General features: G+C 39.8%; 2 protein-coding genes and 1 long non-coding RNA gene across 7 annotated transcripts in view; all 3 read left to right on the top strand.

The window, feature by feature from the left end:
* LOC137046683 (NACHT, LRR and PYD domains-containing protein 3-like) overlaps positions 1 to 284 on the top strand; it is a 233,284-nt gene extending 233,000 nt beyond the window's left edge. Inside the window, exon 9 of the mRNA XM_067424014.1 lies at positions 1 to 284. This exon is cut by the window's left edge and continues 269 nt beyond it. The gene's annotated coding sequence lies outside the window, so the exon portion shown is untranslated.
* Positions 285 to 16,863: 16,579 nt separating this feature from the next.
* On the top strand, positions 16,864 to 19,580 carry LOC137055381 (uncharacterized). The gene is made up of 3 exons (XR_010899998.1): positions 16,864 to 16,944; positions 17,350 to 17,431; positions 18,384 to 19,580. It is a non-coding gene; the product is annotated as an uncharacterized lncRNA (long non-coding RNA).
* A 17,668-nt stretch (positions 19,581 to 37,248) lies between these two features.
* Positions 37,249 to 110,333, top strand: cyth1a (cytohesin 1a). 5 transcript variants are annotated; one of them, XM_067424210.1, is made up of 13 exons: positions 37,249 to 37,391; positions 91,902 to 91,984; positions 94,621 to 94,685; positions 95,121 to 95,187; positions 95,284 to 95,402; positions 97,054 to 97,134; positions 97,407 to 97,519; positions 98,477 to 98,625; positions 99,534 to 99,646; positions 106,639 to 106,717; positions 107,575 to 107,643; positions 108,271 to 108,425; positions 108,905 to 110,333. In XM_067424210.1, the coding sequence occupies exons 1-13, from the start codon at positions 37,373 to 37,375 to the stop codon at positions 108,981 to 108,983; spliced, it is 1,191 nt and encodes a 396-aa protein (XP_067280311.1). In that variant the 5' UTR covers positions 37,249 to 37,372; the 3' UTR covers positions 108,984 to 110,333. The 5 variants fall into 5 exon arrangements, with proteins under 5 accessions (XP_067280311.1, XP_067280296.1, XP_067280305.1 ...); XM_067424195.1 differs by lacking the exon at positions 37,249 to 37,391 and adding an exon at positions 51,165 to 51,340 and having other exon boundaries at positions 99,534 to 99,645; positions 106,641 to 106,717; XM_067424204.1 differs by lacking the exon at positions 37,249 to 37,391 and adding an exon at positions 69,201 to 69,370.
* The last annotated feature ends 29,667 nt before the right edge of the window (positions 110,334 to 140,000 follow it).

Raw genomic sequence — 140,000 nt, forward strand, 5'->3', positions numbered from 1 at the left:
AAATGAAAGAATGATGGTTTTGAACTTTGACTCGGCTATTTGAGCTGTGATTTCAGGGGGAATATGTTCGGTCAAAGGGCGGGAGGTCAAGGTCAAAGGTGACAACCACATGGGCGGTCAAGGTCAAAGGTGACAATGACATGGATGGTCAAGGTCAAAGGTGACAATGACATGGGTGGTCAAGGTCAAAGGTGACAATGACATGGATGGTCAAGGTCAAAGGTGACAATGACATGGAAGGTTAAGGGCAAAGGTGACAATGACATGGGAGGTCAAGGTCAAAGGTGACAACAACGTGGGTGGTCTGTGGGGGAGGGGAACGAATGGGGCGTGGTGGGTCAAATGTTTGTTTATACCAAATCATATTTTCTATCACACACACACACACACACACACACACACACACACACACACACACACACACACACACACACACACAATACCCTTAAACCTACCCATCACACACACACACACACACACACACACACAATGCCCCTAAATCTACCCATGACACACACACACACTAACTCTCTCTCTCTCACACACACACACATACACACTGACTCTCTCTTTCTCATACACACACACACACACACACACACACTGACTCTCTCTCCCTTTCTCTAACACACACACACACAATACCCTTAAACCTACCCATCACACACACACACACGCACACACACTGCCCCTAAACCTACCCATTACACACACACACACTAACTCTCTCTCTCTCACACACACACACATACACACTGACTCTCTCTTTCTCATACACACACACACACACACACACACTGACTCTCTCTCCCTTTCTCTAACACACACACACACACACACACACACACACACACACACACACACACACGCGCGCACACACTGACTCTCTCACACACGCACACACACACACACACACACACACACACACTGACTCTCTCTCACACACACACACGCACACGCACACACACACACACACACACTGACTCTCTCTCTCTCTCTCTCTCTAACACACACACACACACACACACACACTGACTCTCTCTCACACACACGCACACACACACACACACACTGACTCGCTCTCTCTCTAACACACACACACACACACACTGACTCTCTCTCTCACACACACACGCACACACACACACACACACACTGACTCTCTCTCTCTCTCTCTCTCACACACACACACACAAACACACACACACACACTGACTCTCTCTCTCTCTCTCTCTCACACACACACACACACACACACACCGACCCTCTCTCACACACACGCACACACACACACACACACACACTGACTCTCTCTCACACACACGCACACACACACACACACACTGACTCTCTCTCACACACACGCACACACACACACACACACACACTCTGACTCTCTCTCTCTCTCACACACACACACACACACACACACACTGACTCTCTCTCTCTCTCTCTCTCTCACACACACACACACACACACCGACTCTCGCACACGCACACACACACACACACACACACACACACACACACACACACACACACAGACTCTCTCTCTCTCTCTCACACACACACACACACACACACACACACACACACATACACTGACTCTCTCTCTCTCTCTCTCTCTCACACACACACACACACACACACACACACACACACACACACATACACTGACTCTCTCTCTCTCTCTCTCTCTCTCTCTCACACACACACACACACACACACACACACGCACACACACACACACACTGAGGCTCTGTCCACACGAAGCCAGCTCTTTCCCAATCCGATCTTTTTTTCCCTCGTTTCAAGAAATATCTGCGTCCACTCGAGATTACAAAAACGGGCTAAAAACGATGCAGTTTGCATTCCGGGCCAGTGTGTGGCGCTGTAATTCTGCCACAGAAATACACTAAAAACGGAGAAGAAGAGTTGTGGCTAGGCAGGGGTATAGCAGTGGTCGGAGGTGAGGCATAATCTCACAATAAAATAACAATAAATACATTTGCTACTTAACAGATGTGTTTTTTTAATGCCTACACCTACCCCAACCCAAAACATACCTTTACAATAATGCAGATACGTTAATAAAATGACGAGATATTGATGTGCGCATGCCCAGTGCCCGTAGTTGCCCTAAACTCTTTCACCGTGCTGGACGTAGTGTGATGACATCACGTTTCAGAAAATATATGTATTCGCCGTACACACGAAAACGGAAGATGATCGTTTTCAGATTTATTAGCTTTGGGACCCGGTTTCGAAAAATATCGGATGCATTCTTCTACAACGCCGGATCCGTGTGGACGAAACGCTGATACGGTACAAAATTTATACGTATACAGCTAAACGCGTCTCTATGAGGCGCCACGTAGGATTTAAATCAAACTTCGCTTATCAATACATACATAACACACGTGCATATACACCTATACATTACTTGCATATACATGTATACTATTGGATGTTCAAAATACATATATGAAATACACGTGCACACTAATATGAAATCCATACCAATACATATAATGTTAATAATGAATGCATACACACTTGTGAATAACTTGCATATACATATACACTTTCATGCATATACACCTATAAACACTCACACATACATATAAACTTCCATGCATATACACCTATAAATACTCGCATATACATATAAACTTCCATGCATATACACCTATAAATACTCGCATATACATATAAACTTCCATGCATATACACCTATAAATACTCGCATATACATATAAACTTCCATGCATATACACCTATAAATACTCGCATATACATATAAACTTTCATGCATATACACCTATAAACACTCGCATATACATATAAACTTCCATGCATATACACCTATAAATACTCGCATATACATATAAACTTCCATGCATATACACCTATAAACACTCGCATATACATATAAACTTCCATGCATATACACCTATAAACACTCACACATACATAAACTCACTGCACGCAGACACACCTATACTCACTCGCACATACATATAAACTCGATGCGCGCGTACACATCCATAAAACACTCGCGCATACATACAAAATAAAATGTGGATGCAAGCTTTAGTTCGATCTCAAAATGGGCGGGCACAAAACGCCCTTTTCCTCTGATTGGTCAGCCAAAGATCAAGCCGCGCCATTCATATCTCCAGAACTCCGCTCCGCGCAATCTTCATTTATAGGCCTAGCGCTTCTTACAATACAGATTATTTCAAAGCAGCTTTACAGATAATATAAAAATTAATAGACATAGTTTTTTTGGCTTTACCAACAGCTCTTAGATAAAGTTTATCGAGCTATTAAAGTTCTTGATTGAATCACTTTCGTTGTAAAAATCATTAACTCAAGACGCTTAAATTACATCTTTTTAACTAAAAACAGAACAGAAACAGAAATGTTTAATCCGCTCTTGCCGTTCATTTACATGTTTTAGAAACTATGAATTAACACATTGAAAAAAAAAGCCAGAGATGAATATATATTTCGATATTTATTGCCACCAATTAGCATCATATATAATTAGTCAAACAAGGCTACCTTTTTAAAATAGCTAGCCTATATCTTATTAAATATAGGCATGCCATCTTTTAATTTAAAATCTCAAATTTATTCAATACAGTTAGAGTTTGAAACTATATTGTTTCAGCCCAATATTCTGCGCTGCAAAGGTGGCAATGCAGCATCTGAAGTTGCTTATAGATGTATTTACACAATTTAATGCTGAGAGAGTTCTGTACATTCACACAGCAGAGCAAATATATAACCTAATGCAATGACATTAGTTTTATGTTTTATACAAAATGCTTTGAATACAGAAATATGAAATAGAATTACAAGATGAAACGAATATTAAATATTGCCAGTAGGTGGCAGCAAGTCACTGTGTTAATGAATGAGTCATTTTGTTCAGTTGATTCGCTCGAACCGCTGATTCATTCAATAATACAAAGGCTGTATGGCTGGTGAGTCACTCAACCGATTTGTTCAAAGACTCGGATTCATTCACGAATTAACTAGCTTACTCTGTGCGCCTTATGTTGCGAGTCGCACAATGATCTGGTTTGCTTTAGAAATTAAGCTGGCAGAAAAAATAAAGCATTGTTTTTATTGGACTGCTGATCACTTCACTGCAACATTCTCTCTTTTATTAGTCTGGCTGTTTGATGAGAACAAGATTAAATGTAGTTGCACTAAACTCTGTTAATAATCTGTACAAGGATATATATATATATATATATATATATATATATATATATATATATATATATATATATATATATATATATATATATATATATATATATATATATATATATATTCTGTTGCGCAATGCGCGGAGAACTGAAGGCGCGGCTTGATCTTTGGTTGACCAATCAGCGGAAAGGGGCGTTTTGTTCCCGCCCATGTTGAGATCGAATATTCAAACTGTTTATCCATTTTTTTTTTTTTTTCATTTGGCGGATTAGAACAGAGTGTGATTAAAACAAAAATAAAAATATGAGGGGGAAAAACGACTCAAGGTTTGTTTATTTATTCTCATAGGGAGGGTCGAATATATGATAAAGGAATGCTTTCTTAATTTTTCCGTTTGGAAGACAAAAAGGAAAAAACAAATTATCCGAAGGTACACGGACCGCCAAGTAAGCACGTTTCGCAAAATTCTATTGCTTCAGTTGTAGCACGATCCCTCTCCATGATTGCAAAGTTGTAAATGCGGTTAATATAGGCAGGTTACTTCCGTGTACACACAAATGACTTCCTTTTACACTGAAATGACTTCCTTTTACACTGAAATGCCTTCCGTTTGCACTGAAAAGTTCACGCACAACCACATATGAAACACTTGCACATCCACATATGAAATCACTCGCACATCCACATATGAAATCACTCGCATATATATATACACAACTAAAGCATGCATCCACGTTTTATTTTGTATGTATGCGCGTTTTATGGATGTGTATGCGTGCATCGAGTTTATATGTATATGCGAGTGTTTATAGGTGTATATGCATGGAAGTTTATATGTATATGCGAGTGTTTATAGGTGTATATGCATGGAAGTTTATATGTATATGCGAGTATTTATAGGTGTATATGCATGGAAGTTTATATGTATATGCGAGTATTTATAGGTGTATATGCATGGAAGTTTATATGTATATGCGAGTATTTATAGGTGTATATGCATGGAAGTTTATATGTATGTGTGAGTGTTTATAGGTGTATATGCATGAAAGTGTATATGTATATGCAAGTTATTCACAAGTGTGTATGCATTCATTATTAAAATTATATGTATTGGTATGGATTTCATATTAGTGTGCACGTGTATTTCATATATGTATTTTGAACATCCAATAGTATACATGTATATGCGAGTAATGTATAGGTGTATATGCACGTGTGTTATGTATGTATTGATAAGCGAAGTTTGATTTAAATCCTACGTGGCGCCTCATACGTCTCCGTGTGGACCGGGCATGACTCTCTTTCTCATTCACACACACACACACCAGGCATACTCTCTCTCTCTCTCTCTCTCTCTCTCTCTCTCTCTCTCTCTCTCTCTCTCTCTCTCTCTCACACATACACACACTGACTCTCTCTCTCTCTCTCACACACACACACACACTGACTCTCTCTCTCTCTCACACACACACACACACACAGACTGGTTCATGCTGGTGATTTCTGCTGTGGAGAGTGAACTGCAAAAAGAGAAACTGAATGTGTTGATGGATTTGTACGTTGTGTGATAATGGATGAATAGCACTGGGCGGAGGGCAGTTTGTGTTTATGACAAAATAATGTTGGATGTTGGATGAATATTTTATCTGTTATTCCATAAAAAGCTCTAAAATAAATAAAACAATACATTAAAATGAATAAATAAATCATTGTCTTAATTTATAAAAACGTAAAGATTAGCGGGTGTGTTTTGTCAGCCAATCACATCATGTCTTTTTCAAACGCTTTCACCGCTCTTCTCTCATTACTGACCAGACGAGTTGGGTATAAACGGAGGTCGGAGCCAGCTGCAAATGGGTGGGTCAGCAGCAAGTGGGTGGAGCTTTAGCCGCAAGTGGGCTGTACAAACTTCCAGAGGATTTTGATTGGTTTATTGAGTAACCTGTGTATAGCTATTGGTTGGTGGCGGTAAGGTAAGTTTTGTTGCGATCCATCAGAAAACAAAGAAAGACGAAAACACTTTCACGTGTTCATCATCGTTAAATTGAAGGGGTAAGCTTGTTGTTAATTTTTTTAGTTTAGTAAAAATTCATTATAAGTTGTGAAAAAGTACATATAATGGTGTTTGTACACTGTTTTTAGTCTTTAAAAAGAATAAGGGTAAAGTGTATCCAAATTATTTCTGTTGTTTTTTTAGTAGCACACACAAATTACAAAATCTGTAACATCCATTTCTACAATTTGCTCTCGATCATGGATTTTGAAGACCATAAGAAGGTATTATGGAGTGTTTATGGAGGTATTAAGCAGTGTAATGTTTGTCATTTTGTAGTTAATTCAATTTTTTGTATTGACTAGTCTTTACTGTAATTTGTGATCAATTTAATGCATCCTTGTATTCAATTCGTTTTGATATTGTACTGCTAATAATTATATAATTAATTAAAAAGTAATGGATAATTGTATCTTTTTTTATTCTAATCCAATTCCAGAAGAAGAATGCTCTGCACTTCTCCCTGAAACCTGTGGCAATACAAAAATACACTATGCTGGGTTTCTAATTATGTAACTATAATATTGCTCAGCTAATTTTAAATTACTTAATTTTTACTAGATAAAATTAGCAAGGTATGCATAATCAATTTGAATAATGATTTAAAATGTGTATAAAATTACAACTTGAATCCACTTTTTCTTTAAGGATGAGGTGTTAAGAGATGATGACCCTTCATCATGCTTCATCTTCAAGTAGTTGAATAATGTTATATAATGTGCTTTTTTAACGGCCTGTGCTAACTGTTGCTATCTTTTCAGTTATCAGGAGCGTTGCTTAAGAACATATTGCTTGAAGCTGTTCTTGAAGAAGGAGATGCTGCCTACAAGCCCGGCATTGGTTTGCTCTATAGGTTCAGGGACACAGTTGGGGGATAAAAACTGAACAATCAGGCACACTTCTTATGGCTAGAAATGAAATATTGACATTAAAAAATAAAACCCATAACAAGAACCACACTGATAAAGTTAAATGTTATGTTACTTTTTTTTATTATTATTTTAAAAATATTTTTCCCTCTGGTGTAGCATGTTGGAAAAATACATCTTCACACTACAAACAGCTCTTATGGAAAATTCATCTACATGCAGTAAACACAGAAAAATCCAGGGTGGGATGTTTCTGAATAAATGCCCTGGAGCTCGCCTCGCTTTCCCTTCAGCATAACCTGGTGGAGACACAAGAAGCGCAATAAGCACTAGGGTTTATGTTGACATTGAACAATTACAAACATTAAGAATAATTTCTCAGCTATGTAGGTCCACGCCATGCAAGTGAATGGTGTCCAGAACTCCAAGCGATGACATAAGTAAATTAGACTTTATTACTATTTTTAGTATCCCTTTTAAATGCCACACCTAGACTAACAACTAGTTTATTCATCACCAATTTACACAAAATGTACCAAGTGTTCAGCATTTGTACTCAAACTGGCACTCCAAACAAGTGGAGATGGAGAACATTTTCCATAAGAGCTGTTTGTAGTGTGAAGATGTATATTTTTCCAACATGCAACACCAGAGGGAAAAATATTTTTAAAATAATAATAATAAAAAAAGTAACATAACATTTAACTTTATCAGTGTTGTTCTTGTTATGGGTTTTATTTTTTAATGTCAATATTTCATTTCTAGCCATAAGAAGTGTGCCTGATTGTTCAGTTTTTATCCCCCAACGATATCCCTGAACCTAGAGCGAACCAATGCCGGGCTTGTATCAATCAATCAATCAATCAACTTTATTTATATAGCGCTTTTACAATCACGATTGTGTCAAAGCAGCTTCACAGTGTCAAACAGGATAATATTGCAACAAAATTAGATTCGGCTGTACAGTCGTTCTGGAGAAAACAGTGATGTTATCAGCTTATTTTAATTTATCATATAGCGACAATGTTGGCAGATCAGTATTATAGTTTATAGAATTAAATAAGACCTAATTCATACATTTTATTTGTATAATAAGTTGAATAACTTTAATCATATTTTTAGTGTCCCCAACTGAGCAAGCCAAGCCAAAGGCGACAGTGGCAAGCAACCAAAACTCCATCAGGGCATGATGGAGAAAAATAAACCTTGGGAGAAACCAGACTCAGTCGGGGTGCCAGTTCTCCTCTGGCCTATTAACACACCGTGTAAGATTATTATTCTTGCAACCTTACAGGTCGGAAATCATATTAGATCGGATTATTCAAAAAATTGCTGTGTTTACTGCATGTAGATGAATTCCAATGTGCTGCAATAAAAAACACTAAAATTAATACAATTAATGAGGGACTTGTACATGATTTTATTCATTAAAAAATAATTTATCCACCCTGAGATTTCTATTTAATATGTGTAATCTTCAGAAAAACATTAGTCTGCTATTTTAAAAAAAATGCAGTAAAGATGAATGGTAACAAAAACAAAAGTTTACATTAGCCAACTGTTTTTCATGCATTTACAAATTCACTTCGCTGAGTGCAAGTGCATCTCATTGTGATATTGTAGAATGTGTAGCTAATATTGAGAAATAGGCTTGAGGAAGGCCTACATTACAGCCTTGCATTTAAAACAGCATCCCTTTAAGTATGGCAATGGTGTGAGTGACTTCATCGTTTACATTGAGTGGTAGCCTACTGTTCAGTACCACTCAATGTAAAAGATGAAGTCACGTCGAAAGCCAGTATGGACACACGATAATAACAAAGACGTAAGAAATTAAACCATGATATAGAACTTGATATTTAATGGTCTCATTTCATTACTGTCGCTACTTCCTGCCTCTCTCATTCACCGCGGTCCTCGGCCTCAAACGCTTGGGGATTTCTCACTGACTGAAAAGGATTTCCACACACGTTTGTGAAATCCCTCCTACTCGTGGCATAAGCCCCTCCCACTTGCACATTTGTCAAAATCCCTCCTACTTGCGGCATAAGCTCCACCCACTTGCTGCGTAAACTCCTCCCACCTGCAGGTCTCCGGGCTGCAGCGATACATACATGGACCAGACTGGCTTTATTTCTGTCAGACAGAAGCTCTTATTGAGATCATCAGACGTTTAGATGCTGATGATTTATTGAATGTTTGATTTGAAGAACGCCAGAATCGGATCAGTGTCTCCTTTATTTGAGCTCTTGACTCTTTCACTTCAGCTTTTCTCTGTTTGCTGTGACTGTGCGTTTGTTCATCACATTTGAAGAAATTACCCGGAGATAAATATGATCAGATGATAATCTTATCATCCCTTTTCTTAAGCCTAGCAAGTGTTTAATATTTCAGAAACAATAAATATGTTTATTTGTTGTTATTATCTACATTATAATCTTGTTTTTAGATATACAGTGTGTACAATGTTATAGTATCTCTCTCAAACCCACTCTCACACTCACTCACACACACACACACACACACACGCATGCTGGGAGCCACCATAGTATAAAACTCATCCATGACTCCCAGCATGCATTGCAGAAATGAAGCTTTTGGTTTGTTACCATGGTTAAGATTTATGAGCTGGGAGGTCCCAAGATGGCGGAGTGAGAGGTTGTGTTTTTAGCAGGCTCTTGGCGTTTCTCAATGTCAAGGAAGGATCCTCGGAAGCCAGAATTCCAAGGATGCCACGTCATCGACATCCGACGAAGGACTGCTCCAATGTCGAGGATCCTCGGAATTTAACCAAGGAGTCCTTCGTTCGAAAAATGTCATATACAGGAAAGGATGCATATGAGTAGCCTTCGCGTTCTCAAATCACCCACAATCCTATGCGCGCAGCTTTGCTATCAGACGTTCCCGGAGTCGGACTCGGAGCGTGAACGGGGCAAATATGCAGCGGGGTTTGTAGATGGGAAGGAAGGAGGCGGGAACCGGCAAACGTTCAACAACTTTATAATAGCCCCCTCACAGGCGACTGCCAGCACACACATAATAAAACATAAAGAAACCATAACATAAAGTCCAGGCCTAGTCCTCTCTCGTCTTCCATGCTCCTCCAATTATACTCCCGTCACTGCCGTGAGCCGAGACCGGTGTGGCGATCAGCTGCCGCTCATTATCACTCCACCGGCCCGCTCTCACGGTCCCTCACCTCGCTGCTTGCCACTATGCTTTTATTTACGTTACCAAATACCAAACATTTGCTATAACTAGTAAATATAAGTAAAGTTTAACGTTTAAATACCCTTACAAAATACTACATTGAGAAACACCTTGAGTCCTTCGTTCGAAAAATATGTCATATACAGAAAAGGATGCATATGAGTAGCCTTCGCGCTCTCAAATCACCCACAATCCTATGCTTCGCTATCTTCTGACGTTCGCGGAGTCGGAGCGTGAACGGGGCAAATATGCTTGTATCGGAGTTTGGAGATGGGAAGGAAGGAGGCGGGAACCGGCGAACGTTCAACAACTTTATAATAAATAATAAACAAAACGAAAGTAACACGGGGAAAACCCTCACGGGCGACTGCCCGCACACACATAATAAACCATAACATAAACTCCAGGCCTAGTCCTCTCTCGTCTTCCACTCTCCACCATTTATACTCCAATCACTCTGCCGTGAGCCGAGACCGGTGTGGCGATCAGCTGCCGCTCAATATCACTCCACCGGCCCGCTCTCACGGTCCCTCACCTCGCTGCTTGCCACAATGCTTTTATTTACGTTACCAAACATTTGTTATAACCGTAGTAAATATACGTAAAGTTTAACGTTTAAATGCCGGTACAAATTACTACTTTATTGATATAAAAATATATCCAAATAACAACGGACCTTTTCACTGACGTAATGACGCAATGACGTGCACTTGCTAGCCTGTTCCATTTACGTGTTCTCCGAATGCTAAAGAGGAGCCTCGCCTAGCCTCTGAAGGAAGTGACTTGGAAGGATCAGTCCTTCCAAGTAAGTATCCTTGACATTGAGAAACACCTTCTGAATCGAAATTTAAAATCAGCCAAGTAATTAATTCAGGTAGTTTGTGATAGCCATTTTTTATCTACTAACAATGACGTCAGACCATGTTTACAACTTGAATGCTATTCATGAAGCTTGCGACGATGACATGATTGTGGAGATTGAAGTTGAACAGGCCAAAGCTAGCGACAAAGAAAAGACCTTGTCCAAAGAAAACAAGGTTAACTGGAACCACATGCTGATAAAAAACAAAACAAAAAACTAAAAGAAGTAAGTCACAAGACGACCTTCCTAAAGATGTCATAGCTCCGAACGATCACGCCAAAAAAGACACGGCAAATGCGATCCTCCAGGCGGCGCACGAACTAACTCAAAAAGTGAATGCCCAAGCTCAGCTTTTATACGCTTTGAAAAGCTGATTGGGGCCAATTCTTTAGCCATCGACAAGAATAAGAAAGACATTTCAGACCTTCAATCCCAAGTAGTGCATCTGAGAAAAGAGAATGCAATTCTGAAGACCGCCTGTGAAGAACATTCTCGTTATAAGAGAAGATGGAACTTAAGGCTGATCGGCTTGCCTGAAAAAGATGATGAGAATGTCCGGGAGACGGTCATCGGGATCTTGACCCGGATTCTCCCTATATCGGTGGAGAGGCTGCGTGACACCGTGGATACCGTGCATCGGCTTGGCAAGAGAGAAAGTGCCGCCTCTTCAAACAACGTCTCCAGAGTTGTCATCATTCAATTTGGAATGCGCACGTTGCGGGATGAAGTTTGGAGAAAATCTAAGGATGCCAGAGTCTGTAAAGAGCTTCACATCAGCTTTAAGGAAGACTTCTCCAAGGAGGACAGACTAGCCCGTACTAAACTATGGCCCTTGGTCCAGGAGGCCCGCCGGAGGGGGAAGCGTGCTTACCTGAAGGAAGGCTATGCTCTGATTGATAACAAGAGGGTGGACCCAGACTGACTTTTTTTTGTTTTTTGTTCGCATGAATGGTACTGGTCTAAGGTATGTTCTACCTGTTATAGGGCTATTACCGATCACCATGGTTCTTTTTTGTGTGCGAGTGTGGCTAGTAAGATTTCTCATTCCTGCCCATTCTTCTTGTTAATTTTCTATCTGTTGGTGCATATATAGCTAGACTCTTTTTTACGTTATCCTTGTTATCGTTAAATGTAAGGGGATTGAAAAATAACGTCAAACGTAAAGCAATTTTTCTTTATTGTAAGGAGCAGAAGGTGAATTGTTTTTTTTTTTATTAAGAAACTCATTCTGAACCTGAGGACACACATTTTTGGAAACTTCAGTGGGGGGACTCTGCCTATTTCAGTCATGGTTCATCTCATTCAGCGGGTGTTATGATTTAGTTTTTTAGGTTCCAAGGCTTAATTATCGACCATAAGAGTGACACAAATGGTCATTGGTTAATGGTGACTGTGGAGATTGACGGGGTTAAATTCATTTTAATTTGTGTGTACGGTTATAATTGTGAAGCCCTTAACAAATTATTTTATGCTGACCTTTGTGTGAAGATTAACCAGTGGAAGTTGACATATTTAACAGATGAAGTTATTTAAGGAGGTGATTTTAATTTGGTCCTTGATAACGCAGTTGACCGTCTTCCCTCCAGAGGGATCCATCACACCTTTGATGACATTTTCAATAGTTTGGTTTCAAATATAAATTTGATTGATTGTTGGAGTTGTAAGAATCCTGGAGTTAGAAAATACACATGGTTCAACGCATCTAATAATGGGCAGTGCTTCAGGCTGGACTACTGGCTTATTCCATTTAATTTGATTGATAATATCTCTAAATGTGAAATCTCGTCAGCTCCCCTGACTGATCATTGCTCAGTGACTTTAATCCTTACCATAATTAAAAACAAACGACCTCAAAATACAGTTTGGAAATGTAATAGTAATCTTTTAGTTAGTAAAGAGTTCTGTGATGAAGTTAAAAATCTCCTTGATGAAGTGTTATCTTTAGAATTTTCTCCATTGAATAAATGGGAGTGGTTTAAGTTTAAAGTGAAGGAAGTAGCTAGCCTGACAAGCCAGACCCACATCAAGATCATAGACAGTAAAAGAAATAGACCGAGCGTTCCCATTGACGTCAACGGCGAAAGAATGAAGTCAACCTAGGGGCACTCACTTCCTGATGGCTGAGAGAACTGCGCAGGCTCAGACTGAGCTTGACGACGTAGATGTGACGTGAGCCTCCTGTCTGACAGCTGTGAGTCTTCTAGTAGATGTGGAAAGTGAAATCCGAATCACGTTGTTTAAATATTTTCTCCCGTTGCTTTTGGCTCACTATGGTATTCTCCCCATTCTTCCCCCTTGACTTTATCAGACTAGTCTCCAGGACATGTCTCCACGTCCCCCCGACTGTCTCATAGACAGTAAAAGATTGCCTGCGAGCGTCTCCTCAGGTCTATGCGGTAATTTCTCAACTGTGCGACAGAGTCGCGTTGGTTATGACGCAATCGTTAGCCTATTTTTACAAAAACAGCTTCTGCGGGCGATAGTGTAAGATACAAGGTAACGGAGCCTTTTATGCATTGTCGTGTTTCTTTAGAAATAAACAATGGACAAATGGAGTCTTTAAACGTCTCAGATGTAAAGTTATTCACTTTCAAAGTGACTCAAAAATGAATGGGAGTCAATGGGATGCTAACAGCAGGTGATGGCTTGGTTAGCAATGGCAGCCCCTAGGGGTGGAACGCTTTCCGAGCGCTAGATTACCCCCTTGATCAAGATGTTTGGTCTGGAAACTCACCATAGACAGGGCTCAGTCCGAGGGGCGGATAAACGGTTGTCTTTCAAACTCCCTCTGCACGCGATAGGATAGCGCTACACCAACCGGAGCAACGACGGTGAAGGGGAGCTCTCTGACTGATTAAACATTCGCCGTATCCGGTCGGCTAAACTCAGAACACATCTTCCCTTTTTAAGAATGACTTCAGTGCCGCTCTTTGTTCTTTTCTCAGAGGAAAGCTTAACTCCAAGTCTTCCGGAGGCACGGGCAGAGCTGATTCGAAAGACCGCCGCCGTTCGCCAGTTTCTGTGTTTACTAGAAGACTGTGTTACAGAAGCACGCAAACGCAACTCGGCCGTCGTCATTATGGCCCCGCCCGCCGACTCTATAGCCTACACGATGTGATTGGGCCGTCCAGATTCTGAGGAATACAGCTCAGATAGGAATTGAGAGTTGCTAGACCACACTTGCGGGCAAATTAAATTTGCTGCCGCTAGGGTGCGTCTAGATTTCTAGGCTAGGAAGTAGCAGTTAAATGGGAGAAACACTCTTCTCTTCAAAAGCGGGTCAAACTAAATGAAATTGTTACTAACATTAATAGGCTATCCTCTAAAGCCATGTTGTCTAGGGTGGAGAAAGCAAATTTAAAACTTCAATTAGATACTTTATTCCTAGATAAAGCTTGTGGTGCTTTTATTCGATCAAGGGCTCGATGGATAGAGGAGGGTGAAAAAAATTCGTCCTACTTTTTTAATCTTGAGAAACAGAGGCAAACAAAAAAGAACATTTCTAAATTAAGCATCAATGGTATGGTTACTGAAGATTTAAGTGGGATTAATAAGGAAGTTAGAGACTTTTATAATAATCTATATTGTTCCAAATACTCCGAGGTAAGCTGCAAATCCTTTTTTCAAGCAATTCAAGGTTGGATTGACTCAATTAAGGATGACTTTAAGAATACTATGGAGGATGATTTAATAATTGAGGAGTTAGATAAAGCTATCAATCGAATGGCCAAGGGCAAATCACCGGGTTTAGATGGCTTAACGGTGGATTTTTATGTTTTTTTGGAAGGATATTCGTCAGCTTTTATTTGAAGCCCTTAGTGAATGTATTTTAAATCAAAATCTCTCTCCCACTATGAAGCAAAGACCGACAAAGATCTACTTTCTATCGATAATTGGAGACCGATAACCCTGTTAGGTACAGATTACAAATTACTAGCTCGTGTTTATGCCAATCGCCTTGATAGCGGCTTGCCTAAGGTATTTTGTGAATGTCAGTCTGCTTTTATAAAGGGAAGGAATATACATTTTCATACAAGACTGATTCTTGATATGTTGGACTACAGTCATGTTATAGAAAATGACAGTTTAATATTATTCCTTGATTTTTATAAGGCTTTCGACTCGTTGGAGCATGGTTTTATTATTGAAACAATTAAAAGTTTGGGATTTGGTGATAAATTTTGCAATATAATCAAAATGTTATATTCAGACATATCTAGTTCGGTGTCGTTGGGTTCTGAAATTACTCCTATAGCTTTAAAATGTCTAGAGGAATTCGGCAGGGATGTCCCATCTCTCCAAAATTATTTATTCTAACTACTCAGATGCTCACTTTGGCTATTGTCAATAATTGAAATTTGCAAGGCATTAAGATCTTTGGAAAGGAATTTAAGATTAGCCAATTTGCAGACGATACTGCAATTTTTTTAAAAGATAAAGGTATGGTTGATATTGCCCTAAAACTAATTAAAACCTTTTCCGAGGCCTCTGGTTTGTCTCTCAATATTAAAAAATGTGTTCTGTTGCCTATTCACTCTTGTTTTGAGAATTCTATTTCCTCAATAAATGTTCAGACTGCCCAGCTGGCATTCGAATGACATTAAACGTTTAAATGTAGTTGAAATAATGTCAGTTTATGAAAAAACATTGTTTCAACTTCAAAACAACGTTGAACACCAAATAGTTGAATTGGTGTTGTTAACTCAATAAGAATTCAACATAGAAATATCAACAAGTTTTGAGTTGTACGTCAAATCAACATTATTTTTACAACCATGACTTTTAAAAATTTTGTTGAAATATATCAGTAGAAAAATAACGTTGGAACAATGTCCAAACAATGCTGATCAATTAACTGTTGAAAAAGAGTTGATACATGAATAATGATACAACGTTGAAATATCAACTCTGAATTAAACGTTTGTTGAGCACTTTCTACATCTTATGGCTTACTTTGACAGCAAGTCCGATTGATCATTTTGGTAAGTCATTCCATACAAGAACAATATATGCAGTGGCGGCTGGTGAAAATATTATATGTGGGGCTGTTTGTGTGGGGGTCTGGGGATATACATTTCCCCCATACAATTTTACATTTTGTAGATGTGATTTCCTGCATTCTGGTGCATTTTAATTTTTATATATTAAGTTGTATATATTAAGTTAATTTTTATATTAAGTGGTCTCTTAATTTTTCTTCCAGAGCTAGAAGAAAAATTAAGCTATGTTTGTGTGTTATTTTTTTAATTTTAAGCGGTCTGTTAATTTTTTTTCCAGAGCAGTTGGTTTTTTCCAATTTTTATATATATATATATCCTACACAGCTCTGGAAAAAAATTAACAGACCGCTTAAAATAAAAAAAATAACACACAAACACACACACACACACACACACACACACACACACACACACACACACACACACACACACACACACACACATATATATATATATATATATACACACATATATATATATAGACACACATATGGACGGACACACACACACACACACACACACACACACACACACACACACACACACACACACACACACACACACACACACACACACGAATACAAGATGTATGGCTTGATTGGAGGACAGCGACTTCCACACAACACCTGCTTGCGCGTGCGCGAAGTGGGTCTGTGTCGTCATCGTCAGCCTCGCAGGTTCTGACCTGGACCGATTCGACTGAATTTGGGCATAACAGCTCAGACGGTAAGCAAAGTTTTTGAAGTCACATTTTATAACTAGAAAATTCCTAAATAAATGTTGAGTGTGCCTGACTCTGGTCCATATACGTATTGTGTTAATTAATAATGTGTTTATATGGGCAGACTAACGTAGTTTAACCACGAACCGGAGTTAGTGCTAGCTAACCGTCAAACGCCGTTCTTATCTGTGTGTGTGTGTAGACGTATGGGCAGACTAGTTTAACCGCGAACTGCCGTTAGTCCGTCGTTCCACCGGCGTGTATGTGTGTACGCTCCATGAAGCTAACGTTATACATATTAGATCAGTTTGAATGTTTTTGTCTTGTACTACCGTTACCCAATCAGGGAGAGGCATAAGAATATCTATACATCTTTAGCACGTCACATTCTTCTTTCTTCTTTTTTCCAGAGATTTGGAAAAACGACCTGAAAGTCTCCTTTAACGTTAAGTTGTCCCCATACCTAACCCAACCATCTATTTGAATCTGAAAGTAACTAACCCTTAACTTTTTTTTTTGTTACATTTTTGTAAAATTTAAATACAGGTTTATGTGGAAGACTTTTTATATATAAAATGTATATAATAATTTCTGATCAAATCATTGCATTTATGTTTGAATGATTCGTTTTTGACTTGAAACAGTTGCATATTAAACTTAAATTCAGCTTATCCTTCCTATTTTGTTGGTTTTGGGGGGCGTGTTAGAGTGGGATTTTGTAGGTGGTCCTCAGAAAAAAATTGGAAGATAAAGTGGTCCTTGGGCTGAAAAAGTTTGAGAAACACTGTGTTAAATTGATAGTAAAGGAGATTTATATTATTTGAAAATGTTTTTATTTTGAATAAATGCAGTTCTTTTAAACCTTTTATTCATCAAATATATTAAGCAGCAGAACTGTTTCCAACACTCATAATAAATCAGAATATTAGAATGATTGCTGAAGGATCATGTGACGGTGAAGGAATGATACTGAAAATTCAGCTTTTCACAGAAATAAATTGTAATTTAATATATAATAAATTGAAAACCAAATATTTAAATTGTAATACGATCACAATATTACTTTTTTTTTTTGATCAAATAAATGCAGGCTTGATGAGCAGAAGAAACTTCTTTCAAAAACATTACACATAGTAATGTGTCCAAACTTTTATATATATATATATATATATATATATATATATATATATATATATATATATATAAAATACTCCATTCTGGGCTCTAGACTAACTTCTCTACCTGCAGCAAGGGTTACTACCAACTGCCTTTTGTTGCTCGCTCAAGCACATGATTATCAATGACCTTGCATGTTGATCAATACTAATTGATATACTTTGATCATTGGCAATGCCACAAAGTTGATATTTGCTAAATATTTTAATTTGAGAGAGTAGTGTTTGCTAATACTGATCTGTTTTTTTTTTTTTTTTTTTCTCATCAGATGTGGTCTTGAGCTTAAAGCCAATGAAAGTAGACGAATACATGGCCAAAGACTTGAAATATGCACCTGAGAGGACTGGTGGCGGTAGCAGAAAGAAGTAACAAGAAAGGAAGACTTAACCAGCTGTGTTTAATGTTGCCCAATGTTTGGGCCGTTTTTTTTTTAAGGTTAAAAAAAGCTAGTTCACCCAAAAATGAAAATTCTGTCATTTACTCCTCACCCTAATGTCGTTCCAGACCCGTAAGACCTCCATTCATCTTCAGAACACAGTTTAAGATATTTTATATTTACTCCGAGCTTTCTGTCCCTCCATTGAAAATGTATGTACGGTATACTGTCCATGTCCAGAAGGACCAGAAAGATAATAACATCATCAAAGTAGTCCATATGTGACATCAGTGGGTTGGATAGAATTTTTGCAATGAAAGCAATGAAAATACATTTTGGTCCAAAAATAACAACAACATAAAAAGTGACAGTATACCGTACATACATTTTCAATGAAGGGACAGAAAGCTCTTGGACTAAATATAAAATACCTTAAACTGTGTTCCGAAGATGAACGAAGGTCTTACGGGTGTGGAGCGACAAGGCGAGTCATTTAAAGGGTTAGTTCACCCAAAAATGAAATTGATGTCATTAACTCCTCACCCTAATGTTGTTCCACACTCATAAGACCTCTGTTCATCTTCACACACAGTTTAAGATATTTTATATTTTAGTCCCAGAGCATAATGCAGTATGCACACTATACTGTCCATGTCTAGAAAGGGAATAAAAACATCATCAAAGTAGTCCATATGTGACATCAGTGGGTTAATTAGAGTCTCTTGAAGAGTCGAAAATACATTTTGGTCCAAAAATAAAAAAAAGTACGATTTTATTCAGCATCGTTTTCTCTTCTGCGTTTGTTTTCAAACCTCAAATAAAGATTCAAACAGCCATGAATCAATGATTCGGATCGCCACAATGCTCTGGGACTAAAATATAAAATATCTTAAACTGTGTTCTGAAGAGGAATGGAGGTCTTACGGGTCTGGAATGACATTGGGGTGAGTCATTAATGACCTCAATTTCACTTTTGGGTGAACTAACCCTTTAATGACAGAATTTTTGGGTAAAGTAAAAGTTTGACATGTGTACAATTGGTGTAAAAGGTTGGCACAATTGCAGCTATGTAATAAAGCATGTTTCCTACGTCAGTGAAATGTCTTTATTAATCTTCTTCCTGGTCTTCCTTTGACCAATTGGCTTCTTCCAAGCTGACTGTGCGTGTTTGCAAACTTAGTGTTTATGTATCCATTTCAAGGTGTTTGGTGTTGCTGTAGAACACATCAATACTTCAGTGAAAACAGTTTAACAAAAACTATGTTGAAAAGCAGGACTTTATAGTGACGTTGAAATTTCAACGTTGATTGGATATGCAAAATCTAAACTTAAATCAATGTTGGCAAATTCACCTATGTTGAGAAACATGACGTCGGAATGACGTTGCCATTTCAACGTTGATTAGATTTGCAAAATCTAAACTAAAATCAATATTGTTTCAATGTTGGCAAATTCACCTATGTTGAGAAACATGACATTGGAAAGACGTTGCCATTTCAACGTTGATTAGATTTGCAAAATCTAAACAAAATTCAACGGTTATCCAACACTGGCACCTGACGTTGATTCAACAGTGGCTCAATGTTAAAATGCCAGCTGGGTGAGGTCAAATATTTGGGTTTAACTATAACATCCTTATATATTATACCATATATAAGGATGTTCGTAAAATAGAGGAGGTCAACTTTGAAAAACGTGTCGCTGACATGAAAACATCGCTAAGTCACTGGCTGATCAGAGATCTCACAGTGTTTGGAAGAATTATCTTATCTAAAGCTGAAGGTGTGTCTAAGTTAATATATCCATGTCACTCTTTGTTTATTTCAAATTGTAATATTAGGAAGGCACACTCAATCTTATTTCAATTTTTATGGAGAAATAAAACGCATTTAATTTAAAAGTTAAAAATTTTAAAAAGAGCCCAGCTAGTTAAAGATTATAAAAATGGCGGTTTAAAAGCCTTGGATTTTGAAGCCTTGTTAGGATCCTTCAGAATTAACTGGCTGAGAACCTTTTTTGCTTCATCCAATTCTATGTGGTTTCACCTAGGGCTATTTTTGGAAAGCTTGGTGGTCTAGATTTTTTATTAAGATGTGATTTTGATATTAATAAGATTCCACTTGCATTGTCTAAATGTCATAGTCAAATACTATTGTTTTGGAAAATGATATTCACACACAACTTTACTCCACACAGTTCGGTTCTATGGAATAATAGAACAATACTTGTAAACAGAAAGTCAATATTCAAAATTGATTGGTTTGACAAAGGAATTGTCTTTGTGACGGATTTGATGGATTGTGAGGGGTTTTTCTAACTCATAACAGTGTTGTGGAACGATTTAATATAAGCTGTACTCATAGAGAGTATCAAAGAATTTGTAAAGCTATTCCTTTAGCCTTGATCCATTTAATTCAAAATACGTTGACTTACTCAAATGTCTCTTCTGTATTGCCGAATTTATTAATTGAACGTTATAAACTACTGGATAAAATTTTTAATAATAAGGCTGCTGTGGATGCTTTTAAATCCAAATTGTTTCATGATTATAATAATAGTGGTGTCTCTATAGACCTCTCTGAACTGTTGGGAAAGGCATTTTCTAAGTATGTTAAATGGCCAATTCCACCTAAGGTCAAAGAAACACATTTTAAAATTTGTCACAAGATTTATCCAGTTTCCAATTTTCTTCATAAGCGATTCAAATTTGACAAGGCGGGTTGTGCTTTTAGTGATTTTTCTGATGAATCTCTAGAACATTTATTTTTTACCTGTTCCATTTCAAGCCGGTTCTGGAGTGATGTTAGAGACTGGCTAACCTTAAAAATCTCAAACATCCCTGTTTTTAACATTAACCATATTCTGTTCTGCAGAAGCTCTTACTGTATTCATGTCTTGTTTGCTGTTAGCTGTGGTGAAAGCATTTTGTGAGAGAAATAACGTTGCAAAGTTCACTCGTGTTTATTCAGAGCTCTCAGATACAAACAAAATAAACTTGCGCTCTCAAAAACTCTGTACAATAACACTTCCTCAACAATCTTTCCCCAGCGCCGTCTCTCTCTCTCTCTCTCTCTCTCTCTCTCTCTCTCTCTCTCTCTCTCTCTCTCTCGACAGGCAGCTGCAGCTCAAGCTCTTGCCTGACTAAACCACGCCCCCTCTTCATTTCAAATGTAAAGATGTCAGCCAATCACAGCAGTGGGTGTTTTCACTGAAGACTCACAGCAGACACGCCCCTTGAAACAGAGCATTCCAAACAGAGGGCTAATATCAGTATTGAAAAAATGCCTTTTATTTCTAAATTATGACATTTTTTGATGTAAAAACCATACTAACAATATAAGCACACCCCAAGACACATTATAAAACAATAAAACAACCCATGCCATGAGACCTTTAATTACCTAATTAACTTCAACACTGATTTAGTGTTACTTGAGTTTTGTGGATTATATAAACTCTGAGCAGTTAATTTAACACTGGGACATTTGCTATCTACCATTATTACACGGCTCTGTGAAATACTTGATTCAGATTGGTCAATCGCGCATTCCAGCGGTACCTTATTTCCAGATAACACCCGCTCATACGGGTACTACGAGTTATCTTGACCGGTACTACTTCTATGCTTAACGCTGGCGCCATCTTGTGGCTTAAACAGCCGTTGGGTTACAATGGAAGACTTCAAGGCAGGTTTCCTTTATAACGTTTTTAATATAGATCTTTTTCTTACACAAAAAATCTTGCTTATTACTTACAAAGCACTAAATAGTTTAGCTCCCCGGTACTTAAGCGAGCTCTTAACACATTATACTCCATCACGTCTATTGCGGTCTCAAAACTCTGGCCAGTTGATAATACCTAGAATATCTAAATCAACTGCAGGCGGTCGATCATTTTCCTATTTAGCTCCTAATCTCTGGAATAGTCTTCCTAGCATTGTTCGGGAAGCAGACACACTCTGTCAGTTTAAATCTAGACTAAAAACACATCTCTTTACTATGGCATACACATAGAACATTATTAACTCTCATTATTCAGATCAATTGACTGATTGTTAGGCTGCATTAACTAGGTCAGCCGGAACCGGGAACACTTCCCATAACACCTGATGTACTCGTTACATCATAAAAAGAGTGACATCTACGCTAATGTTAGTCTCTCTGTTTATCCCGAGGTTTATCCCGGATCTGGGCCCTGTCCGGATCGGATGGTGGACCTGCCTGGACATGACCAGCTCATCCTGGAGTGTCTGCTGAGCCGTGTCAAATAGTGTCTCCTCCGAATTTTCCTCACTGGCACGACATGCTCAAAACCCGTCTTCGGCGCAATAATTCCGATCTTTCATGTATTCATACTCTTGTGTAATTGACGCCCCATCCCATCATTTATTTCCAAATAAATCTGTCTCTTCCGTTATACCCTGAAATTTTGAATATTCCAATCGAATATGATTTCTGGCCTGTAAGGTTGCCAGAATAATAATCTTACACGGTGTGTTAATAGGGCAGAGGAGAACTGGCACCCCGACTGAGTCTGGTTTCTCCCAAGGTTTATTTTTCTCCATCATGCCCTGATGGAGTTTTGGTTCCTTGCCACTGTCGCCTTTGGCTTGACTTGCTCAGTTGGGGACACTAAAAATATGATTAAAGTTATTCAACTTATTATACAAATAAAATGTATGAATTAGGTCTTATTTAATTCTATAAACTTAAATACTGATCTGCCAACATTGTCGCTATATGATAAATTAAAATAAGCTGATAACATCACTGTTTTCTCCAGAACGACTGTACAGCCAAATCTAATTTTGTCGCAATATTATCCTGTTTGACACTGTGAAGCTGCTTTGACACAATCGTGATTGTAAAAGCGCTATAGAATTAAAGTTGATTGATTGACAAACGCATCGATTCGAATCAGAAGGCTCCATTAAAGGGGTACTTCAGCGCTGGGAAGATGAATCTGTATTTAAACTATGTCATCAATGTAGTAGAAATGTGAAATTATTTTTGAATTACGTCCCTTTTAGACTGAGAAAAAACAGAAAATGTATTTTTGTCTCATGGGATGAAAGACTACAATTCCCAGAATGCTTCGCTGCCCTGTGAGGCCATTCCTAAAGCCACCTGTACTGTGGTTGAGTTGAAGACACTACAATTAAAAACTGAACGTGTCTGTTCAATATAATGAGTGAGTCACCGCGCGAGTATCACAGCACTGAGCACTAACTGTAGGAGTGAGATAAATGAGCTGAATGAGCTCTCCTGATGAGAGCTGAGGTAATTGCGACTACACTCGCGGCATACATTCACAACGCGAGTTCAGTCTGGCACGTTTCAGTTCATGCCTTTGCAAGCTTAACTTTCATAGAAATGAATTAGAGAAGTTAAAAGACTTACATTGCTCACCATAGCTCCGTTTAAATGAGTGCCTGTAGCTGAGCTGAGCTCTCCCTGCGAGCTGTGTGTAATCTCCCATCCCCCATGCGCGGGTTCAAAACATGTGGAAATGGCTCCCTCTGCTGGCTGTAGTCTTTAGCCTTTGGCCAAACATTCCTCCTATGATGCAAATATCGTCAATTTGCATCATAGGAGGAATTTTTCCAGAAATAAAATGCATAAATCTCTTGTCTCAGGGGGATATGAGGGGGGAAAGCACAATCATTTTAATATACTCCAGGGTTTCTACTGATACAAGGCCATATGCTAATCGCTGAAGTAACCCTTTAACCCATCGGAGTCGTGTGGAGCACGTTATTTGACGGACAGCTGCATTTTTTATGGACTTCAAACACAACTACAACAACTGCTTGGATTAACGTTAGCCTGGACTCATATAACTCTGATTGTATTTGTCTGAAAGAAGAATGTCATATACACCTAGGATAACTTGAGGGTGAGTAAATCACAGGCTTGGTTTAATTTTTGGGTGAACTAACCCTTTCAGCATTCATTTTCAACATTTAGCAAGGGCATATGGCAAATCTTCAGCAATAGATAAAGACTTAAAGCAGGTTGGAACTGTTTTCCCTCGCGGAAGCTTTGCGTAAGAGCTAATAAAATATTTAATCTCGAGACAATATTTTTTGTCTAATAATTATTTATTTGAGACTTGTAGCCGTGTATATTTATTTAAAAAATGCATAGAAAATAAAGCTCAAACGTGTTAAGTAAGGGATAATGTACACCCAGCCGGTTGTTATCGCAGAATAAACCCCTTCAGAGTGAAGCAAGACCTGATTACTCTGTCAAATAAATCCCCATTAGGAAGTGAATATAGCCTTGAAATTTATGCAGTATACAAATAGATTACTTGTAATATGTTTAAAACATTAACAATAATTCCTGTTCATGCATTGACACCCCCCTTATTTTTTACACTCTATGAGCTAGTATATTGTGTAAGATCTTAAGATCTGTGAATTAAGCCACTACACAACGATTTTATTCTGATCATCAAGCAGCCGACAGCATCTGATCGTGTTGTCTCAGCTTTTCTTGCCATAGTAAACTCAGTCACAGCAGCCAGAGAAACACTAACATTAAAAAGTCGTCAAACTGCCCAACTAAAGAAAACACTGATCGCCATAATGGTGACATAAAAAACACAACAGAAAAGATTAATTCTTAATTCTAAATATCATTTCTAAATAAGAGCTTCTGTAGACGTCTGACAGAAATAAAGTCAGTCTGGTTAGTAATGTGTGAAGCTGGTAATGCTGTTTGTGGAGTTGTTTAATCCTCTACTGAGATCTTCAGAGATTTAATGTCTTCTTTTATCTTCAGTTGATTTTTATCCAGGGGCGTTTCTAGGATTTTCATTTTAGGGGGGCTCAGCCCCCAGTGAGGGTAGGCCTGTAGAAAAAATGGTAACACTATTTAGTTTAGGGTCCAAATTGCGCTATTAACTTATAGCTTACAAACATGCATACCCAGAAGATATGGCTGTTTATTATTACTTATGAAGCAAATATTAACACCTTACTGCATGGCCATACTGTACATGCATTAATCATACCCAATAATGTAAGGCAGGTTTATAGATCCCAAATGTTAGGGGGGTTCGGGCACATGCTCCCCTGAGAAAATGTTGATTTCTATGATCTACATTTGTGCATTTTAAGATGTTCTGAAGGCCAAAAAATTAGATAACAATATCTTGAAAACCATGTCACTGGGCAGTAGATTATTTGTCCTTCTTATGTCCACATCTCTCTTTTTCTCTGTTTTTATCTTGCCCTGTCTCTTCCCCTCATAACGCTGAGCTTTGACTGATATTTTGTTCCGTTTTTGTCAGTGAATAAAGTAAACATATGGTTTACATATTAACATACTGATATTTATATGTTTCATGAATAATTTTCTTAGACACGTTAATTTACTGTTTATTAAAGTTTTAAGTTTATTAAATTTACAATATGAACACATTCATTACTAATGCCCAATACAGGCTGAAAAAGCTGAGTTTTTTATTTACTGAATGTTACAAATAGAATTATATTACTTTACAATATATACACATTCATTATTAATCTTATCCCTAATCTGATGAAAATGGCTTGGTTAATATTTCTTGTTCGTTAATTAGGCCTACATGAATCACATCATATTTTCAGTCAAAAATGGCGAAATTAGACAAAAGTTTATTTTTTTCTTTTGTTTAATATTTCTGACTTAACATGTCAAACATGAATGTTTAGTTCAGCTGCTTACATTTATCTTACTTGACGTCGAGTTGTGCTGCTAAAATGTGCGCTCAGCTTCAGCAGTTTCTGTGTGACCATAAAGCCCGCCTACTCTGATTTGATTGGTTTTATCAAATATTTTGACATTGACGTGTGGCCAGACGGTGACAGACCAATGACGCTCAGATTTACACACACACACACACACACACACACACACACACACACACACACACACACACACACACACACACACACACACACCCTGCTTCTGACGTGCGCTCTGCTCAGAGCCGCTGCGGATTGGAGACGGAATGATGGAATGGAATGGAAATGGAATGAAGTCGAAGCTTCCCGCCAGTTTCATAAGTTTTAAAGGTTAATCACATATTTTTTTAGGGGGGTTGAGGCTGAAGCCCCCCTAAAAAGGGCCTAGCGACGGCCATGATGTCATCTAAAGCTGTGGCTGAAGTCAGTTGTAGTTCTTGTGTTTTTCTCTCCTTTAGTGATTCTGCTTGTTGTCATCAGGTAACAGCTTATTAACAGCAAGTGTGCATCATTAATGCTCAATCATCACTTAATTATCTCATTAACTTCTACTCTGATTCGGTGTTACCTTTTAACACTCTGAGTGTGGACTCATACTGGACTCATATAAACACCAGCAGTGTTCATTCAAAACTGAGGATTTTGCTGTGATTGTTATATATTAGTCTGATTGTTATATTACAATGCTAGCTTACTTTGTTGTAAATGACAAAGCCTGACAGTGTCACTGCTAAATACCCATTATATTCAGCTACAGACGTTGCATCCATTGATTCCGCCATGTTTCTCACAATCCCGCCCTCAACTCTTACAGATCGAGGCTTAAAGAAAATCACAAACTTCCCACTGGTATTTACGACTTTGTGGTGGCATTCATGTGCGTTTGACTCGTAAGATCTTTACGACATGACTTGGACACACCATGACACTGCATCAAGGATGAGTTCTGTAATTTAATTGTAAGATTTTAAGCTTGTTTTTGTATGTTTTGTTTTTGAGGAGGACGAGCTAAAGGGTCAGGCCTCGTCACGGTAAAACATCCCAGAAAATAATGAAAATGTTTTAAATCGAAAACATGTCTAAAAGTTTAATGAAATCCCTTGCTTGCATGTTAACAGTTTTTATGCTAGCATGCTGCCAGGCTGATTAATGGCGGTTTAAAATGGCTGACCATCAGGCCCTATCACATCAGGCCCTGTCACATCCCTGGTTTTTTATTACCTTTTTTGCATATAATATGTATTTAACACATGCCATAGTAAAATATTATTTGAATAAATAGACATTACACTGTAAAATCGAAGCTTTTTATGCTTATCGACAATTTTTTTTAAAAATTTTGTCGCTCTTTTACCTAGGCCTATGTAGCACTACTTTTGAGGTTGCACTTTGTATATTGATGATATTTCAATACATAGATATAATTGTCATTTATATTAGCTTTGAGTGATGATGACTAATTCATACAGATTGCATTTAGATGGCTCCAGTTAATGCAGCTGAAAGACAAAGACAAGGTTGGGCACGACTAAATGGAGACCCTGAGAGAAAGGAGAAACATCTTCAGAAAGAAAGGGAGAGATGGAGGCAGAAAAAGGAAAGAAGGAAAAGTACTCACAAGTTGAATGAGCAAGACCAAAGAGATATACACAAATTATGGAGAGAGCAACAAAAAACATGTATAGGCTTAAGTAAGTACAGAGGGTTTTCTCAGTCAGGGAATAAACCAACTCTCAGTGGGACGTGTCCGGAGAGGCAAACAGGTCTACCTGTGCAGGTCCGATGCATCTCCAAATCACCGCCTGGGGATGGAGTCCCCATTCTCCTAGAAGTGTAGGCTGTCATGAGCTCTTTGGCTGAAAGATTGATCACGCCCCGGTATATGAATGGCACACAGTGACCTCAGATGCTTCTGACTCCAAAGGAGGAGATGGTGGTCGAGTTGCGAAATGCGACGGAAATGTAGACAACATTGATGGTTGATGTATGCTTCGGCCACAGTGCTGTCTGTCCGGACCAGTACGTACTTAGTAGAGGCAAGACTTGAAGTGGCCCAGCGCAAGTTGTACTGTGAGCAACTCGAGGCAATTGATGTGCCAATGCAGTTTTGGTGTCCCGTGATGTGCCAGTGCAACAGCCGAGTCTTCATCCCGGGAGGACTCTAGCTCACCCTCTGATCCAGCAGATCCCTGAATGAAACGACAGGCCCCTCATGTGAAGGACCAGTCCACTCAGTCGGAAGCTGCACAGCTTGGAGTGGGGGTCCTGAAAAGACCGGCTGGGGGGGGGTTAGCTCCCATTCTGATCATCTGTGGTCACCCTGGCCTCACTGAAGTAGCCTTCTTCTGATTCTCCCCGATCTAACTCTGACTGAAGAGTTAGATCGGGGTGCGCCTGGGAGAAATTTATTTTTCTGAGATGATTATTACACTTTACAACACATATAGCTTTTATAAAACCGTATAAATCCTCGTGGTCGTTGAGAGTTGCTATGGCAACCGTAAACACACTTTTCATCAGCTTTTGGAGAGGACAGCGTCGACATTTTTTATGCGCCAGACAAACTGCACTCATGTCACAAAATGATTCCAACTGAAAGTCAGCACTTGTGAACCCCAGATCGGTTTAGATAACGTCTCATGTAAACAGTCCATTAAATCTTTCAATATGAATGATTTTAATCGGAATTACAAAACAGTGCGTGTAAACGTAACAAGCGCACCTCTGAACTTCCCGTGTTAACCCTATCACTGACGATTCAAAACAAAACAGCAATTTTACAACTATAAAGAGCCTGACTGTACGCTACAAAATGTTTTTAACGCTACTCTTTGTATACAGTCCCTGTTCATTGTAGACTAAATGTATTTTAAATGTAGAATGTATGATATATAAATGTTATATTGAAAAATCTGAGCTCGTGGTTTGCTGGCCAAGCACAAACGTGAAACTCCGCCTATGGGTAAAGGTGAGGAGACCGATCTGAGAGCGATGGTCATCTTCCCTCAGTGGGTACATGACTCATCCACGAAAGCAACCTCCGCATGCTTGACACTCAGACACGTGAGGCAACGATCATGACTGTCAGCCGGTGCCAGGTAATGACCGCATTCAGAAACACACCGGTGGAATGACATCTTTAAAAAGATGATTGAAATTGTAAGGCCGCCCAAATCGTCCCAATGGAGGCTAACGATCGGCGGGTGAAGTTCACTGCGCGTTCGTCTTTTCAGCGGGGAAAAGGGGATTTTATTCCAATTCCTCTTAATCTGACTCCATTTAATGATAATTTAGAATTTGGGTTAGGATGCCAATTGGTTATTTGGTCATTCATTTTTAATAGTTTAACTACACATTTAATTATTCCGTTTAACCCTTTGTTGAAATTATACCCAACCTGAATAATTCCAGAGCAAGTCAGAATCAATCAAAAGTGTAACAATTTATTTAACAGTCAGGTAAATGTATAAAGCCAATTACATAGTCAATTCAAAGGTAATCCATATATAACATCAAATAGTCTGAAGTAAAGAATGAAATGTATACCTGACTTGTGAAAATTATATAATGCTGGCTATCTCGAGACATCCAGCATTACGGGCTGACCGGTTTAAAGTGTCAAGCCCTGAGCTCTTTGCAACATTTCCTTAAATACCCAGAAACAAATGCACAAACTCTTTCAAGTGTAAACACGAGTGCACAATGGGAATTTGCATTGATCAAGACTTGTATTGATGCAAAGGCCAAATGGCTGAAAGCCACACCCACCAAACTAAGACAAGATATCTCTAAACTCTTAAAACATTGATTATCTTTTGGTTAACTTCTGTAGGGATGAGATCTTTGTACCAGTCGCACTGAGACATTTCAAACGATATCAAACGCATATAATACTGTATCGTGTGGATTGACATTGTAATATAGAGATTTTGTGTGTATTTTCAGGTGATCTCAGCATGAGACAGGGAAGGAATTGGGGGAGAGTGGGTCAAAAGGGAAAGATGTAGATTAGCTGATAGTGAGGTGAGACTTGCGTCTCCAGTGGTGTGTGAGGGACAGTTCAGATGTTAATTTCCTTTATTTTCTCAGAGAGTCCTTGTTCTTCATTCAGACATTTCGGCATATACTAGTTTTTTCAGTCTTACAGTTCCACCTCTTGATCCCAATGGGTCAAACTCTGGTGGTCCTATGGGATCACTGTTAGACGTTGGTTAGACGTTGGTTCAATCCTTGAGATGACGAAATTGTCTTAGCAGCTGCAGAGCCCTTTGGAAGGTTCTTTGTTCACCTGCAGGACACCGTCTCGCCAGGTTTGTGTAGCTTGAGTTTAAGCTGGTGGGTGAATGTGTTCAGGTGTTCTACCTGTGGTTCAGCACAGCATGTTCATAGAGTCAGTCTCGGACCTTGGTGAATGTTCAGTTAACGTGTCACTTCTTCATGGGGAAGCTTCTGCTTCTGCACCTTCCCGATAATCTGACTCTCCTTGTGTAATCCTCACACCTCCAATGGTGTGGTTCACTGGGTAGATTTCAATGGGTGGAAGGCTTCTCCGTAGTTGACACCTGAAAAGAGTCTTAATGTCCACTTAACGACTGAACACTGATGAACTTAAAGCCATAGAGAAATGCATAAGAACATACAATGCAAGAAAACAAAAATAAAAAACAATGTGGGTTCACGTCAGCAGTGCGATTGGTACACCTTCTCTCAAGTGTTTTTTTTTTTTTTAAGGTCATAATTGGTGGGGTGGTATTTAATCACCTAATTCTTCACTATCTCTGTGATAAAGTGACAGCGGAATTTAAGTATTCTTGGTCTGAATAACTTAAGGAAATGCAGCAAAAAGTCAGTGCAGTTTATATATTTAAATAGATGATATGCATATAATAATAACATCATCAATAATATTCAATATTCAATCACAATTATGAAGATATACATATATATATATAATAACCACTGTGTTTGTTCAGGAATCTTCCAATGCAATTAAGGCAGATCTAAATAAGTTTAGTCATTCAATAATGGAGATTGTGTATTCCTTGTCACAGTGTGTGTGTGTGTGTGTGTGTGTGTGTGTGTGTGTGTGTGTGTGTGTGTGTGTGTGTGTGTGTGTGTGTGTGTGTGTGTGTGTGTGTGTGTGTGTGTGTGTGTGTGTGTGTGTGTGTGTGTGTGTGAGAGTGAGTGTGTGTGTGTGTGTGTGTGTGTGTGTGTGTGTGTGTGTGTGTGTGTGTGTGTGTGTGTGTGTGTGTGTGTGTGAGTGTGAGTGTGTGAGTGCAGCAGGCAGGCTACATCAAAATCGATTACAGGATCAAATTTTAATTTTTGTAAATTGATTGAAGTGCTCAGACTTCAGCTTTATCTACTTTGATAATATTTCTGTTATTAGTGATGTGTTGACAAATCAGGGGCCCTCTGACTTTCCAACCACATCAATAACAATCAGAAAGTTTAAAAATTTTGAATTTCCATAGCAGGTCTGTCTTTCTGCTTTAGAATTTGCCTCATCAATTTGTGATTAGCCTTGCACATGTGTAATACAGTGTTTTCCCATGAGGATGTTGTGAATAGCGTTTGCTATGTGTGTCTTTGTGATACTGTCATCATGTGACCAACTCTACTATCCTGTGTGTGTGAAGCTATTTGGATCTGTTGTTGTGAAAAGATGGACAATAGATCTTTAGTGAGGTAACACTTTTGGACTCTATGCCATCTTTTATGTGTAGTGTACAGCCTGGATAGATTTGATCTGTTTCAGGTGAAATGAGGGTGTAGTGAAGGAGGTGTGTGTTCTGTGTGGAGATGGGTGGAGTCTTATCAATAACAATCTGTGTTGCAAAATTTAGTTCCAGTGCTACACTGGGAGGTATACATTTTGTGAAGTGTGAATGACCCCATCAAGTGTTTTCGCACCCATCTCCATCATTCCAGGTTGTTCTAACAATTCCATTGTTTTGGCTCTGATGGGGGTGTTAGCCCCATCCTGGTGTCCATCCTCCAAGGAATTGCAGTTGTCAACCTGAGACAGAAATAATGCAAAGAGAATCACAGTTAATTCTGACATTATCAACAGCTTCACAGTCAGGTTTGGACTTATTTGAATGGCACTATTATGCCTGATGCAATTTTCATCCTGGCTGTCACATGAAACAGAGTTTCATCGGCCAGGTCTGAATTGTTGCTGTTGTTTTAGTACAGTGTGTGACACCTTAAAACTGTTCTTACAGTCGAGCCTTCACAGTCTGCTGTGAGCATTAGAGACCCCAGTTCTGCTGGAGAATTTTTCTGGATTAATCAGAGCTTTTATCGCTCATACTGTCATGAATTCCGATGGGTTGGTTCCCATGGCTTTATTTCCAGTTGCTCTCTTTACAGTCAGATCTGTGGGCAGAAATTGATTCACCTGTTTTGGTGTTGTCTGCTTTGAATTTTGTTTTACGGTGTCGCACACACATTTGATTATTTGAGGTCTCTGTGACCTGTAAAAAAATTGAGGTACTTCTGTGGTGAAGGGTGAATTGGTTTGCTATTATCAGTGCCACACATATAGCTGTGTTCTTGTAAAGGCAAAAGATAACAGCACAACCCCTCCCTTTTGGCACTGGGAATTAAACCAATGCAACACAAGATTAAAATCCAATACATTTCTTTATGCATTACCTCAATATTTCATCTGACTCCATAAACTAAAAGGTTTCCAAAGATTTTTAATAATTTATACATTTGAGTACGTGTTTGATTAATCTATTTAACTCTTTTCTCTTATTGGACTTGTTTATTCGGTTCTCACCGTCGCTTAGGGTCCTCGCACTGGCCATTTATTATGCGGGCCCACGATCACAAACTCGCCAGTCTTAGTCATGTAGACAGAGGTAATTGACTATACTATTTAGAGGGTTGCCCACATGCTCACTCATTCTAAAAGTATTTTGTTTAGTCCCCATAGACTGTGTACACTTAAATTAAAGCAATGTTATCTCTAGTCAGAGGTCACGACCACTACTATAGCTATAAGTCGACCGATACTTTCTCTAATAGTAGTTTTGGTATGATCGTGTCATGGTTTCCCATGTACACTTAGCTAGAGTAACTTTACTTTAAACAGAGGTAAGGCTCACCCTATTTAGGTTGGTCGAGCAACATTGTTGTCCTAAACGGAAATTCCCTTTTTAGCCTTCACAATCTAAGTACACTTGAACTAATGCTAAGCGTTAGACGGAGCTCTAAAATCTCTATTGGCGTGCCCCAATGCTCCACTCAAAAGTAGTTTTAGTCCGTTTCTAACCTGACGCAGATTTGCGGTAACGAATGGATACAACGTAATCTACTAAAGTCCATAATTTCAGATTAAATTAGAATGAAATCAAATGTAACAATCCATACATAATTTGATCTTTCTCCTAATGCCCTGCTTGGCAATTATAATACAATGTATATTATGTTTTGATTTATAATACAATTATATTATATTAGAAACAATATAAATTAAATAATATTATTTCTGGTTCCTGAAGAGTCTGTGGAACAGCTCATTTGTGTTCTTTTCTTCAAAAGGCAATCATTGCTACACCAACAATGGTCAGGCTTAAAGCCAATGGGCGACTCTGTTGTTGTTAACACTGAAGGAACATGCTGAGTGCATCACCAAATCTCTGTTTGAATTCTGAAGAAGTTTTAGATTGCATCGCGTCAATACATTTGAATATGAAAAAGACTGTGGTTCAGGCTGATGCAAGCACATTCATCTTTTGAGATTACAAATGCCTATTTGCTTGATTTAGTCTATTTAAAGACTAATCTGCATGGCGGCACAATGGTAATTTTAACTGTATTCACAAAATGTGATAGATTTAGTTTGTTACTTATTGGGCGAAATGCTCCGATTGAACAGGGAGAGAAAGTCTGTTCTCTGAGTGGGCGTGGTACACCTCGTGGGCTCACTGAGCCACTCAGAACATTAACATGCCGTTTCTTAACAAAAATACAGTAACAACATCATTATCATTTTGTATATCAGTCTTAGATTTTAATCTTACCACCTCTTAATCATTTGCAGTCACGAGTAATTTTGCTGTGTAGCAATAATATTTGTAGCCGATCAAACAAAAAGTTTTCCTAACTTTACATGTTACATATGCATTAGCCTGTTTTCCTACTTTGCTTTTCATAAACAAATATCAACTTTGCTATTTATCAAATCACAAATGTATTCCAGTTGTTTACAAACTTAGAGTTCTCATTCTATTGTTTGCTCGTTCTCACCGTGCGTTCCTAGTTTGTTGCAACTAATAAAACAATGGAGAAAGCATTTAGCTGATTTTAAAAACACTCTAATTTACAACTTTTCATCGAGTCCCAGAAAATAATTTGGAAGATGTTTTTCCAATTAGGTTTAGTTGTTGCGTAGGTCTATGCCGACAAGAAGATATTTTAAAATCCATAACACAAGTTTTAATTCCTCTACTGCGCTGTCGCTATCATGTCCCTGATATGTGATTGTATCTAAATTCTTAAACCCCACCGGATTGCGGTTCCGGTCTAACATTGGGTATTCCGACCCATTCTATTCATGTGTCTATATGGGATGCGTCTGTTTTTCCCTAAACATTTCTAAAAAGGCAAAAAGAATTTGACTTACCAGAACAGCTGAAGAAAGAGAAGTTCAAACCTCTTGTTGATTTTAAAATCGAATACTTCGCTGAAAAGACGTTGCTCGTAAGAGAGTTGCAACATCACGGAGGCTGGTCACCATTTTGTAAGGCCGCCCAAATCGTCCCAATGGAGGCTAACGATCGGCGGGTGAAGTTCACTGCGCGTTCGGTCTTTTCAGCGGGGAAAAGGGGATTTTATTCCAATTCCTCTTAATCTGACTCCATTTAATGATAATTTAGAATTTGGGTTAGAATGCCAATTGGTTATTTGGTCATTCATTTTTAATAGTTTAACTACACATTTAATTATTCCGTTTAACCCTTTGTTGAAATTATACCCAACCTGAATAATTCCAGAGCAAGTCAGAATCTATCAAAGTGTAACAATTTATTTAACAGTCAGGTAAATGTATAAAGCCAATTACATAGTCAATTCAAAGGTAATCCATATATAACATCAAATAGTCTGAAGTAAAGAATGAAATGTATACCTGACTTCTGAAAATTATATAATGCTGGCTATCTCGAGACATCCAGCATTACGGGCTGACCGGTTTAAAGTGTCAAGCCCTGAGCTCTTTGCAACATTTCCTTAAATACCCAGAAACAAATGCACAAACTCTTTCAAGTGTAAACACGAGTGCACAATGGGAATTTGCATTGATCAAGACTTGTATTGATGCAAAGGCCAAATGGCTGAAAGCCACACCCACCAAACTAAGACAAGATATCTCTAAACTCTTAAAACATTGATTATCTTTTGGTTAACTTCTGTAGGGATGAGATCTTTGTACCAGTCGCACTGAGACATTTCAAACGATATCAAACGCATATAATACTGTATCGTGTGGATTGACATTGTAATATAGAGATTTTGTGTGTATTTTCAGGTGATCTCAGCATGAGAGAGGGAATGAATTGGGGGAGAGTGGGTCAACAGGGAAAGATGTAGATTAGCTGATAGTGAGGTGAGACTTGCGTCTCCAGTGGTGTGTGAGGGACAGTTCAGATGTTAATTTCCTTTATTTTCTCAGAGAGTCCTTGTTCTTCATTCAGACATTTCGGCATATACTAGTTTTTTCAGTCTTACAAAATATATGCACTATATTGACAAAACTTTTGGGACTTTTTACATGCACATGAACTTTAAAGACATCCCATTCATAATCCGTATGGTTTGTTTGCCCTGATGTTGGTCCTGCCTTTGTAGCTATAACAGCTTCAGCTCTTCTGGGAAGGCTTTCCTCAAGGTTTAGGAGTGTGTTCAGGGGAATTTCTGGCCATTCTTCTAGAAGCTAATTTGTGAGGTCAGGCACTGATGTTGGACGAGAAGGTCTGGCTCTCAGTCTCCGCTCTAATTCATCCCAAAGGTGATCTATCGGGTTGAGCTCAGGACTCTGTGCAGGCCAGTCAAGTTCCTCCACACCAAACTCGCTCATCCATCTCTTTATGGGCCGACGGTTTGTACACTGGATCGCAGTCATGTTGGAACAGGAAGGGGCCATCCCCAAATGTTCCCTCATTGTTGGGAGGATGGAGTTGTCCAAAATGTCTTGGTATGCTAAACTATTAAGAGTTAATTTCACTGAAACTAAGGCGCAAAGCCCAACCCCTGAAAAACAACCCCAAACCATAATCCCCCCTTCACCAAACTTTACACTTGGCACAATGCAGTCAGGCAAGTCCCGTTCTCCTGGAAACCGCCAAACCCAGACTCATCCATCAGATTGCCAGACAGAGAAGCGTGATTGGTCACTCCAGAGAACACGTCTCCACTGCTCTAGATAGGCTATCAACAACACGATGTACAGAAGCACATGACTGTCTCAGCATATATTACAGAGAATTTCTACAGCATGAGCTTTATATGCATTACTGACAGGGTGTTTAACTGACCTGGTACAAGCATTAACAAGGAAATGTATTAACCTGAAATGAAGACTCAGAAAACTTTAAACAACTCTTTTTCCTTTTAATGCCGTTGTCAAATGCCCATATGTACAAAACCTGTAGGCCCCTGCGCTCCAGCTTTAATGTGCCCCTGCTCACAGCAAGAAGGTTCCTGGTCTGAAAGCTGAAAGTCTTTGTTTTTCATTCTGCAAGAGATTCGGTTTAATTGTACATTTTAAAATGCCTTTAGGTAAGACTGCATTATTTTTTAAATTCAAGCTTTCATTTGCACCTAATTGTGCTGTTAGAATATTTATTCCCGCACCACTGGACACATTCAACACGTATGATAGTCTGATAACTGTGCTCCCATGCGCATGCTGTTAGTGACGTCATCCTATCTGCTGAGGAGGAGTCGATCTCTGCGGCAGAGAGAGAGAGAGAGAGAGAGAGAGAGAGAGAGAGAGAGAGAGAGAGAGAGAGAGAGAGAGAGAGAGAGAGAGAGAGAGAGAGAGACCGCATGGGCTGGACAGAAGAGAGCAGCTGGTTCCTCCACATTATTGTTGACACTCCTTCCCTGTTCCTGCCTCAGTGTCAGTCAGCTGGAGATGGAGGAGGAGAGCTACGGTAGGACATGCGCTTCAATATCTGCTTCATCGAGTGATAAAATGGCATTGCACGTGCAAGGCTGAGATTTACATCATGGAGGAAACACTGACTGTAGCCTACATGTTGTGTGTTTCTTGACTCATTTCTTGAATTGCAGAGCTGTGTTGATTCCAAATGCACTGTTTGCGTGGGAAACACAAACATCTTGGGAGGATTGAAATGTTTTAAGTTTTGGGCATGTCTCAAACTGGCCTTCAGCCAGATCATTCTGCATCAGATTGTGTTCTTACTATGATAATGTGAAGCTTAATGTTCATTGTGAACAGCAGGGTATAGACAATGTGCCTCCGTTTTATACTTAAGTGAAGTTTATCAAAGAAAGTCAGTTTCTGTGTGCTGAAGTCTTAGTTTTCATGTCCAGAAAATTGAATTAATTTGACTGAACTTGTTGATCAGGTTGTGTAATTGTGTGGATAATTAATAGGATTATGGGATTATTAAAACAGTAAAATAACTGTAAACATTTATGAAAAAGAAGCATGCTTTTAAATGACTTTTGACAAATTTTAAATGAAGAAAATTCGTATTAAATGCAATTAGTTAAACTTAAGAGTGCTTTTTTTGGCCCACTTATGTAGGATTTAAGTACATATTTATATTTAATTAAATTTGTTAACTTTTAATTATTGCCGAATTAACTGACAAGCATTTACGATAAACTAAATATACTTTAATGTAATTTCTGTTAAAACGTGTTTGTCATGTATTCAAATATACAGTAAAAATTTGAATTAAGTACATTTCAAATATATTGACTATATTGCAATGTGAATTTTTTGAAAAGTGTACACAGCAAAATCCTCGGTATTAAATGGACAATGCTGGAGTTTCTATGAGTCCACACTTAAAATATAATAATAATTAACTCTTTCCCCGCCAAGCATGGAATTTTCCGTTGTTTGAGAAAACGCTTTACTGCCAAACACAGATTTTTCCAAGTATGAGTAACTGCAGCTTTTTACTTATTTTTACATATTTTTACTTTCCAAGTCATTTTGTTTTTCAAGTATATGTACTTTATCGGTGCTCTTCTATGGAAAACTTTGACTTCACAACAATCCAAAACATAATATTGTACTTTTTACAGCAATGCATTTCATATTGAATATTATTTAATACTTAATTACATGAAAAATGTAGTACTGTATACTTTTACTCAAGTAAAAGTATTCAAAGTTTTACTTGAGTACCAGTAAGAAAGAAGGTACTACATTTTTAGTGTAATTAAGTATTAAAGGTAAGAAAACAACAACTTTTATTTATGAAATGTAGTGCAGTAAAAAGTATGACATTATATATTATGCTTTGGAATGCAGTGAAGTAAAAGTTTTCCAAAGAAAAACACTGATAAAATATATATTCTTAAAAATTTACTTGAGTAGAAAGTAAAAATACTCGACTACTGTCCGCCTCTGCCGACAAACACATGCTGTTGCTTCTGTTGACTTCAACAAGTGCTCTGTGTCATTCTGTGTTTGTGTCTGAGTTCAGACTTTTGTTATTTACACAAAGAGAGTATGGCGAGTGAGCAGTGTTTCAGAAAGTGTGTTCCTCCATATCCACGTAACATCACAGATGGGGATACACACTATATGTGCGTTGGTTGTCTGAGTGAGCAGCACGTTCAGTCGGCACTCGAGGGCCTCTGCCTCTTCGTGCTGCGATCCCGCCAGTCGTTCTTTGCGGTAGGGCTGGGCGATATGGCCAAAAAAAAAAATCCCCGATTTTTTGCCAAAAAATTCGATTTACGATTTTAATCGATTCCCCCCCCCCCCCCCCCCCTCCTACTTAAAATCAATCTGCATGACAAAGAAATTGTTAAAAACAAGTTTTAACTTTATTTTGTTTAGGTAAAATATTTGCGGCTTGCAACACTTTCAGCATGTGAATAACCCAGACCATTCCACAGTATAAATGGGCACCATATTTTTTGCAATATACAGTATACATATCAAAGGTTTATTAATTGATATGCAGATCAAATTAACTTTTATTAACAACAGTAATGTGCAAAAAAGTATAGGGAAAATTCAAATGTTATGCTATTTAATAATATACTAATGTTATTATTAAATATAGATTACCATTGTTCTTCAATATTCTCACACTGAACTGACAAACAGCTTCAGTTATTATAAAATGAGCTCTTTACTTGCTTTCTGTGTAATTTAGTTTTTTCATGAGACTTTGTGACTTCATACTTTTCTCCATATATTAGGGAGTGGAAAGGCTAATAAGTGCTCTTCTCCTGCTGGTTATAGTGGTGGGCACTGCATATCTTTTTTTTTTAAATAAAAAATGCTTGTTGCCACAAAATGGATTAAACATTTAAAAAAAATAACTAAAATACTATTCCTTTCACAAAACCCCTTTAAACTTTTAGTTTTACAAACTATCACATTAAAAATAGCATATTTCAGATATTTAGAGCTTTGAAGTGCTGGAAATAAGTGCAGACAGTACGTGTACAAATAAGTGTAGCCTACGAAACCATTGGAAAGTGCTTGAATTTCAATCTCAAAAGGTTGTACGAATCCTAAGATAAATAATGACAAAAACATTAAATCCATGTGGTTTTACTACAGTAAATCATGGTGAATGTTGGTGATTTGTGATAGAAACCCCTGACCTTCGCTCATGTTGTCTCCACGTCAGCTCTGTCTGATCTGATATCTGTGGTTCATAAGAGATCATTCTGCGCCGAACGCTTCCACTAGATCACAGTAGCGCTGTTATTAATTCTGTGGTGAATTTAAACGCTCTCTCTCTGGATCTCCAGCGCAGTGTATCGTGTCTGTCACGAGATCGGCCCGTGTATGAGCTTGCGCTGCATTCGTTGTCCGCGAAGCTCAAATGAGCGCAGATCCGTTCAGACTTCAAACACACTTTGCAGCGTTAATAGTTCTGTGAAAAACTGAACCAATGACACTGTATGTTGTTGTCCTTGTTGTTTGTGTATCTCTGTGGCACTGGCAAATGCGCGGGGGAGGGCTCAGCCATTACGGGAGCCCAGAGGGAGCGTCGGCGGATTTTAAAGAAAAAAAACGATTTTCATTCACAAAAATCGACATGAAACTACAAACTCGAATTAATCCATAAAATCGATTTATCGCCCAGCCCTATTTTGCGGAGGGCGTCCCTGCTTGCGTTCCTCACGGCACGGGTCCCTCTGCTAGTTCCTACATTATTTTTCTATACTTTGACTCACTGGAGTCTCTAAACTGCAATATGCTCTTTAACTTCAGCACTGAGAAAATAATTTAACACTGAGAAATTTGCTGCGTACTTGTTAACATCAGGTGTTCATCACTAATGTAGTCAGTAGACTCATATAAACATCAGCAGTGTACTTTAGTGTTTAAATAACCCAGCAAGCACTTTTGCATTTAAAAGACGTCTAACAGCCGTCCAAACACAAACCTGATTTCCTTTATTTTTCACAAGGGACCTTTCACTTAAAAAACCTTCATTAACTGTTTTTGAATTTTGTCTCAAATCCTTACAGTTACTGAGTCCTTATAGGCTTGACCTGTGTCTTAAATCCCCACCTATACCCTTAAATAGGACACTATTAAAGGGGACAGCCATTTATAGTGGTGTCCAAAACCATAGTGGACGTTATCAAATGCACTCGTTCAATCCCATAATGCACTGCAATAACAAGTGTAGAGCCGATGTACACTTAATGGCTAAATAATGCCCATAATGCACTGCGAGGGTCATGTGCTGAATTAATTCTCGCTTCTGACCTGAAGGTGGCGCCCGCAGCTGAATCATTCATCCATTCATTTTACATACAGCTGGTCCAATATGGATACAGCATAATTTCATACAGGTATAAATCCTTTACACATGATAGTTTCCATGACAGAGTTGCAGACACAGCTTTGGTTTCTCTTATAAAAGTGTATAATTTCCATCCTCAATCTTTTCATATTATATTGCATCATCAGTGTGTGTATCTGGATCAGTTTAGATCTTCACTTCTATTGTTTTATCTTCTGGTAAGCTTTTGAATTTCCATCAGAACTGTATAGAATAAACACAGAAAATTAGGGAAACTTTTTACGGAAAACAAAAAAAATCATTCTATTTACTTTATAGTAGTTTTGTAGCTTCTGAACTTTATTAGTTTTGTATATTCTGAATAAACATTCACTCAAATCACAGATAAAGACATTGACTTTGTAGATTTGTGGAATGTTTTGATCATGACAAAACTGCTTCAAAATGCTCTTCTCCAGGATGTGTGTGCTGTTTTATGATGTTCAGTGAGATGGAAAGACTTTCTCTTCTCAATTATTCATTGTTCAGTTTGCTGAGAAGCAGAACACATCCCAGAATAGAAAAGTGTGGCAAGTGCCTGTTACAGGATCTGATCTGCTGTAGCCTCTTAAAGGAAATCACATTGCAGTCTTCTTGACTGACAGTGAATTGAGGGAATCTTGTTAATATGTTAAAACAATAGAAAACCTCCCATAGTCTTATGTTGAAGGAGACTAGCAAGAAAACCCTAAGCACCCACCGAGAATAATTGGTAACCACACATCAACATCGTGCCACCCACACATAAACTGCAGCGACGACTTGTGCCTGCCAGTTCACTCCTCTTCAGAAAATGAAAAAATGAAGTTATGAGTCTGTAAAGGAAAACTGTCTGAGAGACGTACTGTGTTTATAAAAAGATTTGTCCAGTACCTTCAATATTATCGTGTTTATTATGAGCTGAACTCGCAATAGTGTTGTATGTTAAGTTTTAAATTTGAGGCATTTTCATGACCTACAAGTGAAGAATGAGTTTTTTAATTGCTATTAATGTTTATTTGCATTAATTCTGTACGACTGTAAGAGATGGCAACTCTCTGAGAAGACAGAAAATTACCACCCCCAGCCAAGACAAAATCTTGGATTTGATCACCCAAGTATTGCCATAGTTTACATTTCATTCCTCTCACCTCTCCTCTCCATATGTTGAAATGCAGCCAAGATCTATATGGGTTAATGTGAACAAGTACTATACAGTATACAGGTCCTTCTAAAAAAATTAGCATATTGTGATAAAGTTCATTGTTTTTTTATAGATTCATTGCACACCAACTGAAATATTTCAGGTCTTTTATTGTGTTAATACTGATGATTTTGGCATACAGCTCATGAAAACCTTGTCAAAAAATTAGCATATTTCATCCTGCCAATAAAAGAAAAGTGTTTTTAATACAAAAAAAGTCACCCTTCAAATAATTATGTTCAGTTATGCACTCAATACTTGGTCGGGAATCCTTTTGCAGAAATGACTGCTTCAATGCGGCGTGGCATGGAGTCGATCAGCCTGTGGCACTGCTGAGGTGTTATGGAGGCCCAGGATGCTTCGATAGCGGCCTTAAGCTCATCCAGAGTGTTGGGTCTTGCGTCTCTCAACTTTCTCTTCACAATATCCCACAGATTCTCTATGGGGTTCAGCTCAGGAGAGTTGGCAGGCCATTTGAGCACAGTAATACCATGGTCAGTAAACCATTTACCAGTGGTTTTGGCTAGGGTTGCCACCCGTCCTGTGAAAAACGGAATCGTCTCGTATTTTCAGGAAAAATGACGCGTCCCGTATTTTACATAGGTCCACCCGCATTGTGTGAAGACACGTCCTATTCTGCCCCTAATTGGGTCGCTGCCGTCGTTGGTTTGTTTGATTGGTTTGTTTCAGTTTCACGGGCCGTGAATCACGGCCAATCAGAGTCAGTAGATGGGACCCCGCCTCGCCGGTTCTTTTCAATATGGGCAGAATCCATTTGAAACGATGGCGGAGGCAGGTCCAAATACCCTATATCAAATATATATATATGTTGTTAAGTGTTTTATCAAAATCAGAAATGATTGTAGATATTATATCATTTACAGTTATTTAGGTGTGAGTTTTTAAAAGCCTCAGGAATCTTTTGCAGGTGTTTAGAGTTAATTGGTTGATTCAGATGATTAGGTTAATAGCTCGTTTAGAGAACCTCTTCATGATATGCTAATTTTTTGAGACAGGAATTTTTGGGTTTTCATGAGCTGTATGCCAAAATCATCAGTATTAAAACAATAAAAGACCTGAAATATTTCAGTTGGTGTGCAATGAATCTAAAATATATGAAAGTTTAATTTTTATCATTACATTACGGAAAATAATGAACTTTACCACAATATGCTAATTTTTTGAGAGGGACCTGTAATACATGTTTGGTATCTCAAATGTCTCAGTGCGACTTGTACAAAGGTCTCATTCCCACAGAAGTAAAGCAATAGGTAACAAAGGTTTTAAGAGATAATTTGCTTATTGTGGTGGGTCTGTCCTCTGCCTAGTCTTTACCTCCTGTCGTCAATATGGTGTAAATTACAGGTCTATAGGACTTGATTAATGCAATTTCCCATTGTGAACTTGGTCTTGGTCTGGTATTTAAGTCAGGTATCCATCTCTTTACTTCAGAGCATTTGATGTATGTATCGATTATCTTTGAATTGGCATGATACGTTTACCTGACTAATAATAAATTGTTATATTTGATTTATTCTGACTCTGAATTGATTTCTTTTAGTGCGTTACGATGTATCTTTTGTAACCGCACACACTCGATCTCTGATAGTATGGAGCATGAGGCACATCTGGCTTGATTTAAAATTTCTGACTAACTGTTCAACTTTATCTAAGTTATGCAGTCGCACTATAAGGGGCCAGATAAAATACTATTCAGACAATACAGCATTATTTTATGCTACTGGCCATAACCGCTGGTTATGAGTTATGTTATATTTATTTATGGTTTAATGTGACTGTAGGGGGCTACTTTTTTAACAATTGCAAGCATGGGCGGCATTGTTAAATTGCTTTAGCCATAACCTCTGGTTGATGATCAGACTGGCGAGTTTGTGATCGTGGGCCCGCAATAACCCTGTGCAACTCTGAGAACCGATTTAATGTTTTCCATAAAAGTAAAGAGTTAAATAGAATAATCAAATGTGTAGTTAAATTGTTTTACAAATGACCTAATAACCAATCGGCATTCTAACCTAAATTCGAGGTCAGGATAAAATTATATTACTTTCCCCGATTGAAAATACTGAAAGTAATCTTCACCTGCTGATAGTAAGCCGTCACTGGGACGATTGGGCAGGCCTTTCTATTAATTTAGTTCTTTTGGCATACAATTGTTCAGAATTTGTTTCATTTCATAAATATTAATGCCACCAAAACCTGATGTGATCCACAAAAATTAATACGAGTCTATTTATTGAAAGGAATCAGTGTAAGGCTATTGGTGAAAAGTGAGTAAAACTCTGAAGCACATCCCCAGTGTGTGTTTTTGTCTGATCTGGCGTCTCATTTCACTTCTGTTTACTCACTGGCGTCCGGCAGTACTGCATGCTGAAACTCAATACTAGAGCTCACAATCTCAGACCACACTGACCCTGGATCAGCTCTTCTCCTGAACGCACAGGCTCTAAGACCGGGAAAACCACCCCACTGGGAGATGTTTGAGCTTCAGATCCAGATGTATAAACCAGCGTCAGAGTTTATGAGCTGCTTTTGTATCTGAACTGTTGTGGGCCGAGAGCGAGAAGCTCTGGCCACCCGAGGGCTCTATTCCTCCCACACACAGACAGCTCAACATGACACCCGGTAAACTCACAAACACATGCAGAACGAGTCCTCGGCACATTTAACAGCCTTTATGTAGACTCTTCAGATGTGGGAAATACCAGAAAACAAATGAACATTATTCTCACACTTGCTGTTTATGAACAATTAACATTCTGTATTTAATCAGCATCATGTTGCTCTAAACTGAAGCATATTGTACCTCTACAGTTTCTGAACTCCCATGATGTGCCAGGTGAGATCAGATACCCATACATACTTACTGCTTATTTATAAAAATATTAAAGTGAAAAACAATTCTATAGCTATAATTATCTTTAGGCAAATCGGAAAGTGAGTGCAGTATTTTCCGCGGCTCTCTCTGTTTTTCACAGATCTGCGGTGAGGAGGACAGGAGGCGTAGGAGGTGCTTTAGCTTTAGCGCTGCATATCACATCTCTGCCTTTGACAGGATGACTCCAGATGATACTTTGCCTGCCAGTTTTATGTGCCATAAATTCAGAATGCCTTCAAAATTACAGTACAATTCCTGAATTTGAACTGAGGTAGAAAATATAATGCAGAATTATAATTTCAATGTAAAGCAGAAAACTGAGACTACTATCTTCTTCTTCTTTCGGCTGTTCCCTTCAGGGGTCGCGACAGCGAATCATCTGCCTCCATCTATTTCTATCCTCTGTATCCTCTTCTCTCAGACCGACTACCTTCATGTCCTCCTTCATTACATCCATAAACCTCCTCTTTGGTCTTCCTCTTGACCTCCTGTCTGGCAGCTCTAACCTCAGCATCCTTTTACCGATATATTCACTCTCCCTCCACTGAACATGTCCAAACCATCTCAACCTGGCCTCTCTAACTTTGTCTCCAAAACATCTCACATGTGCTGTCCCTCAGATGTACTCATTCCTGATCCTATCCATCCTCGTCACTCCCAAAGAGAACCTCAACATCTTCAGCTCTGCTACCTCTAGCTCTTCCTCCTGTCTTTTCCTCAGTCAGTGCAACTGTCTCCAAACCATACAACATCGCTGGTCCCACTACTGTCCTGTACACCTTTCCTTTCATTCTTGCTGGTACTCTTTTATCACACAACATACCTGACACTTTTTTCCACCCATTCCAACCTGCCTGCACACGCTTCTTCGCCTCTTTTCCACACTCCCCATTGCTCTGGACTGTTGACCCTGAAAACTGAGACTACTATACACTGTAAAAAAAAGAAATTCAGGCCCCAATTGAAAATGTTCTAAATCTAAATTTTTCAGTTGGCCAAATTTATTTTCTGTGAATCAAATTGCATCAATTCACAGAACTGAAAAATCTAGATGTGATCAGTCAAATTCTTATTTTTACTGTGTACGAATAGTTTTAATGGATACATTTTTGGTATGAATTAATCATAAACATGTTATCATAAAACATTTTGTATTCCTACATTAACAATGTAACCTTAGAGTTAGTGTTTTAAACATTTTCATATTTATTTCAAAATATTTAACTAAAGGCAGTGACAATTTAAACAATATATATATATTATATGTGAGCTGATGTTCAGCTGCTCTTCTTTTATTTTCGGCTCATTAATCCTCAAGCTTGAACACACAGGTTGGTCACAGACACAGACTCCATTATGATCTGTTAGTTTTGGTTTTCATTGACTTTCAGTTTGTTTTCATTTGTCACATTCCCAGCACTCGTATCTCTACCGGTATTATTAGTTCATCAGCTGTGTTCACCCCATCACCATCTGTACTTATGTCACTCTATTTCAGTTTCTTATTTTCCGGCGTATTGTTTCAAGTTATGTGTGTGTACCCTGCCGCCCCTTGAGATTTGTACCTGGTTGGATTATTTTATTAAACCGTGTGTTGGAACTTTATTCTTCTGTCTGTCTACACACACTCATTACAGACACGTAGGTGTAGCTTTACTTTCCCCAAGCTGATTCCTCACTAAAACCCCTCCACAGTCATCATGTTTTCAGGCCATTTCAAGTTTTCATTTCATCTTAAAGAGGTGATATCTAAGTCAAGTCAAGTCAACTTTATGTATATAGCACTTTTACAATGCCGATTTCAAAGCAGTGTTAAACTGGAAAATGTTGCAACAAAATTGGATTCGTCTGTACAGTCGCTCTGGAGAAAACGGTGATGTTATCAGCTTATTTTCAGCTCAAGTGGCAGAGTTATTTATTTTTGTATTATTTTTTTCCATTAACGCAATGAAAGAGGGGAGATTTATCGCACTAACCAATCATAACCAAGAATATCAAATCATTGGGAAATGACTTTACCCTACACTAAACTCACTGCATGCTTAGGGGGTCTGTTAAAGTCAATGGGCTCAGGGGAGGCAAGAGAGACGTGGCGTCCTGCTGCAACTTTACCTGTGGGTGCTACTTTTGGACACTGTTGTTTAGAAAAACAAGCAATTTATACATTTTTAACATCACATTTTGTGATATTTGCGTTGTTTTATTTTTGTATTATCGATTTTCTCGTCCTATTCTATTTTTTAAGGAGGCACTGCCTCCCTTGATAATTAAACTCAGTCCAGAGTTTAGTCCAAGCTGCTCCAACACACAGTAATTTGCCTGTAATTTTCAACACTACGATAAACTCTTCAGGACAGTGAGTCCAGGATCATGAATGATTTATATGACTAAAATCATAGTTATGCTGTGTCAGCCTTGGACCGCTCAGCTTCAGCATGAAGATTATGAAAGAAAATGATTTCTTTGAAAAGAAACAGTCTGAAACAACTGAATGACTCTCAGCTGTAGTTTAGACATAACACTTCATGGCCTTTGAGGGGCGGCATTGTGGCATAAATCAAGTGTCATCTGTTGCATTTCATCAGCATTTTCAACATATACTGAAAGGAGAGATAGATAATACATAAGTAAATAAAATAAAAATAAAAACCTTAATGCACAGGTGATGTCGAGATGGCTTGGGATAGAAATAAATATTCTTGGTGCAGTGTGTGTTTTTCAGTGTGGTTTGTACAATTCAGCTATCTGTAAATCTATATATACTCAAGTATTATATTGCATATGATGTTAAAATACAAATACAGACATTTTATACTAAATTTATATTCTTTAAAGTTCCCGCACTTCTGGCTAACTCTGAAATATAATTTATGGAAAAGCCATGAACATTTCTACAGTAAATAAATGTGTTTTCTAGTTATTCTGATCTGGAAAATGTTGAAATGATTACACAAAAGCGAGAATTTTTTTAAACTTTAGTTTATAACTTTATTGGGAACTTGATCATAGATTTAATAGCAATGGTTCATCAGGTTTGTGTGACATACAGAGTGAGAAATTATCACTGTATGCCACTAATACTGTACACTAAATACTGTCATGTATAAAAAGACTGTTTGTATGTAAATTCATTGTTCAGAAGGTGCCGTGAGTGTTTAATGTATCTTCGCATGTCTTGACAGCAGCAGAATAAATGTCAGCTGAGAGGAAGTGAAGGTCAGATGTGAGACGAGCTGCTGAGATGACAGTCTGCTGTCCTGGGACACGTTTGACGTGCAGCTGCAGCATTTCAACCCCCTGACTATGCAGCTCACGCATGAGACTTTTGTCCCTCGGCATCCCTCTCTTTCTCTCTGTTCTGGTGATTTTCACTCTCTTTTTGACTGTGATTGACAGGAAGACAGTCGGCATGCTGAATGGGCATGTAGCGTGTCATTTGTGCGACTGCTGGCTGATTTGCAGTAATGCGGGCACAGTTGATGGCAGTCACTGAAGAGAGAGACATTAAAGGGCCGCAGCGTCTCTATCAGCGGTCCAGCTGTCAGACTTCAGTGCATCCTCATATGTAGGCTATTGCTTCATGAAAGGAAAGGGGAAGAATAGTTCTGACAGGCAAGTTGCGTAAATAAGACATTTTATTTTCATAACTTGTCTGCAAGAACTATTCTTCCTCTTTCATTTCATAAAGCAATCTTTATATTGTGTCCTTATTATAACCGATCAGGCATAACATTTTGACCATCCTAATATTGTGTTGGTCCCCCTTTTGCTGCCAAATCAGCCCTGACCCGTCGAGGCATGGACTCCTCTAGACCCCTGAAGGTGTGCTGTGGTATCTGACACCAATATGTTAGCAGCAGATCCTTTAATCCTGTAAGTTGTGAGGTGGTGCCTCCATGGAATCGGACTTGTTTGTTCAGCACATCCCACAGATGCTCGAATGGATTGAGATCTGGGGAATTTGAAGGCCAAGTCAACACCTCAAACTCATTGTTGTGCTCCTCAAAGCATTCCTGAAGCATTTTTGTTTTGTGGCAGGAGCATTATCTGCTGAAAGAGCCACAGCCAACAGGGAATACCGTTTCCATGAAAGGCTGCACATGGTCTGCAATGCTTAGGTAGGTGGAGCGTGTCAAAGTAACATCCACATAGATGGCAGGACTTAAGGTTTCCCAGCAGAACATTGCCCAAAGCATCACACACACGCTTCTTCCCATAGTGCATCCTGGGGCCATGTGTTCCCCAGGGAAGCGACACACACGCACCCGGCCATCCACGTGATGAAAAAGAAAACGTGATTCCTCAGACCAGGCCGCCTTCTTCCATTGATCCGTGGTCCAGTTCTGATGCTCACGTGCCACTGTTGGTGCTTTCGGCGGTGGACAGGGGTCAGCATGGGCACCCTGACTGGTCTGCGGCTATACAGTCCCATACACCACAAACTGCAATGCTCTGTGTATTCTGACACCTTTCTATCAGAACCAGCATTAACTTGAGCAGTTTGAGCTCCAGTGGCTCGTCTGTTTGATCGGACCACACGGGCCAGCCTTTCTCCCACGTGCATCAATGAGCCTCGGCCGCCCATGACCCTGTGGCCGGTTCTCTGCTGTTCCTCTTGGAGCACTTTTGATAGAGACTGACCACTGCAGACCGGGAACAGCCCACAAGAGCTGCAGTTTTGGAGATGCTCTGACCCAGTCGTCTAGCCATCACAATCTGGCCCTTGTCAAACTCGCTCAAATCCTTACACTTACCCATTTTTCTTGCTTCTAACACATCAACTTTGAAGACAAAATGTTCACTTGCTGCCTAATATATCCCACCCACTAACAGGAGCCGTGATGAAGAGATGATCAGCGTTATTCACCTCACCTGTCATAATGTTATGCCTGATCAGTGTATGATCACAATGCCAGCCTCAGATATTATATTGGTGGAACTGACAACGAAATGTGTTCAATTTAATACATTTTTAAAGAAAGAAAATGAACAAATATATCCAAAATAAACATGCTATTTCTACGTGATCTGACATTTTTTTTCACCTGATCGGACTTTCTTCAGCATAGGTTGGTTTTATTTAATTAAATAAAAAATGTAATAACTAAATATAAATTATATTAAAATCTAGATTAATTATATTAAATTAAATACAAATTTAAGTCAACATTAATATCAATGATCATAGTATGATGAATTTCTAGGATATTCAAAATGAATAAGAGTGTGGTGCGGGTCTTATTTTTATGCCGAGAAATGATTGGATGGCAAAAAGTGGGCGGTGCCAACCAGAAGGGAGCCAGAACGGTTTTAACTTCATTGAACTTCATAGATTTAACTGAACTGTAAACAAGACATCTGTGTATCTCAACTTTTACAACTTGGAACATCAATTGTTTTCTAAGATTTTTACACAGTGGAGAAACAAGTTATTACACTTTAAAACATTATTAATCTTGCCTTTCTTTATTCAGGATGTACATTAATATTAGGACAAAGTGGTTTGAGATTGGACATATAATCAGTTAATGTTGATTTGACACAAGTATGCTTTTTAGATGCGGTGTTTATATGTGTATTATATGTGCAGACTCACAGATCTTATAGTCAGTGTGTGTATGAGAAAGGCAGATTAGGAGAATAGAGAAGTGGAGCGAAGCATTAGCGGTGAGAGGGGAAGAGTTGCAGTTCTTGTGGCGTGTGGGTTGTGAAAGAGGAAACAAACACACGAATGAAATTGTGAGGTCCTGAGCGTGTCACAGAGAGGTTGGGATAATCAAGCAGAACACAAACCAACACACGAGGACGAGGACGAGTCCCATGGAGCAAACGCTGTGAGACATGACCGGCCGAATGCTTTCGGCGTGCGTTGCTTGACCCGGGCACTGAAGGGAAAAAAGTAGCAAAGAAAAAAACAGAAAAACATCATGGGGAGTGTTAGTGAATTGTGTGTGTCCAGTTTTCAAGCTCTCTTGTGTCCAACGATTCCAAGGAGTTATCCAGGTAAGAGCTGTCTAATCTTGCATGGCATTGTAATCACAATATGTTTTCTATTGATTCTGTGGTCAATGCTGTGCTGTTACTTTAACCAACCAGACTATGACTGACAGATGATAGCCAATACTCTGAAAGAGGGACACGAGACCAGAATATTATACAGACTTGGATTATATTTATCTTGAGCCAGTACTCAAGTTAAAAGATCCCCCAATATCTTGCATGATCAATCATCAGTCAGCCAGTTTATTTCCCTTTGAGTGGGCAAGAGCATCAGAGAGCAATAGTAGTTCATGCAGTGTAATCATCGTGTGATGGAAAAGCAAACTGAAGGGCTGAATTAGAGAGAGTTTGTTTCTGCCTAGTGAACCTGGAGCTTGTATGGTCAGCTTAAAGGATCTTCCGTCTCAGGCAGGAGCCGAGGGAAGAGATCTTTTAATGCCATTAAGGACTATATGGGCGGATGTAATCCCTCGAACACAGTGGTCAAGATAATGTATGAGCATCTTCGCCAGGGTTGGTCTTGAAAAGCTCTCTAGACCTCATAAAACCTCATCTGAATCTTACGGGAATAGTTCACCCAAAGACAAACACAACTGGAGATATATTGAAGAATAACTGCTTTAATTCCAGTCTGTTCCTCACACAAAGCTACTGACTGACTCCAGAAGACTTATGGACTACGGTTCTGATGCCTTTGTGTTTTATTGGTGTTTATGCTTTACTTTTTAAAGGGGTCCTGAACTGCATTTATTATTATATGTTTCCTGAGGTACACTTATAATGGGGACGCTAAAATGATGATCTAAGTTATTCAACTAAATTAATTTATCAGGTTTTATTTAATTCTATAAACTATATTACTGATCTGCCAACATTGTCGATCTATGATAAATTAAAATAAGCTGATAACATCACTGTTTTCTCCAGAACGACTGTACAGCCAAATCTAATGTTGTTGCAATATTGTCCTGTTTGACACTGTGAAGCTGCTTTGAAACAATCGGCATTTCAAAAGTGCTATATAAATACAGTTGATTGAGTTAGTTTTTTTTTTACGTATGATTGTTACATCAAAAATGGTTTTTAGAAATAACTGCTGTGATTGGCTGCTGTGAGAGTTCAGTGTAAACGCTGTGATTGGCTGCTGTGCCTCTACTTGATGAAAAAGATGTAAGTGTGTACTTGTGAAGACAGGAAGACTGAACTCCACTTATGAAATGACTAGGGGTGTAATAGTACACAAAATCAGGTTTTGGGGTCACGGTTTGTTTTAACAGCGGTTTGTTGTAAAATACTCCATTATTTATGGTCATACAGATGTACAGTGTATAAGCTACTAGAAAGCTCTTGCGTGCCCTCTGAACTCTTGTTTTGGGTTAGTGTATAAATCGTCTCTTCTTCTTCTCCTCTGTATCCTTTCTTTTTCGGTGTGGTGGTTAGTGAACAGCGTTGCATTATCACGCGGCCCCCTTCTGTGACTGACTGTATTCATCGTCTGACTGTATGCAACAAACCATGACGTCCGTACCGTGACTGTGTGGGACAAATTCATGTACCGGTACCCCCTACTAATGACATAACTGAACCAGACTGGATTTTTGTCTCTTTAATTAAAGGGGTGGTTGCATGCAATGTCACTTTTTTAACTTTAGTTAAAGGGTTACTTCAGCGATTAGCATATGGCTTTGTATCAGTAGAAACCCTGGAGAATATTCAAATTATTGTGCTTTCCCCCCTCATATCTCCCTGAGATGAGAGATTTATGCATTTTATTTCTGGAAAAATTCCTCCTATGATGCAAAATTACGATTTTTGCATCATAGGAGGAATGCTTGCCCAAAGGCTAAAGACTACAGCCAGCAGAGGGAGCCATTTCCGCATGTTTTGAATCTGCGCATGGGGGATGGGAGATTACACTCAGCTGGCAGGGAGAGCGCAGCTTGCAGACAGGATCATTTAAACGGAGCTATGGTGAGCAATGTAAGTCTTTTAACTTCTCAAATTCATTTCTATGAAAGTTAAGCTTGCAAAGGCATGAACTGAAACGCGTGCCAGACTGAACTCCTGTGTGAATGTATGCCGCGAATGTAGTCGCGATTACCTCAGCTCTCATCACTCCTGCAGTCAGTGCTCAGTGCTGTGATACTCGCGCGGTGACTCACTCATTATATTGAACAGACACGTTCAGTTTTTAATTGTAGTTTCTTCTCTAACTCAGTCACAGTAATGAAGTTGGTGGTGTTGGGAATGGCCTCACAGGGCAGCGAAGCATTCTGGGAATTGTAGTCTTTCATCTCCATGGGACAAAAATACATTTTCTGTCTTTTCTCAGTCTAGAAGGCACCAAATTCAAAAATAATTTCACATTTCTACTGCATTGATGACCCAGTTTAAATACAGATTCATCTTCCCAGCGCTGAAGTACCCCTTTAAGTGTGTAATGCTGCTTCAGTATAAACAGTATCTGCAAAGTTACAGCGCTGAAAGTTCAGTGCAAAGGAGATATTGAAGTTATGGCAGTTTATTGCCTACAAAAAACGGCCGGTTTGGACTACAACGAGCTTCTTTCTGGGTTGGTGACATCATAAACCCCCGCTAGTCTCTGCAGATGTGACGTCTGCCCGTAATGGGAAGGGCCGTGGCGTTTCCGGACAACCTGTTCTTGGCACTTCAGCCAATAAAAATACAGGAACTACATTTGACCATCTAACCAAGACCATCGCGTTTTTCAGAGGGACGGGCTTCAGAAGCAGGAAGCAAACGATCCGTTCAAAGGACAGTGGAGACAGCGGTGTGGAATAAAGGGAGAATATAAGAAAAATACAGAGTTAAAAAAAAAGAAGTATTAAAGGGATAGTTCACTTTGAAATTAAATTTTGATATGTTTTAGCTTACCTCATGGGCATCCGAGATGTAGGAGTATTTGTTTCCCCAGTAGTTTCAATTTTGATCATTTTAGGTCAAACCGTTCTTGTCTGTGCCTCACATTATGCAGGTCTATGGTCACCACCTCAAAGAGCATACACAGAGAAGTCCAAATTAAACAATCCCCCATCGTAAGTACACACCTAAGACACGAAACGAGCGGTTTGTGTGAGAAAACGAACAGTATTTATATCGTGTTTACCTCTTGTACACCACTACGTCCGACTGATCCGAGGGCGCGCGTGCGTGTTTCCTGTGGTGACATTCGCGCGTTCTGGCTTTAGTCTGCGCAAGCGCGGAAAGTGCCGGAAGTGGATCTCTCGTGCGTGTACGTCTCTCATTGTTTACACAAAACAGTTGTCTGTTAATATATCGAAATCTTCTTCCATTGCGATGTCCTGTACGTCTAAATATATTTAGATCTTCACAGTGAAAGGTAACACTTCCCAAATTTATGTGTAAACAATGAGAGACGTACACGCGCGAGAGATCCACTTCCTGCGCTTTCCACGCTTTCGCAGACTAAAGCGCGAATGTCACAACAGGAAACACGCACGCGCGCCCTCGGATCAGTCGGACATAGTCGTTTTCTCACACAAACCGCTCGTTTCGTGTCTTAGGCCATCAGTGTGTACTTACGATGGGGGATTGTTTAATTTGGACTTCTCTGTGCATGCTCTTTGAGGTGGTGACCATAGACCTGCATTATGTGAGGCACAGAGTAGAACGGTTTGTCCTAAAATGATCAAAATTGAAACAACTGGGGAAACAAATACTCCTACATCTCGGATGCCCATGAGGTAAGCTAAAACATATCCAAATTTAATTTCAAAGTGAACTATCCCTTTAAGACATGTTATACTGCGCCTCATAAACACAACTAAGCCTAGAAAAAAAAACGGAACCACCCATTTAAATTTCTTATCGGCAAACTCAAATAAATGTTGGATTTTTTGCTACAACATTAGGCAGGTAGCCAAATAAGAATAGCTAGCGTTACCAAGCTGGTTCTCATGTCTCAGATTGGTTCTTAGTGCTAAAGGATTCTTCAAAATGTGCAAATGTACTGCATGAAAGATAGATTTGTTTGGGTTGACAGTTCCCTATCGCTTTAAGTTAGCAGTCACTAGACTGCCAGATTGAGGAAGTGTTCGAGGAATGTGCCAGCATGTCGAGTCAGCATGTTGATCCTAATGGGGACAGGAATTTCTGAACCTGACAATTCCGGTTTGTACTGAGTTGGTGTGATGCAAATGTACAGGAAACAATAGGGAATCTGCGCCTGTTGTGTTGGGCAATGGAGCTTTGTCCAGAAATGCCGTCATACGATGGTGTTCGAGTTCATTTGAGTTCACGTTGCTGAACTCTGTGCCGCTCCGCTTCAACATTTACAGAAAGACTGCGTGAGTTTGAACTAAGCATGAATCATTTCGGGAAAGACTCGCATGACTCATCTAATGGCTAGATCACAGTTTCATACACTTAGTCACAGCTAAATTGCCATGTAACTGTTTGAAATAGAGTGCTATATCATGGCCAAACCAAATATACTAATCAATTTTAAATGTTTTATTATGGCATGGCAATTGGAAAGGTCTTAGTTTGGTCTTAATTTCACCTCTTCCAAGTGCAATGGTCTTCTGTCAATGTCCATCCTCAAGAAAAACATTAAAATCTCCAGCTAATGAGCACACTGATTGTATTGGAAATGTGAAACAAATCCCTAGATAATGGTGCTTTAATTGCTCTTGATTATACTTAGGAGACTGTATTAAACCCCTGTGTATGTCAGTTCAGAGCAGATGCTTTGAAATTATAGCTGCCGTCCACTGTGACACGGAAATTGTTCCCCACATTTTGACTTCTGTTTGACTGGAGGCGGCGATGGGGAACAGATCAAGACAGGAGATCAAGACAGCTGGTAATGTAAGAGGTGGACGTTTAAGACACAAGATTCAATACCACGTCGTGATGAACTCAGACTCAAGGTTGGGTTAGAATCCATTTTGCAGAAGAGTGAAATGAACAAATGCAAACAATAGGCACAAACGGGGTCAGTAAAACACGCTAATAACAGATAGACAGTCCAACGCGCAATCAAAGCAGAAATGATAATCTAGAAACATACATCCAATAAACAGGTAGAAGATCATAACATTAGAGACAAGACAATTATATGGGGAAACAATCAGTGAGGCAGGTGAACGTAGCCTAGAAATCTAGACACACCCTAGCGGCAGCAAATCTAATCTGCCCTCGAGTGTCGTCTAGCAACTCTCAATACACTTCTGAGCTGTAATCGCCAAACTCTGGTCGGGCCAATCACATCGTGTATAGAGTTGGTGGGCGGGGCTTAATATAATGGCGGCCGAGTTGCGTGAGTGTGCTTCTAGTAAACACAGAAACTGGCGAACGGCGGCCTTTCGAATCAGCTCTGACCGCGACTCTGGAAGACTTGGAGTTAAGCTTTTCTCTGAGAAAAGGACAAAGAACGGCACTGAAGTCATTCTTAAGAAGGGAAGATGTGTTCAGAGTTTAGCCGACCGGATACGGCGAATGTTTAATCATCAACGAGCTCCGCTTCACCTTCGTTGCTCTGGTTGGTGTAGCGCTATCCTATCGCGTGCAGAGGGAGTTTGAAAGACAACCGTTTATCCGCCCCTCGGATTGAGCTGTCAATGGTGAGTTTTCAGACCAAACATCTTGATGTGGCTCTGGCTTGTCAGGCTAAGGTGAACGGGCAATACGTGAGCATATGGAAAGACGTGGCTTTTAAAGGGGTCATGGCATGTTTTAATGTCCCTTGAGGGTCACTTATAGGGCTCTATTTTAACAAATTGAGCACATTGTCTGAAGCAAATGGTGCAGCTGCATTTAGGCCGCATTTACACTGCAGATCTTGGTGCACAATTCAGATTTGGTGACTATATCCGATTATTTATTTTTTTGATGAGCTGCTTACATCATCTTTTAAAAGTGACCCATATCCGATATTTGCATTTACTGGCAAAACAGCCCAAGATGTTCTTAACCGGAAAAGGAAGTAAATTGGCAGGATATGCAAAGGATGCAGACAAAATGATTATTCATTGTTTTGCTGTCTGCACTTTCCCACACATCTTTAAAGGTCAGCAAAACATTTCATGAAGGTGTTCATCAGAAAGAAGAATGTCACAATAACCTAGAACGTCTTGAGGGTGAGCAAATTATGGAATAATTTTCATTTTAAAGTGAACTAATACTTTAAGCGACTGAAGGCCAATGGGTGGGGCCTATAGCGCGATGATGTATAGATATTTGTCAGTGTCTTGTTCTGGAGGTGGTAATATGCAAATGTATGACATTTTTGGATCCATTCAGGATGTTTTAATGGTACAAAGACCTCTTATATGTCAAAAGCTCAAGGCAAATTTTCTCATATCATGATCAGTAGGAATTTTATTTTTTTGTAGAAGGGGTTTAGTGACGTCAATATTTGGGAGAGGGCTTCCTCCGGTGTTTGGATGAGTAAGTCTATTGTATAAGTAACATATTATACAATATAAAATCTGATGTCACTATGTAAAAATAAGTGGACTATTAAGCTATATTATATTATAGGTGTTTTTACCCACTTATGTAGGATTTAAGTGCATCTTTATACGTAATTTTATAATTACTTTTATTATTAATGTACTGACAATCATTTATAGTAAACTGAAATATAGCTTTATATAATTTCTATTGAAACGTGTGTCATGTACTTAAATATCTTTGTTATTATTACACATTTGTATGAAGTTGCAATTTAGTACATTTAAAATATGTTATCAAATTACACACCGCAGTTCAAACTATAATCATGTTCTTACATGCGCTTTAGTATGTCAGTCAACACACCAAAATAAGTATTATTAAAAAACAATTATTTAAACTTTTAATTTGACATAATTACAAGGTGCAGTTTTTAAAAAGTCTAAGTGTTATGAAAGTGACTTTTTTAAGTACACTTAATTTCATTATTACTACATCTGCAAATACGGATAGTTGCGGTCCTTGATTGGTTGAGTCGTGTTCAAAGCCGTTAGTTAATCTTCAAACATACACCTGTGACCGCATTACATAAGGATTACTGCAATAAATATTACAATAAAACATTTTACGGACTAACCATTTTATTAAACTAATAAGCCCTGTGAAGCTGTGGCCGTGCCTAACAACAGTTGTCCTAAATCCACTGTAAACCAAGGCTTTATAGGGCTTATTGCTTTAATACACTACAAGTGCACATTCAATACAATTAAGCACACTTCTTTTCCACCATGCTTAATACAAATAGGCACTCTTCTAGTAATTAGGCTTGCAGTCATGCGCCTTAGCATTCCTCATGTTACAAAGTCCAGTGAGACACAGCACTTGAAGATCAGCCATGTTGGCCATCTGCCCCACTGAACACCTTTGGGATAAACTGGAGCAGTGAGCCAGACCCCATCAACAACAATTAACATCAGAGCCCCGTGTGTCTCGCTGGGCATTTCATTTCAAAAGGACTGTATGTGCTGGGAAGAAAGAGCATTAATGTCTCCCGTTCGTGCAATAACCGCTTATACTCTTGCTATAACAGCTTATACTCTTATACATGCTTCATCCATCTGCATGCGGGAATGCAAAAACCAACAATTAAAAAACAAAAGTGCACAATAATGTGTCCTGAATTGTCCTAATATTGGGATGTTGTGTCTCTGCTCTGAGGTGTTTGCCAGGAAACACTCACTGCTTTAATCTTTCCAGCAAGGTCAGAAACTGAGTAGAGCCGGAGAGCCAAATCCAGGACTTAGTGGATTACTGAGGCTCTTATGGCCACTGAATAACCGCGATTCCAATTGATTCCCTATGGGCCTCGAATGATAGTGAAATATGACTGTTATGTTCTCGTTTTCTTGTTGGTTTTCTCTTGAGTTTTAAGCATTTTTAAAGTTTCTTCCTTTTAGATTATTGGCTCCGATTATTCAGTTATGTCCTACAAATGCACATTATAAAAATAACTACCACAAGGTAAAACAATGGTAACACACATAAGATACAGTATTTCTGTCTTTATTTCCTTGTCAAACCTGTTATTTCCATTTGTCAAACAACGGACATTTTTTTTTAACAAGGTTGTCTTGTCGATATTTTCCCAGTAAACACATTCATAGACCACTTCTGTCAAAATCCAGAAAGGATATAATAACAGATTTAGAAACATAATAACAGCTTTAATTTTATTTTGTTCCTCACACAAAGCCATACGCTTTCATAGGTTTCATAGAATATAGCGCATCATATGGACAACTTTTATGGTGCATTTGTGTCTTTTTACCTGTGTTTCTCCTTCAGTTTCCATCGTTTCATGACAAATACCTCATGAATGTCTCCTTAAGGCAGGATTGAAATGGCATCTGTTATTGTGTGTTGTGCAGTTATTTCTCAGAGGATCCAGCAGAGGTCACTCAATGCATTTCTATGCAAGAAGATTTTCAAACAGCTCTGCAAGCTTTAAATGATGTTCACTGAAGTACTGAAAATCAGCACTGTTTGCTTTCTCAAGGCACAACTAACCATCATCGTTTTTTTTCATGCACTGGCCAATTTCAAGAATTGGGGCTATTTTGATATCAACAAATTCATAAAAAAAATTCAGGCTGTTGGAAAGAAAACATCTAAAGTACACACTTAAAATGATAGTTCACCCAAACATATTTTTTTGTCATTTGCTAAACCCTCCAAACCTGTATGAGTTTCTTTCTTCTGCTGAACACAAAAGAAGATATTTTAAAGAATGTTGGAAACCAAACAGTTGACGGGCCATAGTATTTGTTTTCCCATACTATGGAAGTCAATGGGGCCCATTTACATATGCGAAATTCTAACAACAAATTGTAATTTTGACCTAGCCTGACATGCATACAGCGTTTTAGACGTTTTTGTGTATCCGTGAGAATGGGGATTGTTTTGACAAATGGTGTCCCCTGTACGTGAAATCTTTCAAAAACACTGGGAGGAAAACCTTTTCTGTTTTAAGTTCATTGTTGCCATGTAAACATTCTCTTATATACAGGCAATATAACTTGGCTGTATATCAGTACGGCTGTGATTCGGCCATATCCCACGGCTACTCGTTTGCATTTACACAACAGTTCGACAGCACACGTGAATTAACAGCGGTTTCTTTAAAATCACTCTTTTGTGGAGAACTTCCTTCCGCCACAGATTCAGATCTCAAGTTGAGATTTTAACAGTCGAGCCCAAGCCTTGCAAAGTTAACTTACTCAAGTTAATTCAGAGTAGTGAAAGAACGCTGAGTCGCTTCATTGAAGATTATTGAATTATGTAAAGTAATAGTATTATGAGAGAGAGAGATCAACTAAGCAAGTGTATTACCTGCATCTGATAAAGCAATCATTCTTCAGGTCAATGTCCATCATATCCATTATAAAAAAATCAGTTTGAATGTCTGCTGAGAAAAGCGATATCTCTGTCTGCATCAAAAGATTTCCCAAACCAGCGCTAAAACAACTTCCTTGTTTACAATCAGTCACTCATAAAGACTGTATTTGTCGCCGTCTAATGGAGTAATAAAGTAACTGTCAGTGAATTCAATATTACAATCACTGATGGATCCTTTCTCAATACCAAATACGGCATATTATTTATATAAAATAATATTTATTAAACAATAATAGTTAAATTTACAACAAAAGCCATTATAAAAGACAATAGGAAATAAACACATGCAAACAATTCAGTCAAACACACAAAAGCAGCGCTGTAGTAGGCCCAACAGGGTTTAAAATAAACAGCCTAATGTTAAATATAAAGTTATCACACTTAATTTTCCCCTTAACTAATCTCAGTTTGCTTTGGAACAAGTAATAGAAAAATAAGACACAAAATTGTCCATTTGATACGCTATACTCCAAATGAATTATCTCTCATGTTTAACTACTATCTACATACAGTAAGAGTCAGAGAAAACATTCCACATTCTCATTCATGCCTAAAAAACTACGATCCGTGACACAATAACAGTAGTATTTGTAAAATCATGGAGGTTCATCTGCCATGACACTCTCTGTGAGAAATGTTTCAAGCAAAGTGATTAAAACTGTGAAATGATTAGAGTGCTGATTCTGGGAGACTATCACACAGCTCTCAGCCAATCAGATTCGAGAACCAGAAACAACTGTTGTATAAAATAATATAAAATCTAATATCTTAATAGAAGTTGTGAATGTTGTGAACAGCATTGCATAACAGTAGGGCACAAAAGAGATCAGTTTGTTGTGGCACAAACTTTAGACCCTTTCGTGAGCCATTCCTGACACATCCGGTTAACCCTCGTCTGTTGTGTGTGTGTGTGTGAGTTTTTAATTTTGGGCTGCATGGCACATGTGGTAGGTCGACGCTGGAATTGGGCTGTGTGAGGGCGTTCATGACGGAGCTGGTCCTCGCTCCCACAGACACATTCCAGTGTTCCTGAGTCTGCCTTGAGAAACAATACAAGGAAAAACAACATTCCCCAAATAGCTACGCTTGTAGCATTCCCGCTATGATAACAATGCAACAATCACATTCACAAGGCAGTCTGAGAGCGTGCATTCAGTCGAGTTGAGGAATCCTGCAGCCGTAAATACAAGCTAGCAGACCTATTGTGTTCTTATTAGTAGTGTTTGCTGAGTCAGGATTTTTACAAACCTTTGACCTCCAGTTTTAATTTGATGCATAACTCTGCACAGTTTGAATCTCAAATCATGTGCCTTGTTGAGGAGTTTAAAGTCGGCATGAAATTGAAGTTACGATAGTCTTTTCTCCCCTATTGTGACGTATTTACGAATGAAGGTTTTCTAGTTTGAGCACAAATGTAGGGCAGGCCTTGATTTTGTCCATCAGGAATTTATTTGATGGTTGTGGTTTGCTATTGGTGGATCTCATGTGACAGGTTGTCCCGCCCTCATGCCAGTAAACACATCATCAGAGAAAAGAAGAAAAGAGATGACGCGGCACAAGGGAGTGAATGTTGTTTTGATTAAAGATTACAAGGACACATTAATTAATAAAAATCATGGTGACTTAAACTGCACAATATTCACTTTGTGGGAGATAAAACCAGTGAAAACATCTCTCTGACTTTGAAGGAGAAATCTGAGACTTGAAGGGCTTTTGCAAGTATTTGCAGAAGTAGGCTACTCACTTTTTAGCACGTTCATGCCACGGGAACTGGTAATGATTTTAGATTTAGGAGTTTTTTTAGGGAGACTAAATTAGCTCCTACTTCAGCGTGGGGTTTAACCCAGCACAATAGGAGCTAGCAGTGACATACAGTAAGTGCATGCTGATTGGCTGAACACATGCCATACAAAACACCTGGCATTTTTAAAAAGCAGTGCAAACAAACAGTTAACATATATACTTACTCCAGAAACTAACGTTGTAACAGATGTAAACCACACATAAATGAACAGAAAGCTAATATTAACGGGTAACGCATTACAAGTAACTTGACTAATGTAATCAGATTACAGATAAAGTAACACATTACTTTTAAATATCTGAGTTACTTTTTCAAATAGGAAACGTTACTTTGTTTAGGATATAGCGCAATAGGATAGCGCTACAACCAACCAGAGCGCGGAGCTAGTTGATAGATTAAACTTTTACCGTATTCGATCGGCAAAACTCCGAACACACCTTCCTTTTTTGTCGTTCTTTGATCTTTTCTCAATGAAAAGTTTAACTCTTCCTTAAGTCTTCCAGAGTCGTGGCCAAAGCCGTTAGTATCCACAAATTTCCTGCAAGTTTTATTGGGCGTGGCCATGACACTTGATACTTCCTGGTCTCTCAGTTCCGGTTTAGCACACATTTACGCTGCGTTCACACCAGACGCAAATGACACGAATAAATCGTGCTATTCACGCAGAGCTGGACACGTGGACATTTTTAAATCCATTCGCTTCATTCGCGTGTGACATTCACTACACAGCAGACGCAAATTCGCGTCATGGGAGGGACTTCTGCCAGGCAGCAGCAGTCGCCAGAAGGACTATACGAGTTAAGGCTGCTCTCACCGGGATTAAAGGTCCTGTTCTTCGCGATTCCATCTTTCAAACTTTAGTTAGTGTGTAATGTTGCTGTTAGAGCATAAATAATACCTGTAAAATTATAAAGCTCAAAGTTCAATGCCAAGCGAGATATTTTATTTAACAGAAGTTCCCTTTCAAAGCCTACAGCGAACGGCCGGTTTGGACTACACCGCTGCACTTCCTTCAGGAATGACGTCACTAGACCCGTTTGTTGACTAACCCTCCGCCCACAAGAACACGCAAAATAGGGGGCGTGGTCTCGTCGCTCTCCCACGTGGAGAAGAGCGCGCATTCAGCGCTTGCATCTCCTCGTTATGGTAAGAGGCGGGACCTTTCCGGGCAAAGTGCACTAAGCTGCTGTCCAATCACAACACGGGAAGCGCTGGCCCAATCAGAACTTGTTACGTGTTTCTGAAGGAGGGACTTCATAGAACAAGGAAATCATCAGGCCGTTTTTAGGAGAGAGAAAACTGCGCTGTACAGATAAGTCAACTGTGTAAAATATACTGTTTTTTTACACGCGAAACATGAACTCATGTTATAGTGCACACTGTAAACATAATCAAAGCTTCGAAAACACGCGAAGAACGGGACATTTAATGAGTGCTGAGTGCCGCTGATTGCCTGGGTCTTACACCTCCGAAACCTGCTTGGACCTGCTTGCATAAACATAAATGGACCCGTTTGACATGTTGCTAGCACTCCATTCAATGCCCAACGAGCTTTAAATAAACTCAAAAATTGTGATGTAGAAGTAATATTTGTATTTTAATATTTGTAATTGTTGAAATGTTGTTCATTTCAGACATTGTCAGTAGACTTTTTTTTTAATCAACATGAAAATAGATGCATGAACTTCAATGAATTTAAGTGCATTGTAATAAAAATTCGGGGTAAACCGATCCGATGTGAGGATCGGATATCGGCCGCGATACTGACGACAAAGCTGGATCGGAAAAATTAACAGGCCGATCCAGGTGTTTTTTTTGTTGTTTTTTTTTTTTTTATCACAGCAGAACCCTACGTCATTCGTCAGCTTCATGTGTGTCGCATGCTCAAAGCAACATGGAGCGAGGCAGAGAGTCGGATGTGTAGAGGTATTTTATGCTTGCCACGCCAACTAGTTCGTCTGTCGGCTACTACCAATTTAATCCAGAAACACCATGTTATGAGCACGCTGCATTCCTGCAGCTCAGCAAAACTAAAGGAGTGGACAATACAGCCCAGCAACTAACTTTGCACTATGCAAAGAATTAATTTAGTGTAAGTGACTGATAGTGGATATGGATAAAGGCTAATGTAATGAACTGACGGTAACAACGCGCATGGACGAAGGTAACTAGTGTGGTTCATAGGAACAGCCAAGCCAGCCTACCACACAGTGGCAAAATGTCTGCACCGCATAAGTCAGGTGAACCCGCTTAGTACAGATATTAGTAAGTAAGATAGTCAGATCCATGCGACCATCTGGGAGATGTGATCATTTTGCCTGAAGCGTTGTTGTATAGGTCTACTCCTGAGTCCTGATAATACAACCAAGCGTTTAGCTGACAGCACTAGAGACTAAAACTTTGTCTACGTTGCCATAGCGATCATGGGAAAGGTCAGAGTTCGGGAAAGTTGTGGATTACACATTCACCAAACCACCAAGTGTTGGGGCGGCAACATTTGCAGAATCAAGCTCCACTCACATTTTCTTCAGAAATCTGGAGTTTTATACATACAGTGATATTTACTGTACAGTACATTCATTTAACGCAAGAGCAATAAGCGCTTTTCAACAAATCATGTCACTTTGACATTTACATAATATTTGCATAAACATCAGACTTGCAGCCCACACATCCAGGCGTCTAATTTGCATGTTGCATGAATTGCATAATTCTTTACCGCATCGCAGTCTGAAAGTTCCCTGATTGTAAGACTGACCTGCCGTCCAGAAACAAGGATTTCTTGTGTCAGTATAATGGATGTATGTAGGTCAGCTGGCTCACCCGCGAGGCCTTCTTCATATGCAGCTCAACAGAGGACACATTGTTAGACCTGGACACAGTGGTGAAATCTGTTAAACCGGGCAGGAATGCTCTCTAGAAAAAAAAAATGTGGTTAAGTGTGTAAACTTGTACTGTACGTCAAAACAGTTAACATATTTGACACATCATCGTTTTTAACAAAAACTGGACACGTATGTGTTTTGGATGTTCATTTACATGACAAAAGAATTTTGGGGCCTGAAAGCAAAAACTTATGAACAAAGTAATAAACAAATTACTAAAATAAGTTTTTAAAAACGATACAGTACCGTGATATCGCCATCTAATGGCCTGGCATGAGTAATGCAGTGTTATGAGATGTTTTCACAAATCCATATGAACGGGATCGTTTTGGCAACGCTGTCGTTTGCAACACCAAGGGGTTCGATTCCCAGGGAAAGCAAGAATTGACCAAAAAATGTAAAATGTGTACCTTAAAAATGCAATGTAATTCGCTTTGGATAAAAGCGTCTGCCAAATGCATAAATGTTTGTATGCGAAAAACACAAAGGACTAATTTTTCCTTTTTTAGTACATTGTTGTTGTGTATGCACATGTCGTACTTGATTGTAAATTACTGATTTTGATATTAACTTTAGCATGCCGTTCAATATTATGTTTGAAGTTAAAATATTTTGAGATGTGCTGAATTGCAGCTTCATCATGATATACAAGTTTAAAGTATTTTAGTCTATCAAAACATTTTAGCATGTCAAAACATGTGGCAGTTGAACTATATTTCAAAGGCAACAGTAATTATGATAGTAGACATAAAGATGTGCTTGAGGTCAAAGAAGCAGCCTAAAGTTCAGCTAATTGCATTTAATACATTTAAACCACAATAACGTTTTATTTAATTGCAAATTGCCACAGTTGTGTTCAGTTTGTCTTAGTTACCAGGGACATCTGTTTTCATTCGTTCTCTTTCTTTAATCTTCCTGCCACTCCTTTGTTACCATGTTCACCGGCATCATACGTTTGTTTGGTTCAGCTGTGTTCAATTAATCATCTTCATGAGCTCTTCGTTAACTTGTGCCCTCATGTCTGGTCATGTTAACTAAAGGGTGATCAAAAGGCCTGGTTTCCCATGACATCTTGTTTCAAGTCCTGTCCTGGCCCTAATATAACAATGTTCGATCCATACAGAGGGGGCATACTTTAAATGTATTTAAAATGAATAAGGACACTTTGAGTATCTCAGAGCCGGGCCGAGTGTCCTGGTTTTCAGTAATCAAAATATGGTCACCCATCGTGGTGTGTGTTTGTCTTCTTTATGGATCGCTACCTATTGGATTGTTATTAGTAAAGTTACCGGTTTAGCTACCTGCACACACCCGTTACACAAATAACATGCAGTTAAGTGTCTGAAAACATTACATTCACTTCACATTTAAGTCTATTCATGGAGATCTAATCACACTTTTATTTTTAAACCAAAACTGAAGATAATCCACAATGAAGATCACAGGAAAACCACGCGGCTAAACAACACAAGACAAAGAACTGAACAAACTGAGGGTCTATTTATATACATGAGAAAACACAGCAAAAACCATGGTAACGAACTAATAAACACAGGCAACGGAAACTGATCTAGAAACAGTGCAAACAAACTAAGGGCTAAAAACTCACACAATGAACAATGAAAGGGAGAATTAACCAACTCAAAGTCCAACTGAAACACAGACCAAACTAAACATGACCTGACAATTGTTTTTTTAAACTCTTTGTATGCTTCCAACGTGTATTTCTTTTCCTTGTTTCCCAGAGTTTCTGTTCCTGAAAGAGTTCCTCTTCATCCCTCCGCCTCGTCTCTGTTTATTTTGAAACACAAGCCTTAATTCTCTCATCTCATCACGCATGAGTGTCTGTCCAGTGTCCACAAACAAGACTTTAGATTTGATCTCAAGTGACTCATACCGACATGATTATTTAGTATATGTGCTTATCAAATTGGCTAGAAGTAGGCCTATCTTAGCTAAATTACAATAAACAAGAAATAAAAACAAGTTTCCAATAATGTGTTATATAATATGTGGTAACAGGTGTGGTGTGTTGTTCAGTCTTTGACTAAAATGTTATATAATTAAAGAAAGTGTTTTCACAAGTGAAACTTCTAGTTTCAACACCCTTATTTTATTAGCATGGGTCATATTTATGATACCTTTGTTGTGATTTAGCTTATATAATGTGCAATTATATGGCTATAGTACTGTCCGAAGTCTGCTACACTTCATTAGAGCACACTACTACACTGGTTTTAATGGCTTGGCAGGTGTTATCTCTCTTATTTGCTATCAACTCAGGGCACACACACACACACACACACACACACACACACACACACACACACACACACACACACACACACACACACACACACACACACACACACACACACACACACACACACACACCTTCAGGGTTGTTCTCTGTGTTCGTCATGCGCTCTCCCTTCCCCTGCCCCCACCGACACACACACACACACACACACACACACACACACACACACACACACACACACACACACACACACACCCTCACAGCTAGCACAGGGTGTGGATGGTGAAACTCAATACTGCGGCTTTGTCCCAAACCCTAGTGAGCTGCCTACCTAGACAGCACGTAAAAGGCACACATGCTCCCAGTGTGGACATAAACTGGCCATTTTAAACCCCTCCAAACAATGTTTGTGCTCATTACGAACTTGTTATTGCTGAAGTCAGAATTATAAGCCATAAGCTTATAAGCCATCTGTCATGAAGAGTTAAATGAGCGTGACGCACATGAGCTCAAGTTGAAGTCGGCGTGAAACGGAAGTTGTGATAGTCTTTCCTTCTCTATTGTGACGTACTGTACAGTGAACTGAACTGGCTTCTGGAAAGAGAACAAATCACAAATCAATTATGTCTGTGGGGATCTGATTGGTTGGGTGGGTGGTTGTGGTTTGCTATTGGTCGATCTCATGTGAGTGACAGGTAGCACCGCCCTCGTGCCGGTAAACACATCATCAGAGAAGAGATGCAAGAGGGAAGGAAAATAGGATATATGAGAATTCCTCCTGTAATGAGACCAAGTGTTTGTTTAAAAAAAAAAAAAAACTTCTAGTGGAAATTATGGGGGTTCAAAATAAAAATAATCAGACATTTATGATGTGACACAAAATGTAAACAACTCATTAGTCATGCCATGTTAAATGTGTGTGTGTATATATATATATATATATATATATATATATATATATATATATATATATATATATATATATATATATCGTTTTAATTAGGCTATATGATTGTGTTTTACATAACTTAATTAATTTTAAATTATTTTCCTGTCCTCTTGGAAGTTTTTGAGGCTTACCCTGTAAAAAGGTGGAATATTGTGAATTATTTAAGCATGTAATAGTTTTTTTTTTTTTGGTGGGGGGGGGGGGGACTATTCCCGGATCACACAAGTTGGTGTACAAGTGAGCCCAATTATGCCAAATTTTGCTGTTTAAAGTAAGCCTAATGTGTGACATTTACAAACAAAAGCTTGCAGTTATTTCAGACGTGTCTATAACACTGGCTGCTGAGATTTGAGATTCATTCATCACTGATAACTCTGTGTGCTTACCATGAACCGCGGTGAGTGAGTGAGCGAGCGAGCTGTGCTTTGAGACGCGGCCCGTGTCGGAAGCGCGGTGGAGTCATCCGGCAGGCGCGTTTGTCCTCTCGGTCTCGGGTGCGCGCTCGGGATTGGCCCGTTACGGTTATAGACACTCCCCTGATCACGGACGAACACCCTTCCTCAACCGCAATCCTTCCGGTCTCTCAAGCGTTATGTAAAATACCCGACTCTGTTCTCGAAAGTTGACGCTAAAGTTGAGTTGTAGTTGTAAACCGAGCCATTTTGAACTTTTCCGACGATTTATTTACGGCATTGAGTGACCAAAGAGCTCGCGATGGTGCTGAAATCTGAAGACGGAGTCGGTGAGTGACGACAGACAGACAGCTGTTACTTTTACCAAAGTTGTTTATCATAAACAGCACGCGGTGTTATAGTGTGTGTGCGTGTGTGTGCGTGTGTGTGTGTGTGTGTGTGTGTGAGAGTGAGTGAGTGAGTGATATCTGATATGAACTAAATTGACATCCATTATTCAGCTGACTCCTTGAGAAGTTGATAGTAATGTGTTTTCCCTGTAGTAGCCTATAATGTCAAAACATTTTATTTTTTTATTTTAAATGAATGGTTACACTTTATTTTAAGGTGATGTGGTTAAATTGTACTTACTCAAATAACTAATATTAATTAGCTACATGTACTTACTGTATAGAGTTACGTGTAGGGCTTGGTGTGCTTGTAATTATGCATAATTATCCGTTTTAAGTAACATGTATCTACATCACCTTAATACAAAGTGCTACCAAATACATAAATATAGTCTTGTTTTTACAGTTCTCACGTGCCATTTACTGAAAAACATGGCAAACAATGCATGTGCCTACACATAAACGCCAAAAATGTACCTTTTCTACTTTGAGGATAACCAGAAACTCTTTGTAGACTGTTATGCGGAAAGAGTGTGTGATACAATGCACTTTTGACAACAATATCCCTCATGTGAACTGTCCATCATCTCTTCTTCTCAAAGTATGCAGTTATGAATTATTTACGGTGGACTGAAAGGCTTCATTGGTTTTGGCGAGAGATGAATGTGTGTTATTGTTCCTTGATCCTCTTATTTGCGAATGTGCAAACATTAATATGCTTTGTGTTATGAAGAGTGTTTTTGCAGACCAGTGTCTGATGACTGGTTTTGTCCTCACGTTCAGTCCTGCATTGACTGTTTAATTCGCTCGTCTTCCTCCTCAAACAGGCTGCGACTTGTCTCAACTAACTCTTGCCTTCAGAGAAAGAAGCCACACAGTATTTCACATATCATGAAGTTTCCTGAACGTTCAGCAGTCGTTTTGTAACATGCTGTAGTTGTGTGTGTTAGTAACACTTGTTGTATGTTGTGGAGGAATGCGGTCCAGCTGTCTGGGCTCAGTGAGGGGGTTGGGATGTTTTCTGTGGGAATGCTGAATGTGTCAGACTTTTGACTGTTGAGTATCGACTCTGCAACTTATTTTGGCCAAGAGCCACCCACAAAAGAAGAAACCATTTTGAGCAGAATCGATTTTGGACACAGAACACAAGTGGTGTGTAGTTTCAATTTAGGTTAGGGGCCAAATATAGACCCAACAGTTGTGTTTAAAAATGTAATTAAAGTTTAACGTATAGTTGTGTTCGTCCATATTTGACCCAAACATGGGAGGAAACAGTTCAGCATTTTTAGAGTGTGTTTACTTGCCAGTAAGTGCCTCAAACAACACTGTATAAAGATCAATGTGACAATTCACGTCAGTGCCGACTGTACTTTATCCCACTTGTTACAAGTGTACGTTCTAAATAAACACCCAAATGTACATGCAATATTGATTGGTGTTTATATGAATCTGTTTAAAATACATTACATTAACAGATTATCAGTTAAAAGAATAGTTCTCCCAAAAATGAAAACTAGCCCATGATTTACACACGCTCAAGCCATCCTAAGTGTGAATGACTTTCTTATTTCAGACGAATATAATCAGAGTTATATTTAAAATGTCCTGGCTCTTCCAAGCTTTATAATGGCAGTGAATGGCAGCCCAAAATGCTGCCTGAAGCTCAAAAAAATGCATCCATCCATTATAAAAGTGCTCCACACGCCTCCAGGGGTTAATAAAGTCCTTTTGAAGCGAATCCATGTGTTTGTATAGGACAAATATCTATAATTAACACATTATAAAGTGAAATATCTAGCTTCCGGCGGACCGCCTTCCTATTCAGCTTACGGAAAAAAACGTAACTGGCGGGACGATGACCTCGGGCGTGGCGTAAGCGTTTTGAACTGCGAGAGGCGTTACACATTTTTGTGCAAGTTATTGTGCAGTAGCCGATCCACTAGAGCTAGATATTCTACTTTATAAAGTTTTAAATATGGATATTTTACTTACACAAACGCATCGATTTACTTCAGAAGGCCTTTATTAACCCCCGGAGCCGTAAGTATATTAACCCCCAGAGTTTTTGCAGCTTCAAATTTTGGGTTTCCATTGTTTCAGCCCAAATTTGGGTCAAATATGGACAAACCCAGCCATTGGGTAAACATTTTTAATTTATTTTTTAACCCAACATTTGGGTTTGTCCATATTTGATCCAAAATTAGCTTAAAACAACCCAGCATTTTTCATATTTGATAACTTCTAATCACATATTTTAAGTTGTAACTGCAAAGTATGCTGTGGTGTTGTGCACTTTCCCATAGTAAGGGTGTGGACCATCTAACGGGCCCTCTGAGAAAGAGCCCTGACAGGAAGTGTCACCTTACACTGAACCCTGACAGGAAGAAGCCACCGTCTCACTGCCCTTTAAAACTCTGCCGTGCGGCTAAGGATCTTGGGAAATGCAGTGCAGTATTATATCATGAGTGTGTGACCTGTCTGTTGGGTTGTGCTGCTGTGTAAAATAGGATGTTATTGATTTATTTTTATTTTTTTGTGGCTCTGATCAGTTTCCTGTCAGTCTGCTGTTGGTTGTGTGACCGCTGTGGTCATGTGACTTCCTGACTTGCGTGCTTCAGGCGCAGTTTTATACTATGTGAAGAGCATGTGGGATGTTGACCGTGTGCTTGTGTTCACACCATCAGTAGATGCAGAGATGGAGGATAGAGGTGTTTTTACTGGTACCATGGGTAGCGTCTGTGACATCCTGCTGATGATCACGGCAAATAATATCAACCCTTCATGCCTCAGTTTATACAGTCAAGTAAAAGTTGTTTACAGTATAAGTCTGTGGGCAAGACATTGCATCATCTCTTAAACTGCGCATTGAGCAAAGTCCACCCACAAGAATGACACCTGTAGTGCATGACTAGAAGTTCATCCCCTTGACTTGAGTGCTTTAACAAATCAAGTTTATGCCCCAAATGTTCTTGTTTTTATAAGCTGAAGTCATGTCACGTCACGTTTTGGAGACTAAGGTTGGTTACATGGATTGCGTTAGGCTCAAGAAAGACGGCCATTGGTTTTCATGCAGTTTGCCAAAAATCAACACTTTGAATAAAATGTAAAGCTTAAAAGAAGACAAACAGGAAACATTTGTTGTAGCTTGTTTAAAGACTATGAAGTACGTGAGAACACACAAGAAATGCATGAAATGTAAGACTCAAGGGTGACTTGAAACTTAAGACTTATCTTCTATAATCCATGGAGAATTCACCTGTTCACGTCATGGGTTCTTCATTTATTTGAGTTTCACATGCAGTGAAAGGATTCTTTGTTCGTTTTTTGTATCTATTACTGGACTGTTGCGGCACTGGAAGCAAGTGTGACATTTTACAACAACACATTTAACCTTTTACAAGGGTTTGAAAACCAGACATAAAATGACTGAGGTTATTTTCAGTACTGAAGGGGAAGGCAATGTATACTACTTTCACGAAGCACAAATAATATTAAATACTAGACTATTTATACCTAGTTGTAGTTATTTGCCCTATAGTGTGCAAATAGTCATTAGACACTGCAACAAAATGCTTTTCTTATTTCATATTTTTGTCTTGTTTCCAGTCTAAATATCAAAACATTCTTAAATCAAGAGTGGGCGGCAGTGGCTCAGTGGTTCATGTAGATTGTCTACAAACTGGAGGGTTGGTGGTTCGATCCCCGGTTCTACCTGACCAAGTGTCGAAGGTGTCTTGCTCATGGACACTAACCCCAGCTGCTCCTGACGAGCTGGATGGTGCCTTACATGGCAGACACCGCCGTGGGTGTATGAATGAGAGACATGAACATTCTTAAATCAAGATGTTTTTACTAGATATCTACTAGATATCTTTAATATCTAAACTTATTTTTCCTTGTTTTCTGAAAAAACAAATCAAAAAGAAGTGAGTTTTTGCTTAAAACAATTTAAATTATCTGCCATGATTTTATGTTGGCCCTTTAACCAAAATTACCGCCACCGGTGTCATCCAAATTCCATTGTTTGTTTGTTTTTATTGTTTATGCAACAGAATAATAGCCTAGAAATCTAGACGCACCCTAGCGGCAGCAAATCAAATCTGCCGAGAGTGTCGTCTAGCAACTCTCAATACCCTTCTGAGCTGTAAAAGCCAAACTCTGGGCGGGGCCATAATGACGACGGCCGAGTTGCGTGAGTGTGCTTCTAGTAAACACAGAAACTGGCGAACGGCGGTCTTTCGAATCAGCTTTGACCGCGACTCTGGAAGACTTGGAGTTCAGCTTTTCTCTGAGAAAAGAACAAAGAACGGCACTGAAGTCATTCTTAAGAAGGGAAGATGTGTTCGGAGTTTAGCCGACCGGATTCGGCGAATGTTTAATCTATTAACGAGCTCTGTTTCACCTTCGTTGCTCTGGTTGGTGTAGCGCTATCCTATCGCGTGCAGATGGAGTTTGAAAGACAACCGTTTATCCGCCCCTCGGATTGAGCTGTCAATGGAGAGTTTCCAGACCAAACATCTTGATGTGGCTCTGGCTTGTCAGGCTAACAGAATAATACATTTCTGTCAAAATTGGAGGTTTTCTGTTTTTACATCAATCGTAAGTGTTTTTCATTGTGTTGATTTTTGGCAAATTGCATGGAAACCAATTGGAGACTCCAACACAAACAGACTAAATATGAAACTCAGAGCATTTATGCATACACAATAGGGCTGCCTCCAACTGAAGATTTTTCTAGTCAACTAGTATTCGCTCATTTAAGGCATGGGTGGGGAACATTGATCCTTCAGTTCAGCGCCAACCCTAATCAAACACACCTGAAGCTAATCAAGCTCTTCAGGATCAATAAAGTAAAGGCAGGTGAGTGTTTTTTCAGGGTTGGAGCTTAACTTAGCAAGAGGGTGGCACTTCAGGATCAATGTTCCCCACCCCTGATTTAGGAGGTGTTAGTCGACTAATTGCACATTTATATTAATTTAATTACTTAAATATATAATGGGGGACTACTTAAACATAACGAGTCTTAGTATATAGACGTAATAAATAAATATTACTAATGCGGCTTAAGCCCCGAATGTTTTGTCAAAAGCCCTGAATCTTTTAGTAAAAAAAAATAATAATAGTAATTTTGTTTAATTTCCTCTCAGTCTTTCAGACTGGAGCGGCAAAAAAATGAAACAAAAGCTCCTTTACCGTGTGTGTGTGTGTGTGTGTGGAAGTCGGCAATGCGTCGCACACATAGACTGTCGCACATCACTCAGCTTGTTTGCCAATGCCAACTGCCAATAAAAACTAACAAAGAAGAATATACATCATCTTCTTCGTCGTTGTCATCAGGGATTGGCGGGCTTTTGTATTTCACCGGCGTCGTAGTTAACTTTAGTTAACATGGACACTACACATTTTTTTTAAAAGGAACACTAAACCTCACCGGCCAGAGAGAGATTCTGCGTCAGACGAAAGTGTAACAGGTTTGTGAATCCGCTGTTTTAACACTTGAGTTACATGACTGTATTGCTGGCTAGCTAGAGTTAACGTTAGGTTTTACTTATTAAGGCGAGACACGACAGGAGAAAACAGTCAATTTTGAGATTTTGGGCCAGTTTACTCCCTTAACATGTAAGCTTTCATGTCCCAATAAAAAAAAGGCAACATTACACATTTAAGGTGGTAATTTCATTATATTTTGTCACCGTGCGCCTACCTAAAATCATCCAAAGTTACTCTAACGCGAGCTCCCGTGCCGTCTCCATTCACAGAAGCATGTCATGCCTGGTATCATTATAAAGCTCTCAGTCTCACACACAGCGCTGTCTAATCCAAATATGGGCATTTCCTTTGAAGAACTAACCAACCGTGAAAGTTTGCAGCCGAAAACAACATCTGATTGGTCATGGATTCTGATGTAGCAAATTTGTCAGCTAAGCACAAAGTAAACCAAACTGAACTCTAAAGATTAATAATGATGTTTACACCAAATTCCAATTTCACCTATGCAGCCTAACTTAAAAATAGTCAGATAATGGTTGCCTTTTTTATTTGCCAGGGGTTAAAATGAGTCATCCTTAACATTTTTGGTGTTTTGGATTCACTACAGATGGAGAACAGTTAAATACAGAACAGGTTGTAGGCTCTACTGGGTGAATTTTTTTTTTACTAAGTAACTTATTTTCCCAGATAGTATATAGATTTTTAAGCATTCTATTATCTCAAACAGCCTGAAAAATAGTGCATTTAGCTAATGTAAATGGAAAAAAATCTCCCCGGGGGAGTATACCCCCGGACCCCCCTAGGTTTGGGCTAAGCCCCGAATGTTTACATCGTCTGGCTCCGCCCCTGATCATGTCTGTGAGACAAGTTATTAAAAACTCAACACAGACAGTTTCAGTTCATTTTTTTTTGTGACGCGCTCCACTTCTCAGAGACAGAGATGGCAAAAAGCACTTCCTGTTTTTTTCTCCTTTATATTACAAAAACGTGAGTTTATTGTATTGTGAGTTTATATAAAGATAAGTAGACCATTTACAAATTATTCATTCAGGGTCAGTTCACCCAAAAATGAAAATTTTGTCATTAATTGTTCACCCTCATATCATTCCAAACCCATAAGCTCATCCTCAGAACACAATTGAAGATATTTCTGATGAAATCGGTGAGCTCTGACCTCTCAGACAGCAATTTAATGAACACTTTAGAGGCCCAGAAAGGTAGTAAAGACATCATTAAAATAGTCTATGTGACTCCAGTGGTTTAACCTTAAGGTTATGAAGTGACAAGAAACCTTTAATGCACAAAAACAAACAAAAATAATGACTTTATTTAATAATAAAGACTCTTCTGGTTTGTGCCAGTCTCCTACAGGTTTATAGGCAACATAAGGGTGAGTAATAAATGACTGAATTTACATTTAGTTTGAACTAACCCTTTAAATACTCTGCTCACACAGATAAGAGTAAAGTTATCTCCACTGTTGTCAGGAAAACAATCTCTGGATGAACACTTGGATATGCGCCAAATAAAAGTGCACTTTTATCTGTAGGTTAACTAGGGCGAGTAGTCAAAGTGGCTAACGTTAGGCTACTATTTACACGTCTCAAATGATAAGCCAAACTTAAGGTCGGACATTTGTATTTCCTTCCCGACAAACTGTATAGCACCATATTATCTTTTCTGTGAGTAACCGACTAATTCAAACTAACTCTTTTTATCGACTTACGTTGAGTATTATGGGGCAGCCCTAGACCAAATATCCCTCATGAATGAAAATATTTAATGTAAAGAAATGTTTAAACGCTAACATTTCCCACAGTAATTGCAATCACACTCACAAAAATGATACGTTGGATTTGCGTAACTTTTTTATGTCAACAGGTTCCGCTTAACTGGGTTATGTTGAATTTAATTAACATTGTTTATTTCAGTAAACTTAAGTTTTTTACATAAGGTTATTTCAACGCCGTTTAGTTGATTTAGGTTAACATTCTTTACATTTTGTCCAAAACTAATAAGTTCAATGATTCTAAAATGAATATCAAATAAAAACCATAAGTTATCCAGGGTAATTACAAATTTATAAATCTAACAAGAAAACCTTTTACAAAATCTTATTGGCTAGCCAGAAGATGATTTTGTTCCATGGCATGCCCAAAGTAGTTGTTTTTTATTATTAAAACAGCTTTAATTGTTATTAGCAGGTCCTGACCCTGAGCACATGCCTCTACACTTCAGTGGTAACCTCCAAAAACACTAACATAACACACACCTTTAAATACCAACATTAAACAGTAAAAATCTCTCCATTTTCTCATCTTGTTGCACTCTAAAAAATGCTGAGATAAAAACAACCCAAGTTGGGAACTAACCCAACAATTGGATTGTTTTAACCCAGGGGTTGGGTAAAACGTTGCTTATAACAACCCAATTGCTGGGTTAAAACAACCCAATCGCTGGTTAAGTCCATTTTCAACCCAACTTGGGTTGTTTATAGTTGATAAACAGTAGATAGTAGATACAAGTTGGGTTGAAAATGGACTAAACCAGCGATTGGGTTATTTTAAGAAACGTTTTACCCAACCGCTGGGTTAAAACAATCCAATTGTGGGGTTAAAACAACTAAACCGTTGGGTTAAAACAACCCAATTGCTGGGTTAGTCCATTTTCAACCCAACTTGGGTTGTTTTTATCCCAGCATTTTTTAAAGTGTAAAAATGCATAAAATAGCCCTGTATTAAAACATTTACTCTCCGAATTCAGCCCCTTTTTAGAGCATGATGGGAAGTGAACGTCCAGTTAAATCGGGTTACTTCTTGAGTGAAACATGTTATTTGAAAATAAAAACATTTTAGAGTTTAGATTTTAGAAACATTCAAAGAGTAATGGTTTTATGTCAAATATAATATGAAGCTGTTACATTTGAACCAGAAACCTGATATAATGGTGTTAAATCAAGATGAGTTACTTAAATAAAGTGAGCAGCATCATGAGTGCTCATGTAGCGGTATATAGCGTGAACCTCTGCATCAGCCAGGATTTATAGTCATATGTGGTGTTTGCTCAACAGATTGCCCTGTACGCTTTGCTTTCGTTTGCTCATATAAGCGGCAGGATGTTTACTCTGCAGAGCTTCAGGATGTTTGCTCAGCAGCGCAGCACACTCGGCCTCTCACAGATCGCACATCAGACCGGCAGCAGAATCCTCCGCTGCCTCGCCAGCGTTTAGCTATGCCCATGGCAAAAGTAAATCGGCCTGCGTTCCACACACGGGCCTTGAAACGTTCTCTTTTTGTTGTTCGTGTTATTTTTGGCCGACGCCTGCTGCCTTGATTCCCTGGCTTTCACTCACTCCTGCGAGTCGCGTGATGCTGAAAAACGTGCGTGACACAGAAATGTGTCACCTCCTCAGAGTCCTTCTGATTAAAGAGCCTCTCAGGACACACTGAGGCTGGCCGATTCCTGGAAAAAGCATTCACATGATGATCTCAGGGCTTGATCATTATGGTATAACAAGTTCATCGTTGCATTTCCGTTATACGCCACGGGTTAGTAAAGCAGTGATGGCACTGACTCATTGGCCTGAGTGACGTTTCCTCTCCTGCTGTCCTTCATCTTATGAGCTAAACACTTCATTCACTAATATAATTCAGCATATAGAGTTACTGAGATCTAAAGGGTTTGTTCACCCAAAAATTCTGTCATCATTTTAATCCTCCTCATATCATTCCCAAATTTTCTTTGAGGGAACAAAAAAAGAGATATTTTGAAGAATGTTGGTAACCAAACAGTTGCCATTGACTTCCATTGTCTCAAAGTATCTTCTATTATACTACGGGACAGTTTAATCTGATGTTTGGCTGAATGTCCAAGATGGCGGCAGGCAGGTGTGGAGTGTTAATCACGCTACTCTTCTCACTATTTTATACGTTTTTATGGCATTTTAATGAGGTGGATAATATTAATGTTGATTTTAATATTGAAATTAAGCAACTTAGATGTGGATGTAAACATCTCGGTTTTGGAAAGAATGTTATCTATTCGCTGATTTTTCGTCCATGGATTACATGTTCAATGAAACAAAGACGCGGCCAAAGACGCGGCCATAAAAGACATTTAAGTGACTTATTAATCATATTAATGTGTCTACTTGTGTCGGGAGACATTCATCAATGTCCTGGGCCTGGTTCATGCAATGGTGGAGTTTGCCCAACTTTTGCCGCTGATGGCCGTCGGCATTTGGGTGCGGAGCAATGTCGGCGATTGGAAATTGGTGTCGAATGGAGCCTGATGGCGGATCAGTGGAGCGATTTACGTCCTTGTAATGAAACAAGAGACTTATGTCAAAAGGACTTTGGTGTGTCGGATATGTTTTCTATGACGGAGAATGGAGGCAGGATGCTGAGGACTCGGTCAAGTAAATCTACTGTGAAGGATGAACAGTTTCTTCCAAACTTATCAAAGTTCAAAATCAGCGATCTTCAGTCTATTGGGTCAATGAAAGGTCTGCACATGGTTCATCTCAATGTCAGGAGTTTGCTTCCAAAGATAAGTGAACTTCGTTACTTATGTCAGGAATCAAATGTGGCGTTGTTCAGCTGTAGCGAAACATGGCTTGATGACTCGATACTGGACGCAGAGATTCATATAGACAATTATTGCTTACTGAGAAAAGATCGAAATCGAAAAGGAGGTGGTGTATGTGCATACATAAGGTCAGATTTAATGTTTAAAGAGAGAAAAGACTTTGTAAATACTGCAGTCGAGGCGGTTTGGCTGGATGTTCTGCTGCCAAAGAGTAAACCGATTTTGGTTGGTATTTGCTATCGTCCTCCTGATCAAAGTGACTTTTATGAGAATCTTGAAGAGATTTTAAATGTGTCAAATTATGTTTTAGGTCAAGAGTTAATCATTTTGGGTGACTTAAATACTGACATGCTGAAGAAGGATTCGTCTATGTTTAAATATTTTAGTTCATTTTGTAAGTCTTATGCATTGAAACAAGTGATTGTTGATCCTACTAGAATTACTCCCAAAAGTAGAACAATTATTGATTGTATATTAGTTTCAGACAATTGCAAGATTTTTAGAAGTGGTGTTTTGGAGGCTGGTTTAAGTGATCATAATATGGTTTATGTAATTAGGAAATTAAAGAAAGAGGCCATAAGGCAACATAATACTTTAAAAATTAGATCGCTTAAAAGGTATAGTCCACAAATATTTGTTGAAGAACTTATGAAGATAAATTGGATCGAGGTGATGCAGTGTGATGAGGTGGATATAGCTTGGGACAAGTTTAAGAATAATTTCTTGCAAGTTTTGAACAAAGTTGCGCCTTTCAAGGAGGTAAGAATTAAACAAAGAACAGAACCGTGGATGACGGATAGTATTTTGAAGGATATTAAGGAACGCAATGATAGTTTAAGAGCATTTAGAAGGAATGGAAATAATGATGATTATGAAAATTTTAAATACAAAAGAAATGAGATAAGATGTAAGATTAAAGATGCAAAAAAGACTTTTTTTACGTATAAGATTAGTGAGGTAAAGCAGGATTCTCAAAAGTTATGGCGAGTTTTGAATGATTTAGGATGTCGAAAAAGAGCTAAAAGTAAAGGTTCCAGAATCAGTCTTAAAGTCAATGATCAATTATTGACAGACCAGAAAGAAGTAGCCAATTGTTTTAATAGATTCTTTACTACTGTTGCTGAAAATTTGTTAAAGGAGTTACCAGTTCAGACCGGTTTATATAATGACAAATTAGTTAAGGACTATTATGCCAATTGTGGTGTTACTTTAGGAGGTTTTTCATTTAATAAGGTAAATGAGACTACAGTTTATAAGAAATTAACAGATTTGAAATGCAATAAAGCGACAGGTTTAGATAATATTCCAGCAAGGTTTATTAAAGATTCAGCTAAGTTTATAACCCCTATGGTTACTCACATTTTAAATCTCTCTATAGGCAAATCTAATGTACCTGATGAATTAAAACAAGCAAGAGTTTTCCCCCTTTATAAAAAAGGGAGTAGGTTTGAGTGTAACAATTATAGGCCGGTGTCTATTTTATCTTCCTTGTCTAAGGTGTTTGAAAAGATTTTATTTGAACAAATTGTAGAATGTATTTCCAAATTTAATATTTTGTATGAACTTCAGTCTGGCTTTAGGAAGATGCACTCTACTGAGACAACGATTTTGTATTTGACAGATTTTATTAAAAAACAATTGGATAAAGGTAAATTAAGTGGGATGGTATTGTTAGATTTACAGAAAGCCTTTGACACAGTTGACCATAATATTTTGTTATTAAAATTAAATGCTATGGGTTTTGAGACTAAAGCATGTAAATGGATTAACTCATATCTTTCAAATAGGTGTCAAATGGTAGATTTAAATGGAGTGTTTTCGGATAATTTGCCCATTTCTTGTGGAGTACCACAAGGAAGTGTATTGGGACCCTTACTTTTTTTACTATATATAAATGATCTAAAAATGGCCTGTTCTAGCCACCTTCTATTATATGCTGATGATGCAGCAATAATTGCCACTGATGAGAAGAAGGAGATAATAGAAAGTGAATTAAGTAGAGTGATCGAGGAAGTATCCAATTGGTTTTTTCAAAATAAGCTGTTTTTACATTTAGGTAAAACAGAAGCTATTTTATTTGGTTCTGCGGCTAAATTGAGAAAATGTTCAAAATTAGAAGTGAGGGTTGGAGATTTGATGATTAATGCTAAGCAAGAAGTGAAATATTTAGGATGTACTTTAGATAATAAACTGACTGGGGATAGTATGGCTGTTCAAGTGCATTCTAACGTTTGTAAACGAATTAAATTCTTAGCGAGACAGGCTGCTTACCTAGATACACAAACCTTAAAAATGTTAGCTGGTGCATTAGTACAAACACATTTTGATTATGCAGCAACTTTTTGGTATAGTGGCGCTACTAAACAAATGAAAAGTAAATTACAGACTGCTCAGAACAAATTGTGTAGAATTATTTTAGGCCTTCATCCACTAATGCATTTAAATATTAATCATTTTAAGGAAATAGGGTTTTTAAAAGTGGACAAGAGGGTAATTTTTTCTAAAGCTAATGATGGTGTATAAAATATTACAGAGAAATGTTCCTAAGTATTTGTGTGACTACTATGTTTTCATAAGAGATGTTCATTGTTTTTCTACAAGGTCAAGGATTAATAATATATATGTGTGTCGGTATAAGGGTATAAATGGGAAGAATTCGTTTTTATATTCCAGTGCAGTTGCTTGGAATAATTTGCCCGATTGTGTAAAACAAATTCAAGAAGAAGGTACTTTTAGAAGTGAAGTTAAAAAATGTCTTTTTAATGATGTTTGAGGTATTATATGTGTATGTGGTTGTGTGTTGTGTTGATCTCATTCCCATTATGAACTGCTCGTCTATTTTGAACTCCGAGGACCACAATGGAAATAAGCCTATGGCTTTTTTGTGTATCTTATCCTCGACAGTTTTGTTTTTCTATATGTATGAAATGGTCTTTTTGGGCCTGACTGTACTTGTTTTAAAATTTAATTGTTAAATAAATCAAATCAAATCAAAAAATCGACGAATGTTTTAAGGTGTGCGATTATTTTCAGGGAAACACACTGTAGTTAAAGTAGTTCCAGGCAGGTTTTGACCAAATTACAGCCCAATATCACGACGCCAAAAGATTTGAGATTTTCAGCAAAAGAACCACAACCCACAACGACACTGACCAAGCAAATAAATAAATATAGTAAACAATTGGATAAAAACCACTTATTATTTCCATGTTTTGCCACAAAATGGTCTTTTATTATGTACGAAAAGCACATGTGCTCTTTCTCCCGCTCTCTCTGCTCTCCCACTCAAACACACAAACATACAGTGCGGACACACACTCGCACAGACACGTGTTGTCGGCGCGGTTCTGGTCGATTTTACCAGTAAAATAGTTTAGCAACAAAAAAAGCTACATGACATTTCTCATTAGCGAGGTAAAGGCGCTATTCTCACACTGTTGGAAGAGACACACAGACTGAGGTAATACACATTTTACTCAGGTAACAATACCTCTCTCTCTCTCTCTCTCTAATAATAACTAATATAATTGAGTTAGTCTGCTGTCAATGCTCAAAGTCTTTTTGGAATTAGCAACGGAGGTTCGGAGGTTTAGATGTATTGGAAATTAGTCCTGCACACGAGTGTTTTATGGTCAACCTTAAAAATGTCTTGAAATAAATATCAAAAACAATGTTTTGAGGTGTAGTAACCGTAGTATAAGCGCAATTATTGATGATGGCCATTGATCTATTCCTTACTTGGGTTACACAGAAGAAAGTAAGTCAAACAGGTGAGTATTTTGGGGTAAACCATCCCTTTAATAGTAAGGACATGACTAAAATAAGCAAACTGTGGTTTGGAGAGTTTGTATGTCAGTGGGATGGTCTCTTTCTGAGAGTTTTGATTTGCGATTGTAAAGAGAGAGATTCTCATTGTCCTGTTGGTACTGATGCTCCCTCTTGTGCTCCGTGTATCTGCTTGATGCATACAAAAATGTGGTGATCAAATTGTGAGTAAATGTCTGCAAGAAAAGGCAGAGAGCGACCACTAGATGGGGCATCGTTGATTGTGATGGCCTTAAGTCTGAGAGAGAAGGGAGGAGAGAGAGACAGCGTGTGGGATGGAAAGGACCGTCTGCACATGGATTTCAGCAGTGTGTGAAATGTGTCTTCCTGTTTCTCGGTCTGTCTTTGTCACACTTGACTACCACTTCTTACCTGGATGAGTGTGGTTTGAGTTTATCTCTGGTTCTGCTGCTGTTTTGGATGATGAAGGAGAGAGTTTTGATGTGTGAACAGAAGTGGACTGAAATCAGGACGACTTACATGTTTCACTAAAGACCGCAGAATCAGGTCAGTTTGTTTTAATACCTAAATGGCTACTTGGCAGGGTGTTGAGACTTTCGGGGACGACTCCGTGTTACGTTTTCTTTGCTGTAGAATGAATGCAAGCGCCTGTAATATGAGCTGTCTTACATATTGAGTGGTTTGATTGCTCATTTGTGGACTCGATAAAACTCTGTGGTGTTGAGCGCTCATTGGACATGTGAGGTTAGGTGACACATGGCTTCTGCCTTCACGCAGTCATTTGTTCCAGTTCTGCTGCTCCATCGGCTTAGTTTATCCATCAGAAACAGATATTACAGGAGGAGGTAAAGGTGCAAGCTTTACTTTTACTGCTTCACGTTTAGACAGAAAATAGGTGGTTGGCTCGAGCCTAGAAGTAATCTGATACGCTGTCAAGCTGTATTTGAATCCAGGCACGATGGGAATGTTTATTATTGCAGGTAAGTTTTTCAAGGGATTTCTGAAAGCCATATTCAGTTGTGGCCAAACTCCGGCAGAAAAGCCCCATGAAGAAAGGCATTGTGTCATTTATCTAGAGCATAGTTGCATTGATTTATTGAGTTCAGTCATCTATTATCTGCCCACTACCCTATCTGTGTTCATTCGCCAAGAAGTCCCACGCTGCCCTTGGAAATGCTGTCTTTTTCAGCAGGTTAGACCTGGGGAAGAAATGTCAGACCTAGGCCAGTACTTTAAACAATGGCATTATACATCCAGTGAATGGACTTTTTCATTTTTTCGGTCTTAACCCCGATATATACTTCTGCGTTGAGTGTTTGCTGTAGCTCGATGTAGGCTGTGTGTAGACCGTGTAGGCTACGGCGTAACCTGATTTGCACCTAACCCAAAAAGTAACAGCATGTCAACTCTACGCAGACTGCAAGTGCTGTGATTGGTCTGCCAGAACCCCTCCCTCAGGGGTACTCCCTCTGCAAGTGTAATTGCACTTCGACTCGGTCAATGACGCAGAAGTATAAATTAAAATCAATGCGTAGCCCAAGGGCGTAAAAGCTACGGTGCAGGACCGATGCAGAATTATAAATCAACCTTTAGGGTCAACTTACCAAAGGTAAGGTATGTGCAATGTGTTACATTTTGGAAGTTAAACCAAAGAGCTGAACACAAGAGTAAAACTATTTGCCACATCTTAAATCCTGACAGGTTTCCTTCTTACCAGAGTAAACCGCTGCCACTGGTGATCACTGTGGTACTCGCATTGATGCAAATGTTTCACATTTTAAAGTATAGGGCCAGTTGTTCAAAGGTAATCTGATCAGATATAAATGTTTTAGTATAGCTGGGACACCTTTGATCCCATTTTTTTTCAGGATTACTGATCCCAGCAGAAGTGTGGATTTCAGGAACAAATTTAACAACTTTTTAAAACTGGTGACTGGTCATAAAATACATTTGTGTGTAATACATACACACTATTTATTTATATCTATTTTTTGCTCTTGATTAGTTTAACTATTAAGGTAACAGACTAGAAGTAGACATTATTAGGCTGTGATATAAGCCTTTTATAGCCTACAGTAAAGTAAAAGAGGTTTTGGGGGCATTAAAATAATGGTTGAACAGCTATAAATATCAAACATTTAATTTAGTGTTTTTTATCATTGTTTATAAACCATATTTGCACAATCATACACGACGAACCAGTCAAAAGATATTTTGCTAGCAAACGAAAGCTGCACACAACTTTTCTGAGAGAACACAAAGCATTGAAATGTTCTTTTTCTCCCATCTTGTATATTTTTTTTTTACCATGTCTCTTTAGGGGCTCCTAAGGGCACTAGTAATCCAGATTTGGTAATCTGAAAAAGTGTGTATCTGGATCAGGGTGATCCAATCCAATTTTGCTTTGAAAAACAGTCACAAAATTAAAGTGGATTACCTGATCACAAAACATGGGATTTCCAAATCCAGATCATTCTGATCCAGATGAAACTTTTTGAACAACTGGCCCCTGATAATAACATTTTAAAAGGGGTCTGCATTGGGATTGAAGTGGAACTCTGAATGGGATAAAGCAGACAAAACTAGTAGGAAAACACCCTAAGAGACGTGTCTTTGACTCATTATGACCAGACTTGTTTCATTGAGTAGAAGTTTAATGTTTACAGGCTGGCAGGACAGATGTGACTCCATTACAGTGACATTATGTTTTACAAATCCGACTCAATGAGGGGAATCGGCTGTATTTTCTTTACAGAAAAGGAGCAACTGGAGGTGAAGAGCAAGCCATGAGCCACTATTTGAACAATCCACTTATTCATTTACCACACTGCATCCATTCAAACGCTTATAGGATTGCGGGGATGCTGGACAATAGGGGACCACCTCGCATAAACGTCCCGTCCATCACAGGCCTAACGTTTTTGGATTGTGGGGAAAGTCGGTGCATCTGAAGGAAACTCACGACAGAGAACATGCAAACTCCATGTTCAGCCGAGGCTTGAACCAGAGTTATTTATAGCACACTTACCTCCTACAGGTAAATGCCAAGGGACCGACAGATTTTGTCCTGTTCTTTGGAGCCTTTTGGAACGTTCTACTTTTGACACCGTGTCCTAACTACACGCGACACAATAAGATTACAGCGAAAAGCAACTTGTCTGTCCACACCAGACGCGACGCGACTACTAGATGCAACAAATCTATCAAAAACCCCAGCCAATCAGAACAGCATGTGGGCGGGCACTAGCGGCAAGTGCACCAGAGATTTATCTTGACTATACTCGCAAGGAAATTAATAAGTACATAATCAAATTCACAAATATTACACCGTTTAAACTACTAAAAATACACACTGAGTTACTAATACAATTGTTGTCGTGGAATATACGCTCTTGTTTCAGTGTGTTTAATTTCAAGATCTGAGGTGAATTTTCCTTTGCTGTTTTTAGTATGACAAAGCTGGGAGCGCTAAATGATTTTCAAAGTAACATGACACACTTTTAACTTTAAATAAAGCACATAAACACTACCTGAGATTAACATTGCCATGGTTTGTGTTGTTGTTCCAGCCGCAACGTCGCACAAAAATAGAAACCGTTTCTAAAATAGATTAATCGCGTGTCGCCGTCGCTGCTGGTTAGGAAAAAAACTCGAATTAACATGGAAAAGACGGCTTTTATCGCGTGTCGTGGCAGCACCTCGCGTGTAGTTTGGACACGGTGTGAGCCTTAGTCCCCGTGGCACACCCAGGTTGAATCCAGGGGGATTTTCTGTAACTTAACGTTGTGTTTTATGGTGAACTTGCAGGACACTTTCCTTTCTCCATTCCTTGGATAAATATCTGTCAACATCTACTGTCATTATCCAGCAGCACTGTCTGCAGTTGTCTGTTGCCATAGCAATGTAATTTTGTTAGCATTACAGCTGGTCATATATTCCTACAGTGACCAGGAATGAAATCAGACCTCAGGTCCTTTGGAGATGAAGCATGTCTCTGCAATTTCTTTGCAGCTCATTTGTTATTAAAGCTCTTGATCTCTTGATATAAGTGATGGTTTGGGACATATTTCCCCCCCCATAGGTACATGTTAAACTGGGTTTAATCCGGAGGAGGAGATCCTCAAGTATTAATGTCCTGACTTTGCGAGTTCTCCAGAGGTTCTGGATGGAAAATAAGTATGTGCCAATCCTGACAAGATGGAGATCGGGCTAGCTCTTCAAGGGTTTGGTTATGTCAAGAGGCTCTCTGTAATTGTGGCTTTTCTTTGCTGGTGCCTCTGCTATTAGAAAGGCCTTCCTCCTTTGCGTTCAGGCAGAATGACTACAGAGCTGCTTGTGTGACTGATCAGAGCAAAAAAACACCCTCACGGCTTAGATAAGGACCACCGAAACAGGTCAGTATAAACTCCTGCTGCTCTCAGAGGAGAGATGAGAGCATGCACACTAAATATGCCAGCAAAAAAACACATGATAAATGAGGTCAATGAATAAGCAGAAGAGCTTGTTCTGGATAATACCCTGATCAAACCAGCTGAGCTGTGTTTTACAAATCCAGAACACGCGTGTGTGAGACACAACGCTGGTTTCGCCTCTTTGAATCTGCAGTTTCTGTTATAAAACGGCTTACTGCAACAATAAGGTGGACAGGGACAGAAAGAAGAGTTTTGTTTGTGACTCTTGTCTCTCTAGCTGTATGTGTGGGTTTGTGTGTGTGGGCTGTTGTAGCATTAGCATGTATGGATGCTTCTGATTAGCAGCCCACTAACTAACTGTTGCACTGAAACTACTCGATTTCAGAGCTGATATGACCCGGCAGCCCTAAAAGCGACAGAAAGCTGTTGATGGGTTGTGCTACATAGGTCTTAATTCATGTCAAGTAATCTGCATTTGCATAGCGCTTTATAAACCATATTATATGAAGGCATGCATTAATGCCAGGTTCAGACTTCACAACATCAGCCCGATTTTTGGCGTGATTAGTTTGGCATGGAGTGTCGTGGTGATTCATAAACGGCAACGAGTGTTGGGATGCAAGTATTGATGATTAAACTCGTTATCGAATCCGATTTGATCTGCAGTTTCTCTCCATAATAACTCTTATGGACATTTTTGTAGTCATTGTCGTGACATTCATTGTCTGTCATGAGGTTCTTTGTGATCAGACACCAAAGAGACCAGCAGGTCTACATTCATCTTGCCCCGTTGCATCTTCTTCGTTTACTTACTTCCTCTTTGACGTCGTCTTCTTGGGTATCAATGGGTGCTCAGGAAGACCGTTTTGCGCTTTACGCCACCAAGTCATGTTTTACTTTAACTACAGCAGCTCCAGGCATGTGAACAAAAGCGCCAATCTCATTGGTTGGGCAGGTTTTAATGTGCTGTGTCAAGCACAAAAAACAAACCTTAGGGGTTTTATATATATAAAAATTACATTGGCACCCTTTTTTTAGTCACGAGGCGTTAAACTTTGGCGATAAACATGCTCAATAATGGTCCCGATGTGAACAATTCTTTAAGCTATCATTCACTGAATCCTCTTTCGCCCTTTCAGTAGCCATTTTTTTGCTAAAAAACGTTTTTTCTTAAAAACGTTCTTGCTTCTGGAAGTCAGTCTCTAGTTCCGCCTTCCTGATGAATTATGTTGTTAAATACGGCAAGAGCTGATGTTTCTTGACCATGACACAACAAGAATTTAGGAGTCAAAAGCACATAATCTCACACAGTGATAGGGCTGGGTGGTATATCGAGTTTGTACAATATATCAATATTTTTTTAAAAATGATATGGATTTAGGTAATACCGTTTATAACGATATTCAGTAGATTGATACGAGCACATCTGAAAAATAGCAGAGTGAGCTGATGCAGGGAAAGTGCAGGATACAACTTGTCCTCAACATGACATATGCTTTATATTTAAGGGCTTTAAAATAAGATGAGATGAGATATAGTTAACATTTGTAGTTTAAAGCGTGTATATTTCTAAAATATTGTTTAAACCTACAAGTATATTTTTATGAAAGTGACCATTATAATCGGGTAATCAAATGTAGGCTAATATTCTTTTGTTTTTATTTTCATTTTTAGTTTAGTGAATTCAAAAACATTTTATTAATTTTGATTTTAGATTGTAAACCCCCCTTTTGCACATAATATATTGCATAGCCTACATTACATTTGCTGTATTTGTTTATACGCTTCAATATCGACATTGTTTTTAGGACATAATTGGGATGATGTGAAATTAAATTATTATTAAATAATAGAAATACTTATAAAACACCGGGATATGTACATTGTATCACCATTCAACCAATAAATTCTGAGATATGAGTTTTTTTGGCCATATCGCTCAGCCCTACACAGTGACTATCGTAACAGACAAAAAATACTGTGTAGTCTGAACACGGCATTACAGCTCCCAGTGAGCAAGTCTAAAGCAACTGTGGCAAGGAAAAACCTCATTGTGTCGGGAAATAACCTGTGTGGGGAGCCCATCCTACTCTGGCATTGCAGTGAAATCATGTTCTTCATGTGGGTTTCTCGAGAAACGCAGACACTGAGCTTTCTCTTCACCTCGTGTCATTGTTCATTGCTGGAGAAAGCAGAACTTTGATGTCTCTGTGTGTGTTCGAGGTGATTTCCATCATCCAGCTGTCTCAGTACAGTAGAGCTGCAGCATGTATGTGAAGCGGTTCACCATATCTTTCCCTCAGACTCTCAGAACTTACGAGGGATTTTACATTGTTAAATAAAGGGTTTCTTTTCAAGTTTTTAGAGGTCCAAATTCATTTTGTGCAGAATTACTTTTTGCTACATAATTGGTGATGGCGTTTTATGGTCGTAAACTTCCCTTGTGATGTTGAGAAAACGGGAATTATTCCAATGTGGTTTTTAGAGTAAAAATTTTACACATGGGAATACTTGGTTCTCATAAATCGGTATGTTAAAGTGTTATATAATATGGTCTCAACCAGGACCAGGGTTTTAGACAAATATAAACTATATTGCCAAAAGTATTGGGACATGTCTCCAAATCATTGAGCTCAGGTGTTCAATCTCTTCATGGCCACAGGTGTATAAATCAAGCACTAGACATGCAGACGCTTCTACACACATTTGTGAAAGAATGGGTCGCTCTCAGGAGCTCAGTGAACTCAAGTGTGGTACCGTGATAGGTTTCCACCTGTGCAATAAGTCCATTTGTGTAATTATGGTGTGGGTTGCTTTTCAGGAGTTGGCCCCTTAGTTCCAGTGAAAATAACTCTTTAAAAAAATAACTTTGGACATTTTCATGCTCCTAACTTTGTGGGAACAGTTTTGGGATGGCCCCTTTCTGTTCCACCATCACCAGTGCACAAAGTGTCGGCCTAAAGACATGGATGAGCAAGTTTGGTCTGGAGGAACTTGACTGGCCTGCTCAGAGTCCTGACCTCAACCCGATAGATGGGATGAATAATTACCCAGGCCTTCTCTTCCAACATCAGTGCCTGACCTCACAAATGAGCTTCTAGAAGAATGGCCAAAAAGTCCCATAAACACACTCCTAACCCTTGAGGAAAGCCTTCCCAGAAGAGCTGAAGCTGTTAGAGCTGCAAAGGGTGGGCCAGCTCCATATTAAACCCTACGAATTAAGAACGGGATGTCATTAAAGTTCATGTGCATGCAAAGGCATTCTTCCCAAAACTTTTGGAAATATAGTTTATGTAAATATCTGCTATGATTCATTGACCTCCACACACTTGCATAGTTCACACTGTCTTACATCCAGAAGGGTTGCTTCATCGCTGCTGAACACTCAGTAGGTGGTGATAATGTGGACGACCACGTGTTTCTCAGCTCACGGTTGTGACTTATACAGCTTCGATTTCTTGATGATCTTGGTGGACTGGGTGCTCAATGAGTTTTTAATGTTACATTTGGAAAAATTTAATTTCACTGTATGAAGCATATCATTTCAAGTGTATTTCCGAGGGGTTATCTGCTGTGAGGCGATGAGTGGTTGTTCTCGACACCCTCACAGATGGGGTTTGAAACCGTGATGGGTTGCCATGGCTTCAGCAGGATGCTGCGAGTGAGATCTCACAGGCACATGGTGAATAAAAGTTTGTGCCTGTGATTGAGGCGTCTGGCTAGAGCGCAGTAAAGCCCATTTCTGTGATGCTCAAGGCGTCGTTTAGGCTAGTTTGTCTGACTTCTGCGGCTCAGAAGGATTTCGATTGATTTGTGCTTTGTCTTTTGGATCAGTTTAAGGACATCTGCAAGTATTTACGGATCCTTTTATTTCCCTGTGCCACTGTGCTTGGTGTCTATTGCACTTTTGGAGCAGTTTTACTCTTGATCCAATTACGATATCGTAGTGTATCACAATAGGAAACCAACCTTTTTTTAGTTTTATGTTGGTTATTGATGTGTAAGCTTGTAAATTGGCTGCTGGGTAATATTGTGTCCTATCGATTCTGTTTACAACCCTTTTGCTCACTAATCTTTAGTCATTTTACCTCTGTTAACGTGTAATATCACTACAAAATTATCAGAGCAATTTTTATTAAACCTAAGTCACCGGCTGGGGAAAAAACCAAACATCTTTATATTTATCTCATCCTCAGTGCCTGACGACCTCACGCCTGAGGAGCAGAAAGAGCTGGAAAACATCCGGCGCCGAAAGCAGGAGCTGCTGGAAGACATTCAGGTAAAGAAACACTGCAGAGGATCATTCATTCAACTCTCTATTAAAAAGTAGTCACACTTTATTATAATACACTATCACACTCGGATTTGAGTGGTTTATTCATTTTATAATCTTCAGTTATAGGAGTCACGATTCCTTAATTACATTTTAGTGCTCCTATTTTTAAAAATCCTCAATTGCATTTGACTCATGTTGAGTAACTGGCAAAATACCGAGAATCCATGAACCACATTATTAGATTGTTTTCTAAGGCTACACAATGTATTAAAACCATTTAAAAAACATAATTAACGCTATTGAGCACTTTATTTACATGAGGTTGTAGGTTACTTGCGTCTTAGTGTCTTCGTTCGCAGTAAATGCTGCTCTACATGAACTGTCATTTTAATGTGTGAAGTGCGTCTCAAACTCCATCTCTGCAAATGCTGTGAATTTGAGTTGCTTATAACGTTCATCTGGGAATGCAATGTGTGCCATTTCATCAGATTTGTAGGTAAATCATTTATAAACCTACTCCAGCACATGAAAATATATCTGTTTCTAAATATGGCAACTTTTTAATGTGATTTTTAAAATTAAAAGTGTATACCCTCGCTCTGGGCCTGCATGTTTTGATGTTCATATATTCTTGTTCAAGAAATTACTGTGAATTAAATGTAATTTACAACCATCAGGCCTATTGACACCCTCTGTATTTTAACAGTGTTATATAAAGCCAAATTAATTATTGCTTGCTTTTGATACTTTATATGAACCAAAAATTGGATTACCCGATTAATCGCCCAAATAATCGACCGATTACTTGATGACTAAAATAATCATTAGTGGCAGCCATACATTTCATTACTGTTTGTGCAGCAAATTGTAGGTAAAAATATACAGAGATATACAAATAAAAACAGAAATAAAAAGTAAATCATTAGTTGTATTAATATTTCATCTTCTATATAAGATGTGACACATTTTTCTGAAAAAAAAAAAATGAATCAGGTATCTAAAAATATGTGTGGTATAATGTTGAATCTGACCAGTAATTCACTAAATATGAACACCGTTAACCCAAAAAGGAAGTGACTCAAGCTGACAGGAACAGGGTGGAATTGTTTAGGAAAAGACACTCATACATGAGCCAAACACTGATCACTTTCAGCTTTACGGCTATAACACTGTCAAATGGATTTGAGCTGTCATGGCACTGACCTCCAGTTTACTATATACTCACTTAACATTCCTTTAGTTTTCCATGGGAATGTATACTTTGCTAGCTCACTCCGTTTACATTGTTAACAAATTTAAGAAAATGTCTCTGCCCTTTCCAACCCGGATTTCTACATCTTGAGATCTTCTGACTAAAGTATTTTGTCCTTGAGGCACTTTTACTTTAGGAGGGCAAGCGTCTGAGGAATGTGGGTTAGCTTTAGTTTTGGGAAAACAAAAACTGACTTTTCTTTGCTATTGAATTACAAACAGGATAAAAAAAAACAAGCTTGACAAACACTTGAGATCAAATTTGACCATCACACAGCTGGTGGTGAAACAGGAAAATGAATACGAGGAAAAACTCTTCATCGTGTGACCTCAGAACCAGCCCCGGCTCCAGACTGTCACTAAACTCTTGGCAGAAGATACAGGCCTGTGTCCTAAAACCGTTAATCTTCCCAAAGACATGGTAAAATAATCCAATTTTGATGTCTCTAGTCTTTACTTTGGGGCCATTCTCCAGTTATCTTCCTTTAATGTCATGTATATCAAAGAGAGCAGTCTAGAGCAAACGATTTATCTGCTAGAATTAGATTTGAGCCGTTAATGTCAGGCCTCGTGAGGTGGGACAGGACACATGCAGAGAGGGCCGCGATACTTGCTTCTTTCTCATTACCCAAGAAAAGAGAGAGATTATCCTACCGTTCATAAAACATTCACTACTCGGGATATAACCAGTTTAGATGGAAAGGGTCTCAAACTGACTAGCTCAAGACGTTACTGTAGCTAAACCCTTTAATAGAGACAGTACTTCCTTAAAAATCAATTCCAGCATAGCGCTACAACAACCATAATGAAGTGAGCCTTCACAACAGATCATGCTTTACAATGAACTCAGTCAGAGATATGCAACATATGGCAATTTAACAGTTCCATATAATAACTATACTCGCCTCTTGAGTAATAAAAACACCATCTCTGTCTCTTTTACAACATTTACAATCCCACAGTTCTGGCCATCCCCGAAAAGCAAAGCCTATGTTGATTCTTGTTTTATGACAAACTCCGTCGCAATCTCTTTTCGCCAGCAAACTCTCCTCTGTTCTGTGTTTGTTTAACGGGTGATTCATCTGCGTATCAAGATTAAACTGCACAATGTAAACCTCTCTCGCTCGTTGTGACAACTAACCTATGCCACTATACACTTTGTAAAGTAGACGGATCAATTTTCACGTGTATGTATGCAATTGTTTATAAATGACTTGCTGCTGAAAAATGTAGTTTTAGGACACACTGTTTCTTATTTCACTCACAACACAGCTCCAGACATGTGTGTGTCTTTGTTTTTGGTTGATTTCTACACTGTACTGACCACTAAGGTGTGGCATTATTATAGTCTTGTTTGATTTGAACCATCTCATGTCCTCTCACCACAGCGTCTGAAGGATGAGATAGCTGAAGTGACCAGTGAGATTGAGAACCTGGGTTCCACAGAGGAGAGGTGAGTGGACGTCCCCTCACAGACTACTCCTACGCACTTCATTTTCACTGATGAGTCACTTAGTGAGTCATGCGTGAGGGCAAATCAGCCTAGCATCTGACTACACAATCTACTTGAATGTCACCTCATCCCATTTTATTTGAATCTATTAAACTATTCAAGCCAACTCAAGTCACTGTAGGGAATTTACAGAGAACTGTTGGAGGAAACACTGTCAGCGTTTTTAGTGAGTGCTGTTCAAAATGAGAACCAAATTACGTTTCCCAATCTCATTTGGATTCCACAATACCTCTTTTTACACTGCAGAAGATGTTTTTATATATATATTTTAAATGTTTAAAATAAACCTTATGATATAATTTGTAAAAGAGTAGAAAAATAGAAACATCAGGAGTTCTGTTTATAACCCGCTGTTCATCATCATTGTCCCCGAAGGAAAAACATGCAGAGGAACAAACAAGTGGCAATGGGCCGAAAGAAATTCAACATGGACCCCAAAAAGGTGATTTAAGCAGTCTATTAAAGCGTATTGACTGAATTAATTGTGTGTGTGTCATTTGTCTTGGAGGCTAAACACCTTGAACGTGTGTGTTTGCAGGGGATCCAGTTCCTCATTGAAAATGACCTTCTGAAGAACACCAGCGAAGACATTGCCCGCTTCCTCTACAAGGGGGAAGGTCTTAACAAGACTGCGATAGGAGACTACCTAGGAGAGAGGTGTGTGGTTATCAATGCATGTCTGCTGGGCCACATAAAGGACACAGGTGCTCCCGCCTGACCGCTTGTTCTATAAACAGTGCCACCATCACATGATTTGGTGGCGGTAATGGGGTCACAGGCCTTGAAAATAGAAAATGAACAGACACAAACCAGTAGTAATAGGGATATTATTCTTGTATTGCAGCAATAAGTGCATATTTAACTGCATTCATCCACTTCTGTAGGTTTTAGGGACATCTGCGTGTTTTGTAACTACAGTAGTTTCCGTTTAAACTCCTGTTTCTTTAAGGCACGGTCACAGTAGCCAAGTTTCGGTGAATATCGCAGGCAAAAAGGTCGTCATCGTCCACTCTCAATAGTGTAGTGATGCACAAAGCACAGCTTATGCAAAAACTGCTTTCAAACCAAGCAGCTTTCTCGGTCAGCGCAACTAATTTACATGAGAAACACGATGCGAAATGCATGTGGAGAAATGTTTCGTCTTCACAGGTATTTCCAAATTGCACGGATTCCTGTTGAAACTACTGGATTTTAATGCATTTTGCCAAGCATTGGTAAGTGCAACTGTACTTTTAGAACACAGAAATGTCTCAGAAGTTTATATGTCAGTACATTGCTTTAGCGTCAAAATAAAATGCGAATCAATTTTTTTTTATAAATTGCCCATTGTGTTTGAATCAAGTAAAATGTGACTTCAGAGGACTTCCCTTCTACACCTTGAAATCCAGCATCAGGAGAAAGATTAGCTTAACCTGATATCTGTCAACTGGTCTTTCTCCTAAATTCCTGCAAACCAGTGTCATCTTCCCACTGTAGTTTGCCGAGACAGGGTAATGTGGATTGTTCTGTAAATCCCATCTGCATCTGTCTTTGATTAGCCTTTTATCCGGACTCTAAGCTCATTAGACTCCTCATATTTAAGGAATGTTGAGTCAAACAGGACTCGCATTCAGAGAGGCATGTTATTATAGTTCACTGGGCAACACCTAGTGACTTGGTTGCGTCTGCGCAAGATCTCCTTTTTGCCTCCGCCTCCTTGTTTTCTGTTCTTCCTCTGTCTGGGTGTGGCTGCTGAAACGGTCAGGAAATAGAGCAGAGCTTTCTTCGAAAGCAGATCAGATCGTATCTCTGAGCACTTCAGCTCCTCTGTTAGGGAGGGGGTCTGCAGTGCTTTGTCCCATGAGTGGACTGTCACCAGATCGCCGGGAAAGGGTGTAGAGAGATCGCCCTCATCCCCAAGAGGGATATCACTCCTCCCTGTGCAGAGGTTAAATGTCATGGTTTCGAAAAGCGATGCAGTGCTGAATGATCTCACATCCACTTTGTCTTGAGTGGCCACACAGTATCCACACATCAGTGACAAATTTGCTTATTATTATTGCATGTAAAAGAGCGGTAATTATTCAAAATGTGTCCTTTTGTGTTCTGGGGAAGATTGAAAGCCATACAATGACATCAGTGTGGTTACAAAATTACAATATTTATTTGTGGTGAACTATTCCTTAAAGAGAGGGTTATGTTAGGTTAAAGGTATAAGTTATGTTTATCATTCTTGGTGTGAACAGGCCTCGGATATACTATAAGATGTTTTGGATGAAAGTGTCAGCTGCAATACTTACTACTTGTTCTCATTTTCATTGTTCAACAGGGATGACTTCAATATTCAGGTCCTTCATGCTTTTGTGGAGCTGCATGAGTTTACAGATTTGAACCTGGTTCAGGCTCTCAGGTAAAAGTTGTGGTTGTGAAATAATTGTGTAGATAATATGCTGTATTTATACTGTGAATATTATGGAAATGTTAGAAATTTACAAATGATCTCCTACATTTGCCACAGTGTTCGGTATACCACCAACACAAACTGCAATGGGGTACAATGTCATCCAATCCAGTGTGCTCAACTTGACCTTTCATTCGCAGTGATCTCAGCTGTGATTTTAAATATCCTTCTTACTGTTTGAGGTCAGACCTAATATCATTATGATGTTTGTCTCCACACAGGCAGTTTCTCTGGAGTTTCAGACTCCCTGGTGAGGCGCAGAAGATTGACAGAATGATGGAGGCGTTTGCCCAACGCTACTGCCAATGCAACCCGGGAGTCTTTCAGTCCACAGGTGGGTCTATCTCCTCTACATTGCCATACAAATATAGCATACTGGTATTTAAACCCAAGGATTGTCTTGCTAAACGTACACATCCTTTAACTCATCCCTGCCAAACACGGAATTTTCCATTATTTGTGAGAAAACGCTTCCAGGCCAAAAACTGAATTTTCCGGGTTTCTGTGTTTCCACTGTCGGACGCTAGGGGGCGCTATTGCACCTCTGAATGAGCACTGAATCTCCTAATCAAAACACACACAAGTAAGATGGAGTAAAACAAGCTATCACATCTAATCATATGCATATGAAAAAGAACTTAATCATCAACATTAAACAGCATATGAATCAAAACTATCTTATGTTACTGAATGAAATGTGGAGCCAGGACGAGCTACAGGACTGAAGCAGTAGAGGTGTTGATGGACTCAATCTCCACCATCTGTGTTTGATCATCTCTCTGAATCTGATCTGGAGACAGTGTTTCACAAAAATGTGATTTTTCTCAGCCTTTGGTTCAAAATGTTGCTTTGTATATGAAACCCATATTCAAGTGTTGATAAAAAAAGAATGCAAGAAGCTAGAATAAAATGTTTTTCTTTTTAAAGAAGAGGGTCTTTCTTTTGATATATTGCATGCTCAGATATTCATAAAACAAAATATTCTTAAAATGAATTACATCTTGGTGAAAATGGTCAAAAACCCTGGTGGTGGCTGGCAACTTTTTTTTAAAAAAACGCTGGCGGGGAAAGAGTTAAGTTCTCTCTTTGGCCTTTTTGCTGTAGATGTATTAGTCTTTCTTCCTGGATGCTCTTGTTATGATTGCCCTCTGTATTTCCACAGTCCTCGTTGGTATTCATTCGAGTTATGAGCATGTCAAATGTAAATAGCCAGTGTGCCTTTTGAAAATGACAGTGCTTGAAAAAGCTGAATCAGATGCTGAACGTCAGTGTGGCTGGTTGTTTTTTGCAGACACGTGCTACATTTTATCCTTCGCCATCATCATGTTGAACACCAGCCTTCACAACCCAAACGTCAAGGACAAGCCCGCAGTAGAGCGCTTCATCTCCATGAACAGAGGCATCAACGAGGGAGGAGACCTGCCAGAGGACCTGCTCAGGGTCCGTCTCCTCTCACTTCTTATGTCTGTAGATGTATTTATTGCATTGGTGTGTTCGTATTGTTGTAGCGCTGGCTGTTATCTTTGTCCCTGATCTAAAGCCGGGTGCACACTGTGCGATTTTGCCCACGATTTGGCCGTCTGAGTCAAATTTTGCAAAGATTCCTCTGATCCTAGGCTAAAATCTGACGTCTTTGATCGCTAGTTTGACATGTTCACCGGCAGCAGATTAATGACCACTGTGATCAAATTTTACCTGAGACGAAATTCTGGCAGTGTCAGAAGATTTGGCGGACAATCTTGCAGTGTGACTTCTCCTACGATGATCATCAAATATCTTGTTTTTTCAAGACAAACTATGACCAAAACGAGAGCTAGAGATTTCTTCGTAGTCACCATTCCAGTCCCGAGTGTAATGCAGCTCACCATCACCAAGCGCGTCCTTCATTGATGATATAAAACTCTGGGTCAGTTTTCTTGCGCGCGTCCTTCTTTAGCACACCTTGACTATCCTACAGTCTGACATTAATGCCAACTGAGATCTCACAGTGTGATATGGCTTACAGCAGGGATCATGTTCGTAAAGTCTGACAAGAAACATTTGCAAAGGATTTAGAAAATCGCACAGTGTGCAGGACCCATTAGACGAGTCCCCAGTTTATGATGATGATGATAATAATAATAGTAATAATAGATTTTATTTATAAAGCACTTTTCTTTCCGAAGAATCTCAGTGATACAATGGAAAAGGAAAAATAACAAAAATGAATAAAAAGTTAAAATATTGATTAATAAATCAACACAAAAATGTCTTCAGTTCAGCTTTAAACTCTGGACCCGTTCTGTAGGCGGAGTGTGTGCGTTCGTTCATCTTTTGAGCTTGGTTATCTTTTGCTTTGACTCACGCAGAACCTGTATGACAGCATCAAGAACGAGCCCTTCAAAATCCCAGAGGATGACGGCAACGACCTGACACACACTTTCTTCAACCCAGACAGAGAGGGCTGGCTGCTCAAACTGGGTGAGTGGGACTACACGCCTGACTTTCTCACCTCTCACTTTTGTGATGATCACACAGCTCCACACTTACATTTGATTAGGAGGGGTCCTGTCCAAACGCATTCTCTGAGAGGCTCACACACATGCACTCCCACTTCTATAAGCTCATCGAATGATCCTCTCAACACTTTACAGCATACACACCGTAAATTCCCACCGGTCTGTGTTCATAAGGGAACCACCAGCAGGGTGTTAAAGTAACACTGAAGCAGTGTTAGAGTTAATAAGATACTGAAGTGATTAAGTGATGATTGTTTGATTATTAACCACACCTGATGATAATGAGCAGAATCACTGAAAGATGGTGCTGTTTTCTTGACATGTTTGGTCACCATTATGGAGATCAGTGTTTCCTTTAGTTGGCCAGTTTGACTCTTGGCTTCTGATGTTAGTTTGTGTAACAAAATGTGTTGATCAAAACACATAATTAGTTGCAAAATAAGTTTAACCAAAGATTATCTGATGGTAAATCTTGCCTCATCATAAAAAAGAAACGGTTGATTAAACTCATCACTGACTAAAAGTGGTTATTCTTTTTTAATAGATTATATTCAACAGCGATTTGTTGCCACAGATCAAACCTTCTGAAAAATAATCTTTATCCAAAAACAGAAACATCAAGAATCAGCGTATGAATCTCAACAACGATGACATGCAGCAATGCATTCTGGGAGCCACTATAGTGTAAAACTCATGGCTCCCAGCATGCATTGCAACATTGTCACAATTGTTGAGATTCATACGCTGATTCTTGATTTGTGCATCTAAAAATAAATAAATACAATTATTTTTTATTAAAAATTAAAGAAAGTATTGTTGGTGAATATTATATACACTGTAAACCCGGATAAGTAGAATCTACTTAAAAAAAAACAAGGTAACTCGTTGCCTTAAATTTTTTAAGTAATGAAGCATTAGTTGAATAAGTGAAGTGGACTGCCTTCAATGTACTTAAGCCCATAATGGAATGGAATAGAAGATTTAAGTTGAATGTACTTATAACTGAGTTACAGTAACTGAAGATACTTAGTTTAAACAATCATCCATCTCATGGAAATTTGTATTAATATTTCAAAACTATTAATAACTGCTTTGACAACCACAGCATTAGACTCTGCATGAGATCAGGGATTCTGCCAATACATGATGATGTTATCATCGTCAATGATTAAACAACATCACTTGATATTTTCTCTTGACTTTGTGTTCCTTCCCAAATGTGTCTCTCAAACACAAAGCAGCCAGAGAAACATTATATTATTATTATACAGTCAAGGGTCAAGAGCCCAACTAAAGCAAACACTTATCTCCATCATGGTGACTTCCAACGAAACTATTATTTTCATTAAAACAGAAATAAAGTCAATCTGGTTAGTTATAAGTTAGTTCACATATTATTATTATTATGTTTAGTAACTTACGAATTTTTACTTACCGATTTTAAGATTGCACACAATGAACAAGTCTCCATCTTAATTTAAATCAGCAACAAGAAAAGGACCGCCTTTTGTAAATGTCCTCCAATCAGTGAATTAGTTCTCTTGTTGCCAGACAGAACTCCTTGCATGGCCAATCACATCAAAGCAAAACCAGAGCGAGCTATTTTAATTAATTATGATTTTGAGTTCATTCAACTTGAAATCTTAAGTTTATGTATTTTGTAGGATAATAAGTTATACTAACTTATATTTTTTGAGTTTTTGGACTAAACTAGTAATATTTAGTCAAGATTACTTGATTTGTTTAAGTAAAGACAACATTAGGGTTTACAGTGTATCAAATAACCTGTTTTGATCAATGAGAAAGTTAGTGAAACATTTTGCTTTATGATGATGAAAGAAAATATTGTTGCTTTCACAACAAATTAAGTGTTTTAAAAAACACAATTGCTTAAATCACAAACTGACCTCAGAAGCCAAGAGGCAAACTGGCCAACTAAAGGAAACACTGATCTCCATAATGGTGACCAAACATGTCAAGACAGCAGCACCATCTTTCCTTCAGTGATTCTGCTCATTATCATCAGGTGTCATTAATAAGCAAACAATCATCCCTCAATTAATCACTTCAGTATCTTATTAACTCTAACACTGCTCTAGTGCTACTTTAACACCCTGCTGGTGGTTCCCTTATGAACACCGACCCGTGTTGAATGTACTGATGCACTCCTGATGGATCAGTATCTCCTCTCACGGCATATGAAGATCATGATCACAATGAATGCGCTGCACGAGTTTAAACTCGTCCTTTCAATCCGGTTAGATGATGGGAATAAACATCCCACCCTGCCGCTGTCAGGAGAGGTGGGAGAGAAACTGCACCTTTGAGATGGACAGTAAAAATGATTATATGATCAATAAGTTATGACGTTTTGACATTGCTCATCAAAATAAGTCAAGCATTTTTTTAAAAAATACAAGATTCAACATTTTTTTTAAGCCAGTTTAATGTCATTTAAGTTGAAATTACTTAAACATCCAAGTTGATTGGACTTAATGTATATATTTAATGTGTTATACATCTATTCATATAATCTAGTTCTACTTTGTAATCTGCAATATTGTCATATATTTGTTTTCAGGAATTTCTGTATAATGCATGGTCATACTCACTATTCATGGCTACACTATTAATGAGCATAATGCATTATAACCTCTTGATTTATGATGAATTATACTCATTAAATGTATATCCATGAATACTGTAAATATTCCACATCTGTGTACATCATACAGTTATTTGAATTATTCAGTTTTTTACTACAAGTAAAGTCTTATTGCTTTAATAACTCTTATTAAAATTATGAATGAGTATAAGGTGTCTTATGAATGCAATATAATGAATAAAGAAGCGTTTTATTCCTTGTTAACCCTTTTAACTCCAAGGCCACTTCATTTTCCATAACAAGAATTCATTACCGAATAAGGATTAAGAATCATAAAGTCAATTCTTTATTGTTGTACTACATGCTTATTATTAGAGACCGGCTCTGAAAAGAGACGTTTTCCGCATAAACAGACAGGAAAATGGCTGTGAATTGAATGTGTGCTGACTCTAGTGTGCACTTGTACTTTCCTCCCCTGTTTTTGTTTTTGGAGCGGTAATTCACAGTACTTTCTTTGATCAGAGAGGCTGAGGGGAGTATGATTTCCTATTTAATTTAATTTTTTTGTTTCCTTTTCTTCCTCATTTGTTTGTTTGTTCCCATGATTTTGGCTGTTGTCTTTCCCTCAGGAGGTATGTACACCTGTTCTTCCCAAACAATCGCTCATCTCTCGCTCTCAGGTGCTTTTGGTGATCAAGCCTTGCTTCCTGTCCCCTGTTTCTGTTATTAGCCACTGTAGGTTCATTATTTTCCATGGGGTTCGTCTTTCCATGAGTTTACTCTAGTTTTTACATGTTCCTTCATTTGTTTGTCTGGCGGCTCGTTTGATCCATCGAATCAGCGTTTCGTCCACGTGCCGGCCTGTCTCTGTATGGTGGCGGGTGCTTGGTTTTTGATTTTGTGACCACCGTATTGAAGAGCACCTCTCTCTGTTTGCTGTGGTGTCCAATTTTCTCTCTCTCTCTCTCTCTCTCTCTCTCTCTCTCTCTCTCTCTCTCTCTCTCTCTCTCTCTCTCTCTCTCTCTCTCTCTCTCTCTCTCTCTCTCTCTCTCTCTCTCTCTCTCTCTCTCTCTCTCTCATATGTCCACTTTGGGAGCTGCAGTAGTTTCTGCTTCCTCTCAGTCTGAACAGATCCCAACAAACACCAATGAAAACAGCAACTGAAGACGATTAAATATGTAGGATAGTTCACCTAAAAATATAAAATCTGTCATTTTCCTCACCCCTGCCTCGTTCCATACAGCATCTGTCCTTATTCAGATTCATTGGGCGATATTTTGGTAGACGGTGAAAAATGTATGTGACCTTGCTGTGCTGTGCTGCCATTTTTATCAGCATGCATTTTTAAGCATTCGAGCTATTTTAAACCATTCAGTCACGAATGAGAACTCACTTTGGTACTTAACTCATTCTTGAATGGGCAAATACACACAATCTTATGTGAAAATGCCCGTCTTGGTGAGTATTACTGTAAACAAAGGCAGTTATTTCTTGAATTAGCTCAAATATATACTGTGTCAATATATTAGATCAATGCATTCAGTCTTAAAGTGACAGCAGCCTAATATACCTGCTCAAACATAGTTCTTAAAGTTCATTAAATAACACAAAGACAAAAGCACTCACTGACTTTGCAGTTTGTTTTTTACTGTAGTAAGCTTTTACTCTGTGACTAATTTTAATGGTATCTAAAATGTCACAACCTTATTTCAGGCAAAATTACAAAATCTTCATGCAAATTATGTGAATTAACACTTAACGACTTATGCCTCAATTAAGTCATAACTACTGCATATTAATAGTTAGTAAGGTAGTAGTTAAGTTTAGATTTAAAGGTATAGATCACCAAAAGTTATTTACACCCTCATCCTTTATGAGCCCCCGGAGCTGTGTGGAGCACTTTTATAATGGATGAATGCACTTTTTTGGGCTGCCATTCACGGCCATTATAAATTTTGGATTAGCCAGTAAATTGTTAAAATAACTCTGATTGTGTTCGTCTGAAAGAAGAATGTCATATACATCTAGGATGGCTTGGGTGTGAGTAAATCATGGGGTCATTTGCTTTTTTGGGTGAAAAAAACCCTCTTTTCTTTTTCTATGGAAGAAGGAACCCGTACCAGTTTGGGACCAAATGATGACAGATTTTCATTTCTCTGTGAACTCTTCTTTTTAAAAATGATATCCAGTCATTTACTGCTAATGGTTGAATGTGTGGAGTGGTGTTCGGTCTGATTGGGCTGAGTCAGAAAACTGCACCTGGACCAAAGACTGCTATTCTTTTATTTGTCATGCTCTACGTAAAGTGTGTGTGTGTGTGTGTGTGTGTGTGTGTGTGTGTGTGTGTGTGTGTGTGTGTGTGTGTGTGTGAGAGAGAGTGATGCTGTACTGCAGCGATGAGAAAAGTGTGTTTTGTGTGTGTGTGTGTGTGTGTATTTGGTCAGATCAGACCCACCACTAGGATGCTGGGTGTAGGTGGGTTTCAATTTATTCCAAAACAAAGCTGATACCAAAATAAAACCGTTTCTAAAGTGTTTAAATGTCAATAAGAGATTAGCATATACAAAAAAAAAAAAAACATCCCACGATGTGTAGCTTCCTGTTGTCCCGTCAGACGTGTGACTGGAGGCCCATCCTTCACCCAGCCCAGTGTCGGTGTCAGTCCGTCCAGCACGGCCTCCTCCTCACTCCCCTCTCCCCAAATCTCCTTCCTCTGGGAGACATTTGTGGACGGTGCTTCGGCTCTACAACTGGAGTGATCATTAATCACGGCCGGCGGCTCAGCCAATCAGCTTGCTCAGATCCTGTCACCTGCTGTAGCGCTCTGATCCGTGTTTGTTGTGTGTGTGTGTCGCTCATGCCAGTACTCGAATACAACAGCCATCTGTAGCGCAGGAGGACCAGGACCAGTTCCTGTTCGTCAGAAACGCTTTAGGGTGGTTGACTTGCCCTGCTTGTGTGCAGTGCCGGATCACAGTGAATGACATTTGCATGACATTTACGATGACAATTTTTTTGCAAACAATTCAGTAGATCCATATGATTTTCTTTACTACTGAAAGTTAAACTTAATGTATAACTACAACAATAATATAATATAATATAATATAATATAATATAATATAATATAACAATATAATATAATATAATAATATAAAAATAAATATAATAATATAAAAATAAATAAGAAGACTCTAATTTTCACCAAGGCATAATATTACTTGACTTATAACTGCTAATATAATATAATATAATATAATATAATATAATATAATATAATATAATATAATATAATGGTCAAATGTTTAAAATAAATGTTCAAAAAATTATGTTTTTGAACAAAGTCTTTAATGTTCACCAAGGCTGCATTTATTTGACCAAAAATGCAGTAAAATAGTAAAATATTTTTACAATTTAATAAGTATTTTCTATATGAATATATGTTTAAAATGTAATTTATTCCTGCAAAGGTAACGCAGAATTTTCAGTAGCCAGTCACATTATCCTTCAGAATTATATTTTTCAAAATATGACTGAAATTTAAACTGCACACGTTATCGCAAATGTTTACGATTAGATCAAATAACCGCAATCAGACGATTAATCGCATAATCTTGACAGGCCTATTTTATATAGTCATAATGCATGCAGATACTCTTGGAAAGGAATTTATGAAATGCACAGTAAAATCTGCTACAGTATAATGTGAAGGGAAATGCTCTATAGGTGGAAATATACCTTCCCTTATATATTCTTCCTTTATAGTTGATTAATAAATGATTTAAAACACGTCTATGGGCGTGTTATGCATCAGCTACCCTGACACACAGATAGTTAAGAGTGTTTTGATGGCATCGTTGTCACTGTGATCAGGTTTCCCTGCAGAGGAAGCGAGGCTGGCAGAGGTCAGAGGTCATCCTCAGATCACTGATCACCGTGTTTACCTTGCAGTCCTATAGAGAGAGAGAGAGACGTGGGAAAATGAGCCAAGAATGTGAGCTCAACCTGATAGCGGATTACTAACCTAGTCCGTGAGGCTAGAATAGGGCTGTTTAGACACATGTGGCTGGTCTTTCAGAGAGTAAAGGGCTCATTCAGTCGAGTTTAGAGGAAGGACCGCGATCGGGTGGTGTGTGATAGTTGCGGTTCATTGACGGAGTGGTTTGAGCATGGTGTGCTGCTGGTAAGGAATGCTGTGCTTGGGCCTTATTGGACATGGAGTGGCTGTGGAAGAGCTCATCGTCTGTCCATCTGTCCGTCTGTCTGTCTGTCTGCTCCTCTGCCGCTCAACTCTTCAGCTGCTCGTCTGACGCCTCGTCACGCGCCGCTAACGCTCCTCTTTTGTTCCTCAGGAGGACGTGTCAAAACCTGGAAAAGACGGTGGTTCATCCTCACAGATAACTGCCTTTACTACTTTGAGTACACTACTGTAAGTACTGATCAAACATGCCGTGCTGCATGATCGTTCAATTGATTCTTAAAGGGTTAGTTCACCCAAAAATGAAATGTCTGTCATTAACTCCGCCCCCTAATGTCGTTCCTCACCCGTAAGACCTCCGTTCATCTTTACACACAGTTTAAGATATTTTATATTTAGTCCGAGAGCGTGTGCAAATGTATGCACACTATACTGTCCATGTCCAGAAAGGGAATAAAAGCATCATCGCAGTAGTCCATATGGGACATCAGTGGGTTAATTAGAGTCTCTTGAAGCGTCCAAAATACATTTTGGTCCAAAAATAACAAAAACTACGACTTTATTCAGCATTGTCTTCTCTTCCGCGTTCCTCAAATAAAGATTCAAACGGTCATGAATCAGTGAATCGATCAATGATTCGGATCGCCAATGTCACATGATTTCAGCAGTTTGACACGCGATCCGAATCATGAATCAATTCGCAGATTCATAGCCGTTTGACTCTTTATTTGAGGAACACGGAAGAGAAGACAATGCTGAATAAAGTCGTAGTTTTTGTTATTTTTGGACCAAAATGTATTTTCGATGCTTCAAGAGACTCTAATAAACCCACTGATGTCCCATATGGACTACTGCGATGATGTTTTTATTCCCTTTCTGGACATGGACAGTATAGTGTGCATACACTTGCAGACGCTCTCGGACTAAATATAAAATATATTAAACTGTGTTCTGAAGATGAACGGAGGTCTTACGGGTGAGGAACAACATTAGGGAGAGGAGTTAATGACAGACATTTCATTTTTGGGTGAACTAACCCTTTAAAGAAATTACGATAAACGGAAACTAATGTGACTCTTTCCATGTAGGATAAAGAACCAAGGGGCATCATCCCTCTGGAAAACCTCAGCATTCGTGAAGTGGAGGACAAGAAGCCGGTAAAACATCTTTTCAGCAGCTTCTCAGTTTTATAATGCAGAGGCAGAATCTTAAAGGGATAGTTCACCCAAAAACTAAAATTACCCCATGATTTACTCCCCCTCAAGTCATTCTAGGTGTGTATGACTTTCTTCTTTCAGACGAATACAATCAGTTATATTACAGAAATTAGCATCGCTCTTCTAAGCTGCATAATGGCAGTGAATGGCGGTCCTGATTTTGAAGTCCAAAAAGTAGGATAAATTGAGGGGGGAGTGAATCATGGGCTAATTTTCATCCCTTTAACCTGATTATAGGGACAGTTTAGCTCTGATCTGGTGTGTGGAGGAGCTGATGTGCAGAATCGCTCCCTGTTTTTGCATGAACTTTTACCTTGAGAGAATTCAACACTTGGGCTGCATCCCAATAACATATCCATACTATAGTCTGCAAGGAATTGGCCAAATCCAATAATATTAGGAATAGGGTGCCAAAGGAGTCCGGATGCAGAAAAGTAATGAATTTTCCGTTGATGCTAACGCTTCAAACTGTGACCTATAGACTTGAATGCTTGACTCCACTGTCGAAGCGCTGTGTCTCCTCCTAGTGGTCAGATATGTGATTGTCTGCATGTGTTTGCTTCCCAGAACTGCTTTGAGCTCTTCATCCCTGACAATAAGGACCAGGTGATCAAGGCATGCAAGACCGAGGCAGATGGCCGCGTGGTGGAAGGCAATCACACCTTCTACCGCATCTCTGCTCCCACCACCGAGGAGAAAGACGAATGGATGAACAGCATTAAGTGAGTGTGGCTCATGTTCTGATTAAAGGGAGATTATGCTTAAATACAGCCAGTTATTAGCCTGACGTGGTCATACTCAGCTCTAGTCAGAATATATGAGTCTGGTGCTCCATTGGGCTGTGATTATGGGGCGTGTTTTAACCGAACCAGGAAAGACATCAATTGGACAGACCTACAACCAATCAGAGCAACAGAGTGATGCATAACGATGCCAAGTTTTTCCGCGGTTGTTTTCTATGTCCGTGGGTTGAAGCGACTATCATGTGATATATAGACCCATGAGTGCGAATTTTAGCAGGCAACCTTGCCGAAATAACACACAATTTACCCCCCAAACACCATTTTTCCCGGAGGAAACCCCCCTCCGGACCATTTTTTTTTTTTTAGGACACAATGATTTTATTTGACCATTCAAAACTTTACACTGCTTGAAAGGGTAACCTCTGAAAAAGCATAACAGTCTTCCTCTTCATCCCCAGAGCGGCCATCAGCAGAGATCCTTTCTACGAGATGCTGGCAGCGAGGAAGAAGAAGGTCTCCTCTATGAAGAGACACTAGAGCTGCTCAGGATGCCGGTGTTTCAGATTCAGGGCTACTGGAAGCGCTTCCCCTCGTGGAGTCAGCTGAGCTGTGAAGAGTCATCAACAACTTCAGAAAGACACCGCTACAGGATCAGCGGGGGCAAACCTTGCTATAGACTCTGCGCCTCTTTAAATGTCTTCTTGCTCAGCTCAAGCACGTGAGAGTGTGTGCGTGTTTGTTTGTCTGTGTGTGTGTGTGTGTGTGTGTGTGTGTGTGTGTGTGTGTGTGTGTGTGTGTGCGTGCGTGTTGGAAGGAAGTCAGTGGGATTTTAACTTGCTACTGCTTCCTTGAAAACCCCCAAAGAGAACATTTATCCTCATGCTTAACCAAAATACGCTCTCTCTCTCTCTCTCTCTCTCTCTCTCTCTCTCTCTCTCTCTCTCTCTCTCTCGCACACACGCGCACTTGCATTATCTGAAATCAGCAGGTCTGACAGAATGTGGAAAACCAAGCGAAAGTTCCCACGTGCGTCGGAGAAGGAAGATGTTCTCTGTGCTATGAAATGTACAGGCAATAAGTGTATTTTTTACATTTTTTTATCGTGCTCAAGCGGCTTAGTCCTCAGAGGTTTATTTGTGTATTTAATTGTAAAAATAAAAAATTCTCAAAGAAACTTCTATGATTTGCAACAGATGCCGGAAAGGGTGGGAAAATCACCCTAGATAGCGTTGACGGCAAACAGCTGCATGGGCATTTGTTTGTTTTCCCGGCCGACGTTTATCTTGAAATGTGACATGCGTGTATAGCGTGTTGTGGGAAGCTGAAGCTGCTGCAGCGCTTTTATATTGGCAGCGTTCGCAGACGTTCTGCATGCATAAGCAGAAAGGATGGATGGTGGCCAGCTAAGGATTATAGGATATCATTACAAGGATATCATGCATTGGTACTACCTCTCGGACAGACAGGACGGTGAATAAGAGATGGTAATGTTTTTATTTTCCGCGAGGTCTTTTAACCCACATTTCCAAGTAAAACGCTTTTCATAAAATGAGTAAATGTGCCTAACAACTGTTGAAAGTCAGTCACGGCTAAAGTCCTCGGGATGCTCCAGTGCCTGCTCGCGTTTCTCCAGTCGCCCCTTCTTTCTTGGTTATTCTTCACGCTAAATATTCAATCTAAGCAGTATTGGTTTAATTTATCAAAGATGTACATACTTTAGTGTATAGAGAATATTGGTTTCCATTTTATAAATGTGTGTACTGTATGTAGCAGTATTGTACTAGTCGAGTGCCATTTTCTTTCTTTCTTTTTTTAAATCTGATTTTCTGGAGGTCGATACCATTGTAGTGGTAAGCCAGATCATGCTGAAATAAAGATATTATCGCAGATGTGGTTGTTTCGCTTTTATTCTGCACAAAGTTGGTCTTATTCAGCCAAATGAGCTCTGTTTTACTCCCAAAAAGAACACAATGTATATGCAGTATCTGAGAAACACCAGCAGGTGGTGCCGACAGGACATCTGTACTACTTTTCTTGCTCCGTAGGCAAGATCTAGGGTTTTCTGTAAGTTTGGGTTATACTTTATTTGGTAACACTTTATTTTACAGTGTCATTTATTACATGTAGTTAATGTAGTAATAATTATAAATTATACACTTTACCCTTAAACTGACCCACACCACCACACCTGTCCCTAACTTTACCCTTAAACTGACCCACACCACCACACCTGTCCCTAACTTTACCCTTAAACTGACCCACACCACCACACCTGTCCCTAACTTTACCCTTAAATTGACCCACACCACCACACCTGTCTCTAACTTTACCCTTAAACTGACCCACACCACCACACCTGTCCCTAACTTTACCCTTAAACTGACCCACACCACCACACCTGTCTCTAACTTTACCCTTAAATTGACCCACACCACCACACCTGTCTCTAACTTTACCCTTAAACTGACCCACACCACCACACCTGTCTCTAACTTTACCCTTAAACTGACCCACACCACCACACCTGACCCTAACTTTACCCTTAAACTGACCCACACCACCACACCTGACCCTCACTTTACCCTTAAACTGACCCACACCACCACACCTGACCCTAACTTTACCCTTAAACTGACCCACACCACCACACCTGACCCTAACTTTACCCTTAAACCGACCCACACCACCACACCTGTCCCTAACTTTACCCTTAAACCGACCCACACCACCACACCTGTCCCTAACTTTACCCTTAAACCGACCCACACCACCACACCTGTCCCTAACTTTACCCATAAACTGACCCACACCACCACACCTGTCCCTAACTTTACCCTTAAACTGACCCACACCACCACACCTGTCCCTAACTTTACCCTTAAACTGACCCACACCACCACACCTGTCCCTAACTTTACCCTTAAACTGACCCACACCACCACACCTGACCCTAACTTTACCCTTAAACTGACCCACACCACCACACCTGTCCCTAACTTTACCCTTAAACTGACCCACACCACCACACCTGACCCTAACTTTACCCTTAAACTGACCCACACCACCACACCTGTCCCTAACTTTACCCTTAAACTGACCCACACCACCACACCTGACCCTAACTTTACCCTTAAACTGACCCACACCACCACCCCTGACCCTAACTTTACCTTTAAACTGACCCACACCACCACACCTGTCCCTAACTTTACCCTTAAACTGACCCACACCACCACACCTGTCCCTAACTTTACCCTTAAACTGACCCACACCACCACACCTGTCCCTAACTTTACCCTTAAACTGACCCACACCACCACACCTGACCCTAACTTTACCCTTAAACTGACCCACACCACCACACCTGTCCCTAACTTTACCCTTAAACTGACCCACACCACCACACCTGACCCTAACTTTACCCTTAAACTGACCCACACCACCACACCTGTCCCTAACTTTACCCTTAAACTGACCCACACCACCACACCTGTCCCTAACTTTACCCTTAAACTGACCCACACCACCACACCTGACCCTAACTTTACCCTTAAACTGACCCACACCACCACACCTGACCCTCACTTTACCCTTAAACTGACCCACACCACCACACCTGACCCTAACTTTACCCTTAAACTGACCCACACCACCACACCTGACCCTAACTTTACCCTTAAACCGACCCACACCACCACACCTGTCCCTAACTTTACCCTTAAACCGACCCACACCACCACACCTGTCCCTAACTTTACCCTTAAACCGACCCACACCACCACACCTGTCCCTAACTTTACCCTTAAACCGACCCACACCACCACACCTGACCCTAACTTTACCCTTAAACTGACCCACATCACCACACCTGACCCTAACTTTACCCTTAAACTGACCCACACCACCACACCTGTCCCTAACTTTACCCTTAAACTGACCCACACCACCACACCTGTCCCTAACTTTACCCTTAAACTGACCCACACCACCACACCTGTCCCTAACTTTACCCTTAAACTGACCCACACCACCACACCTGACCCTAACTTTACCCTTAAACTGACCCACACCACCACACCTGTCCCTAACTTTACCCTTAAACTGACCCACACCACCACACCTGTCCCTAACTTTACCCTTAAACTGACCCACACCACCACACCTGACCCTAACTTTACCCTTAAACTGACCCACACCACCATACCTGACCCTAACTTTACCCTTAAACTGACCCACACCACCACACCTGTCCCTAACTTTACCCTTAAACTGACCCACACCACCAGACCTGACCCTAACTTTACCCTTAAACTGACCCACACCACCATACCTGACCCTAACTTTACCCTTAAACTGACCCACACCACCACACCTGTCCCTAACTTTACCCTTAAACTGACCCACACCACCACACCTGACCCTAACTTTACCCTTAAACTGACCCACACCACCACACCTGACCCTAACTTTACCCTTAAACTGACCCACACCACCACACCTGTCCCTAACTTTACCCTTAAACTGACCCACACCACCACACCTGTCCCTAACTTTACCCTTAAACTGACCCACACCACCACACCTGACCCTAACTTTACCCTTAAACTGACCCACACCACCATACCTGACCCTAACTTTACCCTTAAACTGACCCACACCACCACACCTGTCCCTAACTTTACCCTTAAACTGACCCACACCACCAGACCTGACCCTAACTTTACCCTTAAACTGACCCACACCACCATACCTGACCCTAACTTTACCCTTAAACTGACCCACACCACCACACCTGTCCCTAACTTTACCCTTAAACTGACCCACACCACCACACCTGACCCTAACTTTACCCTTAAACTGACCCACACCACCACACCTGACCCTAACTTTACCCTTAAACTGACCCACACCACCACACCTGACCCTAACTTTACCCTTAAACCGACCCACACCACCACACCTGTCCCTAACTTTACCCTTATACCGACCCACACCACCACACCTGTCCCTAACTTTACCCTTAAACTGACCCACACCACCACACCTGTCCCTAACTTTACCCTTAAACTGACCCACACCACCACACCTGTCCCTAACTTTACCCTTAAACTGACCCACACCGCCACACCTGTCCCTAACTTTACCCTTAAACTGACCCACACCTGACCCTAACTTTACCCTTAAACTGACCCACACCACCACACCTGTCCCTAACTTTACCCTTAAACTGACCCACACCACCACACCTGACCCTAACTTTACCCTTAAACTGACCCACACCACCACACCTGTCCCTAACTTTACCCTTAAAAACCGACCCACACCACCACACCTGATCCTAACTTTACCCTTAAACTGACCCACACCACCACACCTGACCCTAACTTTACCCTTAAACCGACCCACACCACCACACCTGTCCCTAACTTTACCCTTAAACCGACCCACACCACCACACCTGACCCTAACTTTACCCTTAAACTGACCCACATCACCACACCTGACCCTAACTTTACCCTTAAACTGACCCACACCACCACACCTGTCCCTAACTTTACCCTTAAACTGACCCACACCACCACACCTGTCCCTAACTTTACCCTTAAACTGACCCACACCACCACACCTGTCCCTAACTTTACCCTTAAACTGACCCACACCACCACACCTGACCCTAACTTTACCCTTAAACTGACCCACACCACCACACCTGTCCCTAACTTTACCCTTAAACTGACCCACACCACCACACCTGTCCCTAACTTTACCCTTAAACTGACCCACACCACCACACCTGACCCTAACTTTACCCTTAAACTGACCCACACCACCATACCTGACCCTAACTTTACCCTTAAACTGACCCACACCACCACACCTGTCCCTAACTTTACCCTTAAACTGACCCACACCACCAGACCTGACCCTAACTTTACCCTTAAACTGACCCACACCACCATACCTGACCCTAACTTTACCCTTAAACTGACCCACACCACCACACCTGTCCCTAACTTTACCCTTAAACTGACCCACACCACCACACCTGACCCTAACTTTACCCTTAAACTGACCCACACCACCACACCTGACCCTAACTTTACCCTTAAACTGACCCACACCACCACACCTGACCCTAACTTTACCCTTAAACCGACCCACACCACCACACCTGTCCCTAACTTTACCCTTATACCGACCCACACCACCACACCTGTCCCTAACTTTACCCTTAAACTGACCCACACCACCACACCTGTCCCTAACTTTACCCTTAAACTGACCCACACCACCACACCTGTCCCTAACTTTACCCTTAAACTGACCCACACCGCCACACCTGTCCCTAACTTTACCCTTAAACTGACCCACACCTGACCCTAACTTTACCCTTAAACTGACCCACACCACCACACCTGTCCCTAACTTTACCCTTAAACTGACCCACACCACCACACCTGACCCTAACTTTACCCTTAAACTGACCCACACCACCACACCTGTCCCTAACTTTACCCTTAAAAACCGACCCACACCACCACACCTGATCCTAACTTTACCCTTAAACTGACCCACACCACCACACCTGACCCTAACTTTACCCTTAAACCGACCCACACCACCACACCTGTCCCTAACTTTACCCTTAAACCGACCCACACCACCACACCTGACCCTAACTTTACCCTTAAACTGACCCACATCACCACACCTGACCCTAACTTTACCCTTAAACTGACCCACACCACCACACCTGTCCCTAACTTTACCCTTAAACTGACCCACACCACCACACCTGTCCCTAACTTTACCCTTAAACTGACCCACACCACCACACCTGTCCCTAACTTTACCCTTAAACTGACCCACACCACCACACCTGACCCTAACTTTACCCTTAAACTGACCCACACCACCACACCTGTCCCTAACTTTACCCTTAAACTGACCCACACCACCACACCTGTCCCTAACTTTACCCTTAAACTGACCCACACCACCACACCTGACCCTAACTTTACCCTTAAACTGACCCACACCACCATACCTGACCCTAACTTTACCCTTAAACTGACCCACACCACCACACCTGTCCCTAACTTTACCCTTAAACTGACCCACACCACCAGACCTGACCCTAACTTTACCCTTAAACTGACCCACACCACCATACCTGACCCTAACTTTACCCTTAAACTGACCCACACCACCACACCTGTCCCTAACTTTACCCTTAAACTGACCCACACCACCACACCTGACCCTAACTTTACCCTTAAACTGACCCACACCACCACACCTGACCCTAACTTTACCCTTAAACTGACCCACACCACCACACCTGACCCTAACTTTACCCTTAAACCGACCCACACCACCACACCTGTCCCTAACTTTACCCTTATACCGACCCACACCACCACACCTGTCCCTAACTTTACCCTTAAACTGACCCACACCACCACACCTGTCCCTAACTTTACCCTTAAACTGACCCACACCACCACACCTGTCCCTAACTTTACCCTTAAACTGACCCACACCGCCACACCTGTCCCTAACTTTACCCTTAAACTGACCCACACCTGACCCTAACTTTACCCTTAAACTGACCCACACCACCACACCTGTCCCTAACTTTACCCTTAAACTGACCCACACCACCACACCTGACCCTAACTTTACCCTTAAACTGACCCACACCACCACACCTGTCCCTAACTTTACCCTTAAAAACCGACCCACACCACCACACCTGATCCTAACTTTACCCTTAAACTGACCCACACCACCACACCTGACCCTAACTTTACCCTTAAACCGACCCACACCACCACACCTGTCCCTAACTTTACCCTTAAACTGACCCACACCACCACACCTGACCCTAACTTTACCCTTAAACTGACCCACACCACCACACCTGTCCCTAACTTTACCCTTAAACTGACCCACACCACCACATCTGACCCTAACTTTACCCTTAAACTGACCCACACCACCACACCTGTCCCTAACTTTACCCTTAAACTGACCCACACCACCACACCTGACCCTAACTTTACCCTTAAACTGACCCACACCACCACACCTTTCCCTAACTTTACCCTTAAAAACCGACCCACACCACCACACCTGTCCCTAACTTTACCCTTAAACTGACCCACACCACCACACCTGACCCTAACTTTACCCTTAAACTGACCCACACCACCACACCTGTCCCTAACTTTACCCTTAAACTGACCCACACCACCACACCTGACCCTAACTTTACCCTTAAACTGACCCACACCACCACACCTGTCCCTAACTTTACCCTTAAACTGACCCACACCACCACACCTGTCCCTAACTTTACCCTTAAACTGACCCACACCACCACACCTGTCCCTAACTTTACCCTTAAACTGACCCACACCACCACACCTGACCCTAACTTTACCCTTAAACTGACCCACACCACCACACCTTTCCCTAACTTTACCCTTAAAAACCGACCCACACCACCACACCTGATCCTAACTTTACCCTTAAACCGACCCACACCACCACACCAGTCCCTAACTTTACCCTTAAACTGACCCACACCACCACACCTGTCCCTAACTTTACCCTTAAACTGACCCACACCACACCTGTCCCTAACTTTACCCTTAAACTGACCCACACCACACCTGACCCTAACTTTACCCTTAAACCGACCCACACCACCACACCTGTCCCTAACTTTACCCTTAAACCGACCCACACCACCACACCTGTCCCTAACTTTACCCTTAAACTGACCCACACCACCACACCTGACCCTAACTTTACCCTTAAACTGACCCACACCACCACACCTGACCCTAACTTTACCCTTAAACTGACCCACACCACCACACCTGTCCCTAACTTTACCCTTAAACTGACCCACACCACACCTGTCCCTAACTTTACCCTTAAACTGACCCACACCACACCTGACCCTAACTTTACCCTTAAACCGACCCACACCACCACACCTGTCCCTAACTTTACCCTTAAACTGACCCACACCACCACACCTGACCCTAACTTTACCCTTAAACTGACCCACACCACCACACCTGACCCTAACTTTACCCTTAAACTGACCCACACCACCACACCTGACCCTAACTTTACCCTTAAACCGACCCACACCACCACACCTGTCCCTAACTTTACCCTTATACCGACCCACACCACCACACCTGTCCCTAACTTTACCCTTAAACTGACCCACACCACCACACCTGTCCCTAACTTTACCCTTAAACTGACCCACACCACCACACCTGTCCCTAACTTTACCCTTAAACTGACCCACACCGCCACACCTGTCCCTAACTTTACCCTTAAACTGACCCACACCACCACACCTGACCCTAACTTTACCCTTAAACTGACCCACACCACCACACCTGTCCCTAACTTTACCCTTAAACTGACCCACACCACCACACCTGACCCTAACTTTACCCTTAAACTGACCCACACCACCACACCTGTCCCTAACTTTACCCTTAAAAACCGACCCACACCACCACACCTGATCCTAACTTTACCCTTAAACTGACCCACACCACCACACCTGACCCTAACTTTACCCTTAAACCGACCCACACCACCACACCTGTCCCTAACTTTACCCTTAAACTGACCCACACCACCACACCTGACCCTAACTTTACCCTTAAACTGACCCACACCACCACACCTGTCCCTAACTTTACCCTTAAACTGACCCACACCACCACATCTGACCCTAACTTTACCCTTAAACTGACCCACACCACCACACCTGTCCCTAACTTTACCCTTAAACTGACCCACACCACCACACCTGACCCTAACTTTACCCTTAAACTGACCCACACCACCACACCTTTCCCTAACTTTACCCTTAAAAACCGACCCACACCACCACACCTGTCCCTAACTTTACCCTTAAACTGACCCACACCACCACACCTGACCCTAACTTTACCCTTAAACTGACCCACACCACCACACCTGTCCCTAACTTTACCCTTAAACTGACCCACACCACCACACCTGACCCTAACTTTACCCTTAAACTGACCCACACCACCACACCTGTCCCTAACTTTACCCTTAAACTGACCCACACCACCACACCTGTCCCTAACTTTACCCTTAAACTGACCCACACCACCACACCTGTCCCTAACTTTACCCTTAAACTGACCCACACCACCACACCTGACCCTAACTTTACCCTTAAACTGACCCACACCACCACACCTTTCCCTAACTTTACCCTTAAAAACCGACCCACACCACCACACCTGATCCTAACTTTACCCTTAAACCGACCCACACCACCACACCAGTCCCTAACTTTACCCTTAAACTGACCCACACCACCACACCTGTCCCTAACTTTACCCTTAAAAACCGACCCACACCACCACACCTGATCCTAACTTTACCCTTAAACTGACCCACACCACCACACCTGACCCTAACTTTACCCTTAAACCGACCCACACCACCACACCTGTCCCTAACTTTACCCTTAAACTGACCCACACCACCACACCTGACCCTAACTTTACCCTTAAACTGACCCACACCACCACACCTGTCCCTAACTTTACCCTTAAACTGACCCACACCACCACATCTGACCCTAACTTTACCCTTAAACTGACCCACACCACCACACCTGTCCCTAACTTTACCCTTAAACTGACCCACACCACCACACCTGACCCTAACTTTACCCTTAAACTGACCCACACCACCACACCTTTCCCTAACTTTACCCTTAAAAACCGACCCACACCACCACACCTGTCCCTAACTTTACCCTTAAACTGACCCACACCACCACACCTGACCCTAACTTTACCCTTAAACTGACCCACACCACCACACCTGTCCCTAACTTTACCCTTAAACTGACCCACACCACCACACCTGACCCTAACTTTACCCTTAAACTGACCCACACCACCACACCTGTCCCTAACTTTACCCTTAAACTGACCCACACCACCACACCTGTCCCTAACTTTACCCTTAAACTGACCCACACCACCACACCTGTCCCTAACTTTACCCTTAAACTGACCCACACCACCACACCTGACCCTAACTTTACCCTTAAACTGACCCACACCACCACACCTTTCCCTAACTTTACCCTTAAAAACCGACCCACACCACCACACCTGATCCTAACTTTACCCTTAAACCGACCCACACCACCACACCAGTCCCTAACTTTACCCTTAAACTGACCCACACCACCACACCTGTCCCTAACTTTACCCTTAAACTGACCCACACCACACCTGTCCCTAACTTTACCCTTAAACTGACCCACACCACACCTGACCCTAACTTTACCCTTAAACCGACCCACACCACCACACCTGTCCCTAACTTTACCCTTAAACTGACCCACACCACACCTGACCCTAACTTTACCCTTAAACTGACCCACACCACCACACCTGACCCTAACTTTACCCTTAAACTGACCCACACCACCACACCTGACCCTAACTTTACCCTTAAACTGACCCACACCACCACACCTGTCCCTAACTTTACCCTTAAACTGACCCACACCACACCTGTCCCTAACTTTACCCTTAAACTGACCCACACCACACCTGACCCTAACTTTACCCTTAAACCGACCCACACCACCACACCTGTCCCTAACTTTACCCTTAAACTGACCCACACCACACCTGACCCTAACTTTACCCTTAAACCGACCCACACCACCACACCTGTCCCTAACTTTACCCTTAAACTGACCCACACCACACCTGACCCTAACTTTACTTGTAACCAACCTCAATGTCAGCAAGTGTTTTGCAATGCTTTATCAACACAAGTTTATTGTACTTATTTATGCAAGAACATAGTTAAGGCAACCTAAGAAAGTAAGATCATAAAGTGTAACCCTGTATTTTAGTGTCCTTACAATGTATTTACACATTCTATAATAAAGTTAATTAACCTTAAACCAAACTCTATTCCTAACCTTATGGTACAAGTGAATGGGTAACACTTTAGAATAATGGTCATTAGTTAACATTAGTGAACTACATTAGTAGACATTACCAAAGATAAATAAATGCTTTATAATTGCAGTTCATTATTAGTTAATGTTAATTTCAACATTTCCTAATGCATTATTCAAATCTTGTTAACATTAGTTAATGCACTGTGATCTAACATGAACACACAGCTGGACTTTTATCAACTAATGTTAACAAATATGAACAAGTACAGTAACAAATGTACTGCTCATGGTTCGTTCATGTTACTTATACATTAACGTTTGACCATTATTCTAAAGTGTTACCAGTACATGTTGGTAATTGCATGACATTATCCGTGAGTGACTGTTAAGGGGAAAACAATGTCCTGGTCTTCTCTTACTTCCTGGGAACATCAGTCTCAAAACAGTTGCGACACAATTCACAGAAAGCTGTGTCATAAGTGTTTAAAGACTTTAAGGACTTTTTATCTATACTCCCAGCGTTCAGGCAGCCAGCTGAGATATTTCCTCATGACACATTCAGAAACACACATTCTTGCCAGCTCTACTGAGAACACACTCTCGAAGAACAGTGGGGTGTTTGATGTGCTTTGTTGAAATGTGACATTTTCGAGAAGCAGAAGGAATACAGAGAGAGAGAGAGAGAGAGAGAGAGAGAGAGAGAGAGAGAGAGAGAGAGAGAGAGAGAGAGAGAGAGCACAGCATGTCAAATGAAACCAGCAGGAATGCTGTTTTTTGTTTTGGTAATTTTACACACATTTTTGGGAAACGTGTACACATGAGAACACAGTGTGTCTTCAGTCAAGGGCTTTTTGACAAACCGGACAATTGAACAATAGATGTGCTGGAACACTTGCTGCGTAACTGTATCTGCCGTCTATTATTATGTTAAGGCAAGAGAGACATTCATGTGCATTCATGAAAAGAAAAAACTAGCCATGTGACATTTTAGTTAAAGTTTCAGAGGAAGGCAGTTGCTGAATTCAGAACCACACAGCATAATACTCACTATAGGTGCGTCCCAATTAACATACATGTATATATGTGAATTAATATGTTAATTTAGTTACATATATTTAGTTACGAACTGTATTAATTTAGAATTAATTCTACGACCTAACTGTATGTACTCTTTCTGTGAAGAATCAGTGCACACTTTTAGCAGAAGAGTAGGCACGCTTTGGGACTAAGTACTCCATCATCTTTAACAGACAGCTCTGTCGCTGTGCATCCTGTCAGCGTTTAAAATGCCCTATCAATCATCTTGTCACGGTTCACTTCCTCCACATTCAATTGAACTTCATTTCCTGCTGTAATGGAGAGAAATGGGGAATATTTGGAGACTCTCCTTGTATGTTTGCAATTTAAATATAATGATCCATTTAAAAGCTAATGACCAAACATATCCTTATACAATTTCTCAAAGCTGCTGCAGATGAAATATGTGGATAACATATATTTTCGTCAGGTTCGATAACGGATAATTATTCACTCAAACCCCTTTATCTAAACCTCTCTACTTAACCACCGGACTCGCACACCCTCAAAGCCCTCCCCAAAGTTTAAGGGTAAAGTTAAAGGTCCTGTTCTTCGCATTTCCATCTTTCAAACTTTAGTTAGTGTGTAATGTTGCTGTTAGAGCATAAATAATACCTGTAAAATTATAAAGCTCAAAGTTCAATGCCAAGCGAGATATTTTATTTAAGAGAGGTTCCCTTTCAAAGCCTACAGCGAACGGCCGGTTTGGACTACACCCCTGCACTTCCTTCAGGAATGACGTCACTAGAACCGTTTGCTAACCCTCCGCCCACAAGAACACGCAGAATAGGGGGCGTGGTCTCGTTGCTCTCCCACGTGGAGAAGAGCGAACATTCAGCGCTTGCATCTCCCCGTTATGGTAAGAGGCGGGACCTTTCCGGGCAAAGTGCGCTAAGCTGCTGTCCAATCGCAGCACAGGAAGCGCTGGCCCAATCAGAACTCGTTACGTGTTTCTGAAGGAGGGACTTCATAGAACAAGGAAATCATCAGGCCGTTTTTAGGACAGAGGAAACAGCGCTGTACAGATAAGTCAATTGTGTGAAAAATACTGTTTTTTTTTTACACGCGAAACATGAACTCATGTTATATTGCACACTGTAAACATAATCAAAGCTTCAAAAACACTCAAAGAACGGGACCTTTAATGATTGGAAATCATGCTAAAATACAGTCATTAACAAAACACTTTATCTAAACATATATTGCGCTACATAAGACAAAGAGATAACAGAATAAGTTAGTAATGTTGACAGTGCTAACCATTTTTGGAGATTAAACTTAAAAGACCCATATGTTTCCAGTCTTCTAATTATTGATGGGGTGTAGTTTCACTCCCTTGCTGCTCTGACTGAAATACAGACTGACTAAATGAACTTTTTCTGAGATAAATAATGCAGTCCCCTCCCCTTATGGACTGATATGCAGTTAATCTAATGTTTAAATACTTTTTTTATCAGGGAAGAAAGGCTATGTATTGTCTTAAACATAGACCGATATCTACATATTTGATCAGGTTTTCCCAAATTAGCCAATTCCATTTATTTTTAGTTTTGAGCAATAATGAAAATGATTTGATTCCTTATCAAGGATATTTAGTGATTGTTTATACAGAGACTCCAATGGTTTTATAGTCATACTTGCTTGTGGCCAGGCTGTTAAACAATAAGTAATGTAATCATAGAATATAGATAGAACATAGCAGCTTCTGTTGACATATAGTCTTGTATAAATCTAAAATTTGACTAAATTTAACCCTGTTATGCCTGGCTCACACTAAAGGAGTTTTAGGCTGATTTATGCCCGATTTTCCCCTCCCGAGACTCGGAGAAAAAAATCTTTTCCAGGACTCGATCTGTTCCGATGTTCGGCGCAGATTATCTGGTAATGTGAGTCGTTCACAGATCAAATCTTGCACCTCCCGATCTGCTCTCACGCAACATGTTTGATATTTATCAGGATGAGCAAGATTGTAATAACGTCAGTACTGTCACAATAGCCAATAGGAAACAAGTCTACGACGAGACGGCCATTTCGAAATGACGAGCGCGAGTTGAGTTGCCGTAGTTTGCTGTAGCTCTGAGAGAGAGAGAGAGAGAGAGAGAGAGAGAGGAGAGAGAGAGAGAGAGAGAGAGAGAGAGAGAGAGAGAGAGAGAGAGAGAGGAGAGTGACAGTCGTCTGAACGTTCCTTCACTTTATTCTCGGTCACATGCGTAATAACCAGCCTGAAAACCCGCTACACTCCAGTACAATAAGTGCGCACCTCCACCTTTATACGGCAAGCCCCGAGGGAGAAAAAATACATTGCACACACACACACACAACGAGCGCCAAAACGACAGGGATCAAATAAGGTCAATAAAATGATTACCTCCATTTCTCGCTGAACAACTGACAATCCAAGTTGAGCCCGTCTCCCCGACCATTTTCTAATCCACACTGGTTTATTCTTACACTTTTTGTTTTTTCCCCACAACAAATGATCATTATTGATACAGCAAGTTTTCATGTTACAGTAGGCCTACCCATTTTGTTTTCCCGCTTCCGATCTGCTGCGTAGATCACGTGACGCACTTCCTCTGGCACGATAATCTTAATAATATTTTGTAGTGTGTGATGCTCCTCGATTTTCAAATCTTGTAGTGTGAACATGTTTAAGATTTGAGGGAAGAAAATCTGCAAAGATTCTCCTGAAGTTGTGTGCTGCAACCTCTTACAATCGGAGATGATTTTAACTCCTGTAGTGTGAGCCAGGAATACAACCTTTTTATCTTGAGCCTTAAAAGAAAGTCTAGAATCAATTACAACTCCAAGGTACTTGTATTCAGATAAGGCTGTATCCTTTCCCCTCATATAACAACATCTGGCACTACACTTGTGAGCTATTTGTTTTAGGGGAAAAACATGCACACTGTTTTAAATAACAATAGACCCAAAATAGATCATTGGGGAACACCTGTGGACATACTTAAGGGGCTGATTACTAATTCTGAACTCGGACAGGCCTTCTGTGTGCGACGGAGCAGGAAAGTAGTACAGAGTAGTGGAGATGGGCGAGTCTGAGTTTGGCGGTTGCCAGGATAACGGTACTTGCCTGGCGTGTTTGGTGGAGGGGGGATTATGGTTTTTTTTCCAGCGGTTGGGCTTGGCCCCTTAGATCCAGTGAAAGGAGCTTCAGCATACCAAGACATTTTGGACAATTTCATGCTCCCAACTTTGTGGGAACAGTTTGAGGATGGCCCTTCCTGTTCCACCATCACCAGTGCACAAAGCGTCGGCCCATAAAGACATGGATGAGTGGGTTTGGTGGGGAGGAACTTGACTGGCCTGCACAGAGTCCTGAGCACAACCCGATAGATGGGATGAATAATTACCCAGGCCTTCTCGTCCAACATCAGTGCCTGACCTCACAAATTAGCTTCTAGAAGAATGGTCAGAAATTCCCATAAACACACTCCTAACCCTTGTGGAAAGACTTCCCAGAAGAGCTGAAGCTGTTAGAGCTGGGTGGGCCATGCAACTCCATATTAAACCCCACGGATTAAGAATGGGATGTCATTAAAGTTCATGTGCATGTAAAGGCAGACTTCCCAAAATTTGCCAATATAGTGTATCTGACTACAGTGTGCATTATCTAATGTTAACAACTCAGACTTTACTGTAAAGTTACTTCATTGATATGCACTAATGGAGGTGGTGTAAAACAAGTACATGTGGTATATCCTGCTCACTCAAACATGCATCATCAGTGCCCGAACTCAGGTGTGAGGGTTTCTTGTCCTGCATGGGAAACTGGGCGGCAGCCAGTACTCATTATTACTGTTCGTGCCAACATACTGGAAATGCCAGCCAGTCGATTAGCAGCGGGAGCAGATGCTGTTGAGGCTAGCGTGAGTTTCGTGAGGACACATCTCTGAGCTTGCGGGATTCCTCGTCCCCTCTCCTAAACAGATCCATGTGTGAACTCACAGGCTGCCAATTATCTCCAGCCGTTTCCCAGAAGAGATGAGCTCCTCCCGGCCTCACGCTCAGAGAGAGAAAGAGAGAGAGAAAGAGAGAGAGAGCGAGAGAGCGAGAGAGAGAGAGAGAGAGAGAGACCATTTTTTCAAAACATTACAAACCTAATACAAAACACCTAATGACGCACACACAAGAAAATTAACAATTAAAAAACATATTTCCAAACTCATTCATTGTCACTAAAGCCTCTCTTACACCCTACCTCCTTTTAAAATAAAGTACATTATCAGTTTGTTTATAATATGCAAAAATAGCAACCCTAAATTCTACCAGTAATAAATCAACATCTTGACCAGCATTTTTACATCGATGTGTTTTTAGGATTGCTAACTTGGCTTGACCCATTAAAACATTGGCAACCACACACTGTTCACGAGAGAGAGAGAGAGAGAGAGAGAGAGAGAGAGAGAGAGAGAGAGAGAGAGAGAGAGAGAGAGAGAGAGAGAGAGAGAGAGAGAGAGAGAGAGAGAGAGAGAGAGAGAGAGAGAGAGAGAGAGAGAGAGAGATTATTGTAGGCTGCACTCATAAGAGAGGCAGTGTTTCTTTCTACACTGGGTGCATTGTGGGAATAACAATAAAGATGCCGCCTCAGCCAAAGTTTCTTGGAAAACCCTGCAGAGCATGAAAAGTCAAGCCAAGTTCACAGTGAGGACGTCTGTGATACCTGGCAAGATAACAATGCTAACGGCTAGCTAGCATTCCCATTCATCTCAATGGCATATCAGATGATATCAGTTCTTCTTTAGGAGTGACTGCTTTCAAATAGAGTGAAGCCGTTATGCCGTCTCTTAGTTGGCCATTCAGGAGTTAGCATCGCACTGGTTCCCTTGATAAAAACCCAATAGGATTTCCCATATGGCTTTTGTAGTATTGGGGGAAAAAACAAGTTCTGTGATCAACAAAAGGTTATGATAATTACACACGTTTTGTCCATCAAGACACAACTTTTATGAATTTTGCCCGGAAGTGCTAAAATGCTAACTCACTTCCACTTTTTGGCCTACAAAGTGGTCATACCTGTTCATACTCTCTTTACTGCCTGATTACAACTCCTGTTCATGTTAGGATAAATGCTGCTTCAAAATGATCATTTAGGTCTGTATTAGTCAGCTTATATAGCATAGTATGCAGATGAGCACCTAGCCTGATAGCTTAGTTTATACATTTGCACTTCATCTTTAATGTAATTGTGTGTTAAATTAAATGTCTAAATATTTAAGCTATAAAAAAAAAAAATAATGATGTTCAATTATTCACTTACTAGGCTATTATTATTATTTTTATTATTTATTAACAGTTAATAAAGTGTAAGAAATTACGTTGAATTGTTTTTTTATTATGCACTAATCTGTTTTCATAGACATTATATATATGCGTATTTTAAATTAATATTATTCATCTACTTAGGATATATATATATATACACTGTAAAAAAATGCTGTAAAAAAACGGCCACATTTTGACAGTAAAATGCTGTTTTCCATTAAAACTGTATACTGTATACTGTGAATTAACACACTTAAAGTCGACACTCAGAGGCTGTGTTCAAAATCACTCCCTATCCCCTTATTCACTATTCCCTACACTAGTTCACTGATATAGACCACTCGACAGAGAGAGAGGAAAGAAGAGAGCTAATTCAGACACTGATGAACACCTGCTGTTATCACTGAAGGAAAGAGAAACATGATTTCATCAACTGAAGATAAAAGAAGACATTAAATCTCTGAAGATCTCAGCAGAGGATTAAACAACTCCACAAACAGCATTACCAGCTTCACACATTACTAACCAGACTGACTTTATTTCTGTCAGACGTCTACAGAAGCTCTTATTGAGAATTATCAGATGATGTTTGATTGTTTCTTCTGACGTTACCATTATGGTGATCAGTGTTTGCTTTAGTTGGGCTCTTGAACATTGACACAATAACATTAGTTTTTCTCTCGCTGCTGTAACGGTGTGTTTTCAATACATTTGATTTAGCAAGCAAAGCTGAGAAAAAAACATGAGTTGGTTATGTTGACTATTTAATAATGGTTTAATTCACTAATAATTTACTAGTGTTATCTATAAACATGTAGTTGATGCTTCATTTTTTGCAAAACTTGAACCCAATAATTTTATAACATCAGTATTGCAACAACCAGATAATTTGAAGAGCATGGGAACAGCTTGTGGTCAAAACATCTGAATCAATCTGACTCACACAGACATCAAGAATCGGCGTATGAATCTCAGCCGTGGTGACACTCAAAACTCCCAGCATGCATTGCGGCACGAATAAATTATGCTGCTGAATAGCCTGGTTATTTTCTTTAATTCTTATTATTTGCCTTTATTTTTGGTGCTTTTTTTGTGTTGACTTTGAGTAGTGTTTTGTGATGTTCAGAGCTGATCTGTTCGTTTTTTTTATTGATTGTCACCATTGTTGAGATTCATACGCTGATTCTTCATGTCTATGCGAGTCTAAATGACAGCAGAGAGCAAACAATGTGTTAAAATCATGACTTTATAAATCATTCATAACTAATTCCTAATCAGTGGTTGATAATTTCAGAAGGGTCCCAGTTTAATAACATAAAATAAGAGTAAATGTATGTGTTTTTTAAAAAATGGGTTTGTTTGGGGAAGAAACACTGGACAAGATTAACAAACTAAACATCCTATTACAATTATAGCAATACACAGCAAACAACTTCTGACCATGGTTTTTTCGCTACAATAAATGTGTTTAAGAAACACACAGTTATAGCAGACAAAGAAAGACTGTCATTACAAAGTCAAGGGCCAAGAGCCCCACTGAAGCAAACACTGATCACGATAAGGGTGACCAAATATTTTCAGTTAAACATCAACACCTAAAGTTCTGATAATTCTCAATAAGAGCTTCTGTAGACGTCTGACAGAAATAAAGCCAGTCTGGTTAGTAATGTGTGAAGCTGGTAATGCTGTTTGTGGAGTTGTTTAATCCTCTGATGAGATCTTCAGAGATTTAATGTCTTCTTTTATCTTCTGTTGATTTCATCTAAAGCTGTGGCTGAAGTCAGTTGTAGTTCTTGTGTTTCTCTGTCCTTCAGTGATTCTTGTTAACAGGTGTTCTCAGTTATCACTTAATTCATCTCTTAATTATCTCATGAACTTCATCAATGCTTCAATTACTCTAACACTCTGTAGTGTGTACACTCTTCAGTGTTCATTTAAAACTGAAGATTTTGCTGTGGGGTTAAAAGGGTTAAAGGGGTTAGATGAAAAAACCCACAGTGGGAACCGTAAATTAACAGAAACTGTAAATTCATTTACGGAAAAGTACTGTAAAAAAAACGGCACTTTACTGGAACCAGAGCTGCCAGTAGATTACCGTTAAATCAAGGAAAACAGTAATATACTGTAAAACGTAACAGATTTACCAGATGAATCAAGATATTTGCACTGAAATATTAGTGAAAGTTAATAGAAAAAAGTTGTGCAAAGTCAGTAACTGATAAGGAGAGTAAATATTAAAATGACCTGTGTTTATGTGTTGTTGCACAAGATGATATAGAAGAGATCTTTCAGTTGAATTCATTAGTTTTGCGGGTTACCATTGCTGTGAAGAGTACAGCCTGTGCTTCAGTCCAGGATGAGCAGAGAAACATTGATGATATGCTGCCTGATGCTTTATTTAACGGCAGTGACTGTGTTTGCTGATGCAGTTATGAGCCGTTTGTTGAGTAATTTATCACATACGTGTGTGCTATTGCTCACAATGAACTGCAAAGATTGAAGTTAAAGTCATGTTTCTAAATCATTTTACTACTACACCTTACACGTGTGAAAGGACTCAAATGAAGTTTTACGATACAAACACCTATAAATACTTTTATAATGAGAACTGTTTGAAGCGATCAGTTTTCCAAATGAAAAGTTACCTTTCATGGTATTATAACGGTAAAATACTGTAAAAAAGGAGAGCTGTATATAAACAGTAGAGGGCTGTAAATTAACAGTACATTGCTGGAACCACAGCTGCCAGTAGATTACCGTTATTTTACGACACAATTTTTTACAGTGTATATATATATATATATATATATATATATATATATATATATATATATATATATATATATATGTGATATTAAAAAATAAAATGCTATCTAAATGCTTTTTGGAGTCAAATGTGAAAGTTCATGAAATCTCCCTCCCTTCCAACGTCAGGTTTACTGAATGCAAATGTTTATGATGAGAAATGACTTAATGGCAGACATTATTGCTCTGTTTTGACCTACATTCACTGACCTATAAACCTACATATGATCGGAAGGTAATATAGAACCATTTAAACCCAATACATTAAAAATATAACCTATCATTACACTGTAAAAAGCAATAATCAGGTCTCCAGTTGAACATTTTCTAGTGACTGATCACGCCTACATTTTTTTTTCTGTTGGCCAAATTGCATTTCTGTAAATTAAATTGCATCAATTCACAGAAATTACATTCGGCCAACTGAAAAATTTAGATGTGATCAGTCACTAGAAAATGTTCAACTGGAGATTTTTTTTTTACAGTGAACATGTGGGCCAAATAACTTTGGAAATCCAATAAAAATCAATAAAACTTTTGGAGAATATTTCAGCAGTAGTAATATGGGAATAAACACTTTTCATGAATATACTGGATTAGATACAATGGTCCGGAAGGATTTAAAGCAGAAAAATACAATTTGTATTTTTTTTTGTTTTTTTGCTTTCACCATATATTGTCAAAATTATTGGGACACCCCTCCAAATCATTAAGTTCAGGTGTTCAATCTCTTCATGGCCACAGGTGTATAAATTAAGCACTAGGCATGCAGACGCTTCTACACATATTTGTGAAAGAATGGGTCGCTCTCAGGAGCTCAGTGAACTCAAGCGTGGTACTGCGATTAGTTGCCAACTGTACAATAAGTCAATTTTTCAAATTTCCTCACTACTAAATATTCTAAGGTCAACTGTTAGTGGCATTATAACAACGTGCTTATACTGTGCCATACTTATCACGCTTGTCTGTCTGACAATCACATGGATGAGTCTGGGTTTGGTGGTGTTTGCCAGCAGAATGGTACTTGCCTGACTGCATCGTGCCAAGTACAAAGTTTGGTGGAGGGGGGATTATGGTATGGGGGTTGTTTTTCAGGAGTTGGGCTTGGCCCCTTAGTTTCAGTGAAAGGAGGTCCTGACCTCACCCGACAAAACACGGAGACTGAGAGCCAGGCCTTCTCGTCCAACATCAGTGCCTGACCTCACAGATGAGTTTCTAGAAGAATGGTCAGAAAGTCCCATAAACACACTCCTAACCCTTGTGGAAAGCCTTCCCAGAAGAGTTAGAGCTGCAAAGGGTGGGCCAAATCCATATTAAACCCTACGGATTAGGAATGGGATGGCATTAAAGTTCATGTGCATGTAAATGCAAGTGTCCCAAAACTTTTGGTAATATGTCTTGAATCCTTGACTTCTGTCATGAACATTGTAAATCCAACCTGCTAAAAAATATGTAAACACGTGCTTGTGGAGCGATATAGGGATACAGTTTACTGTATCTTTGCACAGATAAAATTAGTAAGCAGCAAATTCTTCTATTCTATAGAGTAATTTTTGGGACAGGTAACCTACCAATGCTAACTTAGCTGTCTCTACATGATGCTAGGAGGCTTTGTTAATATTGTAAACCACAAGAACAGATTAAATAGTGTTCACCTTTATGTAGTAATTAGACTGAACTGCTCCTGTGTTAAGACTGTAAAAGTAAACAAAAGCCTTTCCTCTGAATTCCAACAAAGGTCAACAATTGTAGACGAGGCTGAGCAGATTGCTTTGAGCAGGCACTGTAGGGACAAATTGTTCTTTCTCAAGAGAGACTTGGCGTGCTTCCAGAGGAGTTTCCTGAAGGCAGGAACCCTCTTTCATGTAAACGGAGCAACAAGGAAGTGTCCTGAGATAGCAGGCCTCAGCCTGCTTCAGCTCTCTTGCATTTTGAGTTCAGAAGGATAATGTTCAGAAGAATAAAGGAGTTGAGCTCTAAAGGTGTGCATGCAGCCGGGCAGGGCAATGCGAGTGAGTAACCGTCAGGTTCCTTCTTGTTGAACACTGCTGTACTTAACTCCCACTGGCTGAGAAGAGACGGATGGAGGAAGTGCTGCCTGCGGCCCGAAACCATGGCGTGAGAGGAAGTCCAGACGGGAACAGCCGCACCTCTGAGAAGCAGCAGAGGGTTTCAGACCACCATCCGCCCCAAATCTACTCTGTGCCATGCAAATAGTGCTCCCTAAAGCCCTATTAGGACAGGATTCGTTTTACAAGGATAGATGGAGCAATGTATTTTTACCACAGGACTTCTCTTGTCCAGAGGCCAATTCACACAGAATAAGAAATCTCAGTAAAACTAGCAGAAGTGGGAGGGGTAGCTCGATTTACACACCACCGTTACCTCCCTGTTGTCCTGTGTACTATGTTCTTCCTGAAATTACATGTGGAAACCTATTTAAAGGTGGGGTAAGTGCTATCTGGTAACCGTTGTTGATATTTCAAAATCACCAAAACAAACACGCCACTACCCCCAACAGGGTCTCGCCCCTATTTTAATAGCTCGCCCCACATATACGTAACCCAGGCAACGACTATGGCAGAATCTGTGTGTTACTAATCCAGGTCGAATATTCAATGAAAAAGGCATCCCTTCCATCACAAAAATACAAACCGTTCTCATGAACAACTCGATAGTACACAGAGCCGACGGTCCAGCAAGCGACATATTACAATTACGACACGATTACGCCGCATTCACACGGGGCGTAGGCGTTAACGCTTGACGGAGGGCGTGGCTGAAGCTGGGTGCTAACGCGATCGTCATAGTGACAAACAGCCAATCACATTAACTTGCCGCTTGGACCAAAACACAACACAAAAAAGCGCCTTTTTATTACAGCTAGTCTGTGAGACGAAATGGATGCCGATTTGATTGTATGTGCGAATGCGATTGCCCGTGTAGTTGTTGTCAGCGCACTGCACAGGTGCACGAAGCTGTTAAGTACATTAAATCCTGAAAAGGCGCCGACAGCGGGAAGAATATCACGTAGTGGTCCGGGAGCTGCGTATGGATTTTTAACGGTCTATGGTCTGGATGGTTCACGGAGCTCTAATGAATGCAATTGGCTAGCGTCTGCTGTAGGATATTTGCATACGGCGATCTGATTGGATGACGCCTGCGCTGGCGCTTCAAAAGTTGAGAATTCTTCAACTTCTGCCGCTTGCAACGCGAGTGAAGCGCCGCGACAGAACCCACAATTCAGTTCGGCAACGGATGATGTCACCCATTCAAAGTAAATGGGAAGCGTTAACGCCTACGCCCCGTGTGAATGCGGCGTTAGAGTTATAGCGATCACAAAAACACAAACCGTTCTCATGAACAACTCGATAGTACACAAGCACGACAGTCCAACTAACGACACATTACAATTATGACCGGATAAGGGTTATATAGATCATGAAAAGAGTAAGCAAACATATATTAGGAGTATAGTATCTTACCTGTCGAACACATTGTGTGAGTTGATCTTGAAGCACACAGTGAGGAGATTTAAATGCTCCATACGGTGTGGAAATGAACGGGTCTTTATCGTCGCTGAAGTGAGCCACAAAACGATCGCAAATGGACTAACATATTCAAGCTGTAATTTACAGTGACAACCTGGCCAAGAAGCAGCATAAGAAGCAAGTATAATACGGTAAAAACATAAAATTTGTACAAAAATACAGCATAAACATAACATGTAAAACAAACAAATAACTAAAAAAAGTACAGCAATCTTGTATCATTGACCAAACTGAATTCTTAAAGGATGATAGTGAAGTAAATGAACTGAGCTTTAAAGTCTGCTGCAAATGATTTCCAATCGTAGGCAGCAGAAAACTGAAAAGAATAACGACCAAAAGCGGTACGGACTTTAGGTATACATAAATTAATGAAATTGCAAGAGCGCATATTACGACTTAAAGTGTGCAGTCTGAAGCCACCAAACACTGTTGCCATGCAAATGAACAGCCAGAACACATTAAAGGGTTTCTATTTTAGTTGAAATCGGTGTCATGTAAGTGGCCCTGGAGTACATAACTAATGATTTGTCCAACTTTTCTCTAGAGCTGATGTACAGCCAAAACTATCCCTCTTCCGTTAATTTCACATTATCACTGTAAAGCTGCTTTGAAGCAATATGTATTGTAAAAAGCACCACATAAACGAGTGTGACTTGACTTAAAACAGGTAGGTCCGGTCGAACAATTTATTAATTAAATGAATTGAATTCTGACAGGATTTTGTAGGTAATGGGCACTTGCCTAAAGCTAAAAGAAGTGTTGTGCCTCTGACAAGCGCTTCCGGCCTTGTTTTTTATCTGAATGTATGCGGAAACCACTTGAGGTTTGCCAAACCCAGACAGCAACATCGTGTCCTGCCAGATCCAGGCCACATCTGGCACATGTGGGTTTAGGCATACCAGATGTGGGCCAGATCTGGGCCAACACTCTGGGAAGTCCTGCCCCACCAACTAGAACACAACTAAATGCTTCAGCAAACGTTTTTACTTGAAAAACCAAGTACTTTTAAACAAGAATTGATGATATATTTATCCACATACTTACAGCTGTTCTATTCACACGCGATTGGCATTACCTGAGGTAATTTCCCCGGACCTTTTTACAGAAGGTAAAAGTCGCTGATCTTTACTGACATTGTCCATGATATTTACTGAGATGGCACATTTGGACGGGACAAAGAATGACTGAGAATCCAAGAAGCCATGTAAAACTAATCCCATCTGAATAGGGCTGAAGTCTCACAGTTGACTGTTGGCCATTAGCATGTTGCTAAGCTAACTTGCAAATCTTGGCTGCATGATTGTTTATCGTCGCAAAATGTAATTCATATTACATTTTATACCACGGATTCAGTGATTAAACATCTGAATGAATTCCAAACACTGATAGAACGTAAATAATTCATTCATTCAAATAAATGTCATCTTCCGCATTACTTAATCTCTGTGTCTGATGTAAAGCGGGCAGAATGCTGTGGGTCTAACTGAAGAAATGATAAAGCTCAAGCATTAAGTGTGTCAGTGCTGGCAAATAACCATGGTATAAGTGTGAAAATCAACAGCTAGCTGTGAATTAAAACAATTATTGCACTCTTCTTCACGTCGGGCGGTTCTTTGTCTCCGTGTTGTGCATTAAAATCGTTTAATGCATAGCTAAGCCTTACTTGTAATCAATATTTTCAGCGGTGGGGAGTGAGGGTCCGATTACATGACAACGATGTACAGAAAACTGTAACGTTTTTGCTTTGCACTTTTCATGTACAGACGACAGCGTTGTCAAGAACTATCCTGTACACACGGATCTGCGAAAACAACTAAAAACGCTTGTATTACTCCTGCCAGGCCAGTAGGGGGCGATGACACTTTGTAAAGAAACGCCATGCTCTTACAGACTGAACCAACACGATCTCACGGTAATGCGTATCAATAGTACGAGTGTGAAATCTCGTGTAATGGATGCAGCAAAATTAGTTTTGCCGTGGAAATGCTACGCAATTTTTCGCGTGCATATAATACGCACTTTATGGCGAGCATATGACACGCTCTTGGGTAGGATGGGGGTGGTGGGTTCGTACGTATAATACGCCATAAAGTGCGTATCATATGCACACAAAAACGTATTTTGCCGCGAGATTACACATTTATACTATTAATACGCATTTCCGTGAGATCAGGCTCGACGGAACACGTAACACACATGTGCATTACATTACAGCATGTTTTATCGGGTGAGGTCAGGATCTCCTTTCACTGAAACTAAGGGGCCAAGCCCAACCCCTGAAAAACAACTCCATACCATAACCCCCCCTCCACCAAACTTTACATTTGGCATGATGCAGTCACTGTCAAAAGTTCTCAGTGTTTAGTTGTAAACGGTGTTGTGTAAACAGCAGAGATGCTGCCAGCTATAGCGTTCAGTAGCGTGATAGTAGCTCTGCTGTTTTTGAAAGTAGCATAACATGAAATGTATTGTTTATTTATTATAACTTGTTCAGTAATTAGCCAGTTTTTCTAATGACGAGCCATAGTGTAGAAATACATTGTATCCTGCACACAGTTTTACAGCTGAGACTGAGAGCTCTACCGTGTTTTCTCACGGAAAAGAGGAAATCCGAAGAAATTTCCTGTCAGACATTTAGGAGATGCATTGTTAAAGATGTTTGAACTCTTCCCAGTTGAAGTGCTTTTTAGTTGACATCGTGGAGATGCACTATCTGGGCGATGGCCATTTCTCCGGCTCTGTCCTACACACACCTGAAGTCCACTTCCAGTCTTCTTCCTTTATCTTTACAGCAGAACTGACTTCTGCACTGACCTGAGCTGAACATCAGCCGATGCTTCATCTTCCTGTCCTCACTGTGAAGCGAGCTGTATTGTGTTAGGTGTTATAAATAAAGGTGACGTGACTTTCACACATCTGTGAACTCATTTATGAAATGTGTGTGTGTGTGTGTGTGTGTGTGCGGAGATTTGATAGAGTATGTGTAAGCTTTAAATCCACACCACTGTGTATATTTGTTGAAACTGCTTAGTGCCACATCATTTAGAAAATCGAAGCTTTGTGTCCTCAAGTATGTGACACTGGAGCACAAAAAAGGTCAAGAGGTGAGCATTAACACCGCATGAATTTAAAGGCTAACCATTAGAGCTTCAAAGGAACGTGGGATTTTTGCTGGCTATAGAAAAAAACAAAAGCTGTAAACTTATAGTAATAGTTCAACCAAAAATTAAAATGAGTCCATGATTTACTCCCCCTCAAGCCACCCTAGATGTGTATGACTTTCTTATTTCAGGTGAACACAGAGTTATATAAAGACAATTGACCCTAGAGGTCAAAACCAGTCATGTGACAGGTATATTTGTGGCAACAGTCAACAATACAGTATTGGCCAAAATTATACTTTATGTATTTTTCCTTTATGCCAAAATTCACTAGGATATTAAGATCATGTTCCATGAAGATATTTAGTAAATGTCCTTCTGTAAATATATCAGAAATGTATTATTAGTAATAATATGCACTGCTGTGGACTTCATTTGCTCAACTGTAAAGGAGATTTTCTCAATATTTAGATGTTTTTGCTCCCTCAGATTCCCGATATTCCTAGCAGTATCTCGACCGTATCTTATTTCTTTATGATGTATAAAAAAGTACCCTTATGACCAGTTTTGTGGTCCAGGGTCACAAATGTCGCTGAGTTTAATGAGGCGGCACTTACAAGGCGGAGATCTTCGTTTTAAGGCCCTTTCACACCGGGCGCGTAACGAAAAAGCGAAACGAATAAGCGAATATTTCGCGTCAAAACCATTCATATCAGCCGCGAAATGATTTGCGACGCAGAGCTCCAACAGTCCAAAACATTCGCAGCGACAGCTGAGAAAACACGGGCACTTCATCATTCAGTGAAGACGAGCTTTTCATTTGATTTAAAGGACCGAGAAGAAGGTTTTGGGTGCACCCAGTCTTAGTCTGAAGGGGAGGTTGGCTGGTTCAGCACTTACTTTCTAAAGTCTGTGGGACAATTTGAGGATCTCATCCTGAGACAGCAGCTCATCTGACGAGACAAACCGCGCACTTCAGGAGCAGTTTCCCGGCGAGTCACAATGTGAACATTTCAGTGCCACAGACGTACCGATGGCAAGTTTGGCAACACGTTCACTTTCCATTATCGCGGACACAATGTTTAGAACACAGCTGCAGATGTACAGCTTACAGTTGTAATCTCGTGAGAAATGCCAATGGCAAAGGTTAAAGTTGATTGAATAGCTTGTGACATCAGCTGGACATTTCGTCGCCTTTGTTTCCTTGTATGTGATTGGTTGAAGCCGTTTTTGTCGCCGCTAGAGTAAAAAAAATCAACATAGAAACGAAAAAAATAAATGTTATTTCCTCGCAGCACATTCGCGTTTGGTGTGGAAGCGCTCATTACACAAACAGCTGATCAAAAAAATAAAACCATTGCGCGAATTATTCGCACGTCAAAATCGCGTCCAGTGTGAAAGGGCCTTTATGTTCGTTTTCTGAATTAAACATACGCACATTTGAGAAATGATCGTAATATCAAACGTCAGATGGTTTCCACTCAGCGATGTCTAGATGAGGCCGCAGGTCCTGTAACACTCGTCTCCATCCCTCAAGTGACCCCGAAGAGCTTCATCAGAGGGTCCAGGTGTGTTCGATTAGGCTTAGAGATGAGCTCTGCGGGACAGTGGAGATCAGGATGACCTGGCACTCCACCATATGGGGTCCCATTTGCCAGTTCATGATGGAGAAGGGTCACACAGCCCCTTTGCTGCCGCTGTTAGTGGTAAAGTGCAGACCCAGTGGAGGCAGTGTGAGCGAAGGGTGTCAGTTAGGATGGGGTTGGAAAATGGGATTCATTTAGTTAATTATTTTGATCACTTAGTTTATTTAAAAAAAAACAGATTAATTTAAATAATGATGGAGATTTGGTGTTTTAAAACTGGCATTTTATCAAAAAACATCATTGGTCGGTGTCAGACGAGGCTGAAATTATTTATTGGGCTGTTTTATCTGAACGCTACGCCCGTTTTTATTTTAGTTTTGTCTCTAGATTCACATCAGTGATATTTTTTCAGGCATGTTTATGAAAGCTACTTTATTGCCCTAATTAAGGCCTAATCCTGACTGAATCTACATCCGTCTGTGAGACCAGCGTTATATAATATGATTCATAAACCGTTTTCCTCATGGACCAACAAAACATGTCCCCACAAGATAAAACAATTACTGGATATTATTATAGGGACATTTTGTCCCTAAGGGTTTGGCAGGACCACACACACACACTAACTGACATGCACACACACACACACACACACACACACACACACACACACACACACACACACACACACACACACACACACACACACACACACACACACACACGTCATGTTTCCATGTTTTATGGGGACTTTCCATAGGCGTAATGGATTTCATACTGTACAAACTGTACATCCTATCCCCTTACACTGCCCCTGCCCCTAAACCTACCCATCACACACACACACACACACACACACACACACACACACACACACACACACACACACACACACACACACACACACACACACACACACATTATCTCTCAGACACACATTCTCTCTTACACACACACACACACACACACACACACACACACACACACACACACACACACACACACACATTGAATGACTGACACACACAAACACACACTAACTGACATTCATTCATTCATTCATTTCATTTATTATACAGGAGAATTAAAAAAAGTAACATTTAAGGTACAGTTTAAACGGGCCTGACTCAGTTTAAAAACTGGTTTCCAGCAGGTTCCTGTTCTGCAGAACATAAAACACAGTTTAAAAAAATAAAAAATACAAATGACTGAAAACAACAATTCAAAACAATACAAACAAAACCAGGACAATAAATAAATGATCAGTGAGTACAAGTATAACTGTTTAGAAGAAACTGTTTGTAAGACTTTTTAAAACACATGATGGATGGTAAATTTCTTATGTGATGTGGAATATCATTCCAGATTTTGGTGTATGTATAAAAAAAAGATTTCTTACCATAGTTATTTTTATATGAAGGGACTGGTATAAGTGCCTGTGAAACTGACCTAGTGAGATGTACCGGTCTTGTATTGTATAACGGATGCACACACACACACACACACACACACACACACACACACACACACACACACACACACACACACACACACACACACACACACACACACACACACACACACACACACACACACACACACACACACACACACACACACACACACACATTATCTCTCTCTCAGACACACATTCTCTCTTACACACACACACACACACACACATTGAATGATTGACACACACAAACACACGCTAACTGACATGCACACACACACACACACACACACACACTGACTGACTGACTCACACTGGAAAACACTAACACACACACACAAACACACATGTTCTCTCATATACACCCATGCACACACACTCACTGACTGACACACACTGACACACGCAAACACACACACGCACGCACACACACACACACACACACACACACATACTCACTGACTGACACACACACACACACACTGACTGCCACACAAACATACTCATACACAAACTGACTGACACGCATGCACACACACACACACACACTCACTGACTGACTTACACTGAAAAACACTAACACAAACACACACACACACACACACACACACATACACTCACACAAACACACAAGTTCTCTCATACACACCCATACACACACACTCACTGACTGACACACGCACAC

Source organism: Pseudorasbora parva, chromosome 2 (assembly GCF_024679245.1).
Source record: "Pseudorasbora parva isolate DD20220531a chromosome 2, ASM2467924v1, whole genome shotgun sequence".
NCBI classification, from domain to species: Eukaryota; Metazoa; Chordata; class Actinopteri; order Cypriniformes; family Gobionidae; genus Pseudorasbora; species Pseudorasbora parva.

Excerpts from the sequence above, each read along its gene's own strand:
- cyth1a (XM_067424195.1), top strand. The coding sequence starts at position 51,265 with ATGGGGAGTGTTAGTGAATTGTGTGTGTCCAGTTTTCAAGCTCTCTTG. Across the intron at positions 95,403-97,053 it reads GGAGACTACCTAGGAGAGAG|GGATGACTTCAATATTCAGG; the intron begins GTGTGTGGTTAT and ends ATTGTTCAACAG. Across the intron at positions 99,646-106,640 it reads GGGCTGGCTGCTCAAACTGG|GAGGACGTGTCAAAACCTGG; the intron begins GTGAGTGGGACT and ends TTTGTTCCTCAG.